General features: G+C 31.7%; 3 protein-coding genes and 3 long non-coding RNA genes across 8 annotated transcripts; 5 read left to right on the top strand and 1 right to left on the bottom strand.

The window, feature by feature from the left end:
• Positions 1-33,382: 33,382 nt before the first annotated feature.
• Positions 33,383-68,506, top strand: LOC139502302 (uncharacterized). Its single transcript, XM_071291733.1, has 9 exons — positions 33,383-33,443; positions 34,110-34,353; positions 35,440-35,497; positions 36,222-36,254; positions 38,235-38,258; positions 39,275-39,379; positions 44,524-44,742; positions 67,400-67,513; positions 68,367-68,506. Exons 2-9 carry the CDS (start codon positions 34,123-34,125, stop codon positions 68,438-68,440), a joined length of 858 nt encoding a protein of 285 aa, XP_071147834.1. The 5' UTR covers positions 33,383-33,443; positions 34,110-34,122; the 3' UTR covers positions 68,441-68,506.
• On the top strand, positions 56,914-58,996 carry LOC139502309 (uncharacterized). 3 transcript variants are annotated; one of them, XR_011658782.1, is made up of 4 exons: positions 56,914-56,977; positions 57,645-57,888; positions 58,269-58,326; positions 58,879-58,996. It is a non-coding gene; the product is annotated as an uncharacterized lncRNA (long non-coding RNA). The 3 variants fall into 3 exon arrangements; XR_011658783.1 differs by lacking the exon at positions 56,914-56,977 and adding an exon at positions 57,244-57,318; XR_011658784.1 differs by lacking the exon at positions 56,914-56,977 and adding an exon at positions 57,331-57,466.
• A 2,492-nt stretch (positions 68,507-70,998) lies between the features above and the next one.
• LOC139501844 (fibropellin-1-like) lies at positions 70,999-89,778 on the top strand. Its single transcript, XM_071291067.1, has 14 exons — positions 70,999-71,111; positions 72,002-72,245; positions 73,738-73,804; positions 74,703-74,804; positions 75,771-75,848; positions 76,102-76,200; positions 77,531-77,626; positions 81,193-81,288; positions 86,048-86,152; positions 86,430-86,438; positions 86,959-87,063; positions 88,442-88,546; positions 89,023-89,031; positions 89,648-89,778. Exons 2-14 carry the CDS (start codon positions 72,015-72,017, stop codon positions 89,776-89,778), a joined length of 1,233 nt encoding a protein of 410 aa, XP_071147168.1. The 5' UTR covers positions 70,999-71,111; positions 72,002-72,014.
• Positions 89,779-93,081: 3,303 nt separating this feature from the next.
• Positions 93,082-98,703, bottom strand: LOC139502306 (uncharacterized). The gene is made up of 2 exons (XR_011658779.1): positions 98,594-98,703; positions 93,082-93,635 (listed from the first exon to the last, which is right to left on the bottom strand). It is a non-coding gene; the product is annotated as an uncharacterized lncRNA (long non-coding RNA).
• A 139-nt stretch (positions 98,704-98,842) lies between these two features.
• On the top strand, positions 98,843-103,960 carry LOC139502307 (uncharacterized). Its single transcript, XR_011658780.1, has 3 exons — positions 98,843-98,978; positions 101,284-101,441; positions 102,625-103,960. It is a non-coding gene; the product is annotated as an uncharacterized lncRNA (long non-coding RNA).
• A 3,088-nt stretch (positions 103,961-107,048) lies between these two features.
• Positions 107,049-119,104, top strand: LOC139502304 (uncharacterized). The gene is made up of 7 exons (XM_071291736.1): positions 107,049-107,234; positions 108,694-108,711; positions 109,334-109,366; positions 110,359-110,394; positions 116,724-116,881; positions 117,228-117,341; positions 118,962-119,104. The coding sequence occupies exons 3-7, from the start codon at positions 109,363-109,365 to the stop codon at positions 119,049-119,051; spliced, it is 402 nt and encodes a 133-aa protein (XP_071147837.1). The 5' UTR covers positions 107,049-107,234; positions 108,694-108,711; positions 109,334-109,362; the 3' UTR covers positions 119,052-119,104.
• The last annotated feature ends 5,292 nt before the right edge of the window (positions 119,105-124,396 follow it).

Raw genomic sequence — 124,396 nt, 5'->3', positions numbered from 1 at the left:
CAATCATATTGTAATACCAGTGTCATGTTGACCACCAAGGGTCCTTAATTGTAACACTAGATATTTCCTTTAAGTTACAAAACCCATATCCTCTACACGGTGATTTATAAGATACTCTGACTTGACAATACGTAAACAATGGCCAGATATATGACAAAATATTAACACTACATTACCTGTTTCTGACTTTGGATAGGCATCAAAAGGAATGTGAAAGGGTTGTAAATGGCCGACAGGTCATTACCCTCTCAAATTGGACAGTAATGTTTCAACATAATACAAGAAAAAACTGAGAAAATATGTTGTTCTAAATCGTCAGATTGGCACAAAGCATTAAAAAACCAATACGTCGTCATTTTGTTGTTTCATTTTGGAAAAGATATTAATATGCGATTTTACATTTTTGGTTGTTTTTAATTTAATCGACTCTTATCGAGACGATTGAGCAAACATTTTTGATCCAACAGCATACTGTGACGACACAACTTGGTAGATATAGTTGGTAATAAACCTTTCAATTCTGCTTAAACATACCTACCGTATAAGACTTTTAACCATTTTTTATGACTTTTTACGTATTGTGTCTGTTTGTTTTGTTCACGCATCATTATCAATATTATTAAATTTGATGTCACTGTCGTAATAGTGACTCTTTAGCGCTATAAAACCAGGTTCAATCCACCATTTTCTACATTTGAAAATGCCTGTGCAAAGTCAGAAATATGACAGTTGTTGTCCATTCGTTTGATGTGTTTTATCTTTTGAACTTGCCATTTGATAAGGCACTTTCCGTTTTGAATTTTCCTCGGAGTTCAGTATTTTTGTGATTTTACTATTTTTTAAATTTTTTATAGCGAATCTCATCCGAGTTTCATTTAAATATCATAACTAAAGAGCCTTAAGCATGTGCGTTGATATCATGGAAATTAAAATTCCCACGATTTTGAAAACCTGTATCTGACATTTCCAATATCGCAAGTTTATTTTTCAAATATAAGTTTGCTTAAAATGAAACATATGAATTTTTTATATTTAATTGAAGAAATAAAAAAATCTTCGTTGCAAAGGTCCAGAATGATTTTTGATTGTTATAGTTGACCAAATGAATGTCGCAATTCCATTACACATTGCAGGATAACCAAGTTAACACATTTTTCATTATACTTATTTGCATCATAATCCGTTCAGTGTTACACGAAAAATATATATATTCAGGCGGGGAAAAGATATATTATAGTTGTAATCCATAATATAAATAGATGATTGTATTGTTTAATGTAGATAGCATGGAGCTATATTATTGTATATCATGTATGCATTATTAGTTTTTGAATTTAAAAGAATTAATAGATTCCCGTGAAATCGCGGAACAATTGGCCAAGAGTTAAAACAAAAGGTTTTTAAATTTCGCCGGCAGTATGTCGACTGAGCATGCTTGAAATCGTATATGGGTATTTTCTAAAAACCAAATGGTGTTTTCTATGGAAAAAGATTGTTTTAAAGACAAATTAAGGAAGTACAAAACTACTTGTATACGCCACGTTACCCATATTTCTGACTTTGTTATGGTTTCTCAGAATTTGCAGCTCAATGAAATCGGTCTCTTCCTAAGTATTATAAATATGCATAAATAGATTAGAGTGATGGGTATGTACTATAGATGTTCAGTGCTTACGTGTACATTAATCACTTAAAAACAAAGTTCTATTATTTTTCAGAAGACCATTTATAATCCTTTTATTATAAAATTGAGAAAGGAAATGGGGAATGTGTCAAAGCGACAACAACCCGATCATAAAGCAGACAACAGTCGAAGGCTTGCATGTCAACGCAATGTTACAATTTGCAAAAAAAAAAAAAAAAAAACGGTCAGGAGCGTTTAGGATATTTTCCGACAACTGTTTTGATTTATGAAACATATTTATTGAAATTATGCAATATCAATTTACGGAAAAAACACTTAAAAGGCTTACTTAAATCTTCCGGTGGAATTTTAATGTCTGGATTATGTCTTGTCAAATTTGTACGCCATTAAAATGAATCGATATTTGATGTAACACAATTTTAAAATATCCACCTAAAATAAAAATACACACTGTACAATATTTTTTTGTTATATCTGCATTATCTGTTAACGAATTTCTGTACTACAAAAACTTGAATCAGATATACCAGGCTTATGATTTTGTACACCAGACCATCGTTTCGGTTTTTTTTTTTAAATTAACAAATATTGTTTTAGCATAGAGACGCGTTATGTTAATTTATGTGTTGTTACCTGTCGTTGTGTTTCTCATTTAAACGCAAATGGTTTCCTCGTTACTTGAGACAAAATTGTGTTTTACATCTAACTTCACCAAAATTAATATCAAACAACTTATTGCCCAAGGTTGAGAAAGGAGTTTATACTTAACAAGCTTGAAGAAAACTGTGGTGCGAGGTTCAACTGAGTATCACTGAGTATCTTGATAGATATTATATCAACAAATTTGTTACAATTTTTCAATGACGTAAACGTTTAAGGATATTTCATTTTAGAAATTTCCATATACACATTTTATCTTCCCTGTTGGTATAGCTGCTAAATGCTGTCTAAATGTTTACTCCTAATAACACTGTCATACTTTTATAGTGCTGAGAACAAATCATAATAACAATGTCATACTTTTGAAGTAGTGCAAAACAAGAATGTGTTCATAGTACACGGATGCCACAACCGCACTATCATTTTCTATGTTCAATGGACCGTTGAAATAACTACCTTGATCAAAAACTTTAACCTGAAGCGGGACGAACGGACGGACGAATGTACGGACGAACGGACCCACAGACCAGAAAACATAATGCCCATAAATGGGGCATAAAAATCCAATGTTGTATGAAAAAGGTCATCTGTAAGTCAAACAAACAATATGAAAGAAGTCATTAGTATGATTGGAAACCAAGAGACTGAAACAGTTCTTCAGTTTTGTAATGTTTACGTTTACGGATTAATGCGAAACTCAGCATGCGTAGAATTTATAATTAGTATCCAAGTTCTAAATTAATAATGGTCAGATCTAAAGCACCAGAGAGTTTGTATATTGTATTTTAGCATTGTAGAACTTAATAGAATAACTTTCCTTGACAAATTGAACTTGAAGTTCAGATGTCAAAGACAAACGACAACCGATAGCATGATTGAAAAAGACGTGAGGAAATTACATGTTTAAAGACATCATAGCAATCAACCTCTATCAACTTAAGTAAACTGGTTTCCCCAAAGGAAAGTACGAACATCTCTCAATCACAATCGTCTGTCAATTGTAAACGTTTGGAAAAGGATGATAGAAAAAAATAAGAATTCCGAAACAATTTCAAGCTCAGCTATTTAATTGTAAGATTTTGTGATAAGCTAAAACAGCCACTTTTTCTACATGCTTGTGTCTCTGTTAGATATATTGTCTCATTGACAAACATACATCTCCCATTTTTATATTAAATTATTGATGTATCAGCAAGAGTTAAATTTATATTGACCTATTTAATATGATGTGTTCCATTAAGGGATTTATTATTGTTGATATTGACTATAATATAAAAATGTCTGCTCTACTTAAAGACATCAACATATATTCTTTTAAGTATGTAAAGGTTACATCAGTGTTTGAATATATTTATTCAGAAAATAAAAACATAAAACAATATAATCGGTAGTTTATTCCTGAGATTTGTATCACACGACTTACTCTTTTAATTCTATTACCTTTCTTTGCTGTTATTTGAAATTTATACACTTACTTAAGGTATGTAAATTTTAAAGGTTTTCCATATACACATTGTTCCCTCTCTGTTGGTATTACTGCTCGAACTTATTTACAGGTTTACTACTAACAACTAGTTGATACCTTTAAAATGGTGAGAACAAATCCAATCATATGCACATGTTGTATAAAAAAGGACATCTGTAAGTCAAACAAACAACTTTAAATGAATACATTAATATATTTGGTACCAAGAGACCTTAACGGTTCTTCAATTTTGTTACGTTTACATTTGCGGATTAATTTGAAACTCAGTATGAGTAGAATCTATAATTAGTATCAAAGATCTAAATTGACAGTGATCAGATCTAAAGCACTAGAGGGTTTGTATATTGTCTAGTAGCATCGTCAAACTTAATAGAATAACTTTCCTTGACAAATTGAACTTCAAGCTCAGATGTTAAAGACAAACGACATTCGATAGCATGATCGAAAAAGGCTTAAAGACACTACATTTCTAAAGATTTCATAGCAATCAGACTTCATCAACTTTGGTACACTGGTTTCTCCCAAGTAAGGTACGAACATCCCCAATGTGACAATCATCTGTCAATTGTAAACGTTTAGAAAAGAATCATGATATACAAAATAAAAAAACAAAATTGCAAAGCAATTTCAAGCTATGTGATTTAATTGTAAGATTTTGAAACAAATTAAAGAAGTAAAAATTTTCCACATGTTTTTGTCTCTATCGGATAGTTGTCTCTTTGACGAACATACATCTCCAATTTTTATATCAATGTAACATCAAGTGTAAAACTGCATTAACCTATTTAATATGATGTGTTTTATTTAGGGATTTCTTATTGTTGATATTGACTATAATATAAAAATGTTTGCTCTAATTAAAAGACATCAACATATATTCTTTTAAGTATGTAAAGGTTACATCAGTGTTTGAATATATTTATTCAGAACATAAAAACATAAAACAATATAATCGGTAGTTTATTCCTGAGATTTGTATCACACGACTTGCTCTTTTAATGCTATTACCTTCCTTTGCTCTTATTTGAAATGTATACACTTACTTAAGGTATGTAAATTTTTAGAAATTTCCATATACACATTGGTCCCTCTCTGTTGGTATTACTGCTAGAACTTATGTAGAGGCTTACTTCTAACAACTAGTTGATATCTTTAAAATGGTGAGAACAAATCCAATCATATGCACATGTTGTATGAAAAAGGTCATCTGTAAGTCAAACAAACGACTTTAAATGAAGTCATTGATATGTTTGGTACCAAGAGACTTTAACGGTTCTTCAATTTTGTTATGTTTACATTTGCGGATTAATTTGAAACTCAGTATGAGTAGAATCTATAATTAGTATCAAAGATTTCAATTGACAGTGATCAGATCTAGATCACTAGAGGGTTTGTATATTGTCTTTTAGCATCGTTAAACTTAATAGAATAACTTTCCTTGACAAATTGAACTTCAAGTTCAAATGTTAAAGACAAACGACATTCGATAGCATGATCGAAAAAAGCTGAAAGACACTACATGTCTAAAGATTTCATAGCAATCAGACTTCATGAACTTTGATACACTGGTTTCCCCAAGTAAGGTACGAACATCCCCCAATGTGACAATCATCTGTCAATTGTAAACGTTTAGAAAAGAATCATGATATAAAAAAAAATTGCGAAGTAATTTCAAGCTATGTGATTTAATTGTAAGATTTTGAAACAAATTAAAGCAGTCGCTTTATCCACATAGTTTTGTCTCTGTCGGATAGTTGTTTCATTGACGAACATAGTCATACATCTCCAATTTTTATATAAATGTATCAACAAGTGTTAAAATTGTATAAACCTATTTAAAAGAGGGACGAAAGATACCAAAGGGACAGTCAAACTCATAAATCTAAAACAAACTGACAACGCCATGGCTAAAATGAAAAGGACAAACAAACAACAGCACACACGACACAACATAGAAAACTAAAGAATAAACAACACGAACCCCACCAAAAAACTAGGGGTGATCTCAGGTGCTCCGGAAGGGTAAGCAGATCCTGCTCCACATGTGGCACCCGTCGTGTTGCTTATGTGATTACAAATCCGGTAAATAGTCTAATTCGGTAGTTCACATTCATGAAAGGGAAGGGGATTGTAGTTACGACGTAAGGAACATATCCGATATCATTTGTGAAACGGTTATTCCATAACGGTCAACCAACTCGTGATGGCGTCCATAAAATTTACGAAGGGATGATTTCAACTTCACCATTTGGAACTCTTGGTTTAATAGCTTCCTTGTGAGCAGCAACCCTCTATCAAGAAAATCATGATAGGAAATGCAAGCACGGGAATATCGTATCAGTTGGGAGATATATACCCCGTATGCAGGGGCTGCTGGAATGTTGCTACTTAGAAATGGAAAGTTCACAATTGGAAAGCTGAAATCATCTCTTTTGTCGTAAAGTTTTGTTTTCAACCGACCCTCACTGTTAATTTCTAGCGGTAAGTCAGGATATGAGGCCGACTTAACTGTATCTGTAGTATCCTTTATCTCTAGCTCGATTGGATAGATGTGTTCCACATAGTCACCAAATTTTGAAATATTTAGTGAAAGAACATCATCTATGTAGCGAAAAGTAAAGTTAAAGAATATTGCTAACTTCTTATCTTTCTTCCTAAGAAGTTCCTGCATGAAGTCATATGTGTTCCATTTGGGGATTTGTTATTTTTGATATTGACTATAATATAAAAATGTCTGCTCCACATAAAAGACATAAACATGTATTCTTTTGAGGCTGTAAATGTTACATCTGTGTTTGAATGTATTTATTTAGAACATAAAGACATAAAACAAAATGATCGGTAGTTTATTTCTGAGATTTCTATCACGCTACTTGCTCTTTCAATTGCATTATTTCCCTTTGCTGTTATTTGAAATTTATACATTTAATTAAGATATGTAAATAATAGAAATTTATATATGCATATACACATTGTTCCCTCTCTGTTCGTTTAGCTGCTTGAACTTATTTACAGGTTAGATACTAACAACTAGTTGATACCTTTAAAATGCTGCGAACAAATTCCATCATATGCACATGTTGTGTGAAAAGGGTCATCTGTAAGACAAACAAAAAAATAGGAATGAAGTCATTAGTATGATGGATACCAAGAGACTGTAACATTTGTTTAATTTTGTTTTGTTTACGTTTACGGATTAATGTGAAACTCAGTATGGGTAGAATCTATAATTAGTATCAAAGATCTAAATTGACAATGATCAGATCTACGGCACTAAAGAGTTTGCATATTGTCTTGTAGCATGGTCAAAACTTCGAGTTCAGATGTCAAAGATAAACGACATCTGATAGCATGATTGATAAGGCTTTAAGACAATACATGTCTACAGATATCATAGCAATCACCCTTTATCAACTTTAGTACACTTGTTTCCCCCAAGGACAGTACGAACATCTCTCGATGTGACAATCATCTGTCAATTTTAAAAGTGTAGAAAAGAATCATGATGGAAAATAAATAGAATTCCGAAACAATTTAAAGCTATGTGAATTAATTGTTAAATTTGGTAACAAATTAAAGTTGCCGCTTTATTCAAATGCTTGTGTCTCTGTTGGATAGTTGTCTCATTGACAAATATTCATCTCCCTTTTTATATCAATGTATCAGCAAGAGTTAAATTTGTATTAACCGGAAGAAGGCTTGAAGACATTACATGTCTAAAGATATCATAGCTACCAGCCTTCATCAACTTTATTACAATGGTTTCCATAAACATGATAAAGGCAAGTAAAAACATCTCTCAAAGTGACAATCCTCTGTCAATTGTAAACGTGTAAAATAGGATGATAAAAAAATTTATGATGTACAAAACTACATGTATACGTCACATCACAAATATGTCTGACTTAGTATGGTTTCTTAGAAGTTGCAGGTGAATGAAATCGATCTCTTCCTAAGTATTATAAAGATGCATAATTAGATAAAAGTGATTAGTATGTAGTAAAGATGTCCAGTGCTTACTTGTACATTAATTAACTACTTATTGACTATGATATAAAAACAAATATAAAAAGAAGATGTGGTATGATTGCCAATGAGACAAAGTCCTTTTATTTTTCAATTGACCATCTGTAATTCTTGTCTGATGCTTAAATGTCAACGCAATGTTACAATTCGGAAAAGAAAATGATCAGGAGCATTTTGTTTTCTTTCCGACACGACTGTTTTGATTTAATTTATGCAATATCAATTTACGGGGAAAAAAACTTGAAATGCGTTATTAAGTCTTCCGGCGAAATTTTTAGGTCTGGATAAAGTCCTGTCAATTCTGAACGCCATTAAAATGAATCGATATGTGATGTAACACAATTTAAAAAACACCTCACCATAAAGATACACAATGTTGTTTGGTTATGTTTGCATTACCGGTCGTTAACTAATTTCTGTATTATGAAAAAAATCCAATCAAAGGTACAAGGCTTATAATTTTGTACACCATACCAACGTTTCGTTTTCAAGAAAGATATACCAAGTATTGTTTTATCATAGAGACGCTTACTGTTAATTTGTGTGCGGTTATATGTCGTGGTGTCTCTCATTTAAACGAAAATGTTTTCCTCGTTATATGAGACAAAAATGAGTTTTACATCTTACTCTACCAAAACTAATATCAAACAATTGATTGCACAAGTTTGAAATTAGAGCATGTATTTGATAAGCTTGAAGAAATCTGTCGTCCGGAGTTAACTTAAGTATCACAAAGTACTATCTTGATAATTATTTAATTTATATCAACAAGTTTGTTACCATTTTTCAATGACGTTAACACTTGAGGTATGTAAATTTTAGAAATTTTCATAAACACATTTTATCTTCCCTGTTGGTTTAGCTGCTAGAAGTTGTTTAAATGTTTACTCCTAATATCAAGGTCATACTTTTAAACTGCTGCGAACAAATCCAATCATATGCACATGATGTATGAAAAAGGTTATCTGTAAGTCAAACAAACATCTGTGCATGAAGTCATTGATATGCTTAGTACCAAGTGACTTTTAAGGTTTTTCAATTTTTGTTTTGTTTACGTTTACAGATTAATTAGAAACTCAGAATGAGTAGAATCTATAAAGAGTATCCAAGATCTAAATAGAATAAGATCATATATAAAGCACTTGAGGGTTTGTAGCATCGTCAAACTTAATACAATACATTTACTTGACAAATTGAACTTGAAGTTCAGATGTTAAAGACATCCAATAGCATGATTGAAAAAAAAGGTTTGAAGACACTACCTGACTACATGTCTAAAGCTTTCATAGCAATCAGCCTTCATCAACTTTAGTACACTGTTTCCCCCAGGGAATGTACGACATGGTCTCGATATGACAATCATCTGTCAATTGTAAACTCGTAGACAAGGATGATAGAAAAAAATTACCCAAACAATTTCAAGCTATGTAATTTAATTGTAAGATTTTGTAACAAACTGAAGTTACCGCTTTATTCATATGTTTTTGTCTCAGTTGGATAGTTGTCTTTTTGACAAAAATACGTTTCCCACTTTTATATTAATGTATCAGCGAAAGTTAAGTTTGTATTGACCTATTTAATATGATGTGTTCCATTTAGGGATTTGTTATTGTTGATATTGACTATTATATAAAAATGTCCCCCCTTCTTAAAAGACATCAACATATATTCTTTTAAGTGTGTAAATTTTACATCTGTGTTTGAATATATTTATTCAGAAAATACACACATAAAACAAAATGATCGGTAGTTTATTCCTGAGATTTGTATCACGATACTTGCTCTTTTAATTGCATTATTTCCCTTTGTTGTTATTTGAAATTTATAAATAATTTATTACTATAAAAATATTTAAATATTTGGACACATGCAATAGATATTGAGGAATATACATGTTGCATAGTCGTTCTTTTTATTAAATATATTTCAGTTTGAATGAACAAGTGTTTAAAATGTTCCCATGTTGTGAGTGTTAATCAAATATGTTTATGAAAGACCTTCGAAAGATTTTTTAACGGAAAGTTATCTGTAAAAACCGGGAAGATGTGAAGAAAGACAACTCTGTTAGTAGCATTGGAAGAAGGATAAACATCCGAAATGAATGGAAATGACGAAAAGTACATCTGGAAATCGTGTTTTTTTTTCTTTTTAATCATTAGGGATGACAACAAACTACAGTTTGGATACTATATTTAGGGTTATTTAGGATAGCGCACTATATTGATTGGACATTAAATCCACATTAGTATAAATTTTGTATATCATTTATTAAATATAAGGATAATGAAGTCTTTATCTAACCTCGAGAGTTTCCCTATTGTATGTGTGGTCAAAGTTAATTTTATATCGTTTTTTTAGATTTTGTATCTGGCTTTTTAAGGATTTTTGGTTGTTTTACATAGCAATAATACTATGATTAAACAAAACTTTTCCAAGGTTCATTTGTACACGAAGAGAAGGCAAATGAAGTAACCAAATATGATAATTTTATAACTGTTGTTGAGATATGAACAATTGGTGCATTTGCATTTGTATTTGTATCTTTAGGGCATGAATAATCTATTGAAATTGCAATCGTTAAGATAAAGTCAACATGGTTGCTATGCAAAGTATTAAAGTACTAGCTGAAATGCGGTTATTTGATCAATCAAATATTTATTTAGCTATCACTATTTACTTACAGTAAATACCTAATTGAAAAACAAGGAGCATGGAGTAGATCAGCATTAGATATCCAACTGTGTAAATATTGATATCTTAATTACACTTCCTTAAACTATCATGTATTTTGATTGGTTAATAGCCAATGAAAGTGTCTTGTATTTTCCTTTATCAAATAATTGTCGTTGATGTTTTACCATTTCCGGGTTAACAATACATAGGGATAAATCGTGTTAACCTTATCTGTCGTGGTATATGCCAAAATGCATATGCCTACTTATCAATCAAGAAGATGTTCGATAATGTGTGTGCTTTATTCAATAAATAAGGCAGCTACAATGTATATTTTGCTGTCGTTTTGAGGAGATAGAATAAGGACATTTTAATTCGATTTTTACCTTATCAACCTTTCATTCGTATTAAGATTCGATTTAGTTAAACATTTGTTGTTCAAGATGGATTTTGTCAGAGAGAGAGAGAGAGAGAGAGAGAGAGAGAGAGAGAGAGAGAGAGAGAGAGAGAGAGAGAGAGAGAGAGAGAGAGAGAGAGAGAGAGAGAGAGAGAGAGAGAGAGAGGGGAAATTTTGTTTCCTCTCGTGTGTTTATCTAAGCAATACTGTATATTTAGTAATAAGTAGATGATAATTCCTGTACACGTGAAATTCTTCCTTGTTAAATTAAGTGCAAACGAGAAGGTAACACCTCCTGAAACGAAAGCTGATTTTTATCAGCAAAAGTTTGAGGAGAGGATAAGGTAAGTTATAGTCCCGTTTGGGGAAGACGCAATTAATTTGATCTTCTGTAACATTGTTAGGTTATGTTAAATAAATATTTTTCTAAGGGACCCATGTTCAACTTGTTTAGTTTTACCGTGAGTTTTGTAGGATGTTATTGATCTTTTCGACTTTTTAAAAATGTGTTTGATGTTTTTGTTTGACTTAAGTTTTTGTTTGGTATCTTCTACCTCTCTTTTGCAATTACTTTTTAAACGCTTAATATATACTGTTGTCATAGAAGTGAGGTGACGCTTAATATATACTGTTGCCATAGATGTGAGGTGACGCTTAATATATACTGTTGTCATAGAAGTGAGGTGACGCTTAATATATACTGTTGTCATAGATGTGAGGTGACGCTTAATATATACTGTTGTCATAGAAGTGAGGTGACGCTTAATATATACTGTTGTCATAGATGTGAGGTGACAGATGCTAAATAGATAACAAAAAACAAACTGGCAAAGCCATAGAAAAAAACCAAGCAAATGAAAAACAACAGTTTACAAAACAAGCTTGGTAAACTAAAACTGGTCAACATGAAACCCACAAAACCAGCGTGTACCCAAAGACCTACTATTTGAACCAAACAATAAAAATGCAAAGAAAAAAAGATATGATACGTATGCATAAGCAAAGACACTTACTGGCGAGGATCCTGAAATTGAACAATTACAATAACATAATGATTTGTTAAACTAGTTCCTTTACTATTCCATGATTTCCTTTCTTCTATCTTGATCAGTGAAATATTCCTGTTCCTATATCTGTTTCTGCTGATTGTATCTGCCTCGAGTTTCGTATCTCCTGTCAAGAAATTATGTTTGTTAGAGGGTCCAATATGGTTCTAATGTTGTTCCTTTTAAAAAAACAACATTATTGGCATTGAGTTTTATATTAGAAAGCCACTTGACGTTGATATGTTGTCTCAATTTCTCCAAATATATGTTTCTTTTACTATTGCTATTCTAAGTTTGTATTGATTATTTATAGAAATAAAATGTGTTTTTACAGACAATCCTAACATATCTGTAAGTTTCTGATTGCAATATTTATATTTGAATCACATACTTCAACCTTTTTTATTTATGTGTAAGCTAATCATTCTTTTCATAACAAGCTTGATATTAAACTGTCAATCAACTCCAGAAGAATGGAATCATTTTTTATTTGAATTCATTATTTGCATAAAATGTAATGAATTCTTGCCACAATTCAATTTGAAATTCTTAATTTGAAATTAAGTGTAATGTCTCTTGCCTTTGTAATTGCACATAATTTAATAAAAATACAACTACATATTACTTTCTACTCGGTGTAAACCCGGTCAGGCTAACATATTTTATACATTTCATTGTGCATGAACGTGTCCTTATAACACAATTTCAAGCCTATTACACAGATGCGTTATATCCTTTGTTGGCTGGTACATTCCTATCACAAAACAATTTACCTGATGGTTTATTTAAAATATATTTTTCCCAATTCAGTGATTGTGAATAATGAAAGATGCGGGCTTTTCGTCAATGAGACAGCAATCCAACGACATAAAACTATGGACATCTTGAGCTCAACACACAGTCAAATTTACCTTCATCTGAAAAGCTCAAAGCTAAATATATGAACTCAAGGGATGTATAATTGCGAATAAATATAAGGAGTTGTATGACTTAAATAGAATAGCCAAATTTATTGATAATACCCTCGAGAATCAGCTATCCGCTAGTTACGGTTTTGACAAAGTGCTAGTAAATGAAAACAAAATGGCAATAAACCTCGTCCGTCCAATGCGCCTGTCTGGATTTACTTTCAACACTAATTTTCAAATCCTACAAAGCATACATTGGCTAGTGGTATAGGGAGAGGCTTGTGATATCAGGAAACATGTTTAACCCGTCGCATTTTTGCACCTGTCTCAAGTCAGGAGCATCTGGTCTTTGTTAGTCTTGTATGATGTTTTATTTAGTTTCTTATGTATGTTTCGAAGTTTAATATGATGTCCATTATCACTGAACTAGTGCATATATTTGTAAGGGGCCAGCTGAAGCACGCCTCTGAGTGCGGGATTTTCTCGCTGTATTGAAGACCCATTGGTGGCTTTCGGCTGTTTTATGCGCTTTGTTCGGATGTTTGTCTCTTTGACACATTCCCCATTTCCGTTCTTAATTCTATTATTTAGATTTTTTTTTGTATGGTACTTCTACATATCTGTGAATGTGTTTTTCTTTCTTCAAAATACCATTGTAATTATTTTTTTCTCAAAACACACACAAGCCAGTCAAAAACAATCTGCACATTTTTTAAATGTAGATTTAAGATAGTACTCGGAAGAAGGTTGTAATTACAATTCTAGCACATAAGTTTTATGAAGTTTTGTAAAAAAGGAATTAAAAGATTTTATAACATTGTAAAAATGTCAAATAATTTGTACTCATCTTTGAATCATTCCGCTTTTATTTCGGTTCAAGTTGGTACTGTATTTATTTGAAGTCCGCCTACGTTATATCGTCCATTCTTATATATTTCAGTTGAATTATACTTTATGTACTTGCATATTTGATCATCATATCCTGGATTATAAATGCTAACCTTTTGAGGCCATATCGTTTTTCTAACTTGTCATTTGCTACTCATTTATTAACGTTAAAGATTGATTACTTCCGATAAACATTTTGAAATGAAGCTTTAATGTTTCGGAAAAGATTTTATTATCATCATATCTTTTATTCGTTAAAATTGAATGCTGAACTGTGTCAATTTCATATTGATGTTTTAATCTTATTTTTCTCAAAATCCGTTATTTAGAATGTTTCTGCATCTATAATAGTTTTTATAATTTAATTTCGATGTATTTTCTAGGTTTGAATTTGATATAAAATTGCATTTGAAAATGAAATAAACTAATTTTAGTATTTCGGTTGCATATCATGGGCTTTGTTGTGACCTTTTTCTATCATCTTCTCTGCTTTGAAATAAATACAGAAATTTCGAGGATGTGCACGTGGTAATATTATTGATACTCTAGTTTTTTTCGACCGAAAAAAAATCTACGTTTGTATAATAAGTTCCTTGTTTGTTGTCTTTTCTTAACCAATCCTTATTAAATGTAAACGCATTATTTATCTTGGCACAAAATCAATAAAAATTGATATATAATTTTATGCTTTTTCAACTATTTCTAAGTAACCATAATTTAGATAAATTTGACCTAAATATTGTAAGAATTATCAAAAGACAAAAAACAAACAAACAATCAAACAAAAAGACAATCAGAGAAAAAAATTGGAGTGACAAATGCCACAGCGCATGCCACATTTAAGTGATTTGCATACTTTGTGTTTGGGTTTGGATCAAATATCTATTACGGTTTAACACTCAATAAAAAGGATGCATAATCCTCCTACATGGTCTTAATCTACCACAACAATCTAGGTTTCATTTGGATGACGAAACATCTATTCACATTTATTTATTCTAATCCTGGTGTTCGCATTTCATAATACTGTCTATTGTTTATTTGCCAAACGTGTGTTTTGTTGTAAAGTACATTTTGATTGTATACAAGTGTAAAGAATAACTTTTATCTGTGTGTTATTAAACGTTGATTGGTTTTTAATTACTTAAGATGAAAAGATATTTAAAATATGAAAACTTTCTGAAACAAATTATTTTCATATTAATATTTTACTATTGTTGGCAGGTTAAAACTAAATGTACTTTAACATGTTATCATCGGTAACGGATGTATGAATACATGTAAAAGTCAACAATGTCAAGGAATGATAAAAATCGGAACCAAAAGAGATCTGAAAATTCATTGAAAATATTTTGCAATGCTAGTATGTAAAAGTAATGTTAAACTTTTCGTTTATCAGATGACAGTGACGCGTTAAACAGATTTTGAAATCAGATAAAAAAAAATATTCACAATTTTGCAGCCTGTCTTTAAATAATTTTAATTGTAATGTATTTCATGATTTATAATGAGTTTGTTGCATGCTAAGCTCTAACACAAAACATATGTTAAAAAATACAGCATGTAACCTAGTGGCACTACATTCATCAAAGCAATTGTAAATACTCATCTACAACAACGATGTCACACTCAAAAAGAAATTCATTCACTTTTGTGATAACCGGTATTAAATATAATTGTTTATGAAAACAACGAGCGAAATAACAGTAGTGTGAAATGATAGCAGATGTTTTGTTACGTTTTATGTGAAATCGTGATTCTTATTAAAATACCGGTAGTTCCCCTTGTTTTTGTCCTCCTTTAGTATTCTAATACTTTTCAAATTACGATCTGATATCACATAACTGTCACTTTGTTCAAAATGCTAGCGTGATTTTTGACAAGTATTTATTATATGTACAAAGCTCCGAATTCCCTCTGCATAGTTGCGAATGGAAACAGATTACTAAAGATTCCCGTTCGTTTTTGCAATGGCTTATATACAAAGTTCATATAAGTAAACGATTGATTTGCTCATTTATTACTGATGAAGTGACCTGTCTATAACCCGGCAAAATTATGGAAACTAATGAATTTATTGTTTTATATTAACGAGGTTAAATCAAATGTGTAAACTTACAACGAACACAGGGTCATATACATATATGAACAGCTGCCAAGTAATTTCTATCGATTTGAGGATATTTGAACATACTAAATTTGCTTGCTAATGTTTGATACTATTTCTTGATTTGAACTTTCGTAAATACTTTGCTTACATCAAAATGTCGTTGACTGAAATTGAATAACTTGTATTTATCATGTTTTTCAATAACAGCTGATCAAATCGCTGAATGAACCCCTAATAAAATTAGGACACTAACATTCTCTATTGACAATGATATCTGGGTGTAAATTGCATAATAAAATTTATTAACGGAAAGGGTGAATATGTCAAAGACACAACAAAAGGACTAAAAAACAAATAAAGATATCCGAGCTACCACCCTCAATGTATAACTAATACAAAAACACAAGACTAAAAGAAGGATTCATTAAAAGCAACAGAACAGTTTTCATGAAAATCGGTAAAGATCATAATGCTACAAGTTTTACAAATACTATTATACATAATTGTGATTTGAATCCAAACAAAGATACAATACATGTAAATTAAAACTAATCGAATTAGACATTATGTACCTGTTTTTATAAATATTGAAATGATATGCCATTACAGACATATTAATCTTAGGTTCATATTTAAAAAAGTCGTATCTCTTTACGTCGAGACACTCAAAGATACAGTGGATTAACTTTGCTCCCAAACGACTATAAATGTATGTAGTGACGTCACAGCAACGGTTAAACTTAGGTTTAACTGTGTACAGTGTCTGATGAAAATAACATAATAACACACGTACAGATTATGTGCATTAACCTTGTGTAATAAAAACCATAGTTTCACCTACCCTTGAGGGCCATGGTAATACTATTAATTACTTTTGTCTACTATAGATGATGGAAAAGTGAATTTATCCAATTTATATAATTCATTAGCCTTCTGGCGATAAGTAGTATGACATTGAACTGATTTAAAGCTAATATTGTTGATAATTGCAAACTATGTAACATTGACATTTATTACTGAACTTTGTCATGCGGATAATAACCTTGTTTAAGTCTAAACAAATAATGTAAATATCACGAAAACCACTCAATATTCTCAGATGGGTTCAAGACAGGAAGTGATCTTTAAGTGATACATGGTTGTTTGTTGTCTTCGTGCCTTTTCAAGATCACAACTCTACAATACAAGTTGATGTGGAAAACAGCAATGAGCCAATAGCATCCAACGATCTTAAGACCACAAGATACCAAGAGAGCTATGATTGCAGTTCAGTGCATATTTTTAAAAACGGTTCATATATGAGATATTCCTGAAATATGCCAAGCACGAAACATTTTACATAAAAATATCGTAATACTGAATTTTCATGACTTAAGCTTCCTTTTTCTCATATGCTTCTTTGTATTTCACATGACGCACAAATCAGTTCTAATAGACATTATAGTACATATGACTGTGGCTACACATTGAACATTGTTTCTTTGTTTGAACACTAGCCGAAATCACAAAGACTACATACGAAGAAGATATGGTATGAGTGCCAATGAGAAACTATCCATTCAAGTCATAATTCTTCAAAAAGTAATCCATTATAGGTCAAAGTACGATCTTCAACACGGATCCTTGGCTCACGACGAATAGCAAACTATAAAGGGACCAAAATAATGACTAGTGTCGAATCATTCAAAAAGGAAAACCAACGGTATAATCAATATAAAAAACTAGAAACGAAAAACAATTATGAATCACATAAACATCGATAACTAATTACTGAACATCAGCTTCCTAAATAAGGGCAGATGCTAACAAATACAATGGGTTTAAACGTTTTGATAGGTACCCACCGTCACCCTAATCTGAAACAATAGTGTTACATCACAACATATATATAAAAACAGTAGTATACCGCTGTGAGATATTAAACAATTAAAAAAAAACCAACAACGATAACCTTGAACAAAAATCTTCCAAATACAAAAATAAACACAGTAAATGAAAATAATTTTGTTGTAAGGTATACTGTTAAAATGGAGAAGGCAATATTATTTTTAATAATTTTGTTCATATTTCGAAGAAGTATGCATATTTCTATGTATAACATAATTGGCTTTCTATTATTCATACCCCAAAAACAGATTACCTTAACTGAATTTGGCAAAACATGGTAGTCTTTAATGCTATTCAACTTCGTTTTTTATGATACATTTTTTACTTGTTTGATTCGAGCGTCATTGGTAAATCTTTTGGATGCGAAACACGTGTTTGGCATACACAAATTTAATCCTGGTGTTTTCATTTATTAATAAGAATCATGAATATTTATGAGTTTACCATGTAGTTTGGTCGAGTAATCCTGTCTTTGTTCAATAATTCTCTTTGGATTGTCATCTTTTGTCATTTTTAATTCAAAAAGGCTATTATAAAACAGGAACTTAAGCTAGTTTTTACGCAAGATAACATTTGTAATGTATATGTAATGAAACAAATATTGAACAATTCCAATACAGTTAGTCTAAAGGCTCACATTTGACAGTAAATGCCTGATTATGATTTAAGGACGGCTTTACAATAGACTGTACAGATACATTTTATCTTGATATTCATAACATCTATTATACAAGTAGACATCGAACTTGTACTTTAAAATGAATCACGATTTTGATATCTACAAATAAGGTTGTACTGACACATTTTTATCATATACTTTTACCCATGCTCGACTTATCTATAAAAAATTACAGAATCACAATAAGATAACAAAAAAGTAAAAATAACTGGTTAAAGCTCGAATCATCATTTCAATACTCAGCACCAAAAACTCCGAAGACACTAAGTGCCGATACAAGGCCTTTGCTGAAGCTTAAAGGTAGTTCAAAGCCAAATTAAACTAATGATTTAGGACTAGAATATCAACACCTCCGGAAAAAAAACCAAGACAAAGGCATACTTAGAAAAGCACACAAATGTGCAATGCTAAAATTCAAACATTGACTTTTTGTATGACCATTATACATTAATCATTGGACAGCAATATATGTTCAGTTGTGTAAATTTGTGGTACCCTAAATCAAATCCTTACCTAACAATTTATCAGTCATACAAACAGATTTTGTTTATTGAGATCTTAAACTACTGACACAACTAATGCCCTTCCGTCTTTCTCTATTTATAAACTTACCGAATGCGAATTTCACAGGATTTTAATTTCCCTTCAGAAACACGAAAAATAATATCAGCAGATCAGTTCGTATGGCAAACGTAGTATACCACTGCTCAATAGTCAAAAACCGATTAAACGGAAATTAATCCGGATCACAAGCCAACCCGAACAAAACACTTCAACGATTAGAAAATACAACTTAAAAACAGAAACAACTACATAAAAAAAAACGTCAACCTGTACTTACTGTTTCACCATAATTAACAATCAGCTTTTGAGATGTTCGTATTATTCAGATTAAAAGGATTTTTTTGCAGTGTTTTATGGACTGATGGTTAATGGGTTTTTTAACTTTGAGGTATGATGTTATGTTTTTTTATAATCAACTTCAATACATTTCTTAACAAATGAAACCCTGGTTCATCTTAGATCGTGAAATATAGATTAATAAAAATATTATAAAAGAAATTCAGATTTTAAAAGTTATGCGGATTTTCTCAGGACTTTTTTCATGGATTTAAAATTATATTTATTTAAAGTTAAAATTTTAGTTTAGCTAGCTATAAAACCTGGTTTTATACACCATTTTCTACATAACGAAATACCTGTATTAAGTTAGGAAGATGACACAGCTGTTATCCATTTGATTGATGTGTTTGAGCCACGTTTGAGCTTTTAAAGTTGCCACTTAATTAGGAACTTTCCGTTTTGAATTTTCTTCGGAGTTCAGTATTTTTGTGATTTTACTTTTTACATGTACTTTATATATCTTTTGCTGAAATTCTGTTTATAGATTGTCTAATTGATGTTGCAATTGTTAAGTTAAATGCATTAACTTAGCATTAAAGATTTCACGATATTCTTAGAATATTGGTTCTCATCTTCAGTTATAATCGATCTGAAAATACAAATGCCTGGTTCAGTTATTCCTGCTGATACCAAATAAATGTCTATTCCAAAAGTTTAAGAGTGAAAAGGAAAACACAGCACCTTTAGCTGAACCATGACTGACAGCATATTGATGAGGGTACAGTGGTGTTGATTGGTATTACCAATCTATTTGAAATGTCATGACCTGTTGTATGGATTTTCTCAGTGAAAGAATCGAATATTTCTAAATTGTATGTAGCTCCTATAAATAAGCTGTAACATACTAAGATTATTACTTATTTGGGCGTAAGACATGTACTCTGCTTAATATACTTGTTTTTAATTTTTACAATTCGGTTATTACTTGTAACTCAGATTGTCTGAAACATTAAATTTTGCCTTTTATAATTTCGAACAAATGTTATCATGGCACGAGGAAATACTGGATCAATTATCCCAGTGAAAACCTACATGTCTTCGATCCCTTTTGAACATGAAGGTGTTCCAATCAAATCAAATTCAAAACTTCCAACGTCAATTTAGGAATCATAAATATAATAGAAAATACAGTTTAATGCCATAACTAACTTCTCAATGTAGTTAAGGTGTGTGTTTAATTTTCCAATTGCATAATTCTTTTTTTTTTTTGATATACAATTTTTCTCTGCCGACCCATATTATGGCGTTATTAAAACAAACACGTAATTGAAACGTTCCGGAGTGTATTTTCGTATTTATCTAACATGAACAATGGAAAAGAAAGGACTAGACGAGAACCAATAGAGAGAACTATACAAAGTTGAATACATAAAATCTCAATGTTGATATGGAGGATCATATAATCCCAAGATCGAGGTGGGTGATCACAAAACACCGAGAAGGATAGAATCATACAAAAATTATTCACTGCAGTAGAGACCTGTTTTATGTATTCATTATTTGTTTTTGTCGCAAATTGTGTTCTCATTTACACGTTTATCCAACATCGCCGAGTCATATAATATTTTTTTCTCTCAGTGTAATCACATTGTAATGTAAACTTTCATGACAGATAGAACAGGTTCATTGGGTGAAACTAGAATTATTTGAGAGAAGAACAGTTGATTCAATATTTCGCTGTATAAAAAAGGAATAGCATCTGTGATTAAATTCGAGAATTAAAGACGAAAGACCTAATTAGAAAATTTCCACACAATATTAACCATAAATAGATTGTACATGCACTTGTATATTTAAGCAACAAAGGCCATGTGATAGGCCTAATGAAGTGCACAATTATGTACGCAATCAGCTCATTGATGCTGATCTATTTTCGATTTTTAGTGCCCTTTTCGCAGTTGCATGTGTTTAAGTTTGGCTTGACATTTTATTTGAGTTTTTACTTTACGAGGTATTTGTAAAGCTTGTTTGACCATGAAATTATAATAATGTCAAGTAATTTTTTCCAAGATTTGACCTATTGCTAAGATGTGTTACAGTTAAGGTGATTAACCAGCATGTTAACAATTGGACTGAATATTTCGGTTGAGTGCAAAAGGCGGTTGGTATTAAAAACAGAAGTATGTTCACGTCCTTGAATATGCAAGATATATTAGCCAAGCTATTTCAGTATCAGCTGTCACAGCTTCCACAGATCCCTAAGTCTTAGCTTGTAACCTTGAGTTGTATTCTCAATCGACTAATTTGATTTTAATATCAGCAAAATACAAAATACATTCAAATACAAAGATGTATATTAAGTCTTTAACTAGTTTTAGTATATTAAAGCGAATTTACCATATCATGAACTACACTGATGTATTTTGATGTAAGTTTGTTCTTGCGATTGACACCCAAACGACTAACCATATTTCAAAGTAAAGACCATTATATAAACGGTACCACATTTGCCAGTACTGGAACATATTGGTATTATGGCATTACATTGTCTCCTATTATAGTTATGGTCTATGAAACGTTGTGATTGAATTCATCAGATTACAAATGGTCTGGAATAAACATAAAACTCATTAACAGACAAAAAGAATTTATAAACGTCGAAAACTACAATTGAGATTTAGAATGATTATGAGTACGCAACTCTCTTTGTTAAAATTGCAAAAGAAAAAAAATTCAAAACGAATATCAGTTAAAATTATTTCACTATATGTGTTAAAATACCACAATTACAAGTAAAACAATATAACAAAAAGTAAAATAAAAAAAATACTGAACTCCGAGGAAAATTCAAAACGAACAGTCCCTTAATAAATGGTAAAATCAAAAGCTCAAAAACATCAAAATAGTGGATAACAACTGACATATTCCTGACTTGGTACAGGCGTATATGTAAGCTAATAATGCTGTATTAAAGCTCGTTTGCAGTTACTGAAAGTGAACTATAAATCTTCAACTGAGTATGCAGAAGACACCAACACCAATATCTGCTCTACTTTCTAGTTATCATATTACTCTTTTTAATGTTTTCGAAGGAAAAGTATAATTGCAAATGCGAAGCAACGTCGATTGTTACGGGAGGAGAGTTTTCTTATTTGCAATCATCCCACGTCTTCTCTTTTTTATTTTATAAAATACTTTTTTGCTTGTTTAACTAAATTGCTTAAAAAAATAAATAAAAGTAAAACATGGATTCGTCTTGATAATCATACATTGTATATCTTTAGGGATTTGATAAAATTGCTTTATTTTCGTGCGTGAAATAACCTTTGGAAAATTAAAGAATTTAATCAACAGGAATATATATGTTGAGAAATTGAATGTGTCTTTGCAATCTTGTATTTGACAGAAAATATATATTAGTATAATGGTTAAATTTCCATTTCCATGTTTACAAACGGGACATTTAGCGAAGTTTATAATGAAAACGAGTAGTATAAATGACTTAAGAAAGATGGTGAAATCACTTCGGTGTCCAGACCAGTAGTAGTAATCGCAATATATGTATATATAAAACATTGAGAATGTCAAGCTAAATAAAACAAAAAGCAATTTAAAAAAAACAATCGTACTTAAAAACGGTTTCATTCCCTACCTATTGTCTGTTGTGCATAATTATAAACCTGAAATTATTTAGAAGGTTTTATTATTAAAAGGAGCAAATACCATACAAAATGTTAATCATGTCTTACACAATGAGAATCATGTCATCAAATGCTTACTAAATAAACCAATTACTCTTTTAATTGCAAAAACTTTTAATACTTATTCTTAGTCTTCATGCATAATGTATTATTGAATAAACATCAATTATTCCTCAAATATAAATATGATTGAATATTTTATTTGTTCAAAATTAATTTTGCCAAATTAATTAAACCAAAAATAAAAGCTAGTGCGAAAATAATGTAGGAAATTACCCGAATAGACATTTTATAAATATTTCGATATGAGCGTCACTGATGAGTCTTATGTAGATGAAACGCTTGTCTGGCGTACTAAATTATAATCCTGGTACCTTTTATAACTATTTAAACCACTAGGTCGATGCCACTGCTGGTGGACGTTACGTCCCCGAGGGTATCACCAGCCCAGTAGTCAACATTTCGGTGTTGACATGAATATCAATAATGTGGTCATTTTTATAAATGTCCTGTTCACAAAACTTTGAATTTTTCGAAAAACGAAGGATTTTCTTATTCCAGGCATAGATTACCTTAGCCGTATGTGGAACAACTTTTTGGAGTTTTGAATCCTCAATGCTCTTCAACTTTGTACTTGTTTGGCTTTATAAATATTTCGATATGAGCGTTACTGATGAGTCTTACGTATACGAAAAGCGCGCCTGGCGTACTAAATTATAACCCTGGTACCTTTGATAACTTTTAGTGAACTATTAACAAAAAAACTATTGTAAAGATTTATTCAAACATGTACTGTACAAGTATTTAACAAATACGCACTGCATGACAGACAAAACATCTGTCATTTTTCTTTAACAGGCAGAAGATAAATTGGATGCATGTTTGAAATAATTTAGTTACAATAGTTTTGGTTATGCGGATGTCGTATCGACTTTCCCAGATTTTAAGGAGAGTGATTAATGAGTCCAATAAGATTACCTACTGTCCGTAAAGATGAATGGTGTAATGCATTATTTTATAAATTCTCATGTCATTGTTCTTATTGAATTAATTCTATTTTAGTTAACTTGTAGTGATTTCGAAGTCTCTAGCAGTGCTTGATGACGTGAATGAACTAGACAAAGTATATTTATACATCACAAGTCCTTTGGGTTTGTCTCGAAAAGATCATAATTGATATAATGTTATACTTATTTTTATGCACCGCCTTCAATTATTGGTGAACTTATTGTTTTTAGTCTGTATGACTCTTAATTCTTCTGTCTTGCATTATGTTAAAGTTTTTGGTCACTATTCTACAAAAATTTTAAAAGATACGTACATGTTTGTCCAAGATAAGACTGTGCCTTTACAAATAAAATACTTAACTGTAATAATGAGAAGTTAATACTAAGCTTTAAATTTCCAGACGAAACCATATTAAAACAAATAATTACAGTTACAACTATTCGCTCAAAAATGTTTTAGCATGACCATAGGGCCATACCTAGCAAATATACATTATAGCTTGATAAACTGTGCTAGGTTTATAAAATCGGTTGAGATAGTACAACGTTTGTTATGCTGAAACATTTGTATAAATAAACACTGTTAAACAAAGTTTTAATTTATTCATTTTTATTTTTCTGTAAACTGGAATTCTTGCTGAAAATTAATGCATTACATTAAATAATCTTTTTCATTTGTTAAAATTCAGAGATAGCTATGTTAAAACTTGGAATATAACAATAACAATTAACAATTCGTTTAGCTCTGCATAAATCGAGATTATTTTTAATAAGAGACTTATTAAGAGGCTGCACAAATTGAATTTAATATAATAAATGATATAGAAAATAAAATATTATTGATGAAATTTGAAGTAAGTGTGCTTTTATAACAGTATAAAAAGACGAGTGGTCTTTATTGCACCAATCGTTTTGTGATATCTAGAATTCATTTTCCTTATTTTTAAAAGACATTCATTATATGAAACGAATCTTAGAAATATGGAATGAAATTTCCTTTTTCCATTACTTGAATAATGGATGTCTGTTTTGATTTGTTGTAATAGTTTTGACTGTTCATATAGTTGGAAAATTACCTGCCAGGCACACACAGTGTCCTAATACTAAATTTCCGACGAGACTTGTTCGTCAATGGCTAAAATGGACAATTTCAAATAACGTGTCTAAACACATTAAAACTATTGTCAAACTTGATATATGTGCTTGTTCAGACCCTCTTGATTAATTTAATTAATCATATCTTTCTATATTTATCTTAAAACAGTCCCTGATATTGCAAAACCTGAACTATTAGTATAGACACAAATAAGTATCTCAGGATATGTCTTAAGCAAGACAAATATCCGTAAAGATATATTTTAGCCGCTGATATAACAGTAAAACAATCAATTTCCTGTTACGTGCTGAAAATAGGAAATACACATTAAAAATTATCAATTTATGTGACAATAGAATGAAAGCATCGCATTTGACATCTCTATTTAACTACGTTTCATGTAAATGTATCTTAAAACAGCATTTAAATTACGTGTGTATATAACTTTTAAATTGAAGTCAATGGTAGAGAAAATAGTGAATTAGTTGCGTTACTTCTGTTGTTGTTTTGATGTTCTGATGTTTGTATCATTGGTCTTTTATCTGAATAAAATACAGTCGATTAATGTTTTGAATGTCATTATAGTACCGCAATGGGTTCATTTTCGTATTTATTTACGCTACGTTAAAAAAAAACAATGTTAAAATACTTCGAAAGAAACTTAAAAGTAAAGCCCCTTATCAAATGGCAAAATCAGAAGATCAAACACATCAAACGAATGAACAGTCCTTTTCCTGACTTTGGTACAGGCATTTCTGTAAGTAGAAAACGGTTGATTAATCCTGGTGTTAATGCTAGCTAAACCTCTCAATTATATGACAGTCGCATAAAATTCCAATCTATTGCATTCCGTTGTTCAATCACTGATCAAAATCTGTATTTTAAATGGGTACTTTCTAACTTATCTCCCGTCATTACTTTTCCAGCTGATCACAGTTAGAAATACTGGCTGCGTTTGATCTCATTTTGTTGTGGCCTCTTTCATGCATATCCGTGGTTTTCTGAACGGCTTTGGGTCTATATTTCATTTTCCCGGCTGCCCAGTATTTGAACGTTTTACTTTCGTTTGAACAAATTCAAATGTTGACCCCAAACAAATAATATATCTTTTTGTAGTGTCATGTTATTATTGTCTTTTGTTCAATTTCTCTACTAGCAAGATATAAGTATTACGGTTTATCAAGACTACTGTACTTGAATGAAGAAATGTTTTTCACATTTATAATAAAATACTAAATAAAATGTATTTAAAAAAATTAAGAATCATTATCATTCTCCATATTGCTACTTCTAAAATCGTTTTGGATTTGTCCGTTTTTCATTCAAGCTGTCTTCATTTCTAATCAGGTGTACAATGTCCAACTTTGCAAAAGGATTATTTGTTTGTAGAGATAAAGTACTATTTGATAAGGTAGAAATTATATAAAAGTAAAATCACAAAAATACTGAATTTCATATAAATGATCATTTATGACTGGTCAAGACTCCAAATGTAGAAATTAATTAATTCCGATCTTATGTAAACAATCTTCTGTCTGGTCATCTTATCTGCAATTCAATTTTAATAATTACAACAGTTTTTGTTTGAAAAATGTAATTTTAATTAGGTTTTTGTAAAAGCGTCATGTTGGCGTTAATTGATTATTTATAGAACAGACTAGAGGAAAACAATCTCATTCATCTAAACAGGATTTTGTTGAAAAAAATAAAACTGTCGATAATATCCCTTATTTTTACTGCAAAAATGATGATGCCTCTATTTTGAAATATTTGCCGTTGTATATATAGTTTGAAACTGCTCATTCAAAAGTAAAATCACCAAAATACTTAACTCAGCGGAAACTTAAAAAAGGAAAGTCACTAATTGTAATAAAATGTCAAAATCAAAAGCATCAAACTAATGGATAACAAATGCCATATTCCTGACTTAGAAAGCTATTTTCTTATGTAGAAAATGATTGATTGAACCAGGTTTTATAGCTAGCTTTGCCTGTCACTTGTATGACAGTCGAATCAAATTCATTATATTGACAACAATGGGTAAACAAAAAAAATCCTGACACAATAGGTAAAAATATCAAAAATAGGGATAGAGCAGTTTGTGTTATCATCAAATTGTCTATGCTGTGTTTTGTATACAGGTAATATCTAATTTCTTTTTTTGTTCATGTTTTTTTCAGTCTTTTTTCGAATGATGAGTTTCAATTTCACTTATCGTTAGCCTGTTATGTACTCAAATACTACATTATACTGTAACCCCCAAAAAACTGACTATTTTGTCAGTCTAAATATCTTATAATGGCTCACTGTTTTTATGTTTCGGAAATTGCATCATTTTAAAGTTACTTGTCCTTCAAACGTTGTGGTTGTCTTTTAGATGACAATGTTCAAAGTACAGTCAGTGATTTATGGTGATACTCCATTTGATATCATTGGAAGGTTGAAACACTTGGTTTAAGTCACTGTAAATGATAACGGAATTTGATGAGACTGTCAACAAAGTGAGAGGTTTAGCGCTATTAGGTTTAATCCACCATTTTCTACATTTGAAAATGCCTGTACCATGTCAGGAATATCACAGTACTTGTCCATTCCAGTTCAGTATTTTTGTGATTTTACTTTTCACCAGATGTTTGAATAAAGTATTTGGATCAATAAATATTCAAACCTATCAAAATCAGCGACTGCCTGCCTGAATCACCGATTCAATGTCATATTCATAACACCTATTATAAATTAAGGAATATATCGACCTCATGCAAAGCTTTGAGTCCTTGTCCTACTTTAGCTAAACTGTTTGTCCATTTCAAATAATGTTAAACACTTCATTATTTTGTTTTTCAAATATTTTGGCCTATATGAAACATATATGGTCAAAACGCCCATCTGGCACAAAACAAATGGTACCGTTAATGTTGTTTTTCAGTAAATGTACTCTACTATATATGTTGTCTGCGAATAATCTCTATTAGCGAATTGTATTGAAATTGTGCATTTATGACATATCATTGTGAAATGATTGACAGATAACTTTCTTTAAATCACCTTTTTATGTCATTTACAGGATAAAATGTTCTTAACATTAACAAGCTTTCAGACATTGCTTATATCAGGAAATGAATGTTTCGTTTACTTGTAACCCATGTGTGGGTGGATATCTAAAAGTATACAATATTTAAATGATCATAGATTCACTAAAGCCTTTGTCTGTTATTCAAATTATTACTAAGAGACTTATATGTACATCATAACTATTTTGTAATGCAGTTGACGTGCTGATTTAATTTCTTGAGGTTGTAAGGTAAATGTAAATTTGGAATACACTTGATATGACTGTGTTTACATTGAATTAGGTTAACGCAATTCAGCTTTGATGTCCCATTCTGCTATACATTTTGTCATTTTCGATTGTAATATCTCTTCAACGTTTTTATTAGGTGTTGTATGTTCTTATATTTTCGCCTCAATCATTACTAAAAAGACATTGTTAATTCATCGTACGGAGCATCTGGTGCAGTAAAATTGTACATGTTATTAATCATCCTTCTGAGTATTTTTAGAGTATTTTAAATCATTTATAACGAATAATTGTGGATTCATGTCTATAGGAATTGAGCTGAAACCGGGTTTTGTTGCGGTTTATCTCATTCGATATTTAGTATTTGCATATATTTTGTTTTTTTGTACAGTTTTATGTCTTTTTGTCGTTTTTTTCTGCTTTTATTGTCACGTCTGTATTATAGGTCTTTTTCCATTATGAGTTCAGATTGATATCCATATCTTTTATAGGTTTACATACCATAGTCTGTTTGTGCTTGTCCCAAACCAATAGCATGTAATTTAGTGGTTGATTGGTTGTTGTCTGTCAAACTTGACTTTCATTTCTTGGTCTGTAAGATGCTAATGTTTTTGTTGGAATTGTTTCATTTACTGGAATGATGGTTCCTTCTAAAGCTGACAATAATTAGCTTAATGTTGAATACAATAGTTAATAAAACACCGAATATTCAACAAGGAATATACTTCCCAATATACTCGTTCTTTAATCTTTCGTGAATACGTTTCTATTTGGCACTTACAATGTACGCTATATCTCTTTATTACATATTCACTGCATCTATGGTACCTTGTGAACTTTCCATTTCTAAGTAGCAACATTCCAGCAGCACCTGCATACGGGGTATATATCTCTCAATTGATACGATATTCCCGTGCTTGCATTTCCTATCATGATTTTCTTGATAGAGGGTTACTGCTCACAAGGAAGCTATTAAACCAAGAGTTCCAAATGGTGAAGTTGAAATCATCCCTTCGTAAATTTTACGGACGCCATCACGAGTTGGTTGACCGTTATGGAATAACCGTTTCACAAATGATATCGGATATGTTCCTTACGTCGTAACTACAATCCCCTTCCCTTTCATGAATGTGACCTACCGAATTAGACTATTTACCGGATTTGTAATCACATAAGCAACACGACGGGTGACACATGTGGAACAGGATCTGCTTACCCTTCCGGAGCACCTGATATCACTCCTAGTTTTTGGTGGGGTTCGTGTTGTTTATTCTTTAGTTTTCTATGTTGTGTCATGTGTACTATTGTTTTTCTGTTTGTCTTTTTCATTTTTAGCCATGGCGTTGTCAGTTTGTTATAGATTTATGTGTTTGACTGTCCCTTTGGTATCTTTCGTCCCTCTTTTAAATTGAATTCAAATCTGAAATTTTAAGTGAGACATACCTATCTTTATAGCGTAATATCAAGTTAAAATATTTTGTGTCATGCTCATTTTTCTTGAGAAGTATACCTCATAAAAAACAATGCGCGAACAGTGAGTTCACATAGAATTCTGATATCGTGTTGAATTGAAGTAACAAAGATGTTGTCCACACCCAAAAATGTCTTATTGATTCATTTTCACGGAAACTCTCTGTATTTTCCCTTCTAGAAAGGAACTTGATATCTGATTGATGTGAAACATTATTACATATGCTATTAATTTGTAAGTTTAGAACGATGAATAATTTTGAGCTGGATGGAGATTACTCAGTTTTTTAAATCTTGATAGCGAAATATATTACTTAGATACTCTAACAGATCTTATGACTACATATTTGAGCTATGACAGTAGAAATATTAATGGTATCTCAATTTCGAAAGGTTCAAACAGTTTCGTTGAATATTTTGAAGATCCAACAGTATATATTTATGTATAATACAATTGCATGTCGACTCGAGGTGAGATTCTAACACAAACAAATGATTTGGCTGGAATCACATATGTGTTAAGCTTAACTAGTCCTGTTCAAACACCATTGTAATAGATAAAAATACCACTTACTAGTTGTGTTCGTCCGAAGCTCTTCAAACCTTCATCAGTAACGCTAACATTAAACATTTGAAAGCCAAGGACTAAAAGACTTTAACGCAAAAATGGTTATGTGACCAAAGACAACGTAAAACAGAAAGACTAATCCATCTGAGGTCAACTTGTCTGAGGGAGCTAAAATCTTAGTAAACAAGACTTTCACTTATAAATTGATTAGGGAACCGAATGCAGGGTTGAAATAAAGTTGACTTTCTATGCTTTTTAATAATTAATCAGGATGATTAGAGTATGGAGCAAGTGAAATTATTTTTTTTCTTTAAAAATGGCAAAAATTCGTACGTTCTATGTTAAAAATACTAGGGAAAAACAATAAAATAAAATATGGTCAACCGTAAGAAGCAGTAAATTTAGAATATGTAAGACTTTAGAATATAATAAGTGTGAACAGAACAGAACACTTGCCAAAGTAAATGAATATTAAAGTATTAACTGCCAGTAAAGGATTAGACTTGAAAGAATTATTTATATTTCCATGTAAATAGTAACTAAAAGAAAGATAACTAGCATAAATATCCATACTAATTCCATAAGAAATCAGACGAAACTGTTGAAAGCCTTCAAAACCAAAGTGGTAATGAGAAGTGATATAATTGCATTGAATTATTTTTCCATTTAGTAACGAAAATATACATTTTTTCAATGTAGTCACTGAATGAACACATACGTCAGTAATATGAATTACCTCAACACTTTGTCTTCTTTAAAAACATAAAAATTAACATATTTAATAATAATACCTGACATCCATTTGTCTATGAAAAAACTTAAATAACTAAAATACTGAACTCCGGGGAAAATTCAAAACGGAAAGACCCTAATCAAATGATAAAACACATCAAACGAATGGACAACAACTGTCATATTTCTGACTTGGTACAGACATTCTCAAGTGTAGAAAATGGTGAATTGAACCTTGTTTTATAACGCTACATCTCTAACTTGTATGACTGTCGTATCATTTTCAATTATATTTATAACAATGCGTCACAAAAAAAGACATAATAGGTATACAGCCATCAACACCGTGTTTTAATCTCAAATTTTGTTTTTCTAATTACAAAAATATGGAATATTATTTTTTCTTGAGCAAATTTCATTTATCGAAACTAGTTACAAACCTGAACAAATATTTTCAAGATTAAAATTTCCCGCCATGACCTTCAGATAAAATTTCACCAAAATAAAAGACGCGACTGCCAAATGATCAATATCGATTAATTGACGCATGTAGTTATCATAATTTTTTATCTTGATATAGCAATTATATGCATTGCTTGGCGGCAAAAAGTGCATATTTATGTTTTCAATATCTATTGGCCAATTACCGATTTGATTCTGTTATTACACACTTTTTAAACAAATTACTTCCCTTTGTCAACCGTAGACTCGTTCTTTACCGGACAACATTTTAAAGTATGATGAATTGAAAGTGATGTATCGGTTCTTTAACTAATGTTTTATGAAAAATAATTTCTGATGTCAAAAGTTTTTAGCTAAACAACAAATTAATGTAATTAAAAGATTTGAAAACTTTAAAGATTATTCAAACTACGCACTGGTAAATTTGCTCCTTTTGCTAGCTCTCCATTGTAAATAAAAATTAATGTCCTTCATAAGGGAGACAACTAAAAAAGGGATCTCTAATTACAGGGTCGATAACAGGAATTCGAAAATGGACTATTGCCATGCCTTCTCAACACTAGAGTGTTTACATATGTCATTGAGTATGGAAATACAGTATTTTTTCCCATTTTGTATTTAGTCCTTGCTTTAACGACAAAAAGAACATTTATTATTTTTTTAAGTTGTTCCTGGACGGCATCTTTATCCTTTAAAAACGTTAACGTTATTTGTAAGAGACTGTCATACAGCCCTTGGATGGTGTAAACTTGCAAAAAAAAAATGTATAGGGTATAATGGTGTATGGCATATGTTGCAATGGTAGAAGGTGTATGGTCCTACGGTGTATTGTGTAGGGGAAAGTGTTTAATGGTGTATGAGGAATGATGTGATTGTGTAACGAGAATATAAAGTGTAGTTATCAAAGTTTAAAACTATGCAAACTAATTTGTGATCAAAATTCGTTTTTGTAAATAAATAAACAATGTAAAACGTGTATGGTGGAAAGGTGTAACTTGTACGGTGTATTGTATTTTGGTGTATGGTGAATAGTGTAATGGTGTATGGTGTTAGTGGGAAGTCAAGTTTATACCACCAAAGGACCGTACAAGTGAGAGGTTTAGCTATCGACAAAACAAGATTCAATCCACCATTTTTTACATAAGATAATGCCTGTACCAATAGTTATTAAAGGAACCAGGATTATAATTTAGTACACCAGACGCGCATTTCGTCTGCATAAGACTCATCAGTGACGCTCATATCAAAATAGTTATAAAGCTAAATCAGGAATATGACAGTTGTTGTCTATTTGTTTGATGTGTTTGAGATTTTAATTTTAGTCATGTGATTATGGACTTTCCGTTTTTGTGTTTCCTAGGAGTTCAGTATTTTTTGAGATTTTGCTTTAACAAATTTCTATAGTGACATGAATATCAGGAGTTGCATCCCGTTTATCATTTGACTATTCAAGACATCAAAACTGATTGGAAGTTAATTTCACTAGTCTTCCATTAAGACCATCATTGTTTTTTGGTTGGTCCAAATTATGTGTAAGCTTTTGTCATCAGATAACAGTAAGACAACAGAAAATCAAGTAATTTCCACCACCCTACGAAAGAATGATAAAACTATTGATGCCAAAACATTGAAAGAAATACATTTTTTAAATAGGCAATAACGCTACTTTTTAAAATGTTTTGTCAACATACTGCAATAACAAGTTATGGTAATGCATTTCAAGTGCAATCTAAATTAGTCGTAAATGTCGCTAGAAAACCTGATAAACTATAGACCACCTACATGTCAGAAAAGTAGGACATTATTCCCTACATAGATAATAATTGTATTGTAATGAATCTTGAAACGTTTTAACCATAAGGTATGTGTTTTGGATATTTCTTTATTGTTTTTATGTCGTGTCTAAAAACTACCATCGCAATGTGTAAAGACTTTTTAAATTATATATTGTACTCTTCACTTCCCATTCGCAAATTAGACCTGGTCTATTATTTAGCTTAAATTAATAACAAAGGCCGTCGACAGTCAAACAATTACAGACAATATGAAGTCGTGCAATCTTTAAGAGTTGAACGAGTTGACATAAATCAGATCACACTTTGAGACAGGTAGAGATATGATTACTTTTAAATGTAGTTTGCCAACACGGAAACAATTTACAGGATATTTTATCATGAAAGTTTAATATTTTTATGTAAATAATTTATAAAATACATGTACTACTGAGCAATTTTGTAGATGTAAAGTTTACAGACCATCAACATACATGTAGTTATTCTATAAACACTGTCGTTTTCTCTATACTTGCAACTGGAATATTAAACTGGATACGGGTCAAACTGTTACCCATTTTCCTTCTTCGAAGTAATGAATAAAGATATATGTTCAAAAAATTCAAAAATACATTTCAACTGGGTGTTCTTTCTTAAATATATTGTTTTTACCGTTTCTTTTTAAGAATAAAGATGCTTAAGATAATTTGGAAACTCTTTAATTGATGAAGTTTTTTGTATCTTCCCTTAATAAGAAGCTGGAGAAAGATGATGAAAGTGTTGTATTTCTGTGTATGGATATCCGGGTTAATCGGTCAAGGACAAACTTCTTGTGAATTTACACCCAATGTATCAAAAACATGTTTAGACTTTTGGACGTTCACTGATATGACATATGGTTGCCTGAATGTAAAGGACAATATGGAGTTTTCTGGACTAAGAAAAATTGTTGATGGAGAACATTTTATAAGTGTCAATACTACAGACATGAATACAGGGGTAAGTGGGGTAAATTGATACAAATTCACAAAAAATCACATCAATAAAACAATTCTTTTATAGAAGAAATTACAGTATGGGTTCCAAAGACATTATGATGAAGTTGACCTAGTAATATTTACACACAACGAAGACGTAATTCAACATAATCTAACACGTTCATGTATAACTTAATGCAGCACCTGCATACGGGGTATATATCTCCCAGTTGATACGATATTCCCGTGCTTACATTTCCTATCATGATTTTCTTGATAGAGGGTGGCTGCTCACAAGGAAGCTATTAAACCAAGAGTTCCAAATGGTGAAGTTGAAATCATCCCTTCGTGAATTTTACGGACGCCATCACGAGTTGGTTGACCGTTATGGAATAACCGTTTCACAAATGATATCGGATATGTTCCTTACATCGTAACTACAATCCCCTTCCCTTTCATGAATGTGACCTACCGAATTAGACCATTTACCGGATTTGTTATCACATAAGCAACACGACGGGTGCCACATGTGGATCAGGATCTGCTTACCCTTCCGGAGCACCTGAGATCAAGCCTAGTTTTTTGGCGGGGTTCGTGTTGTTTATTCTTTAGTTTTCTATGTTATGTCGTGTGTGCTGTTGTTTGTTTGTCTTTTTCATTTTTAGCCATGGCGTTGTCAGTTTGTTTTAGATTTATGAGTTTGACTGTCCCTTTGGTATCTTTCGTCCCTCTTTTAATGACTGACTGAAAGTCCTTAATTTATATAGTATACATTATTATGTAAATGATGTGAGTTTGGACTCTATGCAACTATTTTTAGAACAAGATATTAAATCATTTTTGGAAATAATGTTGACTCAATGCTACCTTTTTAGTTACATGGATTCAATATCATTTTTGAAAAAGTTACGTCGAGTAAATGTGTCAAAATAATGAAAATATACAAGGTATATATTGGGAAAACATGTAGTCAAATAAATCAATTAGAAAGAAGAATATCATAAAACCATATAAGATATTAACTAATAAATATTATAGCCAACTTAGTGGAGGATCTATAATGGATAAAAATGATATGTAAATGAACATGTTAAGTTAATTTTTATAGAACATTATAACAGTATGGGTTCGAAAGGCTGACGGACATTGTACAATGAACTGCTGTGGTAAGTGTTGAATCAATTATATATACTTGTTCATGTTTAAAGAAAGTGGATACAATATAAAAGGCAAAATGTGGTATGATTGCCAATTAGACAACTTTCCACAAGAGATCAAAACGACAAGGAAATTAACAACTATAAGTCACCGTAAGGCCTTCAACAATGGGCAAATCCCATACCGCATAGTCAGCTGTAAAAGCTCCCGAAATAATACTGTAAAACAATTCAAACGAGAAAACTTACTGCCTTATTTATATAAAAAATATAAACGAAAAACAAATATGTATCACATAAACAAACGACAACCATTGAATTACAGGCTCCTGACTTGGGACAGGCACATACAAACATAATGTGGCGGGGTTAAACATGTTAGCGGGATCCCAACCCTCCCCTTACCTGGGACAGTGGTATAACAGTACAACATAAGAACGAACTATAAAAATCAGTTGAAAAAGGCTTAACTCATCAGATGGACAAAAATACAAGTGGATAACGCCATTATGTGAGAGAAAAGGCATTAGAAAGTAACAGATTGAGCCAAACTTAAAAATTATACAAAAACTCATTAATTTATTTTATATCTTATGTACACCAAAATTAAATATTTACCGAGACTAATCGAAGGTATAACATTTGGATCAATTATTTAACACTTTGTGTGAAAGGTACAAAAAATGAAAATAACAAAACAAATAATACATATATTTCTTATTGGTTTTTGAAGATAGGAAGACAAACCAGCGGCGTTTCCTTCTTGGTAATTATCAAACTTATTTAATCAATGAGTGATAGATTTCTCTTAAAGAAATTTAAAGGTCCCGGTGTAAACAACTACACAGAGAACAAAATATATTGTATATATTCAAAAGGACAGGTGAACTTTAAAAAGTTTAAAAACTTATCCAGATACAGATATCACTGTGGAAAGCTTTCATTGGGTTCGCGATAAACACTATCGTATTTTGAACAAGACGTAAGTCGCTGATTTTTATTTTTCTTTCTGTAATTCATTGAAGAATTACCAACGAATTTCTAGATAAAAACAAAACCAAAAATAACTCCTTTATATCTGTTAATGTCAATTTCCCCTGTATCATATGAGGTTTATAATCATTCTTTAGTAGGTTTCGTTTTGTTTTACTATTGAAAGATACCAAATATCGTGATCTTACCTACAACATTTCATAGATTATCAAATATGCGATTATCTGTATATGAAAGTAAGCATTTGAAATTTTAGAACCTAATAGCGCTATGGTTTTTGTGGAGAAGTGATCAGTTTTTTATACCATTCCTCAAAATATACATTTATACAAGTACAAGAGCGATGAAAGATACCAGAGGTATCTTAAAACTTAAAAGCCGAAAACAAAATGGCAATGCATTTGCAAAAAAACGATAATGACGAAATACAAACAAAAATTGTAAAGAGATAATCTTAATGGATAATTGATCATGAGTTGTTTAAATGGACTGTATTGTCATATTTTGAATTTATATTTTTTTTGACAGACCAATGTAAGTATATTCTAATTACTTTCTATCTATAATTTTTTTTTATTATTATATTTTTTATTATTATTATCATTACTATTGATCCAAATGAATATGAAGGCATTCATTTTAAAAAACTGTAGTAAACTAGCATAACGTAAGCAAGTGAATGAGACATTTTGACTATAAAAGAACACTCATCAAATTACAGTTTCAATATATAATGAAGCGCTAGATGACATTTCTAACGCTGATAAATACAGATAGCTTATAGTTATTCTCATGTCCATGGCAACTAGTCACATTTTAAAGGAGGTTTTTCAAATGTAGAATGATTTTTGAATGCCGTCGTTGTGTGTATAAAAATATCAACAACGAGTCAACAATATAGTTTTGTATTCCTCTATTAACAGAACATATTATATATACTGACGTAACACATTGGGTGCATGGGAATAAAAATATATGATAATGATATTCACTCTTAATATTCTCTAATAATGAACATTTGTATGAGATACCGAAGGATACCAAATGCAAATTATTTACGCATAAGTCGAAACCAAACTGACAACGCCATGGCAAATGACACAGACCTGTGTACAGAATTTTTTGTCATTATATATCATTTGTGGTTTATAATCATATACAATTGATATAAGTTATATGCATAACAAATCCTATGATAAAAACAGCATATGTTTTCCTAAGTTTAAAGCGAACACTAAGTAACTGTGGCCTAAACGATATTCAATGATATCTAAAGTTTTTAAACTTAAAAGAAAAAGAAATAAACTTAAAACAACATGTTATAAATTTCAAATGTATGGTGAAATGAATTGTGACTCTGAAGAAACACTTCTATCTAACCTAAAAAGTAAAATAGCAGACGTATCGAACTCTACGGGAAATTCAAATAGAAAAGTCTATTATCAAATGACAAAATCATAAGCTAAAACACATTAAACGAATGGAAAACAACTGTCACATTCCTGATTTGGTACAGAAATGACCCTTTGTAGAAAATAGTGGATTCAACCTGGTTTCATTGCTAGCTGAACCTCTCACTTGTATGGCAGATGCATAAAATTCTATTATTTATCTAAAAGTTTTTATATTATTTATTTTACATTAGAAAAAACTTAAAGTAATTACAATTATGACGTTCTTTCACTATAAATTGTTCTATATACACAAGCTATCTGCATATGCCGCAGTGTATTTAAACGTGTAATCATTTCAGTGATTAACCTTGATTTAAAGAAGGGTAAGTATGTTACAGTAGACTCTAATTGTATAATAAAAATTCGTGCTACTAATCAAGAATTACCTGATAAAAATTACACGAAAGGTACCATCGCTATCATATTCAGTGTAATGTTATTTCAAACCAAAAATACTACAATCTCCGCAAAGAGAAAAAATATAGAGCTATAAATGTAAAGAGTTGACCACAATTTCAATGTCCAGCTTTCTAAAGTATTTAAACCTAGTGTCAGTTAATTGACAATTAACATTTGAATTGGCATGATGAAAATGTAAAATGACAAAAAACTGAACTCCGAGGAATATTCAATACGAAAAGTCGGTTATCAAATGGCAAAACCAAAAATTCATACACATCAAACAAAAGGATAAGAAATGTAATACTTGGTACAGGTATTTGCATATGTCGAAGATACTTGAATAATTGAAAACTTGAAGAGCTGTAAGATAAAATAATTAAGTTGTTTAATTGAACCGATAATTTAAGACACATATATTATGTTTTTGGTAAATGTTCTATTTGGTAAAGATGAAGTCATCTATTTGAAAATCATAATTAAAATCATCACGAGTTTATTGCGTGTAATGGAGTATCTGTGTCACAGATGACAACTTTTAATGTTCAATTGTCGTAACCAGAATCTCGTCCTCTTCTTCTCAATTGTGACCTCAAATTACCTTAAAAGATGATCACAACATATAATGTATTTTAAATTTCTAGGCAGATGATATTAGAATATGCCATTTAATGCTATGAGAATATTCAAAGAGAGGCGAAAGATACCAAAGCAATAATCAAAAACGTTGAAAAAAATTACCAAGGTTAAACAACTGTATACAAAACACAACATAGATAACTAAAAACTGCGCAACACGAAAACAACAAGGCTGGTTTTATGTACTATTAATACAGCAAACAAATACACAAAAAAAATCCCATTGGTACGGTTTTATCTTAAAAGGAAACTATTTACGGAATAAACGCGTGAAATATTTATTATTTGCATTACATTTAAGAGTGTGAGCATAAATGCCATGGACACGCGGGGAGCTGTACGTTTGTTGGATTAACACTTATATGTCATTGTAATGGAGGATATTCAGGACATCATTGTGAGAAAGGTATATCAAACCTTGTCATCGTGTTGATGGCATTTGTTGTAAACGCTGTTCCTTAAAGATACGTATTTCTTACTTTAATGTAAAAAAAATTTAAACATTTTTCTATATTTCTCTGATGCACATGTACAGGTCGAATTGATTATCTAGTATTTGTAATATTTTTGAATGGTTTAGAGTTTTGTATGCTCTTCAATATTAGTTCTTAGTTTTAGATTTTCAAATATATTGACTTGTAGCATAATCGAACAGAAGTTCGTTGTCTAAACGCTCAACATGCCAAGGAAAATGGGAACCGTTTACGTATTAGTACAAACAATGTATTATTCTTCCGATGCGCATAGTGCAAAATCATCATTTTGATTTCGTAATGAGTTATTCATTACACATATTTTCCGTAACGAAAAACAAATATGTAACACATAGACAAACGACAACCACTGAATTACAGGCTCCTTACTTGGGACAGGCACATACATAAATAATGTGGCGGGGTTAAACATGTCCCAACCCTCTCCCTAACCTGGGACAGTGGTATAACAGTACAACATAAGAACGAACTATAAAAATCAGTTGAAAAAGGCTTAACTCATCAGATGGACAAAAATACAAGTTGACGTGGCCCGGTACTTATACATCCCGACACAAAAAGACACAATGAACAGATCTGAGAGTACTCGCAGTTATCTGACAGCTAGTTCAAAGCCACTAACAACTAATAAAAAATCATGCATCTAAGACTAAACTATCAATCTGTACACATCCAACATCCAATAGATGTAGTGTAAAGACATCATAAACAGCCAGAGAAAAACATGACCTTGTACAATGCCAAGTTACAGGTATCGACAGATTGTAGATCCATAAATATGTATATGCATATAACATACTAGTAATATTCAGTTAGCTTTTAATTAACTGATAACAAAATCAATTTTTATACCAATAAAAACAATATTCCCTTTAGAATAAGTTTATTTAAAGGAGCGACAAGTTTACATGGATCATTTCTAAATTTCCGGGCACGGTTAACAACATTTCCGTAAAAATAAGGATGTGCTATCCCGTTTGAAATAAGTTTTCTACAGGTACAACCAAACTTCAAAACCAAATCTGTATATCTATGGAAAAATTTAGTAAAGGTTTTAAGTAATTTATGGTAACGATATTCCTGGTTTAATAATTTACCAGTAATACATACGTTGTGACGTTTTGGATTTTAACGAACGCAACGTTCGTCAAAGTCAAAAACGTCACAACAGACATGTAATTGTATGTGCTTAGTGTAAGCATTTATAAAGAGTATTGATTTTATTGATTTGTCTAGTAGTGTTTAATTACTCTACCGTTCAGAACTTTATACCTCCATAAATATTATAGTTATTATTATGATTTCTATTTACATACTTTCTTTGTTTATGTTTATAAAATAGCTACTAATTGCTAGAGAGATAATAAAGTCGTCTGCACAGTTTCATGGTTTTAATACATCTGATCAACTAATACAAATTACACACATGATAAGCCACGATTATAACGGTCTGCATCTGTTAAAGTAATTAAGTTCTGTAGTTACTTTAGATAAACAATTTCAATACATTACATCTCTCCTTTTCTAGATTTTATCTTTATCAGTCAGTAGAATAATAAAATGAAATAAAATTAATGAATTGTGAAACTATCCATCAAATGAATTTTCTTTAATACATTAACGATGTCCATAAAAGTGGCACGGTAGTATTTCCTGGCCAATAAGGGATAATGATAGCCTTTTTAGAATTTTCACCACTTTCTAACACTGCAAAAAAATCTACATTCGCAGTAAACTGAAAACAGAAGTACTTTCATTTTACTATTCAGAAATGAATTTGAATGTGTATCATGACCGTTTACTTTTTTTGCTATTTTTAAAAACCTAAGGCCACTAGTACTTTTAGGTCTTTTATGGTGCATGAATACAAAATTTAAAAAAATTTAAAAAAATTCATTTTCATCTGTATGTACAATTATTTCATATTTTTTCTATACCTGATTCATCCCTCAGTTTGGGAAAGTATGTTCAGTTGATACTGTATTTTTTGTCCAATCACACTGTTTAGATACATTTACCTAAGTAGGGTACACAAAAGAGCAACCTAAATTCTGGAATGCAAATACTACCGTGCCACCTAAATCAGCGGTGTAATAATGTCCAAATGTTGTATACACAGTTCTCAGTGCGGTAAACATAGCAATTAATATCACAAATGAATGAATGAATCACAAATGAATTAAAGTGTAAAATTCTTTGGTATTCTCAGTCTAAATAGTACTAAAGACATCATACGATACGCAGAAAAATAAAACTTATTCACTTGATCATAAATACTAAGCGTGATGCCTAGTTAAATGTGAGCTCAGGATTATTATGCCTGTTCACAAGCTACACATTACTTTACATAGCATTACTTTACATAATCATTTAAGTACGCCGGTATTTTATTTATTCGTCCTGACGTCCTTAGTTGTGTTGCTGGTTCTTCCACTTTTTTCTCATTATTTACAATTGTCGGTGGTATTTTAACTTGCTTATAACACGAATAATTTCGAGTGATCGTGTGTTCATCATCTCTTTTAGCTGTTAACCTTGTACCATTCCTTTCAACTATTTTGTATGGATAAGAGTTATACGGAGTTGAAAATTTGTTTTGCTTGACCAATACAGTGTCACCAATTTGTAAATTTGACGGTTCAGCATTTCTCTTTGTATCTGCATAGTCCTTCATTTTATCCTTTTTTCTCAAATTTCTTTGTCTTCATATTTTGGTGTTATCGTTGGTAATTTGGTTTTGATATTTCTACCAAAGAAAAGTTTTGCTGGTGGAACTTCCGTTGTTGCGTGTTTTGCCGCTCTATAGTTACGGAGGAATGTAAACATTTCCTGTTTCCAATTTTGATGTTGTATATGTGCTGCTCTGATTGATTTCCCAATGCTACGCATAAATCGCTCGCACTCTGCATTGCTCTGAAGCCATCATGGTGTTATTTTTCTATGCGTACATCCCATATATGTTGCAAAGTCTTTGAATTCTTTTCCTTGCCACGGGCTTCCATTTTTCGTTTTTACTATATTCGTTATTCCAAATGTTGAAAATACTTTGTCAAGTAGTGGTTTAACCGCTTTTGCAGAAATTGTTGTTAGTGTTTCTATAACTGGATATCGTGAATACTCATCCATTATCACCATGAGATAATGTCCACTCGTTAATGGTCCACAGAAATCCATGCTAAGATATGCCCATGGTGCATCTGGTAGTTATGACATAGCTAACGGTTCAAACGTTTTCTTTGGCGTGGCTGCTAAACATGGAATACAAGCTTTACATGTATCTTCTACACGTTTGTCTATACCAGGAAAATAAACTTTTTCCCTTAGTAACTGTTTTGTTCGCACAATCCCTGAAGACCGTCATGAGCCAATGTTATAACTCGATGCCGTTAATTCGTTCTTTAAACGAGCAAACGTATCAAGAGATTTATTGTCATCTGAATTTTCCAAGTTTCCCGATTTCACGGCTTTGATAACATACTGAATATTAATATCGGCTTTGGACTCTAATGCAATTTCTTCAATTGTCATTGCTTTCGGTATTGCGTACGTTCTCTGATATATAATTCACGAATTCTTCTGCTACCTCGGAATGATCAGTTTGATGTGCTTCGTTAATATTCGGATGTCCTGACATGTAGTCTGCGGAATTTGATTTTCCTGATTTGTACTTAACATCGAAATCATACGTTTGCAGTCTTAATCTCAATCTTTAAATTCTCGCTGGCAGTTTCGATTTTGGATTGTTGAAAATGCATTCCATTGGTTGATGATCGGTAGCGAGTGTACATTTGTGTCCGTACAGGTAAAGATGAAAGCGTTCTATAGCCCATACTATGGTTAGTCCTTCTCGCTCTGTCTGACTGTATCGTTTTTTACATCAATAAGCGCACGGCTTGCGTATGCGTTAACTCTGCCATCCTGAGTAAGTAACGCGCCAACACCTACTGGACTTGCATCAACTTTAGGAACAGTGGCCGTTTTTGGATCAAAATAAGCCATTATCCTATTGTTCATAAAATCCTGTTTAAGTGCCTCAAACGATTGTTGTTGTTCTGAAGTCCATGTCTAAATGGTTCTGTTATTGTAGAATATTCTGGTATAAATCTTCCAACGTAGTTAGTCATCGCTAAAAAGCTACGTACTTCCGATATGTCACTCGGTATATTGGTGTTACGAATTGCTTCAACTTTTCTCGGATCTGCTGATATTCCGTTGAGCAGCAACCCACTTTCACGGAAAGCATGACAGGAAATACAAGCCTGGGAATATCGTATTAATTGGGGAATATACTCCGTATGCAGGTGCTGCTGGAATATTTTTTCATTTTTATACTGACCTTCAATACAAGGCTTCAGGTACATGACATATTATTTTAAACACGTGATCGTTATATCAAATTAAAACAGAAGAATGCTACACCATACGGAATGTAATTCATTATATTTTAACTAATTTGATTATTTTTTTAAGAGTCACAGGTTCAACTATATTTCTTAAGGAAGACTGAACGCAGCAGATAAAAAAAAAATGATATTTCACGATTTTATTAATCGAAACAAATAATCAAAAGAGCATACATTTTATGGGTGGATATTTATCAATTATGCACTCTTGACGAGGTCAGTACGTTATACATTGGCCAGTTCAGATTATATTAACCGAGGACGATATTCCTCGTATCAACCTTAAACAAAGGCTATAGTAATGCACAGTGTTAAACTTGATATTAAAACGTCGCTATAATAAGTTATTTTACAAGTATACATGTTTAATAGATAATGTACTATGAATGCCAGTATAATGTTATTTGCCTGAAGATAATATTATTGGGTTCTAATATATATCAATTCAAGATATTTCACTTTGTTTTGTTTACTTCTGTATCTTTCAAGAGATATCGTGTGTTAGTTGTTAAAAGTCTATTAAAACGCTGGTTAAAATTGTTTATAAATTGATAAACAAAAACAGAAGAGATTTGTAAATCAAATGCAAGAAGCAATATTGTTCTTTTGCTTTTGCTGAACTGTTTATGAACTAAAATATATCTCATTAACAGTGATGCCAGCAACACCTTTAAAAAGTATACAAACAACGCAAACTACAGGTCAGCAGACAATATCAGCAGTGCAAAATATACAATCAACGCTAACTGCAAAACAGCAGACGATACCAGCCTTAAAGCAATGTGTAGATGAACAGTTTTTCAACTGTCAGGATCCAGATATATGTCAATCACCATTTAGTGGCAGGTGCCCGTTAAGTTGTAAACTTTGTGGTATGTGTAAATTATGTTACACCAGATAAACAATTGTATTCCTGGAGACTAGTCAAAGTAATCGTGTTTCAAACCGAGAAATGCTATTGTACGATTTTATTAATATTAACTAGGGTTTGGTTTGAGCTTCTTGGTGAAGGTAAATCCAGAAATATGGTTTGAACGCAAACAATTTATACAGTGTTGTTTCAATGTTAATAATATTATGATAGGACTAATATTCTAGTCAATTCTTGTAGCGAAAATATTTTTCAACCGATCTACTATTTTTGAATTTTACAATTTATGACAGTAAATATATTGCTCAACATCGTAAAATAAAAATATGTATTTCGTACATATATAAGACAGTCATCCTTCAACTTAGAAATTGAAATGGCATTACTGAAATAAGAGTGTAAAACGACTTTATATCATATCAGTAGGTTCAGAACTATGCCATTGCTTTCAGTACTACAATTTTATGTTGATATGGTGTTTGTCATTACTGTTCTTTAAACTGTAATATAAGAGTAACTTGCTATTTTATACTTTTGATTTTAAATGTACGTTCTTCGTTATTGTTTGTACTATGCAATATTAATAGTAGAGGGTACAAAGTTAACATACAATGAGCAATTCTTGGTAATTTGTGATACTAAAACGTTTCAGAATCAAAACGAAACCAAGCACTGTTGTTTCATCTTTTCCCACGGAAATCGTTACAAACATGTAGGTTTTAGTACCACTGAAAAGGGATATGTACGATTAAAAGAAATATACCTTAGGTAATCAATTCCTGGAGTAGAAATCCTCTAGACCCTGCTTTAAATGCTGAACTGGTAAACATTATTGTTTTAGGACTAGCTGAAGCCCGCCTCTGGATGTGTTTGTTTTGTATGCTGTGGTGATGACCCATTGGTAACCTTCGAATGATTTATGCTCTTTTGTCGGGTTGATGTCTCTTTTACATATGTCCCAATATTATTCTCAGTTGTATATATCAAATACTTATTAACGTCAACCTTTTATACGATCCGTCTTTGTAGAAATACTATAATCAATAAAGGTAGTAAAAGTTAGAGAAAACCAAACTGTATTAAGAAATAGGTGGTACACAAGTAAAACAGGGAATGTGACATTATTTTATGTTACAGTGCCAATCACCACACAGGAGCCATGTGCTGATAGCAAATTCGTGAATTGTCAAGACCACATGGTTTGTTCAACACCTGTAAGCCAATACTGTCCTGTCAGCTGTGGTACTTGCGGTGTGTATGTTTAAAATTTATATTAATTCAGTGAAATTGATTTTACAATCGGTTATATTGATTTATCATAGACATTTTAATATAGTGCAGGTTCACTTAATGAATAAAATTAGTAATACGGACATTACTTTCTGATATTCAAACTACGGAAACTTCTTCCTGAAATTCACACGACGGAAAATTCTTTCTGAAATTCACATTACGGAAATTTTTTTCTGAAAATTTATTACAAAATATCGACATTATGAGAACATGTACTGAACAGGGTGGTAAAATAAATGAATTAGAAAATATTAGCTACATATAGAATATGACAAAAATAGCAGTCCTTATAACATTTCATTCCTATTTCGTTATTTATTATCTTTAGATGATTTATATATATTCCAGTAACAGGTTTAAATCTCTTTGTTATCGTCTTTGGAAACACGAAGGCTTTTTTTTCAATGGCCCTTTTATGAGAGAATTTAATGCAACTGTCATACAAGTAAGACGTTTAGCTAACTATAAAGCAGGTTTAATCCACCATTTTCTACATAGAAAAATGCATTTATCCAATCCGGATTGTGACAGTTGTTTTCCTTTCGTTCGATGTGTTTGTGCTCTTGATTTTGTCATTTGAAGACGGACTTTCCGTTTTTGATTTTTCTCGTTGTTTGGTATTGATGTTATTTTACTTTTCATAGATAGACCTCAGATTAATAATAATGCGTCCAGAATCATAAAATAAGGATTAAATGAGAATAGTAAGACTAAAATCGAAGGGATTTTTATTCTTGAAATATGAATATATACTCGCCTTATTACAAACATTCCCAGAATATATTTCTAATTTTAAATATTTGCATTTTTCAGGTTCGAAATCCACTATGCAAGTAACAACAGCAAAAACGTCAACAGCAACTGGATAGTTGTCTATTACAAAGTAGCATTGACCTAGAGTTATGCCGAATGAAAGCAGACTTATTACAAAATAAAAAGACCGAAAACACTTATTGCATTATATAATCAAACCCTTATCAGAGTTAACATGCCTATAATTTGTTACACGTGACACTTACTTCGTCTACATAAGACTGATTTGTGGTTCTATAATCAAAGCAATTCGGCGGCAAAATGAAATGCAAAATAGAAGAGCTTAGAAGGTTTGCTAATTACAGAAAATGCAATGTAGTCTAACCCAGGAATAGAAAACCCTAAATAAATTGAATAATTCAAGGTTTAAATATAAACAGTACATGCAAAATGAACATGAGAATGCTATTACATGTCAATACAAAAATGTTAGATACTAGACTGGGTTATACTATGTTGCGAGCTTTCTTCAGCAGTGGCATCGACATGTGGAAACCAATACATGTAGAATAAAGTTTCCTACTTATTGATTTCTGAACAATTATTTCATTTTCATAGTATTATAGGATCTTGGTTGTTATGTCACATCACGAAGCTATCAGTTTCAGTCCACATACACGCCATATTGAAATAATTACTTATCACATATATAGTCTGATTGATTGCTTTATTGTGCGGATGAGATACAACAACAGCTATTGGAAATAAAATGAGAGAAAGAGTAACAGATTTTACTTGTCTCAGGATAAGACATCAAATACCGGAAAATCAAGTTCCGATCTACTGTCATTAATTCATGTTCGTTTTACTATGTATATATTGCAGACTGAAATTAAATATTGAAATATCAATTACTAATACGTGTTTATTTGATTTGTTAATCTGCAATATGTACCATTTGTTTGGCGAAACAATGTTCCTATAAAATGTTTACAAATATATATTATCAGTATTTTGAAACTTCTACCAAATAAGGCACACCTCCAGAGTTGTGTCTATTCAGAGGCGGATCCAGGGGGTGGTCATCCGGTGCCGGTAACCACCCCCTGGGTTTGCAAAAATGGTGCACCATGTACCAAAATATGGTGCAACTTGAAGATTTTGAAAAATAAATTCGTCGATCAAATCAATTTGTCTATCGTAATCCCCAGTCATTAAGTTGTCATTACTTACCTTAAGGCTAAATACATGTACCTTGACAGGTATGTTTATACAATGAACATGTAATCAACAATCGCTAATTACTTGGTCGATTTCGTTGATGTTAAGGTGTAAAAATGAAGAGACAGTCCTCAATCTTAGATTTTTTTATCAGGTAATTTATACTTTTTTTTTACATTACGTTTATCTAAATTTTTAAAGTTTGTATAATAACTTTTCTCGACCAATAATATTTTTTTACTGTGATGCCAAAATTCAAAAATAATTTTAAAGTTTTAAAGTCACATAAATAAACATTAAATGTTCGAACGCTCACATTCACAACTTGTTACACTCATTGTGCAAACAATTTTGAGAATTGCATATATATTATGATAATCAAGTTTGTCGCATTTTTTAATGGTTTCAGCAGCTGACTTTGGCAATGTATCTGTGGTATGTTTCCAGAAATGTAACCACCTATCTACTTCCGAAGAAATTCCAAATGGACTAGGCAAGTCAGAGTGATAAAAATCAAGAAACGGTTTAAGTTTCTCGAGTATTACATGAGCGTGTTGTTTTCAAAATTGTTTGCGCAATGAGTGTAAAAAGGTGTGAATGTGAGCGTTCGAATAGTGAGCGCGGGTTACTGAAAACATTTTTACGTGCAACAATGGGCCAGGACCGACTAAATGGACTGGCACTGATGCACGTGGATAACAATTTAGAGTTAGAACTTGATGTTATATAGTTGACATATTTGCACGCAGGCATCCAAGAAAAATGAAATTGGAATCAATTTAATTTTTATAAATAATGTGTAACTCTTGTCTTCTATAGTTGTAACTATTTTCATGATACCAATAAAAATATTGAATTTTAATTTAAGATTTCAAAAGGTGACCACCACCTTATAAATTCCTGGATCCGCCCCTGCTATTTATATATGTTTTACTTTTCAACAAGTTAAGTGAATAATTTATTTAAAAGCATAGGTATATATAAACGAACACTCTTAAAGTAAATTTAATTTATATCAATCAATATCTAAGAATATCCCATTTCCAACACTAAATCAACAACCAAATGCACACGTATTACCTAAAATTATGATAGATCGAAGCAGTGCTCATCCTTTTAGAAAGCGTAAATTGGTAACAATTAAAATCAACAAGAAAATATGTATGAGTGCCAATTAGACAACTTTCCATCCAGGTCACAATTTGCAAAAAGTGACACCATTTTAGGTCAAAGTGCGGCCTTCTATGGAACGCCACAGCTGTCTTATGTGGAACTTTGATATCATATTTACTTTATGTTGTTTTATTATTACTTAATGATAAGTTGTCTTTACTAAATATGGTTTTGACATTACGTAATGATGTTTTAATATAACTCAATATAAAATTGTCGTAACTGAATGATATTTCGACTGTACACGATATGGCTTCGTATTGACTTGATATAGTTTTGTCATTACTCAATATGGTTTTTTCATTACTCGATGTGGTTTCACCATTATTTAATATGGTTGTGTCATTAGTCAATGTGGTTTTACCATTACCTGATGTGTATGTGACTTAACGTAATGTAGTTGTTTCATTACATGATGTGGTTTTGTTATTTCACATGGTCATAATTATCAGTGTTGTTTGGTCACGAGTTGAATATTTTTCGATATTTGAATTCTTTAATTAGTTATTCTTTTTATTACATTGGCAAATGGCTTTTTTTAAAGAAATATATATCTTTTTTCTAAATATTTGCCACTGGACGTTAAGCAACCAACAATAACTCAATCTTTTTTCTACGAATTCACAATTTGTTTTGATCCGCCGTTATCGACGTCTTGACACGCCTATTGTTGTATGACGTCACAGAGTGAAATAATCACGTGTATTTCACTTGTGAAATTATCGGTTTTTATTTAACTTTGATAAAAACGTTTATTTAAGGGTAATCATTACTCGTGTTATTTCATACATAATATTATTATATGCATTTTTTATAGAAGTTTATTCTGTATCTTGCAATTTAGTACTATAGCTATAACTTCTTATTACATTAGTTGCAATGAATTACATTGATTTCCCAGTTAAATAAAAACCAATAATTTCACATGTGAAATAAACGTGGCTTTTTCACTCTCTGACGTCATAAAACAATAGGCGTCGTCAAGACGTCGATAACGGCGGATCAAAACAAATTGAGAATGCGTAGTTCCTAATACATGTTTTACATTAATTTCTTTAAAAAAAGCCATTTACCAAATTTGAATGTAATAAAAAGAATAACTAATTAAAGAATTCAAATATCGAAAAATATTCAACTCGTGACCGAACAACTCTGATAATTAACTCATGCGCTACGTGCATTCGTGAATTAATGTGTTGTTCGGTCATTCGTTGAATATTTTTCTCTATTGGAATTCATCGATTAGTTATTCTATAATTATATTAACTGTCATAAATTGTAAAATTCAAAAATACTAGATCGGGTGAAAAATATTTTCGCTACAAGAATTATCATAATAATATTAGCATTGAAACAACACTGTATAGATTGAATAGATTTAATGCGTTCAAATCATATTTCTGGATTAATCTTCACAAGGAACGCTCAAACCAAACCCTAGTTAATATCAGTTAAATCGTAGAATAGCATTTCTCTGTTTGAAAAACGATTACTTTGACTAGTCTTGAGGAAGACAATTGTTTATCTGAAGTACCATAAGCTACACATACCACAAAGTTTACAACTTAACGGGCACCTGCCATTAAATGGTAATTGACATATATCTGGATCCTGACAGTTGACAAACTGTTCATCTACGCATTGCTTTAAGGCTGGTATCGTCTGCTGGTTTGCAGTTAGCGTTGATTGTATATTTTGCACTGCTGATATTGCCTGCTGACCTGCAGTTTGCGTTGTTTGTATACTTTTTACTGTAGTTGCTGGCATCACTGTAAAAGAGATATATTTTAATTCGTTAACAGTTTAGCAAAAGCAAAAGAACAATATTGCTTCATGCATTTGATTTACAAATCTCTTCTGTTTTTGTTTATCAATTTATAAATTAATTTTAACTGACTGTTTATTAGACTTTTTACAACTAACACACGAAATCTACGAAAAGATATAGAAGTAAACAAAACAACGTGAAATATTCACAGCACATTATCTATTGAACATGTTTAATTGTAAAATAACTTATGAAGTTTTAATATCAAGTTTAACACTGTGCATTACTATAGCCTTTGTTTGATGTTGATACCAGGAATATCGTCCTCGGTTAATATAATCTGAACTGGTCAATGTATAACGTACTGACCTCGTCAAGAATGCATAATTGATAAATATCCACCCGTAAGATGCATACCCTTTTATTTGTTTCGATTAATGAAATCGTGCAATATCACCTTTTTCATCTGCTGCTTTCTGTCTTCCTTAAGAAATATAGTTGAACATGTGACTTTTTAAAAAAATAATCAAATTAGTTAAAATATATTGAATTACATTCCATATGGTGTAGCATTTTCCTGTTTTAATTTGATATAACGATCACGTGTTTAAAATAATATGTCATGTACCTGAAGCCTTGTATTGAAGGTCAGTATACAAAATGAAAAAAAAACAGCAGCACCTGCATACGGAGTATATATCCCCCAATTATAACGATATTCCCAGGCTTGTAATTCGTGTCATGATTTCCTTGACAGAGGGTTGCTGCTCATAAGGAATATATAAAACCAAGATTTCAAAATGTTGAAGTTGAAATCATCCCTAAATTTTTACGGACGCCATCACGAGTTGGAATATTGGTTTCACAGATGATATCGGATATGTTCCTCATGTCGTAACTACAATCCCCTTTTCTGTTCACCAATGTGATCTACCAAATTAGACTATTTACCGTACCGGGCTTGTAATAACATGAGCAACACGACATTGTTGTGTCTTGTGTACTACTATTTGTTTGTATATATAAAAAAGAAGATGTGGTATGATTGCCAATGAGACAAATGTCCACAAGAGTGTGTGTCTTTTTCTTTTTTCAGCACGTTGTCAGTTTATTTTCAATCTATGATATTGAATGTACCTCCAATATCTTTTGCCCCTCTTAGGTAGCTAATTGATATTGTTGAGCTGAGCTGTTGTTACATAATCATTTACTACACGTCTCTCTGTAGAACGTATGCACGTGATTGTAGTTGAATGTGTAATTTCAATCTTAAGGACTACCGTGTAGTATGTACGTCATACTTCCACCAGCTGTTTGTTGGCTGCTGTGTCAACCGGTACGAAAATAAGGTGTTTTGTGAGTACTTGCATTTTGTTTTTAATCCAAAAAACAGGTGAATAACTTATTATTTTATTTATATCTAAATTAGTATTCGAAAGATTTGAACGGTTGATTCATGAAAAGCATATGAACAAAATCATTACTCTTTACGAATGATTCTACGAAGCACATAACATTATATACTTACTCATCTCACATCGTTGACCAATGAAACCATTCACACAACCACATAACCCAGACAAGCAAAGTCCTCCATTTTGACACATAACATCATGACATGGGTCCTCTAACAAAAACAAATAAATTATCTAAATATCAATCAAATTAGCAATCATAATAATTATGGATGATAAAGTTTGAACGGTAGAGTCATCAAAAAATAGTAGACAAAAAATGAATGATCGCAATACTCTTCATAAATGCAAACACATAGCACCCATAACTATATACTGACTTATCTCACAATTTCGTCAGTGAAACCATTCACACAAGAACATAATCCAGATGAGCAATGTCCTCAATGTTGACATGTAACATTAACAAAGAAAGTATGTAAATAGAAATCATAATAATAATTATAATATGTATGGAGGTATAAAGTTCTGAACGGTAGAGTAATAAAACACTACTAGACAAATCAATAAAATCAGTACTCTTTATAAATGCTTACACTAAGCACATACAATTACATACTTACTTATTTCGCAATGTTGCCCGGTGAAACCATTCACACAACATAATCCAGATGAGCAATTTCCTCCGTTTTGACACTCAACATTATGGCACGGTTCCTCTAATGTAAAAACATAAATTGTATAAATAGCTGTAAACATGGCAATTATAACGTGCAAAAATTACAGTTATGCATTCATATAAAGAAAATTATCAATCAATTTGATAAGGTTGTTATCAAATGGAAACTAGTTGCAAGATATATAATCTTACTTCAGGCCCAACATACATACACAAATACTAAATATTTTAAACCAGCTAAGTACATTATTGCCAAAAATGACTATTTATTAAAAATTACATATTTTCTGTAATGGCCCTGTGTTTCTGTAATGGCCCTGTTTTTTTCTGTAATGGCCCTGTTTTTCTGTAATGGCCCTGTTTATCTGTAATGGCCCTGTTTTTTTCTGTAATGGCCCTGTTTTTCTGTAATGGCCCTGTATTAATGCCCAGTTTGTCTGTATTAAGCCCAGTTAGGGTTTTTAATCAAGTTTATAAAATTTAGTTGTAAAGAGTATAATACCTTTTTGTATTTTATTTAATTTAGTAACCAGCAACAAACATTAAAGAGTTATAATGAACCAAATAAAGGGATCACTGTTCATCCTGTTTTTCAAAACATAACTTCTTTCAACTTTATATCTTGGATATTTGGTATATATTTAAAGCTTTATCATGGTGAAGTACAAATTATTTTTTTTCAAACTAAACTGTCATTAAAAGAGTAAGCGAGTACATCAAGTTGGTAGCAACACATATACTTTAGTTCAGTTGGTTAATAAATGTATTAAGAAATGAGTGTTTTTATAATGGCCCTGTTATATGTCCTCGGTCAGTATAATGGCCTCGGATGTCTATAATGGCCCTTGGCGTTGCCTCGGGCCATTACAGACTTCGTCGACCATTATTACAGAACTTGGACATATAACAGGGCCATTAAAAAAACACCCATTCATTAATACTATAATATTAAATACTCAACCGAACAATAAAAAAAAAATAACATAAACTTTAGTGTCTGACAAAATGGAATGAGGAAGACAAATCGGGTCGCATTATATCTACTCACTCTCTTTGTTAAAATCTTTTTGGAATGCCTTAGACATTATAAGAGATATGTCATTATTGTTTTAGTAAAACAAATCAGCGTTTTATTTTGCATAGATGTGTCTAATTGATGCGTTACTTAATCAACAATTAAAAACAGGTACATAGTAAGTTCATACCTTAAAAGGTCAACCATAGCGGAGAACACGTAGAATTCGCTTACGGAAAATATGTGTAATGACTGACTCATTACGAAATCAAAATGATGATTTTGCAAAGTATTAACTGCCAGTGAAGGGTTAGACTTGAAAGCATTATTTATATTTCCATGTAAATAGTAACTAAAAGAAAGATAACTAGGATCAATCATAGTTCATAAATATCCATACTAATTCCATAAGAAATCAGACGAAACTGTTGAAAGCCTTCAAAAACAAAGTGGTTATGAGAAGTGATATAATCGTATTGAATTATTTTTCCATTTAGTAACGAAAATACACATTTTTTCAATTTAGTCACTGAATGAACACATACGTCAGTAATATGAATTACCTCAACACTTTATCTTCTTTAAAAACATAAAAATTAACAGATTTAATAATACCTGACATCCATTTGTCTATGAAAAAACTTAAATAAATTAAATACTGAACTCCGGGAAAAATTCAAAATGGAAAGTCCCTAATCAAATGGTAAACACATCAAACGAATGGACAACAACTGTCATATTCCTGCCTTGGTACAGACATTCTCAAGTGTAGAAAATGGTGAATTGAACCTTGTTTTATAACGCTAAATCTCTAACTTGTATGACAATCGTATCAATTTCCATTATATTTATAACAATGCGTCACAAAAAAAACATAATAGGTATACAGCCATCAACACCGTGTTCTAATCTCAAGTTTTGTTTTTCTAATTACAAAAAGATGGAATATTATTTTTTCTTTAGCAAATTTCATTTATCGAAACTAGTTACAAACCTGAACAAATATTTTCAACATTAAAATTTCCTGCCATGACCTTTAGATAAAATTTCACCAAAATAAAAGATGCGACTGCCAAAATGATCAATATAGATTAATTGACGCATGTAGTTATCATGATTTTTTATCTTGATATAGCAATTATATGCATTGCTTGGCGGCAAAAAGTGCATATTTATGTTTTCAATATCTATTGGCCAATTACCGATTTCATTCTGTTATTACACACTTTTTAAACAAATTACTTCCCTTTGTCAACCGTAGACTGGTTCTTTACCGGACAAAATTTAAAAGTATGATGAATTGAAAGTGATGTATCAGTTGTTTTACTAATGTTTTATGAAAAATAAATTCTGATGACAAAAGGTTTTAGCTAAACAACAAATTAATGTAATTAAAAGATTTGAAAACCTTAAAGATTACTCAAACTACGCACTGGTAAATTTGCTCCTTCTGCTAGCTCTCCATTGTAAATAAAAATTAATGTCCTTCATAATTAAAGGGAGACAACTAATAAAAGGGATCTCTAATTACAGGGTCGATAACAGGAATTCGAAAATGGACTATTGCCATGCCTTCTCAACACTTGAGTGTTTACATATGTCATTGGGTATGGAAATACAGTTATTTTTCCCCATTTTGTATATAGTCCTTGCTTTAACGACAAAAGAACATTTCTTATTTTTTTGTTCCTGGACGGCATCTTTATCCTTTAGAAACGTTAACGTTATTTGTAAGCGACTGTCATACAGCCCTTGGATGGTGTAAACTTGCCACACAAATATATAGGGTATAATGGTGTATGGCATATGGTGCAATGGTAGAAGGTGTATGGTCCTACGGTGTATTGTGTAGGGGAAAGTGTTTAATGGTGTATGAGGAATGATGTAATTGTGTAACGTGAATATAAAGTGTAGTTATCAAAGTTTAAAACTATGCAAACTAATTTGTGTTCAAAATTCGTTTTAGTAAATAAATAAACGATTTCTTTGAAATTAAATTGCATTATGGGTAATTTTGGATGGTGTAGATAGACAGTTTAAGGTGTATGGTGCAAAGGTGGAACTTGTATGGTGTATGGTATTTTGGTGTATGGTGAATAGTGTAATGGTGTATGGTGTTAGTGAAAAGTCAAGTTTATACCACCGAAGGACTGTACAAGTGAGAGGTTTAGCTATCGACAAAACAAGATTTAATCCACCATTTTCTACATAAGATAATACCTGTACCAATAGTTATTAAAGGAACCAGGATTATAATTTAGTACACCAGACACGCGTTTCGTCTGCATAAGACTCATCAGTGACGCTCATATCAAAATAGTTATAAAGCTAAGTCAGGAATATGACAGTTGTTGTCCATTTGTTTGATGTGTTTGAGATTTTAATTTTAGTCATGTGATTATGGACTTTCCGTTTTTGTTTTTCCTAGGAGTTCAGTATTTTTAAGATTTTACTTTAACAAATTTCTATAGTGACATGAATATCAAGAGTTGCATCCCGTTTATCATTTGACTATTCAAGACATCAAAACTGATTGGAAGTTAATTTCACTAGTCTTCCATTAAGACCATCATTGTTTTTTGGTTGGTCCAAATTATGTGCAAGCTTTTGTCATCAGAAACAGTAACACAACCGAAATTTAAGTAATTTTCACCATCCTACGAAAGAATGATAAAACTATTGATGCCAAAACATTGAAAGAAATACATTTTTTAAATAGGCAATAACGCTACTTTTTAAAATGTTTTGTCAACATTCTGCAATAACAAGTTATGGTAATGCATTTTCAAGTGCAATCTAAATTGGTAGTAAATGTCGCTAGAAAACCTGATAAACTATAGACCACCTACATGTAGGACACTATTTCCAACATAGATAATAATCGTATTGTAATGAATCTTGAAACTGTTAAACCATAAGGTATGTGTTTGGATATTTCTTTATTATTTTTATGTCGTGTCTAAAAACTACCATCGCAATGTGTAAAGACTTTAATGATCAACATAATTATATATTGCACTCTTCACTTCCCATTCGCAAAGTAGCCCTGAACTATTAATAAGTTTAAGTTAATAACAAAGGCCGTCGACAGTCAAACAATTACAGACAATATGAAGTCGTGCAATCTTTAAGAGTTGAACGAGTTGACTTAAATTAGATCACACTTTGAGACAGGTAGAGATATGATTACTTTTAAATGTAGTTCGCCAACACAGAAACAATGTACGGGATATTTTATCATGAAAGTTTAATATGTTTATGTAAATAGTTTATAAAATACATGTACTACTGAGCAATTTTGTAGATGTAAAGTTTCAGACCATATAAACACTGTCGTTTTCTTCATACTTGCAACTGGAATATTAAACTGGATACGGGTCAAACTGTAACCCATTTTCTTTCTTCGAAGTAATGTATAGAGATATGTGATACAATATATTTCAAATAATTCAATGATACATTTTAACTGTTTTGTTTTTTTCTTAAATATATTGTTTTTACCATTTCTTTTTAAGAAAATAGATGCTTAAGATAATTTGGAAACTCTTTAATTTATGAACTCTTTTTTTTATCTTCCCTTAATAAGAAGCTGGAGTAAGATGATGAAAGTGTTGTATTTCTGTGTATGGATATCCGGGTTAATTGGCCAAGGACAAGCTTCTTGTGAATTTACACCCAATGTATCAAAAACATGTTTAGACTTTTGGACGTTCACTGATATGACATATGGTTGCCTGAATATAAAGGACAATATGGAGTTTTCTGGACTAAGAAAAATTGTTGATGGAGAACTTTTTATAAGTGTCAATACTACAGACATGAATAAAGGGGTAAGTGGGGTAAATTGATACAAATTCACAAAAAATCACATCAATAAAACAATTCTTGTATAGAATAAATTACAGTATGGGTTCAAAAGACATTATGATGAAGTTGACCTACTAATATTTACACACAACGAAGACGTAATTCAACATAATCTAACACGTTCATGTATAACTTAATGACTGACTGAAAGTCCTTAATTTATATAGTATATAAAAAACAAAAAGGAATAGAAAATATGTAGTCAAATAAATCAATTAGAAAGAAGAATATCATAAAACTATATAAGATATTAACTAATAAATATTATAGGCAACTAAGTGGAGAATCTATAATGGATAAAAATGATATGTTATTTAATGAACATGTAAAGTTAATTTTATAGAACATTATAACAGTATGGGTTCGAAAGGCTGACGGACATTGTACAATGAACTGCTGTGGTAAGTGTTGAATCAATTACTTGTTTGTATTTATATAAAAAATATAAAAGAAAACCAAATATGTAACACATAAACAGACGACAACCATTGAATTACAGGCTCCAGACTTAGGATAGGCACATACAAACATAATATGGCGGGGTTAAACATTTTTGCGGGATCCCAACCCTCTCCCTAACCTGGGACAGTGGTATAACAGTACAACATAAGAACGAACTATAAAAATCAGTTGAAAAAGGCTCAACTCATAAGATGAAATACAAGTGGATAACGCCATTGTGTGAGAGAAGAGGCATAAGAAGGTAACAGATTGAGCCAAACTTGAAAATTATACAAAAATTCATTAATTTATTTTATATCTTATGTACACCAAAATTAAATATTTACCGTGGCTAATCGAAGGTATAACATTTGGATCAATTATTTAACACTTACTAGTGACTTTGTCGTAAAATATAATGCAAAATTCAAAAGTGAGTTGTATGTGAAAAGTACAAAAAAAATGAAAATAACAAAACAAATAATACATATATTTCTTATTGGTTTTTGTAGATAGGAATACAAACCAGCGGCGTTTCCTTCTTGGTAATTATCAAACTTATTTAATCAATGAGTGATAGATTTCTCTTAAAGAAATTTAAAGGTCCCGGTGTAAACAACTACGATAAAGGACAAAAGATATTGTATATATTCAAAAGGACAGGTGAACTATAAAAAGTTTAAATACCTTATCCAGAAACAGATGGCACTGTGGAAAGCTCTCATTGAGTTTGCAATAAACAATATCGTATTTTGAACGAGACGTAAGTCGCTGATTTTTTTATTTGTCTTTCTGTAATTTATTGAAGAATTTAGCAACGAAATTTCCAAATAAAAACAACCCCCAAAAATAACTCCTTTATATCTGCTGATGTCAATCTCCCCTGTATCATATGAGGTTTATACTCATTCTTTGGTAGGTTTAGTTTTGTTTAACTATTGAAAGATACCAAATATCATGACGTTACCTACAACATTTCATAGATTATCAAATATGCCATTATCTGTATATTAAAGTAAGCATTTGAAATTTTAGAACCTAATAACGCTATGGTTTTTATGGAGTAGTGATCAGTTGTTTATATCATTCTTCAAAACTTAAAAGCCGAAAACAAAATGGCAACGCATTTGCAAAAAAACAGTAATGACGAAATACAAACAAAAATTGTATAGTGATAATCTTAATGGATAATTGATCATGAGTTGTTTAAATGGACTATATTGTCATATTTTGAATTTATATTTTTTTTGACAGATCAAAGTAAGTATATTTTAATTACTTTCTATCTATATTTTTTTATTATTATTATCATTACTTTTGATCCAAATGAATATGAAGGCATTAATTAAAACTGTAGTAAAATAGCATAATGTAAGCAAGTGAATTGTACATTTTGATTATAGAACAACACTCATCAAAATTACAGTTTCAATATATAATGAAGTGCTAGATGACATTTCGGACGCTGATAAATACAGACAGCTTACTCATATGCCTAGTAACATTTAAAAGGAGATTTTCCAAATGTATAATGATTTATAAATACCATCGCTGTGTGTACAAAAATAACAACAACGAGTCAATAATATAGGTTTGTATTCATCTATTAACAGAACACATTAAATGCACTGAAGTAACACATTGGCTGCATGGGAATAACAATATATGATAATAATATGCACTCTTAATATTCTCTAATAATTAACATTTGTATAAGTCGAAAACAAACTGACAACGCCATGGCAAAAGACACAGACCTGTGTACAGAATTTTTTGTCATAATATATCATTTGTAGGTTTATAATCATATACAATTGATATTAGTTATATGCATAAAAAATCCTATGATAAAAACAGCATAATTATTCCTAGGTTTAAAGCGAACACTAAGTAACTGCGGCTTACACGATATTCAATGATATCTAAAGTTTGTAAACCTAAAAGAAAAAGAAATAAACTTAAAACAACATGTTATAAGTTTCAAATGTATGGTGGAATGAATCGTGACTCTGAAGAAACACTAATCTAAAAAGTAAAATAGCAAAAGTATCAAACTCTACGGGAAATTCCAATAGAAAAGTCCCTTATCAAATGACAAAATCATAAGCTAAAACACATTAAACGAATGGAAAACAACTGTCAAATTCCTGATTTGGTACAGACATGGCCCTTTGTAGAAATAGTGGATTCAACCTGGTTTCATTGCTAGCTGAACCTCTCACTTGTATGGCAGATGCATAAAATTCTATTATTTATCTAAAAGTTCTTGAATTATTTATTTTACATTACAAAAAGGAATTACAATTATGTCGTTCTTTCACTATGAATTGTCATATATACACAAGCTATCTGCATATGCCACAGTTTATTTAAACGTGTAATCATTTCAGTTCTTCACTTTGATTTAAAAAAGGGTAAGTATGTTACAGTAGACTCTAATTGTATAATAAAAATTCGTGCTACAAATCAAGCATTACCTGATAAAAATTACACGAAAGGTACCATCGCTATCATATTCAATGCAATGTAATTTCAAACCAAAAATACTACAATATTCGCAAAGAGAAAAAATAAAGATGTATAAATGTAAAGAGTTGACCACAATTTCAATGTCCAGCTTTCTAAAGTATTTAAACCTAGTGTCCGTTAATTGACAATTAACATTTGAAATGGCATGATGAAAATTTAAAATGACAAAAAACTGAACTCCGAGGAATATTCAAAACAAAAAGTCGGTTATCAAATGGTAAAACAAAAAGCTCATACACATCAAACAAAAGGATAAGAAATGTAATACTTGGTACAGGTATTTGCATATGTCGAAAATACTTGAATAATTGAAAACTTGAAGAGCTGTAAAGTTGTTTAATTGAACCTTTAACTTAAGACACATATATTATGTTTTTGGTAAATGTTCTATTTGGTAAAAATGAAGTCATCTATTTGAAAATCATATTTAAAATCATCACGATTTTATTGCGTGTAATGGAGTATTTGTGTCACAGAAGACTACTTTTAATGTTCAATTGTCGTAACCAGAATCCCGTCCTCTTTTGCTCAATTGTGACGTCAAATTACCTTAAAAGATTATGACAATATTTAATGTATTTTAAATTTCTAGGCAGATGATATTAGAAATTTTTAACATAACGTATGTCATTTAATGATATGAGAATATTCAAAGAGAGGCGAAAGATACCAAAGCAATAATCAAAAACGTTGAACAAATTACCAAGGTTAAACAACTGTATACAAAACACAACATAGATAACTAAAGACCGCGCAACACGAAAACAATAAGGGTGGTTTTATGTGATATAAAAGGATAAGTAGATCCTGCTCCACGTATAGATTACGTTGTGACTGTAAAGTATTTCTATATACTATTAATACAAACACAGTTCGTGAGAAAGAAAAAAAATCCCATTGGTACGTTTTTATCTTTAAAGGAAACTATTCACGGAATAAACGCGTGAAATATTTATTATTTGCATTACATTTAAGAGTGTGAGAATAAATGCCATGGACACGCGGAGAGCTGTACGTTTGTTGGATTTATAGTTGTATGTCATTGTAATGGAGGATATTCAGGACATCATTGTGAGAAAGGTATATCAAACCTTGTCATCATATTGATGGCATTTGTTGTAAACGCGGTTCCTTAAAGATACTTATTTCTTACTTTAATGTAAGAATTTTTTTAAATATTTTTCTATATTTCCCTGATGCACATGTACAGCTCAGATTGATTATCTAGTATTTGTAATATTTTTAGTTTGTTTAGAGTTTTGAGACCTGTATCATAATAGAACAGAAGTTCGTTGTATAAACACTCAACATGTCTAGGAAAATGGGAACCGTTAACGTATTAGTACAAACAATGTATTATTCTTCCTATGCGCATAGTGCAAATTCATCATTTTGATTTCGTAATGATTTATTCATTACACATATTTTCCGTAAGCGAATTTTACGTGTTCTCCGCTATTGTTGACCATTTAAGGTATGAACTTAATATGTACCTTTTTTTAATTTGTTGATAAAGTAATGCATCATTTATACACATCTATGCAAAATAAAACGCTAATTTGTTTTACAAAAACAGTAATAACATATCTCTTTTAATGTCTAAAGCATTCCAAAAAGATTTTAACAAAAAGAGTGAGTAGATGAAATGTGATCAGCCTTATTTAACATACAAAGTATATTTGAATATTAAAAGACCCGATTTGTCTTCCTCATTCTATTTTGTCAGACACTGAAGTTGATGTTGTTTTATTTTTATTGTTCGGTTGAGTATTTAATAATTAGTATTTGTGTATGTATGTGTGGCATGAAGAAAGATTATATATTTGCAACTAGTTTCCATTTGATACCAAACTTCTTTTTTCTTTATATGAATGCATAACTGTAATATTTGCACATTATGATTGCCATTTTGACAGCTATTTATACAATTTATTTTTTTACATTAGAGGAACCGTGTCATAATGTTGAGTGTCAACACGGAGGAACTTGCTCATCTGGATTATGTTCTTGTGTGAATGGTTTCACCGGTCAACATTGCGAAATAAGTAAGTATGTAATTGTATGTGTTTAGTGTAAACATTTATAAAGAGTATTTATTTTATTGATTTGTCTAGTAGTGTTTTATTACTCTACCGTTCAGAACTTTATACCTCCATATATATTATAATTATTATTATGATTTCTATTTACATACTTTCTTTGTTTATGTTACATGTCAAAATGGAGGACATTGCTCATCTGGATTATGTTCTTGTGTGAATGGTTTCTCTGACGAAATTGTGAGATAAGTCAGTATATAGTTGTGGGTGCTATGTGTTTGCATTTATGAAGAGTATTGCGATCATTCATTTTCTGTCTACTATTTTTGATGACTCTACCGTTCAAACTTTATCATCCATAATTATTATGATTGCTATTTTGATTGATATTTACATAATTTATTTGTTTTTGTTAGAGGACCCATGTCATGATGTTATGTGTCAAAATGGAGGACTTTGCATGTCTGGGTTTTGTGGTTGTGTGAATGGTTTCATTGGTCGACGTTGTGAGATGAGTCAGTATATAATGTTATGTGCTTCGTAGAATCATTCGTAAAGAGTAATGATTTTATTCATATGCTTTTCATGAATCAACCGTTTAAATCTTTCGAATAATAATTTAGATATAAATAAAAGAATAAGTTATTCATCTGGTTTTTTTATTAAAAACAAAATGCAAGTACTCACAAAACATCTTACGTTCGTACCGGTTGACACAGCAGCCAACAAACAGCTGGTGGAAGTATGACGTAAATACTACACGGTAGTCCTTAAGATTGAAATTACACATTCAACTACAATCACGTGCAAACGTTCTACAGAGAGACGTGTAGTAAATGATTATGTAACAACAGCTCAGCTCAACAATATCAATTAGCTACCTAAGAGGGGCAAAAGATATTGGAGGTACATTCAATATCATAGATTGAAAGTAAACTGACAAAGGCATGGTAAAAAAAGAAAAAGACATACACTCTTGTGGACAGTTGTCTCATTGGCAATCATACCACATCTTCTTTTTTATATAAACATTCAAATAATAGTACACAAGACACAACAATGTCGTGTTGCTCAAGTTATTACACACCCGTTACGGTAAATAGTCCAATTTGGTAGATCACATTGGTGAACAGAGAAGGGATTGTAGTTACGACATGAGAAAAATATCCGATATCATCTGTGAAACCAATATTCCAACTCGCGATTGCGTCCGTAAAAATTTAGGGATGATTTTAACTTCATATTTTTGAAATCTTGGTTTTATATATTCCTTATGAGCAGCAACCCTCTGTCAAGAAAATCATTATGACAGGAAATACAAGCCTTGGAATATCGTATTAATTGGGGTATATATTTACTCCGTATGCAGGTACTGCTTGAATTTTTTTTTTCATTTTGTATACTGACCTTCAATACAAGGCTTCAGGTTCATGAAATATTATTTTAAACACGTGATCGTTATATCAAATTAACACAGGAGAATGCTACACCATATGGAATGTAATTCAATATATTTTAACTTATTTGATTATAATTAATATTAATTGATTAATTTGATTTTAAAAGTCACATGTTCACCTATACTTCTTAAGGAAGACTGAAAGCTGCAGATAAAAAAAGTGATAATGAACGATTTTATTAATCGAAACAAATAATCAAAAGAGTATACATCTTACGGGTGGATATTTATCAATTATGCACTCTTGACGAGGTCAGTACGTTATACATTGACCAGTTCAGATTATATTAACCGAGGACGATAGTCCTCGTATCAACCCCAAACAAAGGCTATAGTAATGCACAGTGTTAAACTTGATATTCATAAGTTATTTTACAATTATACATGTTCAATATATAATGTGCTATAAATGCCAGTATAATGTTATTTGCCTGAAGATGATATTATTGGGTACTAATATATATATATCAATTCAAGATATTTCACTTTGTTAAGTTTACTTGTATATCTTTCAGGTGATTTCGTGTGTTAGTTGTAAAAAGTCTAATAAACTCTCAGTAAAATTGATTTATAAATTGATAAACAAAAACAGAAGAGATTTGTAAATCAAATGCATGACGTAATATTGATATTGTGCTTTTGCTGAACTGTTAACGACTTTCACACTTTTTGTGTTTCTTTGGTTCTTATAACGTGACTCTGTACTTTAAAAGATCCCGTCAATATGATATTGTTCTATTATATGTCATTATGATATATTTCTATTATGAATTAGAAAATACGTTAAACCACAAACGTCAAGTTTTTCAATCGCGTAGTGGAATGAACTATTTGTGGATTCTTATAAATTCTATATAACTTTTGGACTGTTTTAAATCTCGGTCTATTTCTGAAATTAATTCTTACATACTTTGATTTTTTAACCCTGTATGCTAACATTGCCCATGTGAAATTTTAAAATTGTTTTTTATATACATTGAACGACAAATTTATGTGACGTATAAAATTTTCTGACGTCAGACATGCGAATCAATGAATGTGTTTGCAGATAGATGTTTTTTGTGTTCTGTTAAATTGTTCCTTTTAAAACTGTAACACGATGATGACTGCTATACCCATATTTTGACTATTTTATTTATTATGTCTGATTTGTTCACGCATCATTGTAAATAAAACGGAATTTGATGAGACTGTCATCAAAGTGAGAGGTTTAGCGCTTTAAAACCAGGTTTATTCACAATATTCTACATTTGAAAATGCCTGTACCAAGTCAGGAATATGACAGTTCTTGTTCATTCGTTTTTGATGTGTTTTGTCATTTGATTTTGCCATGTGATTATTGAATTTCCGATTAGATTTCCTCTGAGTTCAGTATTTTTGTGATTTTACTTTTTACAGCGATTCCAGCAACAACAGTAAAAATTATACAAACAACGCAAACTACAGGTCAGCAGACAATATCAGCAGTGCAAAGTGTACAATCAACGTTAACTGTAAATCAGCAGACGATACCAGCCTTAAAACAATGCGTAGATGAACAGTTTGTCAACTGTCAAGATCCAGATATATGTCAATCACCATTTAGTGACAGATGCCCTTTAAGTTGTAAACTTTGTGGTATGTGTAGCTTAGGTTACTTCAGATAAACAATGTTATTCCTCGAGACTAGTCAAATTAATCGTCTTTCAAACAAAGAAATTCTTTTGGACATATAAATTAGTATCAACTAGGGTTTGGTTTGAGCAGAGCACATTGATGACGGTTAATCCAGAAAACGCGTCGAACGCATATAACTTGCACAGTGTTGTTTCAATGTTAATACTATTATGATAGGACTTATATTCTTATCAATTCTTGTAGCGAAAATATTTTTCAACCGATCTAGTATTTTAAAATTTTTAAATTTATGACAGTAAATATAATGCTCAATATCATAAAATAGAATATTTCGTACATATATAAGACAGTCATCCTTCAACTTAAAAATTGAAATAGCCTTGTAATAAGAGTGTAAAACGACTTTCATGAGTCTGTAATTCAGTGGTTGTAGTTTGTTTATTTGTTACATATTTGTTTTTCGGTCATTTTTTAATAAAAATAAGGCCGTTAGTTTTCTTTTTTGATTGATTTACATTGTCATTCGGGGCCTTTTATAGCTGACTATGTGGTATGAGCTTTGCTAATTGGTGAAGGCCGTACGGTGACCTTTAGTTGTTAATGTCTGTGTCATTGTGGTCTCTTGTGGAGAGTTGTCTCATTTGCAATCATACCACATCTTCCTTTTTTATATCTATATCATATCAGCAGGTTGAGAACTATGCCATTGCTTTCAGTACTACAATGTTATGTTGATATGATGTTTGTCATTACTGTTCTTTAAACTGTAATATAAGAGTAACTTACTTTTTTATACTTTTGATTTTAAATGCGAGTTCTTCGTTGTTTTCTGTCTACTATGCAGTATTAATAGTATAGGTTACAAAGCTAACATACAATGAGCAATTATTGGAAATTCGTGATACTAGAACGTTATAGAATAAAAACGAAACCAAGCACGTTGGATTAACCTTTTCCCATGTAAATCGTTACAAACATGTAGGTTTTAGAACTACTGAAAAGTGACATGTACGATCAAAAGAAAAATACCTTAGATAAACAATTCCTGGAGTAAAATCCTCTAGAACCTGCTTTAAATGCTGAACTGGTAAACATTATTGTTTTAGGGCTAGCTGAATCCCGCCTCTGGATGTGTTTTTTTGAATGGTGATGACCCATTGGTCGCCTTCGAATGATTTATGCTCTTTGGTCGAGTTGATGTCTCTTTGAAACATGTCCCATTTTTATTCTCATTTGTAAATGTCAAAGCATAGACATGTTCCAATAATAATACTAACTATCAGTCGTTGCCGAATTATTTCATTCCACAAGGGTATTTAAAATAAGAGAAACCCAAACTGTATCGACAAATAAGTAAAACAGGGAATGTTACATTATTTTATATTACAGTGCCAATCACCACACAGAAGCCATGTGCTGATAGTAAATTTGTAAATTGTCAGGACCACATGGTTTGCTCATCACCTGTAAGCCAATACTGCCCAGTCAGCTGTGGTACTTGCAGTGTGTATATTTAAAGTTTATATTAATTCATTAAAATGGATTTTACATTCAGTTATAATGATTTACGAAAGAAATTTTGAAAAAGTGCATGTACACTCATTGAATGAAATAAGTAATACGGACATTACGTTCGGATATTCAAATTACGAAAACTTCTTTCTGAAATTCACATAACGGAAAATTTTCTCTGAAATTCACATTACGGAAATTTCTTTCTGAAAATTTATAAGAATATATTTACATTATGAGGAAATGTACTGAACAGGGTGGTAAAATAAATGAATTAGAAAATCTTAGTTCATGTATATAGAATATGACGAAAATAGCAGTCTTTATAGAATTTCATTCCTTTTAGTTATTTATTTTGATATTTATATATATTCGAGTTAACAGGTTTAAATCTCTTTGTTAGCGTCCTCGGAAACACGAAGGCTTTTTGTTCAATGGCCCTTTTATGAGAGAATTTTATGCAACTGTCATACAAGTAAGAGGTTTTGCTAGCTATAAAACCAGGTTTAATCCACCATTTTCTACATAAGAAAATGCATGTATCCAATCAGGATTATGACAGTTGTTATCCATTCGTTTGATGTGTTTGTGCTTTTGATTTGGTCATTTGATGACGTACTTTCCGTTTTTTTAATTTTCCTGGGTATTTAGTATTGCTGTTATTTTACTGTTTATAGACATGAGATTCATAATAATGCGTTAATGTTTATAACATAATGATTAAATGAGGTCAGTAAGACTCAAATCGAAGGGATTTCTTGAAATATGTATATCTGTTTGCGTTAGCTCGTACTACAAACATTAACAGAGTATAATTCTAATTTTAGATATTTGCATTTTACAGGTTCTAAATCCACTATGCATGTAACAACAGCAAAACCTTCAACAACAACTGGATGGTTGTCGATTACAAGGTAGCATATACCTAGAGTTATGACGAATGGATGCAGACTCAAAACAAAATAAAAATACCACTAACACGAATCTTATTATTTAATTAAACCCGATTAAAGGTATACATAAGGCTTATAATTTGTTACACGAGACACTTCTTCGTCCAAATAAGTTTCATTTGTGGCTCTCGAATCAAAGCAATTCTGCGACAAAATTAAATGCGAAGTAGGAAAGCTTAAAAATTCTATATTCAGAAAAGTTTAGCTAATTACAGCAAATGCAATGTAGTCTAACCCATGGATAGAAAAACCTAAATAAATTGAATAATTCAAGGTATAATTTTAAACAGTACATGCAAAATGAACATTAAAATGCTATTACATGTCAATACAAAAATATTAAATACTAGACTGGATCATACCCTATGGTGCGAGCTTTCTTCAGCAGTGGCATCAACATGTTGAAACCAATATATGTAGAAAATAGTTTTCTACTTTTGTTTTCATTTGCATAGTATCATAGGATCTTGGTTGTTGCTTCGTATCAATATAAGTTTGTCGACATACACGCCATCTTGAAAAAATACTTATCACAAATAGATTCTGATAGGTTGATTTATAATGCGGCTGAGATAAAGCAACAGCTATTGACTTTAATGAGTGAAGGAATAACATACTTTTCTCGTCTCAGAATAAGACTTAAAATGCCGGAAAAAATACAGTTTCGATCTACTGTCATTAATTAATGTTCGTTTTACTATACATATATTGCATACTGAAATCAAAAATTGAAATATCTATTACTAAAACGTGTTTATTTGCTTTGTTAATCTGCAATATGTACCATTTGTTTTGCTAAATAATGATCCTATACAATGTTTACAGAAATGCGTTACCAGTATTCAAACGATTGATCGCCAGGTTAAAGTAGGTGACAACTTTGACCTATCGAGGGCCCCATAGTATTCATTCTGAAATAAACTCCGGTCTAGGTACCAGCGATATGTGTGTGAGAATGAAAAATATCCTTTATGAGGTTCTGTAATTTCCCGCGCCCAAATTCAGACCTTCAACACTGTAGCCATCGGTCTTCACCTCTTTACCACGAACCCACATTAAAGATAAAGTAAAATAACACATAACTATAGAAAAAGGAGAATAAATCAATTATTTCAATTTAAATTCCTAAATCAACTATTCAATTATTCATACATAAGGTCTCATACAGATATGCAATATTAAAATAAATAAGCACTACCGATCTCAATTTTGATGTTCAGAGATATTCATAAATAGCACAATATTGATCTATTTCGAGCAAAATTGAAACACTATAGAGGTACAAAATAGACAAGACAATCACTAACTAAACGATTTAACATATTTCTTACCACATATGTGGTATATTGGTCATATATAGAACCATGAGTGAATTCAAAAAGACCTCATAAGAAATTGATAATTCCTAACAAAAATGCTTCCCAAACAGAGTTATGAGTTATAACGACAGACATTATCGTTACACAAGCTTTAGAGTCAAGATCTCGAACAGGTGGGCTGATACAATACCGGTATTTTAGTGTCTCAATTCACGAGTGGCATATTTTCATAAATCTTTAGTTACCATTATAGTCTTCTCATCTGTTACTTTACGGCTTGTATCCTATTACCGATTGAGATATATTGATTCATTGTGATAACTGGTTACAGATGATTCATGCATTGCAGTAATTGCTGACTATGTCGACACACAAGTTTTTACTTCCTGCAGAGATTCTGTACCGCTTGTATCCTATTACCGATTGTGATATCTTGGCTCAGTCTGAATATCAATTTATTTATGCATAACAGTAAACGCACGCTCTGTCGACCCACATGGATTTATTTCTGGAGAAGTTCCTGTGATTTCCTTCAATTCCGTTGCTTCTTTGATTTGTCTTCTTAATCGATTATTTGAATATCGGTGAATTTCTTTTATCTTGACTTCTTCAGAAATGTTCTGCTATGACGTTATGGTCTCTCCTTACTCTAATTTGCAAACAGCTTTCATGCATATTCGGTGATCAAAACCACGATACCTTGTTGGAAATTTGGCAATCAAACAAAGCAAGTGATGAAAGAAGAATAGAGAACCGTCGAAAGAAGATAAGGCTAACTGAAAGTCTCATTATTTTTTCTGAATTTGTAGAATAATACTGTTAACATGTTTAGTATTAAAAAAAAAAGGAAATAGTAAACCCACATTGTTCGGACGTGTTGACACGTACTACAAATTAACAAGCTCCAATTAATCATTGTCAATACCAACAAACGGAAATATCAATCTCTTAATGTTTAAAATTAACAATTTAAAAAAAATCTCTGATTTAAATCAATTTGTGTACTATGTAAGTTTTATTTTATTTAATCAACATCAAAATGAACGTTTAAAACATAGCAACATTATTTTAAATAATATATCTATCTCTGCCGATTTCCCCAATAATTAAGTTAATATACACATATCATGTTGGAATCCTCAGGATTAAGGTAGTATAATCACTTAACACGTATTGCTGCACTTGAGGAGAGATAACAATTCAGTCTAAATCGTAACCTTTGTGGTAAGATTTCTTGTTTGGACAGTGTTTTTTTTATCGCATAGTAGAGACATCTCATTGATATAAACCTGCGTTTGCGGAACACGTGTATAAAATGTAAGTATAATTTAACATCTTATGTGTACACAAATGTAATCAACATCAACTATTGAAGCATATTGGTATCAATTCACATGTTCTGAAATAACTTTTAAAAGCATACGTTTGCCATCTACCTTTTTGAAAACTAGACACAGGGAAAAATCGCATCAAAATTTACCTGCACAGATCAACTGTTGGTAAACATCTTTGCCAGGGGGTTGAAATGATTATCAAAAATATAATTTTTCTGACAATGTTTTTCAATTCTTATTATGACAATATGCGTCATGTTGTACACGTACAAATGTCAATATTAGGAACCACTATCACATTCTAATCATTTTCAAACTATGTCAATAGATCAAAATAAGTTCGATTAAGATAGAGTTTCATGACACTTTTATGCCTATAAGTACACTTATACATCTACGATACACAAACGGTACAAACTTTTTTGACTGAAAGAGAGCACAGCCTTAAAAGAGGGACGACAGATACCAAACGGGACAATTAAACTCATAACCGAAAATACACTGACAACGCCATGGCTAAAAATGAAAAAGACAAACAGACAAACAATAGTACACATGACAAGACATAGAAAACTAAAGAGTAAGCGACACGAACCCCACCAAAAAACTAGGGGTGATCTCAGATCTCTTAACTGTTAACAGAGAGAGAGAGAGAGAGAGAGAGAGAGAGAGAGAGAGAGAGAGAGAGAGAGAGAGAGAGAGAGAGAGAGAGAGAGAGAGAGAGAGAGAGAGAGAGAGAGAGAGAGAGAGAGAGAGAGAGATGATATGACACTATGATATGCACATCCATTATTTTTGGCAAATAAGTGGTGAAAGAAAAAAATATATAACAGTTGCATATTTTCAAATTTTATTCATCTTAATTATTTACAGACGCAACTAGAGAATGTTTTTATTGTGGATTTTTGTTGTCAATCTAGTACATTGTTATGCTGCAGTAGAAAATTATCCATGTGCGTTTTTACCCAATGACTCAATGAAATGTTTAGAGTATTGGACATTGAAAGAAATGAAGCACAATTGTACTGATGTAAAAGATGATTTAATGTTTACTGGTTTGATAAAGAAAGTCGACGAAGAACATCTCATTAGTGTTCGTGCTAGTTCGGAATCTTTGGTAAGTTACAGTTTGTAACGAAGTATTATAAACAGATTCATAATTATCTATTTTGATCATTTTAATTAATAATTTATCTATATGTTTATTTCTTCATTTATTTAATAATTTTGTTCGTTTATTACCCTCCGTAAACACAGCCTCCAAACTCTTTTCTGGAATAAGCTTCATCAGGAACGCTCAAAGTGAAATGTTTGAAAGTGAAGGATGTATTAGAACTGAAGAAGATATATAACCAAAAAGGTCCTAACGTTCATAGCCGTATTAATGTAAGGTCAACTTTACCTGATTTGAAACCTTAGTTTTCTTTATAACTCGATCAATTTAACAGAGAAGTATGTCATTAATCGTATTAATAAAAAAGTACTGAATTCTGTGATAATAATACTGTTGGATTGAGGTGTTTATCGACCCCGTGCTGTAAAAAATTACAAAACGAATAGGTGTGTGAAATGTTAACTTTTGATATGTTTTTTTTTGTAAATTTCGTCGAATGTGGAAACGTCCGGTGTGACACGAAAATGCCTGTGTGTATTTACATCAATATGGATCTATTCTTTTAAAGATGTTTTTAGTAAAAATAAATGATAGAACATAATTTTCACACTTATTATTCAGAACATAGGATATGCACAAAATTGAGAATTTCTCATAATATACAGATATGAAGATTTCAAATGTACAAATGTAACGATAGCTGAACGATAGATACACATTGATCCGATATCGATTCTGATGTGTGCAAACGTTTTTTTTTTTTAAATATTCATTTAAAACATTATCAAGTCAACACGCGTACCAATATTGATTAACAAAAGTGTCCTCCATAATCAAAATACTAATTTATCCAGAAATGTTCACCAAAGGTTTCGACAAAGTTTTAATTCCTTTAGACTACCCATGGTTGGTTTTTCATGTGTTGGGATAGTGTTACTCAGTCTTTAGTTTTCTATGTCATGTTTGCATAATGTCGTTTGGCATTTGTCGTCTTTTGTTTGGTTTTGTTTTCATTATGGCATTGATAGCTCTTTTTCGACTCATGAGTTTTCATGTCTATTTGGTACATTTCGCTTTACTTTTACATGGTTTTGAACAAATTGTCTGTTTTTCTTAACAATGAAAGACAATAAAACGATTTTGAAAACCATATTCAAGTAAGCATGTTGGGCTTCGGAGGCCAAGTAGTCTAAGAGAGTCTACTACTGCAATCACAGCGTGTCAACACTGAGGCTGTGAGTTCGAATCCTGCTCGTGCGGGTGCGCTCGACTCCAATCTTAATTGAGTAGGATTGCAAATTTTTCTATCGAAGCTCAGTGGTTTTCTCGGCACTCAGGCTTCCTCCATCAATAAAAACTTGCCGTCACGAAATAGCACAAAAGTGGCGCTTCAAAGCAGCGGCAAAACACCAACTATCAATCAAGCAAGCAAGTTATCAAGAAATCAAGAATATGCAAACTAGTTTCCTGACTCAAATGTTTACTTGATTTACAGAACTTTGATGTTAAAACGCAAATATGGGTACGACGAAAAGATGGCTTCTGTGAAAACAACTGTTGCGGTAAGCAAAAGTAAACAGCAAACAAAAATATAAAATGTGTTGATTAACAGAATTCGGTTTTTGTCTTTAGGTTTTGTCTATTACCAACCAGTGTAAAAAAAAGAAAGTGATAATTTTCCTACTATCTATATAACATGCATAAACGCATCTTAGATACCAGGATTAAACTTGTATTTACTATAAACGCCTCGTTTCGTCTACAAAAGACTCATCAGTGACGCTCGAATCCAAAAAAGTCAAAAAAATCCAAATAAAGTACAAACATATGTATGAAATCAGAAAACATATACTTTTATAATAAATTCAGTGTCATTCATATTTGTATTAAACATTCAATGTTTTAATTGTTGATTTAATCCAAAGATACTGACCATCAATACATAAAGTATAAATTGGCAGTACAAATGATAAAACAAGAGGTGGGGAAAAATTACACACCCCAGCTGTATTCTACTTTTACATTTGCAGGTGTAAATGTGAAAGAGAAGAGGTTTTTACTTGATGGTATGATTATATAATAGCAGTTGTCAAACTTAAACATAATATAACGGGCGTAGTAAACTTTAATTTTTTATTCTGAACTACATAAAATAGCTTCGTGTTTTGTAAAGCATTTATTTTACTTGAAAAATATTTCATATCATATATTTTGTGTCGAATATTCTTAAATGATTCTATTCCCACAAAGCAAAGTCATCTATTGGCGTTATGAACATGCTTTCTTCCATAGACATTGTTTGAAAATTGAAAATAAGACACCAACTGTAAAAGAGGGACGAAAGATACCAGGGGACCGTCATTAACATTGTTCATGGTAAGCATTCTTTTATAAAACATTGTTCATGGTAAGCGTCCTTTTATAAAATCTTTTGAAACTTACAAAATATTATATCCATAGGTGGTTTGGCTTGTATTACTCAATTTTGTCTGCATGGTGGACATTGTGAAAATGGCAACTGTGTTTGTAAACCCCAGTACTACGGTCCACATTGTGGAAAATGTAAGTCAAATTCAAATTTAATATTTCATGCAAATATAGAATAACAAGGATAATTATATACAAATATACATACAGGCGGCTGCTGCTTTCCTTATGTTTACATGTATTAATCAACATAATAACGGGAATAAGGAGCAGTTATCATTACACAGGAACAACTTCCAATTCAATCAGATGGAGAAATTATTGGAAAATCGTAACAATGGAGAGTTGAAACTCGTATGCATAGGTTAAGAACCAACGGTGTATTTCTCTCTAGATATTGATATCTCTACTGAAATCGAAAATTATCAACTGTGTACCGAAAAGAGTATTTAGTCCGGTCGTCAAAATAATTGACTAAATATCATCACCATTTTGCCTGCAAAATTGCCTTGAAAAGATTTAGTATATTCAGCCAGCGTTATTATTTACAGTGATCACGAGTTTTCCTATGTTTTAATTTTAAAGTTATTGTTTTTATTACATTTATAATGAATCTTTTTAATGGGATTAATGCAGAAAAATGTAGTGAACTATATCTTTTTCTACACAATCACAATTTGCTTTGATGCGATTTCATCGAGAAAGACTTAACAACAACTATTGTTGTATGACGTCAAAGAAGTGAAAATAATTTTCAAACTGAGAAATCAATTTAATTCATTTGAACCAATCTAATAAAAATGTTCAATTAACACAAAACAAATAAACTAACATCATTATCTCACATAATTATAACTTTAACAAATACTCACCATCTGCATAAGAGATGTATATTTCACTGAACTAGTAAACACATCTGTTTAGGGGCCAGCTGAAGGATGCATGTGGATGCGGGAGTTTCCCGCTGCATTAGAGACCTATTGGTGACCTTCGGCTGGTGTCTGCTCTATGGTCGGGTTGTTGTCTCTTTGACACATTCCCCACTTCTATTTTCAATTTCATATCTATATGACTATTTTATACTTCTTTTATTTTCTTGAGGGGATCCATGTCACAATAAGGTGTGTCACAATGGTGGATTTTGTGTGTATGGATTTTGTATTTTTGGAAAAAATACTGGTAAAGTATTATATAATTACTATCATGAGAATTATGATTCATTACATTTATTTGATGTTGTATCTGCAAGTATATATATTTTTAATTTTGTGTCATTTTTTCACTCTAGATCTTTGAATTCTGCTTGTTTGTTTTTTTTTGTACATCACTAACATTCCTGTTGCGTTAAAACGTCTAATTTGATACCTTATAGTTGTATGCATCATATCTGTTCTCTTTAATAAATACCAAATAAGTTTATATCGTGTTTTAGATAATACATGTGCTGGTATAACTTGTAAAAATGGAGGATCTTGTAATGACGGACATTGCTCTTGTACAACTGGATTTTCAGGTGATCAGTGTCAAAACTGTAAGTCAATGTTCGAAAGTCATATAAATCGATTGAGAGAAAACAAATCCAGGTCTCAACCTTAAACCGAGGGACACATTAACTATAACAGAAAAACACATCAACTATAATAGGAAAACAACGATTCAACAGAAACACTGAAGTGTAACAAAAACAAACGACGATGCAACTCACACAAAAACTAACTGCAAGTTAACAACTGCCATTTACCTGACTTCGTACAGCACATTTTAAGAAAACAATGGCAGGTTGATCCCAGTAATTGATCTAAAAAAAATTAAAATTAAATAATAATCGAGCATATGTCTTGAGTCTTTCATGTACAATATTTTTCTTTTTTGTATCATTATCGGGTGTGGTTCATGATTTCTTTCAAAAAATGATAAATATATCCTCATATGAATATTTTACAAAACCTTCACATTTGTTTTTAATAAATGAAGCATAAGTTGTTATTCCGAAAATAAAAATCGACGACATCAAAACTAAATGTATCTTGTTTATCATACTCAAAGCATGTATGGAAGCATAAACATATAATGAGCATAAGCCGTTATCCAGGAGAGGAAAATTGACACATTTGACTTTTTTCTGTGTTTCCCTGCTGAATTCAGATTTGCACATCCGTTTGTTAATTTCTACCATATTGTTTCAATTCCCAAAATCATTTTTAATTGATACATAGAGAAAAATAAAGAACAAGATGTGGTATAAAAGCAAATGTGAAAACTATCCACAATCCAACTAATTCCAAATGGGTATAAGTAATAATAGACAACTGTATAAAAAATACAATAGTGTATAGTCGGATTTAAAAGACCCCAACATGAAAAATCTGAAATAGTTAAACTGGGAAAACAAACGGACCCAAAAAAGATCTTTTCAGGAATATGACAGACATCAGACGTAAACTCGTTCCGGTCTCTGATCAACATCATCTTCCGTCGACCATGAAATTCATATTTTCTTTTCTTTTATTTTTCATTTCATTTTATTTCGATTTTCAATTTAAGTTTTTTATGTTTGTGAGCTTTAAATAATTTATACAATTTTTGTTCAATCTAGTTATAATATGATAAAATGACATGACAGGCGGACACTCAATGAATTTGTTATAAGTCCTCGAACATTCAAAATACTTAAAGGAACCAATCCAATGGTTGCAGATGCAAGTGCTTTTATATAGTTTTATCTATGTTTCATATACTGGTATTCATACAATTATACTTATATTCATATTCATATCCATATATATTTACAAAAAAAAAGAAAAACAAAGAACATGCAAAAACAAAATAACTTAAAACAAAACATGTTATTCTTTTATCAGACTATCCTTGTCATGGTGTTTCATGCTCAAAAGGAGGATATTGTTTATATGGAGTTTGCTATTGTCACCCTAATACTCAGTGGGAGATATGTGAAAGTGAGTACAATAATCTATATCAGAGTTATATATATATTGGAACTATCTGTCTTGAGAGGTGCATCTAGTTCTTACAAATTGGTGACAAAAATGACCTGATAATATGAATGCATTATACAATAAAATAGTTTTGATATCAGTGAAATAAAATAATTCTCAAGAAGCTACACAAAAAAATGATAAACGACTAAGCAATACATATACACGTGCAGGGTATATACATTTAAATATTCACACGAAACAATAAAATAATCTTTAGCAGTATATCAACTTTTGAAAGATCAAATTTAAGTCCACGATTTTGGTTCGACCAATATTGAATTTGCGACACTTTATCATCATTATTCGCTTACCGTATCAGAATATTTGTAGTAGGCTTAACTTTTGTAATATATAATTAAAAGAATTCATATCATTATTGCGTAATAACATGTATTTGATACAATTGGCGACAAAAGAGACGCATGTTCGACTCTAATTTGCCGTAATTTCGTTGGTCCATTACAGTGTATGAAAAAAAGCAAAACAAATTCATAGGATGAAACCAATGGTCTTATTCAAACTACAATAATGGGCCGGAAACAAATATGTGTAAATTCACAGGATGAAACCAATGGTTTTATTCAAACTACAATAATGGGCCGGAAAAAAATATGTGTACGAACAAGTATTAAAAAAAAAACTCCAACGTAAATTCATCAAGAGGTTCTATAATGAAAACATTGACATTTCAATTGGTAATTTTCCTTTTTTTTGGAATCAATTTAAAGAGATATAGATAAAGGAGACAACAGATACAGTTAAGTCGGCCTCATATCTTGACTTTCATCTAGAAATTGACAATAAGGGTCGGTTGAAAACAAAATTTTACGAATTAAGAGATGATTTCAGCTTCCCAATTGTGAACTTCCCTTTTCTATGTAGCAGCATTGCCTGCATACAGAGTATATATCTACCAATTGATACAATACTCCCGAACTTGTATTTCCTATCATGATTTTTTTGATAGATGGTTTCTGCTCACAAGGAAGCTATTAAACCAGGATTTTCAAATGGTGAATTTGAAATCATCCCTTCGTAAATTTTACGGACGCCATCACGAGTTGGTAGGCCGTTATAAAATAACCGTTTCACAGTTTATATCTATCATAAAGTGGATGATAGAAATAAAAGACGTCTTGACTATTTGATAGATGTATTAGAAAAGCCTAGTAACACGTCAAGGTGACGTGACGTTGCATAAAGCGCGGTACATAGTAAACGTCAAGTATGCGGTATTTACGATATGCTGGGGGCAGCACAAAAGGGAAATTAACAAAAAAAACATTGAATTTAACCATTAAGAAAATAAAATAACTGAAAACTTTAAGCATTTCTCAAATGAATTAATGTCCATGAAAAACTAAATTGAATCTCGCTATTAACACATTTAAAATTTTTGTATAATTCACTTAGTCTATTTCTTTATCTTCTCCATGGCGACCATTTTAGCTTTGCGACAGGTTTTAACTGCACAGTCTGTATTGTCATCATAGCTATTCATACTAACTTCAAGTGGGTACAGTTTTGTGATCGGACGCGATGTTAGTCCATTTCTGGTCCGTATGACGGCAAATCTTGCTAGTCCGTCTCCTCCTACATTGAGTTTTCGACAACGGCTTTGTAGAAGGGACTTTAGGTAGTTGGTATTTTGTGCGTGAATTTGAGCTATGCGTATATTGTTGGATTGCTGATGTTGAAGGTTGACTAATAAATGTAGATGGAACCGATTGTGTAAAACTATTGGCATGAGGGTTCAAATTCAATGAAATTTGTTCATTTGCGGGTAAATTCTGATTTTGAACTGACTTTGTTAATTTTGTAACTTGTCGTAATTTATATTCTAAATTGAACATGTACTCATCTGATTCCTGTATTCCCACTGCTACATCTTCATCCGAAGTTTGCTCTAATATCTTTTCGTTGATAATCTCTAAAGTTCTTTTCTTCTGAGTGACTACTTCTAATAATGTTGAAATTTCCTTGTAGTCCGCTTCGTAACTTTGTTGAATTTCTTCAAATTTCTTTAGGAGTTTCGTTACTGCACCTTTGTGTCCCGCTCGGACGGCTTTCATCTTCGTATTTTATTTTCTATCCTGGTCACGGCACCATAACATCATAAAGTGGATGATAGAAATAAAAGACGTCTTGACTATTTGATAGATGTATTAGGAAAGCCTAATAACACGTCAAGGTGACGTGACGTTACATTAAGCGCGGTACATTGTAAACGTCAAGTGTGCGGTATTTACGATAATATCTGATGTTCTTTGTGTCGTAACTTCAATCCACTTTCCTTTTTATCACGAATCTGATCTACCAAATTTGAACCGAGTTCGTGTTCCTATTCTTTTGTTTTCTATGTTGTGTTTTTTGTACTATTATTTGTCTGTTCGTCTTTTTATATTTTAGCCATGGCGTTATTAGTTTATTTTGGATTTGTGATTTTGACTGTCCCTCTGGTATCCTTCGGTCATCTCTTAACGGAATATTGTACAATTTGAGCAATGTTGTGCGGTCGATACAATGATATATTTAACTGAAAGACGTATGTTGACTGAGGACGAAGTCAGAGGTTGATATACTTCATTGAGTTGATATGTCCTGTATAGATCTCAAAGAAATGTAACATTGTGATCTTATCAATTTTCTACCATATACAATGTATGTATCAAAAATCGTCAGTGCATTATATTTTATTTTATCTTGTTGAATGTTATAGATAGCATATTGTCTTTTTGACAATACCAACATATTGATTGTTATTGCATTTCCCTTTTTTTGTGTGTGTACAGCTGAATATGTATTTGACAAACATTTTGGAAAATAATAGATGAAACGTATACAGTTCCCAAACAATTTCATAAAATCCACAAAGTATATCCATTTTTTTATATTTTAAAATAACTGCGCATTATGACTTTTATTTAAGTCGTTTTAAACCTTTGAAAGTACATTACAATGTATGATATGTGAGATACTAAACGAATCAAATTAGTCAATAATAATAAACAAGTTGATAACATATACATTTACCACTGTGACAACATGACATTTTTGTTTTACTTACTTGCGGCCGTTATTTTGCTGGTTATTTTCTCGGTTTTTCAAATTTATCTTTTGCTGAACAATACTGTTTTCATAACAAAATTGGTAAAACATTTTTTTCAAAGGAGGAGAACTCCTATACATAATTAAGATAAATTCATGCATGTTCACATGGTCATATTAAGTGTGTCAATTTTACTGTTTCTTTTTTAGTTTTCATAAAATTACAAAACAAAATTTTTCTAGACGTTCGTTTGAATTCCTTTCCATTATTTCACAAGAATTTTAGACTCGTTTTCATCAATACAGTACCATCAACTAACCACTGTTTGATGTTGCTTCTATATAAATATATGTTTACCTCTCTGTCACATAATTCGACTAACTGTAACATTCATATGATAACAAAATAACCAACAAACAAAACAAAAAATTAAAGCAAATAACCAAAAACTAAACGAATATTTATCTTTGACCAGATGATCCTTGCCATAATGTTTCATGCATGAAAGGCGGATATTGCGTAAAAGGAGTTTGCTACTGTCCAAACAATAACCAGTGGTTACCATGTGAACGTGAGTGGAATAATCTATATCAGAAGTATATGTATAATAATTATTCATCTTTGAGTGAACATCGTTTTTACTTCGCCGCGAAAGAAACAAATGAAAACATAACAAAAGTAAAGGATTTCAAAAAATTTTAATTTCACTTGTGAAATTAAAATTCAATACGATATCATAATAAAAAGGCATAGTAGGTGCATGAAATATGCTTTCAAGAAAGAAAAAATACCATGAGGACAATAAGGAAAATTACAGATGATGATGGATAAACAATTATTTGTTTAATTGAATGAATTTGGTGTGTATAACATGTTTCACACAAAACAGAATACAATTAAATCAGCCTTATTATTATCAAACTTAACACATTTGGATTGAATGACAAAATATAAAATCTGTGTCACGCTGTGAGCGTTCTTTACTAAGTACAAATATATAATAACAATCTTAATTTTTTTATAAAAAGAAAAAAAAAACTACTGTTCATTCTGAAAAGCTGTTAGAACAGTATTCTTTATATTCTACTTCTTTTTATGTTAATAGTAATCAAAGGTGCCAGGCTTTAAATTTGATACACCAGACGCGAGTTTTGTCTACATAAGACTCATCAGTGACGCTAGCCGTGGTCTAGTGGTTAGTGCATCAGTCTCCTAACACAAAGGTTCCTGATTCGATCCCAGCTCCGGGAGGGGGGGGGGGGGGAGAGTTCAGGGACTGAATTTTTCTAAATTCAACTCCTTTGGTTTGTGCGATGTCAATATGTTGTACATACCTACATTACTCTGTTGACGATAAGACGTCGGAATTGGACCAGACAACAAATAACCAAGTTTTGACTTTACGGCGGTTGACCATTTCCTCTTAATATTGTATCCTCTACGAATTCCCAATAGAAATCAGCTCCGATGAGCAAGGAAATTTCAAAAGAAGAGTTGTCTTCTGTAAACGGACGAGCTAAACGTAATCCTTTCAGGTACTTGAATTCTCGTATACCATTACCGATGTAATTCGTTAACGGGCTGGCGATGTTCGGTACTACTAGAACCTCAACTGAAATTTTCGTTCTATTTATCGACTCTACGTATACGCGCGCTCTTGACAAATGACGGACTTTAATGTCGGTACTTCAAATGCCGATAAATGTATGGTTTCTGTTCCTAGTATTTCTAAATCTATTTTCGACGTTAATTCCTCGGTAACAAAAGAGCGCTGTGCTCCTTCATCAAACAAAATATGCGTATCAACATATCGATTTCCCCCAACTGGTGCAACGGCAGTTTTTAGAAGCACGTTCGAACGGGATTTTTCTTCAGACGAATGAAAACTTGCGGCGAGCAGTGTATTTTCGTTATCATCAACTACGGCATTAACTGACATTTGCTGATCATTAGTACAGGTATTTCCATGGCAAAGACTTGTGTGGTGCTTTTGATGGCACTGGCGGCAGCGAAATTTCGATTTACAATCTACGGAACGGTGTGATCCTAAACAGTTAAAACATAACTTCTTTTCTTTGACGATTGATAGGCGTGTATCGTGATCTGTAATATTTGGGCATTTTGCAGTGTCATGTAAATTCTGGCAGAATATGCAAGGTTTTTGTCGAATATTTTGTGTTTGTCTCTCACGGTTATCGAATGTTACTACTTTACTCGGTTCACATTTTCTATTAACGCATGTCAAAAACGATGCGGTCATTGTGGTATGCTGCATTGAATCCATAAACGACGACGAACGTTGTCCAGCTTCAATTATAGTGATTTCTTTCAAAATTCCACGTCTCAAATCAATCAATTCCCAATTATCGGAACCGTTTTCACGAGCTAAGTGTTGTCGTATTTCTGACGGAAGCTTGTTCAGTATTATCGGAATAAGTAATGCACCATACGATTCTCCGGAGCGGCATAACGATTCAAGACCTCTTATATATGCCTCTAACTTGTCGTAATAAACACGTAGACTGAGTAGGTTGTTTTGTGGTGCTCTAAGTTCTAGCAAAGCTTGCATATAAGCATTTATAATCTTATGCGATTGTCCGAAACGCTCCTTTAAAAGTTTAATAGCTTCCATGTAATTTGAGTTTGTGAGCGGTAACCCGTCAATAGTTCATCATTAACAAGCTGGGATTTTAAATAACTAAGTTTCTGTACGTATGTGAGTGTTACATTGTAATGGACGGAAGATTCAAAAGAGTCCCAAAATGTTTGCCAAGTCAGAATTTCTCCGTTAAACATGGGTAGTGTAAGTTTCGGCAAATGGTGATTTTGGTTGCTAGGTTGCTGAACGGGATACATTTGTGTTGTGTACGGAACAGAACTGTGTTGATCAATGTTTTCAAAAGTGTGAGAAGGTAATGCGTGATCATGCTGTGGGATATCATTATCAGTACATGATTTGTTTGCGAATGTTTTCCGTAAATGTCGTATTTTGGTGTTCGGAAAGAATTTGTACTCATTTGCATTAAGAATTTCTTCCTCGATGTCCTCCTCCTTTAAAGAATTCATAATATCTTCGTCCAATGCACTAATAATTTTCTGTTTTTGAATTAATGTTTCTAAAAGTTCAGCACTTTCTTTTTTTTTTTTTTTTTTTTTTTATCACAGCAGATTTTAATAAAACAATACTATTACAAAGTAAAGTCCGTTTCGTATATTTGTGCTTAATATGTTATGAGATTGTAATTTTAATGATTATTTATCTTGGCCTAATTTGATTTTTGTGGATTTGTTACTACTTTGTTTTGTATGGACTGAAAATAAAAAAGAAGATGTGGTATGATTGCCAATGAGACAACTGTCTACATGAGACCAAAAAAGACACAAAAATTAACAACTATAGGTCACAATTTTTTACAACATAATGTTATTGCGCATTTTAGAAATCACTTGAACAATCGTATTTAAAAATGTAACCTGTCAGTTGGTAAGCTACACTCGACAACTTCTTGCCAATGCATACACGTGTGACTAAATGTACCTTATTTAAAACCGTTGGATCGATGCCAGTACTGTTATAGATTTCCAAATTCAGAATGTCAACTTAGAAATGCTGATTACTGAGCTTTTGATACCTTTGGGAAGGAAAACTTTAAATGGGAATACATCTTTAATACTGACAATGATAAAAAAAATATTGAATGTACAATATTATAGGGTAGTTTATTTAAAGTACTGATAGGACTCAAAGATATGTTAGACAGTGGTGTGTTATTGATAAATATTGTTTCGTATATTTATTGGCCTTTACTTCTCTGGTAATGTTTAAGAAAATAGTTTATAACAAATGTTTCAACCTAGATAATATACGCAAACCAAAATATACCTCTAATATATGTTACAGGCATTTTCTAAATTAAGGCATTTTAAAAAATGACTAAATTTTCAGGCAACTTATAAAATGCCTAACATTGACAGGCATTATACAAAATGACTAAAAATACGAAATTTTTAAACAAAATTCAACAAAGTGCCTGTTCAGTTTCGATCAATTTGTAAAAGCAGGCTGTCATTGAGATGCATATGACAAAAGTGGACAATAGTTACTGAAAACCCCTTATCATTTTCAAATTATTTTTCAAGATGTAACAGTTCCCATTTGAAATTGGCTTTTTTTTTTTACAATTTTCCCATATCCTTCTATAATAACCCCGGCCCTATGTTCTATTGTTAGCCATGGCCGTGTCGGTTGGATAGGTGAGTCTTCGGATACAATTTTCAATCTAGATAGCCTATTGTACCCATTTTTAATTATATTGGGCCCAATAGATTAAGTGGAGAAGAATTTTGTGAAAGATTACTAATTTAAAATTGACTATAAAGGGCTACTCCTTAAAATTTCATTAAAATTACCAATTCATGGGCAGCAACCCGTCAGCACTTTCTTCATTGTCTAAGTTTGAATCGTCTTCCGTTTTCCGTAAAAGTCTCGTTACTGCACTTTTGTGACCAGCTCAGACTGCTTTTAGCTTGCTGTCCATCTTATCCTGGTAACGGCACCAAAAATGTGTGGAATAAACTAAGTAAGTCGTATATGTACTTTGGGTTGTGTTTACTTTGCGTATAATATTTACAATGGCGAAGCCCATACAAGGTGAAAGAAACGTCACAAACATGTTAACGTAAATACGGGAAACGTAACGTTATAACTTCGAACTATTCTCAACAGTACCAAGTCAGGAATATGGCCATTGTTATATTATAGTTCGTTTCTGTGTGTATTACATTATAACTTTGTGTCGTTTGTTTTCTCTTATTTTTGAGTGTAAATTCACATTGCGATAAGACGTGTCACGGTACTTGTCTATCCCAAATTCATGTATTTGGTTTTGATGTTATATATATATGTTATAATTGTTATTCTCGTGGGATTTTGTCGGTGTGTGTTACATTTTAGTGTTATGTCGTTGTTCTCCTCTTATATTAAATGCGTTTCCCTCGGTTTTAGTTTGTTACCCCGATTTTGTTTTTTGTCCATGGATTTATGAGTTTTGAACAGCGGTATACTACTGTTGCCTTTATTAATCCTTATTAATAGATATGAATCATTCGAAATGTGAAATTTAGGAAGTTATTGATATAGGACTGAATTGCAAGATATATAATTAACTTCCATAAAATGCTTATAATAATTATGTATCATACGCATTATAATACCATATTTGAATCCATTTCAAAAGAACTACCACGAGTTATCATTACCCTTTAATAAACGTTTTTATAAACGGTTTACTTGTAGAATGAGTATTTTACTATTTTCTTTTTTTAAACAGATTGCTTACCAAATCAATGCAGTGTACATGGAAAATGTATAAACCTACAAACCAGATTCTCGTGTACATGTGATACGGGTTATACCGGGATAACATGTAATACTGGTATGTTGATAAAATCTTTCAATACATAACGCGGCGCCTTCCGTCTACATAGGACTCATCTGTTATACAGCAATAGCTCACTATGCGTTACTTTTTCAATTTTTTTGTGTGGTTGATGGATTTTGTGTCATGAATTTATAAACTTTTTCTTTTCTTTTTCAGTTAGTAATATTCGAATAAAATCTTTTTGTTTTCATTTTAAAAAATCCAAAATGCATTGTGAAGTTAATCAAATGTCTATATATTTCATGTGTTAAATTTTTCTTTTCTCTTGCAGTTGTTGATCGTAAGTATTATAAGTTTATGGTTGTAAGTTAAAATGACAAAAATACAGGAACAGGATACACAATATTTGCAATTTAGAATTTAAAATGTTCTCATGTCCATAGTATGGAATACCGTTTTAAAATTACTAAACCGGGTATCAAACATTTTTAAATTACTAATAAAATCAATAAAAATCAAGGCAAATGACAAAGCGAGGACAAACAAACTTGTAAATGCCACTACAGTGTATGTAACAAAAAAATAAAACTGAGCAATTCGAACCTCGTCAAAAAAGGGGTTGGTTTAAGATGCTAAACAAAGTGTAAGCAGATTCAATTTGGCATTCCCGACCAAGAAGTTATTGACTTATGAAGGTAACAGATAAGTAATGTTCATTTAGAAGTAAATGTAAAATGTTCAATTTGTAATGAAAAGTTTTAACAATCCAATTTCACTTAAATTTCGTACTAGTTTATATCTAAAGGATCTTTAGATTATAATTCAATTTGATTTAACTGTTCCTCATTCTATTCCTACAGATTGTCACCCTGATCCGTGTAATAGAAATGGGCATTGTACTAACAGTCCATCTGGATTTTCATGCTTCTGTCAAAATGGATATACAGGATCAACATGCAATAAAGGTATAGATATATTTAATTAAAGTTTGAAATTTGGTTCTATTTTAAAACATGTATGTGGAGACATTATAATTTCTTTGCTTTTAACCACAAGTATGGTCTTGAGAAACGATGATAATCCGTCGAAAGGGGACGGTAAATGGCTGGCCCGGGTTAAGAAAGAGCAATATCTCTTGCACGTAAAAAACACCCTTGTAGATTTCGAGAAAGAGCAGGCTAATGCCGCTACAAGGCAGCACTCGCACCCGAAAAGTGGAAAGGGAATCTAATAAGTTGCAATAAGTTGTTTCCTAATCCACTCTAAATAAATATGTTTAAAATAAGTTGGCAACATTGAATAGTCTGCTAGGTTTGCTATGCTGTCCTACGGATTCTTATTATAGTTACAACGTGTTATTGCAAATCAATCTCTTTACTTTTAAAAACAATGCAGGAGTTTTATTCCGAAACTGGACCTAAAATACAGTGGGTAAATGAATATATGGTCAAGTTTACCTAAGAGATATATATTGTGCATGTTATAGTATAGCAAACTGTACATTCTGCATATTTGTATTCTAAAAAAGGTGGTTTTTTTTATACCACTATGTATAAACATTATAAAGCATTAAGTAGAGTGTGTTATGCTTTGGTTTTGTTTCCTTTAGTGTTTTCTGTTGTTCTGTTGTCCTGTTCGTTTTGTTACTTGATTTGTTGGTAGTGCTGATAATGATTTTTTTTTATCTCTGCGCCAATCTATTAGGTTTTTTTTTTTGGAAGCTTATATAACGACTTAGCTTTGTTTTATATTTATAATTTCAGTTATTGATTGTGAGTATTAATCTTGTTTCGAACTGCAAAAAAGAACAACATTTTATTACAATGTATAAACTTCAAACTTATATCACTATCCAGATATTTATGATTGCGAAATGTCGGATGTATACGTGCATGATATACGGGAACTTCATCTACACTCAGTTTGACGTTACAATTGTTGTACGTCTGTGACATTTTACAGGACGCTTTTGCTATTAATAAATACCTGAATGTTATAGAGACTCTAAAATAGAAACTTAACACAGTTGTTTAACACAATAATTATATATACCTTTTAATAGAAAACGGAATGAATAATTTGCATCAACGGAACATGATGATAACAGGTTGCTGTTGTAAATAGTAAAGTAGAAACTTTCAATAACATCCTAAAAAGAACCAATTAAAGTTCCCAACAACAACAAAAAAACTTTGTAAAATGCAAACATAAAAGTAATGTATATATCTATAATCTATAATATGCACTATATAAAATTATGTAATGTTGCCTAAATGTAGAGGAGTATAAATTAAAAAAAAACACCTTATGGTGAAATAAATTCTTTAGTTTTTTAATTTACAGTCTGTCATCCTGATCCTTGTTCAGGACAAGGAAGTTGTTTAAATAGTCCAGCCGGTTATACGTGTCATTGTAATAAAGGATACACAGGAAAGCAATGTGATACAGGTTAGACTGTTTCTTCGCTCCATTTAACTCTCGGTTATTGTTGTTTCACGTAAGAAATATCTGCAAAACAATTGACAGAAAAAAAAATTCATTTAAGATTGTTAAAAGTCATGTTTGTTCTTTTAATGTTAAAACCTAGTGAAAGCTTTATACCACATGATACTGTGATTAATAATATAATTTGTATAGCAAAGCTTGATAGACATGATTCCAATACGTACTGAATTTATTTATTTATTGTGTTTTCCTGCAGCGATAGATCGCCTGTTATTTTTATTTTTAACTTTGAAAGAAACTATTTAGGGTATACACCGATGAATTCAAAACTGTCTTACCTAAATCAATAAGTTTAAAATGAACATTATATATGAATTACGTGAACGTCAATTAGCAAAAATCGTTATATCATATATAGCAAGTATTACATGTTCATGTGCTTTTACCTGTTTTGATTTCCATTGTTTTTTTTATTACAGTTACCAATCGTAAGTACATTTTGCTCTTTCGACTGTGTCACATCTTTTTCACATCTTATGTATAACACCTATTTTACCTAATACTTACATTACAAAACGACGGCTGCCACTAGTGAAGTAGGATCTGCTCACCCTTCCGGATCCTGCAATCTCGCCAGGTTTTTGTGGGTTTCGTGTTGCTCAGGTTTTAGTTTTCTATGTTATTTGTGTACTGTTGTTTGTCTCTTTGATTTGTTTTCGTTTTTTGCCATGACTTTGTAAGTTCAATTTCACTTATGAATTTGAATATTCCTTAAGTATATTTTGTCTCTATTTTAATATTTCATTATATGTTAGAACTTCAAGTTGAATACTGGAAGGACAATACAATGTTATTGTATTTTAAGTACGCCTTATTCATCAATACCATGTTTATTGAGAGAACATTTTTTTTCAATTGTGATATTGAAAAAGAGGGACAAAAGATACCAGAGGGAGAGTCAAACTATTCACCTCAGACATGCGTCAGTAATAACAATAATGTAAGAAACGAGTATTTGTATAAGTGATTCCCAAACAGATATTAAAATTACCATTGTTCAACTGGATTATTATGAACTTTATATTACTACTTTTATTGTTTCAGATTGTTTACCAGATCCTTGCAAGGGTCATGGAAGCTGTTATGACGGCAAACAAGGCTACTTTTGCAATTGCCATGCCGGCTACACAGGACAAAATTGTGAACGCAGTAAGTTGAGTGAAGAACAGTACTAAATAGATATATATATTTAACAACTCAAGGTGTATTGGTGTATTGTGTTGTTCAATTAAATTAGAAAAACTCACTAATTTATACAGAGACGAAGTATTTAGAGGAATCTAAGCAACGAGCTCCACTGATAATTCTTATAAAGTCTGGCGTACCAAATTGCAAGCCGGGTATCGTTTCTTTTAGCGCAATTATCTTTTTGTTTTGAATATTTGTTTTGTTTGACATCTCTATTATATATGTTGTGAACATTTTGATTTAGTATTGCTTTCCTAAGGTGTACATGTAGTTGCCATAAACAGATATACATGACATCGGATCGATACAGCTTGAACGTTTCGCAACATTTCTACAAATCTTTATTCATTTTTCGATTTGTTTAAGACAAGTTGGGTTGTATCTTTGTTAACACTAAACGCTTTGTTTGATGTTGAAAGTTTGTATTTAAGAGTTATCAACAATTTGTTTCTTTTAAAAGTCTTTAATTTCAAATTATTTTTAAACTATTGTTTTAATTATTTTCAGGCGTCATGCGTGAGTATATGGATATTATGGACACGTCAGTACAGTTTTTTATCACAAATAATAATAATAATAATAATAATAATAATAATAATAATAATAATAATAATAATAATAATAATAATAATAATAATAATAATAAAAAAAAAAATAATAATAATAATAATAATAATAATAATAATAATTATAATTATAATTATTATTATTATTATTATAATAATGATAATGATAATAATAATAATAATAAAAATAATAATAATTAGCAAGGGTGCTACATAGATATAAGAAGATGTGATATGAGTGACAATGAGACAACTCTCCATCCAAGTCATAATTTGTAAAGAAAAAAAAACATCATATGTGAAAGTACAGTCTTCAAAACGGAGCCTAAGCTCACACCGAACAATAAGCTGAAGAGCTCAAAAAAAGACTAATGTAAAACCATTCACACGGGAAAACAAACAGTCTTATTTATAGAAAAATTTATCTGTCACTTTGTTCATGATTCTTACGCTATACCTTCTTGAGAACTTCATCTAAATTTTTAAATTCTATTATGTAAATAATAACATCAAATCCGTTGGTAATCAGTATTGTATTTCACTTTCATATTTATTCCCTGTTCTTCTAACTATATCAATCAAACCTGCTTACGACACCACCTGTATTAAGCAAAAACCATTAATATTAGGCCCCTCTGTAAGGCATTTCATATTGATGAAACCTGTATTAAAAGAACACCTGTCTTATGAGACCACCTTTCCTTGCGTAGTCTCATCAAACAGGTTCCAATGGGAACCAATTGTGCCCCTCTTTTTCCCGACTTATTTCTTTATTTTAATGAGGCTGACTTCAAACAGGAACTTTTAAGGAAGAAAGATGAGAAGTTAGCAATATCCTTTAACTCTACTTTCCGCTATATAGATGATGTTCTTTCACTAAATAATTCAAAAGTTGGTGACTATGTTAAACGCATCTATCCTATCGGAATACAGATAAAGGATACAATAGATACAGTTAAGTCGGCCTCATGTCTTGACTTACATCTAGAAATGGACAATGAGGGTCGGTTAAAAACAAAACTTAACGACAAAAGAGATGATTTAAGCTTTCCAATTGTGAACTTTCCATTTCTAAGTAGCAATATTCCAGCAGCACCTGCAAACTGGGTAGATATCTCCCAATTGATACAATATTTCCGTCCTTTCATTTCCTATTATGATTTTCTTGAAAGAGTGTTGCTGCTCACAATGTAGCTATTAAACCAAGAGTTCCAAATGGTGAAGTTGAAATCAGCCCTTCGAAAGTTTTACAGACGCCATCACGAGTTGGTTGACCGTTATGGAATAACCGTTTCACAAATGATATCGGATATGTTCCTTACGTCGTAGCTACACTACCAATAATTTACCTATACTTTTTTGGAACATTTCTACCCTCGTGCATATCAGTACTGTTAGGAAAGACTGAAAACTTATAATGTTATACTTTCAATGAAATCAGTACTGATTTTGTCAGTACTGTTTTAGTACTGATTTTGACAGTACTGTTTTAGTACTGATTTTGACAGTACTGTTTCAGTACTGATTTTGACAGTACTGTTTTAGTACTGATTTTGACAGTACTGTTTCAGTACTGATTTTGACAGTACTGTTTCAGTACTGATTTTGTCAGTACTGTTTCAGTACTGATTTTGACAGTACTGTTTCAGTACTGATTTTGTCAGTACTGTTTCAGTACTGATTTTGTCAGTACTGTTTCAGTACTGATGTTGACAGTACTATTTCGGTATTGTTATTTTCAGTACTGTTTCAGTAGATTTGGTGTTGTTAATCTTTTTAACTTGAATGTGTATTGTTTCAAAAAATATTTGGAACTGAAAACTTTTAAACTCGGTAAGTATAGTATGCTACATTGTATATAATAATTTGTGGCATATTTTGTATCTTTTGTAGATATCTCTGATTAAGTGTTTATCATTAGAGAAGTTTTTACTATGTGCATCTCAGTACAATTGGTATCCAAATATAGGTTTGATAATTCTGTGACAATATTATTATTATCCTTTTTTAGCTGGTTACGTTTTTCTCTTAGACTATATCACCCTGCTGCGCAGTTTTTTTTTAGCGACGTGAACATGACCAAGGAAAATTATCAAGCTGACTCTCGTCTATCGAAATACTATTGAAGCGAAGGAGAAAACAACAGAAATGAAGCAAGATAAGCAGTTTATCGGATTTTACCCATTAGGAGCACCTGAATTCACTCCCGGTTTTTAATGGAGTTCGTGTTGTCTTTTATGTATTTTTCAAAGTGTTGTTGTAAATGCCCTTTTGTTTTGTGATTCTTTGCTTACTTCTTGATTTTGGTTGTGACTGTCTTTAAGTGTTTATAAAAATAATACGCATTAGGAGCACCTGAATTCACTCCCGGTTTTTAATGGAGTTCGTGTTGTTTTTATATATGTAATTTTCAATGTGTTGTTGTAAATGCCCTTTCGTTTTGTGATTCTTTGCTTACTTCTTGATTTTGATTGTGACTGTCTTTCAGTGTTTATAAAAAAAAAATACGCACTCGACATCAGGAAGATTCACACTGTGGTTCGAGGCTGATATTTTACAGTATCAATTGTATAATAGCGCATAATTTATATATATATCAAACAAGATTAGAATCTTCAATACTGTTCATTTTTTGGTATTTTGCTATTGCTTAAAATATGTTGTAATTAATGCAGTTATATGTTACTATGTGAGGCAATGCATTATAATCAACACAAAACAATCTTCTGTATTACCTTATTTTTAATCATAACTGGAATTTCTTTTATTTATCATAACCATTTTTTAATATATAATAAAACATTCAATGTCATACCAACATGTGAAGTTTGTGGCAAAAATCTCTGTCATTTTTACGCCCCTAGGTTATTTTATGACCCTTTAAAGCTCATAAATAAAACAATCAAAGAAACAATTAATTTTGCATGTATCATGTTTCATTGTTCTCCCCCTATGCCATCTTTTCTTTGGAATGCTTTGTTGAATGTCAGTTTCCTGGCTCTTTTCCTCAATTCAGTCCCGGATATAATGTGTCTTTTTACATGTACAGTGGTAATCCAAGAGGACACTTTAGTTCTAATATGAGCTCATTATAAGCATCCACCTTTAATGTTTTGGTACTTGTACGAAACTCAGGATTCAATGGTTCATGATCAAATGTTGGGTTTTTTTTTCTGATGAGTGCCATATTGTCTAGATACATCATTTTGTTTATAGGTCTTCAATTTTCACATCGAACATTCCCATGTCTGCTCCTGTCTCCATTGCTGTTAATCATTCTGAGGAAAAAAAATGTAATGAATTTATAAATAATAAAATTGAGAATGGATATGGGGAATGTGTCAAAGAGACAACAACCCGACCAAATAAAAAACAACAGCAGAAGGTCACCAACAGGTCTAGGCTACAATAAATTATCTTATGTTAAAACTTTCCTCATTTCTGTGTTATGTAAAAATAAAAAGAATGCACAATTATGGATGGGAATGGTATGACATCAAAATTTACTTATTACTTTATATACTACCATAAGTCCAGTAATCACTAATGGACTGGACTTCTGATACTACATGTATATATAATATTATAATCAATCAAAGTTGAAATTTGTTTCTAAATAAAAAAAAAAAAAAGGAAAATATGATAATTTAATTCATCATCATCATCATCAAAGAATTAGTGTTTGCCAGTGGCAAGTATTTCATACACGTGTAGCTTTAACCATCGGTCTATTTATGTGTTCTTTATAATAAGATCCGTGAAACAAAGACGAAAGACATTAAAATATATACTAACTACTTTATACAAAAGTACATTAATGTTTAATAGATTTAAGTGGAAATTTAATTTAATTGAAAATTTATCGTACATAGTCATATATGTAGCACCTAGCCAGATATGTTATACATCTATCTATGGTAGCACACAGAAACGTGTCCGATTCCTCAAAAACGCGTCAATGTGACGTCAATGATTTGATAAACATGTCAAATTGCACTGGCGAAACCACTTCTGCGGGACGCCGGTCGAGCAGTACCCTCATAGACATACATTTTGTAAAAAGACATTTATAGGCATCACCGGATAATATTAAAACAATAGAATTTACTTACTATTTATAAACGATGATTTAAACTTTACAAAACTTATTAAATGCAATGTTAATGGGTTTTTTTTCTAAATACGCATGGCATATTTGCCACTGGACATTAAGTAATCAATAGTTAATTATGTGTTGTAAACTTAGCCTGCAGTTATGCTTGTTATGAATTACCTATGCTGAACAAACTAATGTTTATCAATGACATACAGTAAACGTGGTCAAGCACCGGGAATAAAATACAATATAAAATGTACATGATGTATTAGTTTTCTATATTGTGAAGTACCTCTGTCTGAACTTTATAATAATAATAATCATATTGATAAAGAAAATCATAAATTAAAGCGCTTCAAATAAAAATAACTTTTTATTGTGCAATTTTTTTTTTAACCAGACCTATAGTCTGTGTCTGCAAGCAGAAGAAAGCGTGCACAGTGTAGCATACCTTGGACATTTGTCTGTACGGATTACTAAACCTTTCCTCCAGATTTTTTTTTGGCACCTGCTTCGACTTTTTTTTCTAATCATTTATAATCCAACCGAACAATACGGGTTCTATCGTATCCCACACCATTAATATTGAATTGCGTTTTTACTTTACAGAGTATCATTGGGGGTATATGAGTTTTGAAATATTCTGGCGTTTTTAACCGGACACATTCTTAAATTATCGGACACGTTTTTGAGATTGTAACAATACAAAAGAGGTTATTGTCTTAGGTCAGGAGTTTGGTATTCTGTAGTTGGTTTTCAAGTTTGAATGGTTTTACACTAGTCACTTTTGGGGCCCTTTACACCTTGATGTTCGGTGAGAGCTCATGCCGGCACGGTGTTGAAGACCGTACTTTGACCTATAATGGTTTACTTCTACAAATTACGACTTATATGAACAGGAGACTTTTCTCATTGGCAGTTATACCACATCTTCTTATATATTAATACAACACTGAGCCACCCAACCCATCCACCCCAATTACTCGTTTGTGAGGGCTGCCTAGAGTCAGAGGTGGATTTAGGGGGGGCTGGAGACCCGCCCCCCCCCCCTTTTTGGAAAAAAATTGGTTGCTTATATAGGGGAATCATTGAAGCGTGACTGGAGCCGGCCCCCTCTTAGGTTAGTCAGTGACCCCCAACTTATGTAAATTTCTGGATCCGCCACTGAGAGTGGTTACACCGGGCCAAAAATGCATCGGACTGAAACAACATACTGGTTGTGTGTACACTGACAATCAAATTAAAATTAAAATAATGTATAAAATATTGTAAAAAATAATTTTTCATTTGAGTGCATTTACGTAACAATAACACAATGTAACCGTAGACATAAATATCATTGTTACACTCGTAAGTATTCTATGTAGTTCCTTAGTCAACCATAGGTCTGCATTCCGGCGATATAGCATAAACTTCATTGTAACTATAACTTTTTTACGACTTTTACATTTCAATGTAACCATAGCCAGTACCAAAACAAAATAGAAATTCAAATATTACACAGACATCTTTATTTACAATATAAAAATAGGAAGACTGTTGAATGATTTTCAGTGGCGGATTCAGAGGGGGGCGTAGAGGGCTTACGCCCCGCCCCCCACCCCCCCCCCCCCCCCCCCCACCTTCCCCCCGTTGCTCGGACTTTTTTTTTTTTTTTTTTTTTTGTAAAATGATTAATCAGGACTTCGTAAACTTTGCCATTTCCCGAGTATTTAATTTTTATACAACAATTCTTTACTTATAAAGACATTTTTCGCTGGCCGGTATTTACTGATTGTCAAAGTCATGTGATTTGCTATGGTGGAGTTGACCAGTGCGTTGAAAAAACGGCACTCGGTCATTTTGAAATTCAAATTACAGTAATACACATTGCTTAGGCTGAGGTTGTCATGACAATCAGGAAACCTTCAAAGCGACACAGGATTGAACAAGAACGTATTGACTTCTATTTCATTATTCCACTAAACAGAAAGTAATGGTAAATACTCTATAGACTATTACACTCTCATGAAAAAAAAGTTCCACAATATTATTTACCTACGAAAACATGTTTAACAAATTGAATAATGATCCCCAGTCAGTATAAGCTCTAGAAAGATTTCAAGTCTCAGGTACGAACCATTTGATTTGAGGAGGCAGTCTGAGATATTTGAGAGAAAAAAAATGACTCTCTGATTCTTGCCTTAAACAAAAATTTTGGCCGTATCTGGATTGAAAACAATAGTCTTGTCCACTTTTTTGCTATTAAAAACTAAAATTTCCAACAAAAATATTTAGCATGAAATGAACATGATGAATAAAAACGGGCGTATTTTTTTGTGGCCGGGGTTTGCATGTCTGACTGGAATGTCTGTTTTGCCGAACTTATATATATTGAATCCTTTTTCAAGACCAGACTGCATGCAACCTGCCTACTAGGTGTGACTTTTATGTCTCCATTTGTTGACCGTCATTCATAACTTCGTTGTCATTTCAGACACGTTCGTAGTCTTTGTTGGATTTGGAACCCCTCACTTCGGTTCCCTAAGTTATGTTGGGTGAAACATATCAATCAAACATTTTGATAAAAACTGCTTGTTTGTCTTTTTTAACTCGTGTCGGTCGTATTGTAAATTTCATCTAATTTCCATGTCTATTCTTTACTGACAAGTCCTACATCAAATATATCAGTACATAGCTTTGGATCAATACTATCATTTTATGATAGACAATTAATAGGGAGAATACAGCATAAAAAATGTCCAACCCTTACACTTTACAGCAACTATATATAAAATATGCATGCCCCAAGCCAGAAACCGTTTAAATAGTGCATATAACACTTATTTTATGTTTTTTTTTAGCCCAAAAAAGGTCCCAAAAATATTCCGACTCGCTCCGCTCGGCAAAATTTAATATCTTCGCCCCCCTTTCAAAAATCCGGGATCCGCCCCTGATTTTTACCACATCAAATGCACAATGAACCCATATATCGCATTGCCCAGATCGCATAGTATGCTAAAAAAATATTTAAAAAAAACCAGAAGTAACAGAAATGTTGTTGTTAAATCATTTCAAACGAGATCACTTATATATAAAAATATACATATATGCAGCAACAACTTAACAGCAACAAACACAGCAGTCAATGTGGCGAGATGAAATAATTTTGTAGGCACCTACATGTAGGACTTATATATTAAAATGTTTCCCAAATTAAATGGAAGCATTGGGCCCTATAAAAAAAAATCCTGTCAAAATAGGAAACACATTTTTAAAAGGGGGTTCCAAATCTGGAGATAGGGTTTCCAAATAGATTTCCCTTTTCAAATTTATGCATTTATCGTTAAAAAGGGGTCCAACCTTCGGACCCCTCCCCCTTCTTACGCCGAGGGGTGTACCGCACCTCCCTTTATCCAATCATATGTTTAGAAAGTCAGGCTAATCACAAATATCAATTTGACAAATATTAATACTATAATCTATTTAATAAGGTTTGGCAAAGAAGTAATAATATGTATCCAAAACAACCCGCGATTTTATACCTATTTTGACATTTACAGAAAGTTCTGTAACCATTGTTTTAAAAGAGGGTTCCAAACACAGGCACTTGTTTCTATCCATACGAAGGTCGACTATCCATAGTCGACCTACACAGGCACTTGTTTCTATCCATACCTTCGTATGGATAGAAACTAGTCCTATAACATATATTATATGACTTCGCATTCTTATTCAATTTTTAACGTTTTTATACTGATATTTCCATATTTTTTTTTGGCACATTGATAGTAAAAAGAAAATATCAGAACAGCAAATAGAAATAGTAAATAATGCCCCGAGGTCATAGGACTAGGATAGAAACAAGTGCCTGTGGTTCCAAACACTCTGGATAAAAGGAAAAAGGGGGGTTCCAACTCAGTCCCCTAAAGATTTCATAATTATAGCGAAAAAATGGGGGAAATAAAATATTTTAAGTGGTATTATATAGAATAAATAATGCATTGAACGTCCAAATTAATTTGGTGTTCCCACCCCCGGAACCCCAGGGGTCCGCCACTGTGTAACGCGTATTCTGCTTTTATTTAACTAACGTAATATGTTTTGAATTAGCTATGTTACACTTTTCTCAGTTTTAAAATATTCAATGTACTACTATACCTTGATCTACCTTCAATCCCATTGTGGTATTCAATCCAGAAGAAGTTTGAACTGTTGAACTGTTGAAATGTCAGTGCGAGTGCAAAAATAACGTTTGTAAACAATGAATGACGTCATGTGTAAATCCAATCACATAAACGTTTTACAATAGGCAATTGTATGTTCCATATTGACGCGCTTTTGTGATGACGATAATAACATCAACGGCAAAATTTGAGACAACAGTAGATCAGCCGGGAAGGATAGGATACAGAAATACAGCAGAGGAAATATCGGTTTACCAGCCACTTGCAGAAATTCTTAAAGTTACAGAAAGAGACGATTGTTACGACAAGTCAGAGATGGCGGATCCTTTTCGAATCATCTACGGATTGCTATTGTTCATGTATGTTTTAAAAGTCAAATGTAGGCTATGTCTTCTTCCATCACAAGTTTTATTTCGTGAGCATCCTGTCAGATCATATATTTTGCCGGAATCAACATTCTGTATACTGTGTCAACATAATACAGAATGTTGATTCTGTATTCTGTTGACACAACATTCTATATTCTGTTGACATTTATACAAAAACAATGTCTTTCCCTTCAAGAATTTAGTTCAAATTTATGTGGTTCATAAGGGAACAGAACATTCGATTTACATATATATATATATATATATATATTTGTTTATAAAAAAAAGATGCCGTATTATTGCCAACGACACAACAACAACAGCAACAACATATATTTTATTTGCCAATCATGGCACCCAAAATGAGCGGAATAATCACAACTCTCCACAACAGATCAGATGACCAGAAATTAACAAATATAGGTCACCATACGGCCATCAATAATGAGCAAAGCCATATCGCATAGTCAGCTAAAAAAGGCAACAAAATGACAAATGGCAACGAATTCAAACAAGCAAACTAACGTTCTAATCATGTACAAAAATGAACGAACAATGAATATGTAACACACCAACAAACAACAACCACTGAATTACAGGCTCCTGACTTCGGACAGGAACATATATACAGAATGTGATGAGGTTAAACATGCTAGGGTCTTCCCCCTAAACCTGGAACAGAGTTGTTACAGTACTACATAACAACAAACTATAAAATTCAGTTGAAAAAGGCTTATTTAACTTTAAATAACAGATGAATGCAAATAGAAATACATCTCAGTAACAAAAACATAATGGACGTTACCGTTACTCAACAAAAAAGGTCACTAAATACAGATCTGAGAGTACTTGCAGTTACTGACAGCTAGTTCAAAGCCACTAACAACTAATAACAAAAATCATGCATCTAACTTCAAAGACTTAGTTCATAGTTTTTTTTATACTTCTGTTGATTATATTTAATCTTAGTTTTTTCATTCTGTTAAAAAGAGATTAAATAACAGACACAATGTTCAACAAATTTGTTTAAAGATGGCAAATTTGTGTTACATTCGTTTAATTTATAATAATACACACAAACTAAAGAGACAGAAAGACAAAGTTTGTCTCCAACGACAAGCAAGAATAAACCAAGAAACAGAAAACAGACAATTTTCCAATGTCCTATTTGGCTGGCTTTCATATTATTCCCATTGTTGTTATAAAGTAGACAAAAGCAATGAAGAATCGATAATAGTGTGGTGCTTGAATATGAAGAAAAGAGAATAACAGGCAAAATTAATAATAAAAAGTGAAAAATGATATAGAATATTACAGAATACAGAAATGAAGAAACCACTTCCAGACCAGACCCTTTTATAAGTTGCACATTTTTTTTATTTTTTTTTGCCTTTTAAATCTTTCTGTTTGGACACCATATTGGTCCGACACCCCAATAGCCTGACGCCCTATTAGTCCGACGACCCATTGGACCGACACACGAATACTAGTAATCCGACACATAATTATTGAGCAATACTTTGTATGAATAATATTTATATTTTAAGAGGTTAATCCCCATAGTTTAAAATGATCCTACTGAGATTCCTCAAAATAATAACATATTAGAGTACATGTATTAAAAATTTGCTTAATGTCCAGTGGCAAATGTTACATGCATGTTCAAAACAATTGTTAAATAAGTTCAATAAGTAAGTCCTGTAAAAGATGTCATCTGGGGTGAAAGAAGGTCAATGAAACTTGGACTGCCACTGGACAACGAAAGCATATTGAAGGTGGACAGGAATTTGCCCTGCTGCATATTCAGACAAAAGGCCACCGACGGCCTCTCAAAGAGTTGTTGCAATAGTTATTAACCTGCAGAGATCATGGCACTCTCTTTCTATACATGCTATATGAGGCATCCAATTAAAGGTGACCAATCTTACATTTGTTGAAAATTAAACATCCCGCACAATTTTACTACCAATGGTTTTACTGTTTTTACTGTATCACATAAACATTATCCGTTGTGATGACTGACTTGCACTTCTGGTGACATTTTCTTAGTGAGAATGTGTTCACATATGGAACATATCTTGTCCTTATGTCCCACGTAAGTTTCATCAATAACTCCTGAACCACTTTACAGAATTTTATAAATCATCGATACAAACTTTATCTCATGATGTATTTTTTCAAAGGACAATTTACAAAGTGTTACGTCCATAATTAATACCATAACATGCATGTTGGGAAAAACAACTTTTTATAAATGCATGCAAAGTATTTGATGCAGTATGATCTATTGTTATAGGTATCTAAAAATGGATCCCACCAGAACACAAAGACTAAGTCTATGAGGAAAATAAAGTTTTAGATCAACGACTAAAAATTGTCATGAACAGATAAAATATGAGATAGAGATAGCACTGGTATGAAAGGTGACAGTAGAACATTGAAATAATTTGAAAGGTAGGTATATATATAGTTTTACACTCAATTATGATTTTTTCAAAGTAAGTATTTGCAGTTATTCCTATAATTTTATTTCAATATCATGAAATGTTGTAGTGTGTTCATATGACAACAAACCAACAACGAGCAAGTTCAAAAAAATAAAGAGTAGAAATACAATTCTTCAACAATTGAAATATATCATTAAAGTTAACAAAGAAGTCTACGGGAAGTACATATCCGTACACACAACTTCTCATTTAACTGTTTCACAGATTGCATTGATATTGTGCTCGAATAATCAGATTATATTAATACATATGTGTTTTGTTGCCGATCCAAAGATGTCAGAGTGTTACAGCAGGACATAGTTGAACTTAGGAACCTAAAGGAAATATAAACAAAGATCTCCTTCTCTGTAACCGAATAACAGATTTAAAAGATAGTATTTTATTATAATGAGAATTTCCACTGGTACTATTAATGAAAAAATTCACAAAAAGAATACTTTTATTTAATTTTTAAACTATTGCATATGTATAAAATGATAAAAAGTTGTAGGATTGTCACTAAGACAACTATCAACCAAATTTGAGACGATGTGAATTTGAACAATAATATACAACTGTGCAGACTTCAACAATGAGAAAACCCATACCGTATTGTCGGCTACAAAAGACCATGACATAAACAATATATGAAACAATTTAATTCAGAAAAATTAACGACCTAATTTATAACAAAACAAATTAAAAATGTTAAAAGTGCAGCCCGTATTGAAAACATGGATATTTGCCATGAACCCAGACTTGGGACGCTAAAATTCTTCTCCAAATCGTATAAGATCAGGCCATGAAGTCATACAAAATTTTCTCAGTGCCCGGAGAAAAAAAATCGTGGTCGAAAATTGAAATCCAGCATTTTGATTGGTTGATTTGTTGATTTTGGAGTTTGCGTAAATAACTGACTCGAAAGTTTAATGACTTCAAGGCCAGTTTTCAAGTAGGTAAATCAAACATTGTTCCTTTTTTTTTCTTTCATTTTTCTCCCTGTATAATATAAACCTTGTATAATTAACGTTATACCACCTTTAGCAATGCATGTACACTGATTCACATTATGTCATGGTTGACCTATGTTTAATCTTATTATTGGACTTTAACAAAATGATAAATGTTATAATCCACTTTTTCCTTTCCAGAAACAAGTTGGCAAAGATATATATCACATGCATAGGAAGAGCAATGGAAAATAACATTGAAGCAGAATTATGAAACAGTTATTAAAAAAACCCATTAAATTTAGAGAGAGAAAAACATTTTTTTTTACTTTTTAATGCTGTTCATTCTTAAGATTACTGTTTATTGTATTTCAATGGAAGTTATTGCAGTTGATAAGAAGATAGAACAAAAATTTGAGTTCTTCAGCTTGTTTTATTCAGTCAGTAAAAATTAATTTTGAAAAGCAAACCATATATGTTCAAAAATCAAAAAGGTTAATTATGTACCAAATGACCTCCGTCAGACATTTATCAGTCTGTTGGAAATCTTTCTTTAAATTTTTATGCTTATTTTACAAAATGTACTTTTGTTTGTATGTCTGTAAGATTCAAATCAATCAGAGATTTCTGAGGAACTACAAACCAAGAGTTTCTGAAAGTCATCAGTCCTCATGTGAATATGCTATACTGAGTAATGTAGTTCTCACCCTTTCAACTCCCCGTTAACGGGATGCCTAAATATTGAAGCACTAAATTTCATATATTCTTTTCGTAAAATACGCTCTGCAGTTTTATAGGAAAGAGTACAAGAGTTATGCATACATGTATTTAAGTTACTATTCACAATACACTCATTACAAGTGAATGAAATTGCAGCATGATTAATGTATACAAAAAAAAAGAGAAATCTGTCAATAAATGTGTTTAACCATTAAAAATCTTACATTGAGCATATGATTGGAAATTTACTTATGAGAAGTTAGACTAAAAAAAGTGGTCGTATTCTGAATATTCGCTCAGCTCACAGTAAAAGGAGAAAAACATACACTGTTCAGTCTGAAGGTACCTGTTCATGTAGGGGGACATGTCTTATAGCAGATTCTCTCCTTGTGGTGAACTAGCATGTTAAAAAGGAGCTCAGTGCATTATTGGTCTAGTTCTGTACAAAATATGTTAATTACATTGTATTTATATCTGAGTATCATGTCCTCTTCCTGCACTTAACTTGCCACTGGATCACATAACATCAATCCATCCACCCATCTTCTCAAAAGTAATATATCGAGTTCCAATGTTCAATATGTTCTGATTTGACTGAAGCAAGATATAAATACATGTAATATGGTATTGTCAAATAGAAGTATTAATAAGTATTAAAAACATAAACCTTGTAGACCACACAAGATGCAATTCTGACAATAAATATGACATAAAGCCAGAATATTTAAAAAAAAAACTAAAGTAACTGTCGAAGAGCTGGATCTAAAGCTGAACCACTTCAGGACAACAAAAATCAGAGAAATAAAAAAAAAAATAACGAAAACATTAACATGTCACGATAAAGAAAATAAATGGAAATGGGGTAAGTGTCAAAGAGAACAATTAACCCACCCCAAATATACAAAACAACTAGGCATCACTATACAGATACAGTCTGATTTAAAAAGTGTTATAATGAAACAGTACTGAAGAAATTAGTAACGAAACACTACTTACGAAATCAGTACTGAATCATTACTGACGAAATCAGTACTGTCAAAATCAGTACTGTCAACATCAGTACTGAAACAGTACTGACAAAATCAGTACTGAAACAGTACTGTCAAAATCAGTACTAAAACAGTACTGTCAAAATCAGTACTGAAACAGTACTGTCAAAATCAGAACTGAAACAGTACTGTCAAAATCAGTACTGAAACAGTACTGACAAAATCAGTACTAAAACAGTACTGTCAAAATCAGTACTAAAACAGTACTGTCAAAATCAGTACTGAAACAGTACTGACAAAATCAGAACTGAAACAGTACTGTCAAAATCAGTACTGAAACAGTACTGACAAAATCAGTACTAAAACAGTACTGTCAAAATCAGTACTAAAACAGTACTGTCAAAATCAGTACTGAAACAGTACTGACAAAATCAGTACTGATTTCATTGAAAGTATAACATTATAAGTTTTCAGTCTTTCCTAACAGTACTGATATGCACGAGGGTAGAAATGTACCAAAAAAGTATAGGTAAATTATTGGTAGTGTACAATCCCCTTCCGTTTCATGAATGTGGCCTACCGAATTAGACTATTTATCGGATTTGTTATAACATGAGCAACACGACGGGTGCCATATGTGGAGCAGGATCTGCGTACCCTTACGGAGCACATGAGATCATTCCTAGTTTTTGTTGGGGTTCGTGTTGCTTATTCTTTAGTTTTCTATCTTGTGTCATGTGTACTATTGTTTGTCTGTTTACCCTTTTCATTTTTAGCCATGGCGTTGGCAGTTTTTTTTTCGATTTATGAGTTTGACTGTTCCTCTGCATGGTATCTTTCGTCCCTCTTTTACACTGTATATATTTGTTTGTTAAATCATTATGATTATAAAAGAAGAAATATTAAGTTACACGTTTTAAATTCAGAATATGGCATACATATCAAATTCCCAAACCTTATATTTATCTAGTTTAAATATGTACGTGTTTAACCTTTTGTATGACATCTTTCAGATTGTTCTCCTGATCCATGTAACGGTAATGGTATCTGTCATAATACACAGACCGGGTTTACATGTTCCTGCCATCAAGGATATACAGGACAAACATGTGCTGCCCGTGAGTAGTTAAAATATATGCTTATTTAAGTTCAAGATGGAAATTGATAAAAATGGATTAGGAAAATAATGATTTGTATATAACAGCCACGATCATTTAATTATTGAATACAAAAATATCATACAGATATCATTGTGTTATCCTTCTATGTAGCAATCATCATAACTTGAAAAGGTGAATTTGGTCATATTATCTGCAATTAATATCATCCCGTATAAATTATTTCATTCAACATTTGTTTATACGAAACGTAATAAATCAAACGTCAAATAAACATACTATTTTTCTTTGAACTTATCTTTTTATCTATCATTTAATTCATTTTTTTATCTAGCTGTGAGTCGTGAGTATAATTTACATCTTTTTTTTAATCTTTCAATCTTTAAGTGTGTTAAGGATTGAAGAAAAAAGACGAAACCTTATATAAAGAAGCAAAAGAGATATTGTTTTACAATGAATTTACCATCGCACATAGCCTTGAATGAGAAATAATAGTGACTATCAATACTGTATTTGAACATGAGCATTTCTTTGCATATAAAAATATTACCATTTGGTCTATGAAAGGTTTTTTTTCATTAAACAAAAAGATTTAATCTTACGTCCAAATCAATTAAAATTTTATCAAAATATCCTCTGTGATTGTATAAAATGTAAATTGACTTGTACAAACAATGACGCTAATCGCATATCTGCCTCCTTTCGTCTTTCATAGTGACAGATAAACTATGTAAAACAAACACAAAGAATAGTTGATATACTAAAATTCCGTTGTCAAAAGGAAAAAAAAACACAAATGTTTCGTTCAATGTTCCGAAAAATAGGTTAGGCACTTGAAATGAACAAAGATCGACTAACTGTAGGCCGTACATTTACCTATAACTGTGAACGTTTACGTATTGTGATATCTGGTAGAGACTGGTCTCATTCGCAATTATGTCAAATCGTCTTTTGTACTAACCAATAGTTCAGAAACAAGGGATTCGATTTTTATTTTGTGAATTAGTTTATTATTCGAACAGTGAAAAACATTTGTTTATCTCGCAGGAATCCAAATGTAAAGTACATTAAGATGAACTGTACTGGTAGTTTGATTTAAGATCGTAAATACTTATTTAAAAGTGAGCCAATATTTAGCAAACCTCTTATTCGATGAATCGTATAAGCTGTCATAACATTAACTTACCACAATTTTACTGCACTAGATGCGCACTTGTATCTCTCCAATGATGCTCGAATCAGGAATATATGTTCTTCTAAAACAAATTACTAAAGTTGAAATTTAAGGTTCATTAGGTTCAAAAGCACCGTTATTATATAAATTACTAGCATCTCAATGTTTCTGAAACTATCGAAAAACGGCACTCTGATTTTCTGACAGATTTAATTATGTTTATGCTACATCTACCCTTAATTTTTACTTCAAATTGATTAACAAGAAAATAAGTTCTTCAAATGATCCAAATATACAGTTTATTCAGTAAAGTATCTTTCTTGTGAATTTGTGAAAAAGAATCTGAAATTAAAAACGAATACCTATTATCTGAGAAGAGCAACATGTAGAAATGTTCTCTATGCTGATTGGTTGAATTGATGTTTAAACACATAAATCCAGGACATTGATTTTATATCGTTATGTTTTATATTTTGATGCATTTTTCTGAAGTGTGGGTTAAGAATATTACAATTTATTGAACAAATATCATTAAAATAGCTTGTGATTTCGATAGAATAATACACTGATATATGTTTTTTTCAGAACGCTAGTAATATAATTTTGTTGTAGCGCTTTATATAACAAGACACTTTGGACATTAAATAATAGTTGAAGAAATTATTAAACGTGTGAACATTTATTTTTATACCTTCTTTTATGAAGATTGTAGTCCAGATCCTTGTAATGGACGTGGCGCATGTTACAACGGAGAGACTGATTATTATTGTCAATGTCAGATTGGATATGCTGGAAGTAATTGTCAAACAGGTACATGTAACAAAAAACCATTTTCTTTGCTATTTGTCAAAAATTAGACGGCAAAAAGATTGCGATTTCTCATGTACATACGGAAAATGCTTTTAATTGTTTACTAAATCTTTTCAATATCCAGGATCACCATATGTTTAAAACAAATGTAATGTCCGGTAGAATCTGAATAAAATTGAGAATGGAATGTGTTTAAGAGACAACAACCCGACCATAGAACAGCAGCAGGTCACACATATGTCTTCAATGCCGCGAGAAATGTCCGCACCCAGAGGCGTCCTTCAGCTGGCCCCTAAACAAATATATATACTAGTTCAGTGATAAAGGACGTAACACTAAACCCCAAATTATACACAAGAAACTTAAATTAAAAACGATACAAGACTAACAAAGGCCAGAGGCTCCTGACTTGGGACAGGCCAAAAATGCGATGGGGTTAAACTTGTTTTTGAGATCTCAACCCTCTCCCTATACCTCTAGCCAATATAGAAAAGTAAACGCATAACAATACGCACTGTAAAATTCAGTTCAAGAGAAGTCCGATGTCCGATGTAAAAAGAGGTAACAAAAGAAAATGTACAAATTGAAGCCTTTTTTTTGCTGGACTTGAGAACGAACAGCATAAACCAAGGAACAGGAATAATACACATTATAGCTTGGAAATTCAAATAATGAAAGGGGAGTACAGCTAAAATTGCAATTTACTATATTAATAAGAACGAACGTTGTTCATGTTTTTGTACATATATTGGGCCATTCAAGTTAATTTCTGACAGGTGGGGATGGATGAGGAGATTTTTTTTCATACTTATCAGAAAAAAACATCATGAAAAACTACCTATCAGATCTATAAATTAAGACCTATCAGATGTAGAGTTTCTGTTCATATTGGGTGGATGGGCTTTCATGGGAAAAATTGACCTATCAGAATTTTTTACTGCAAGGATTGTACCCATCAGAATTTTTAATACAATACCAGATAATGCATGATACGAAACTGTCTACATTCCAAAGCACCCCTAAGATCTGAAATATGTACTTTTTGTAACAATTAAGATATAATTATTTTTAATTATTTACTGCTGCAAGACCCTAGAAATTGTTGCGTATAAGTGTACCTGTCAGATGCAAAAAACCCAAATTTCACCCCTAAGATGTATAAATTTTACACCCATCAGAAAGGACCATCCATTCCCCTTTATCAGATATTAACTGGAATGGCCCATTATTATTTACATATGTTTATTTTCTGGTTTGAATTTTATAACGGTCGTTATTTCAAGGCATTTTATAGCTGACTAGGCGGTATAGAATTTGCTCATGTCCGTACGGTGACCTTTAGTTGTTAATTTCGGTGTTATTTTGTCTTTTGTGGTGAGTTGTCTGTGGTGATATATATATATATATATAGCATACGCAACTCATAGCTAACAACTGAATATGTTGGTCTTATTTTCAGTGTCGACAACACCTGCTGGTAGGTTGAATATAATCGAATTTATTATTACAAAGATGAGTCTTTTCAAGACAGTTTTACTAATACTTAATATATATTACAGTATGACCTTTATCCATTTGTGAGGAATACAAATCTAAACTTCATATTGGCATGTTTCCATTGAAAATCATGCCAACGCGGATAATATGCCTTCTCCTATCCGTGACAGTGTTTGGATAGAACAACGTATTAACAAATTGTTCTCATTCGCTGAAGTGCTTCGACCTATAATTCTTAACTTTTTTTTATATATTGTAACTTGGATGGAGATTAGTCTTATTGGCACGCATACTACATCCTCTTATCTATATTGACTCGTAAGTTCAGTAAAACAAAAACCAATAAAATATATATACTAGTACTAATAACTAATGCACGCTATTTCAAAGTAAATTGCAATAATATATACTTGTATATTCTGTTTTCCCGGAAATTTAATACATTGATATAGCATGTTATGTTAGCACATTGTCTTTAAAAGACATGCATGTAACAGTCATTTGTTTTTTTTAATTTAGACTCATATGTCGTAAAAGAGAGGCAAAAACTGGTATACATTTTTACTTGTGTATTTTTGCATTTATTTTTGTATATTGTGCAGCAACAACACATATAGTGGGCTTAGGATCTATGCGTAAGTACATTTGTGATTTGTGAAATTGATGAAATTGATGAAAATATGCCAAATATAACTGAACAGGTATTATTAAAAAAAAGGAATAACAAAGACCAAAACCAATTGCAAGATTAAAAATCAGTACTGTCATTTAAAGGATTTAACATCCTCTTTTAAGTTCGTCATTTATATTTGTTATAAAAACAGTTTTGCAAGTGTACCCTGTAGAAACGTATAGAAAGTAAAAGATAAAGGATCATCAACCATGTAAACATTCACCCGCCAAATTAGTTATATATTAATCAATGGTTAGTTTTTTTCTGTCTAGATATTTTCCCCGTATCATTGAGTTGCTGCTTCATCGAGGCATACATCATGTGTCTTTTATATACACAAATGTAGATATATATATATATATATATATATTTATATCGTATGTTCACGATTGTCTTAATAATTGATTGGTTGATAACCGTCAATAAGACTCAAAGGCAAAAGGAAAAGACATTTTGCAAAGTTCTTTAATTCTGTTTTTAGATATTTTGAGGATATTATTTTCCAATCAGAAAACCACATTTCAATGAGTTTTTACATCTGATATGTTCAAGTTCTGTTATAAAATGTTTTTTGAATTTGTATCATGAGGTCTGGTACATACCGAAACAAATAGAGGAATACAGTATGTGTGCGGTCATTGGTGTGCAGTAAAATCTGTTTAATTTATGTAGCAGTTGTGATAATTTTGTCTTATTTAATGTTAGTCTTTTCGAGTATTGAGGACTGTCTAGTGGTTTTTTTTAAATTTTAATTTGCTTTTTGTTTATTTCAAATCTTTTTGGCATAATTTTGTCGATCTTGTTTCAAGTGCGGTATTATTTTAGCAATTTTCTGATTTTTAACCTGTGAACTAAAAATAAAATTGGACCTATCTGTACCTGCGTATTAATGTCTTAATAGAATGGTATACAAATGAAGAAACATATAGGTATTTAATGCTTGATCTTTTTTAGCTATGTTACCGTCAGGTTTGCAGCAAACTGTAAAAGGTAAGCACATACATTGCTGCTAAAGAAATGCTAAAGCTATGCCAGGAAACTTATCACCTGCTAAAAATATTCCCAGTATTATTTTTAACTAAGAATTGGATTGAATAATAACAGTTACCAAGTTAACAATTAGATATTATGTTCTAATTCGTAACCTCAACCGAACATAAAGCATTTATCAATATAATACAAAATTCGCAATTGGGAGTAGCCACTTGCAAAAGTCAAGTGCATTTTATTCAGATAATAAATACAAGTAATTCATTTAATACCAATGAGTATTGTGATAAATTAATTGTCTGTCTCTGACTAGCACATCAATGTTTGCGACCCATCCTGGACTATCAACCTGTAAATAAATATTTTTTTATAATTATTTATTTAGAAAAAAGCCTCTGGAACACTTGACTGCAATGACTCGAATGACTTGAACTACCTTAAAACCACCCGTGCATGAAATGTTACCCGCATTCCTTATATATCCAATCAAACAGACCTATCTATAAATAGTATACACACGTGTACCTTACTAAACAAAACAAACTTGCATCGATATATGTACAACTTTGATAAATATAATTATGTTCTAATTCGTAACCTCAACCGAACATACAGCATTTATCAATATAATACAAAACTCTCAATTGGGAGTAGCCACTTGCAAAAGTCAAGTACATTTTCGAAAAAATAAAGATCGGGTAAATGTATGATCAATTTATTATAATTAAATACCTAAATTCTGAGATACAGATAATTGAGTAGCTATGTTTTCCTTCACATATCCGTCCTTAGCAGATTTGGATCTCCATCTGCCATGTTTTTTAAACACTCTATCTGATATCCCGGCATTAGCCGCAGAAGATACCCCTCCCGAACGAAGTGAATGTAATCCAAACATTTTCTTATCCAATCCTATGGATTTCAACTTCTCCAATAAAAGTTCCCTTGCTCTAGTATATGAAATGTGACCATCGCAACGTAATTTATATATTTGTAATTTTTTGTAATATGTAATTTGTCGGAAAATAAATTTTTCATCGTTAAGATCTATTTTAGATAATGATATATAATGAGATAGCATCTTTACTGGACATGTATTTTTATTTGTTTTTGAAATAATAACATTGCTTCCTTCTCTGTATTTATCCGTCTTACTTTTTTCGATAAAAATCGACACATGAGTGATATGAAATTGGACATCACAGGAGCGAATATTTACCAATTCAGAAAACCTCATAAAACCAGCAAAACCAATCAAACACATTGTAACAATACGTATATCATAAAGATTACTGGACACTCCGAATTTTTCGACAAGTTTACTTAAAATTTCGTCTGTGATCGGTTCTTTCTTATTACTTGGACGAGATAACTGTCTTTTAGCTCCTTCGGCTACTTGTACAACAAGATCAGAAGAACACGGATTTACAAATCCAGCAATTTTGTGTGCAAAATCTACTGAATAAATAACTTCGTCTATCTTTGAAGCTGAACACTCGTTTTGCATTAAATAAACAATATACAAGCTCACATGATAATATTTAGCTGGCATGCTGCTAACTGAATCATATTGTTTACACCACCTACACCATGCTTTAAAACCATAATTATACTTTTTTACGGTATTTGATGCTTTAGAATTCAAAACAACTTCTGGCAATTTTTTCGAAAGCTCCTTTAAACGAATATCATTTTCTTTATCAATTTTTGTCCACCTTCCCATATGAAACAAATCTGAAATATGTATAATAAAAAAAGAAAATAATTCATCTGTATAAAGAAGCTATATAAAAAATTAGCCAGCTTACTATAGTGTAAGGTGTAAAGCTTGTGTATTTTATGGCATATTATAGCCAAGCGACGTTTAGCATTCTGATACATTATTTTGACCTTAATAAGTAGTGTCATGTAGCCAAGTGGCGTATTTATTGATTCAGCATACATTTTGTTTTTCTGTTCAAGTGATATATATGTATATTCTAGTCAATCGACGTAACTTCAGTGATATTTTGCCAAGCGGCATATATGTATTGTTATTCTAGCCAAGCGGCATATATCTATATTATTATTCTAGCCAAGCGGCACTCTGTATTGCAATTCTAGCCAAGCGGCAATCTGTATTGTAATTCTAGCCAAGCGGCAATCTGTATTAATATTCTAGCCAAGCGGCAACCTGTATTGTTATTCTAGCCAAGCGGCAACCTGTATTGTTATTCTAGCCAAGCGGCAACCTGTAATCGTTATTCTAGCCAAGCGGCAACCTGTAATCGTTATTCTAGCCAAGCGACAACCTGTAATATTTATTCTAGCCAAGCGGCAACCTGTAATAGTTATTTATGCCAAGCGGCAACCTGTATCGTTATTCTAGCCAAGCGGCACATCTATATCGTTATTTAAGCCAAGCGGCAAATCTTAAGTGTTACTCTAGCCAAGCGGCATATCTATAATGTTATACTAGAGAATAATGTCGAACAGAAAATACCTAAACCGTAACCAGCTATACAAAATAAAAGAGATTGTTTGTAATGCATTTTTAATTATAATTCATAATCCAATCAAATTATATCAATATTAAGTCACAATGCGTACTGCAAGTACAGTGCCTTTGAATTCATCTGAACCAAACAATGATTTCTTATTAGAACCATGAATATAAATGTCTTTAGTATCCTTGAATTCAAGCATATCAGCCACATAAGGTTGACATAACAATTTATTCTGATATAACAAAGGCCAATATGGCGCAGACTCCCATTTTGGTACTATAAGAGTACCTGAAGCTTTACACGCAATACAATGTTTAATAACTCTACATACTAAATGTATAGGGGGAACCAACCAATTGTTGTCCTCCTTCCAGTCAAAGGAAAACGCATCTACACCTGATGAACCTGGTGTATAAAATCTAGAATTAAATAATTCAATTTTCTTGTTATTACTGTCGGCAAATCTATCAACTGAATGAGGTCCATACATAGAATCTATAAATTCAAAAAACTCAAGACTGACGCCCCAATCGTCAAAATCAAACATCTTGCTTATAGCATCTGCCTTAACATTTTTACCTCTAGGTATCCATTCAATATCTATATTAATAGAATTTTTAACACAAATAGAAAATATTGACATCGCCAAACTATGTAATTGCGGTTTACCACTACCTGACTCTACTATACCAACACAATTCTGACTGTCTGTAAACCACTTTAAGACTTTCCCTGATAACTGACCTTGAAAAGTATCTATACATAATTCTATAGCCTTCAATTCCCTCCATGTCGAACTCAACTCTTTCTCCCCACCAGTCCACATTTTATGAAATATTTGATTATCTAATTGACAAGAATAAGCTCCACAAGCAAAACTGCTAGCATCCGAATACACAATAATAGATGGAACCTTATACTCTGAAAAGCATTTCAAATTTAAAGCAGAAATGTCATGCTTCCAAAACTGTAACTCACCTATGACCTCTTGATCCCTCAAGATAAAATTATAATCCCACGAAACACGTGACTCAATCAATCTATACAAATTTCTAGTCATTAATCTGGTTACATTACCTATGACAGGTGACATAGAAATTACTCTCCCGGTGACCCCAGCTAAAATGCGTGCACTTACAAAAGGTAGAGAGTCCATCACTCGATTAATACAGGTAATAAGATCAACTAATCTCTGAGACGGAACTTGAATACTGTGGTTCAACGAATTCCAAATCAAACCCAACCAAACAAGCTCCTGACAAGGTTTCCATATAGATTTTTCTATGTTAACTACAAAACCAGCATTAAATAACGTCTGTGACACAAAAACAGAATCTAAATAAGCAGAATCGAAATCAGAATGTGTACCCATACCATCATCAACACATAAGGACTAGAAGACAAACCGAACGGTAATACTGTAAAAATGTAAAAAAAAATTCCCATGAAAAACCTAAGTAAGTTTGACAGGATTTTGCTATATCCAAATGATGATAACCAGACCTCAAATCAAACTTAAAATTGAAGCTATTCTTCTCAAAATATTGTAATGCTACCCTCCAATCTTCAAATTTTATTTTGTTTTTCCAAATATGTTTGTTAACTTCCCTTAAGTCTAAAATCAATCTCTTTTTCCCCGATTTTTGTGTCGAAACTGTTAATGGATTTATAACATGAGGCCTGATTTTAACTTCTTCAATACAATCATTAACTAAAAGTTCAGCAATAGCTTGTGATACAAATTCTGCATTATCAATAGCGGATTTATTATTTTTACTAAATACCGAATCTGGTGTTGTAATAAAAGGTATAGCATAGCCGTTTTCAATAATGTCTAATACATACGAATTTGCTTCTATCTTTTTCCAATAATCTAAATGTTTTTTCAGTCTACCTTTAACAGATTGTACAGTAACTGATTGTTCATATTCATATGAATCTAGTTGTAAAGTATTTAACTGTTCTTTTAATTCACTTTTATCATTGTCAACAAAATCAAAATAATACTTATCATTAGTATCTTTGTCCAGAACTTGCTGGCTTGTTGAACTTTGGGCAGTTTCTTCTCTAATTACACCTTATGTAAGAATCCGGGGTTTTGATTGGTTAATAGCCAGTGTATTTTTCACCAATTTACTGTTATCAAATGAATATCGTTCATTTTTAACGCCGCCGGGGTATTTGCTAAAAGGATATGCCTTTTTTACCCTCTCTGCCGTGGTATTTGCCAAAAAATACTCTATCCGACTGGACGCTTGTAACGTCACGATCATCAATGCGTTTTAGTACATAAACATTCGGTGTAATTAAACAGATATATCATGTTATTGAGGGGTATTTGCGAAAAATACCAGTCTTGAGAATGAATTTCCCTCGCCTTACGGCTCGTGAAATTTAACATTCTCTCGACTGGTATTTTTCGCAAATACCCCTCCTTAACATGATATATCTGTTCACAATGACCCATGTTCTGGCAACCAAAGCAGATGTCTCTGGATTTAGGTCCAGTGTTGTTTCTCTCATAGGCACGAAAACTACGATCAGTAGCACTAGTAACAGTGGCAGAAGGTACTGTGCGGGAATCTTCAGGCATTTTCGATCCGTATCTGTTGGCAATTTTACGTTTGTTCCTGTCCTGTTCGAAATTCTTCTTAGCTTTGAGAGCACGGGTTTCTGCTGACCGGATTCTTCTCTCGTCGTCGGTATCTGATGCCAGCTCATCAGAAAGATACTCCTTGACTGTACACCACCCGGCAGGGAATTTGTCTGCAATCTTGATGCATTTGTTGCGCTTATGAAGTTTGTCTTTGAGATCATAGCAAATTGATCTTATCATAGTCCCTCGACTCGGTGGCGCGTTTGATTCTAGATAACTCGTGGTCAATGTCCGAATTAAATTCAAATTGAAGTTTAATCCCGGAAAACTTAAAATTATATGAATGTTCTGCTTTAAGTTTTTTCAAGACTTTATCAGATTTATTTGCCGCTTCTTCTTTCAACTCACGTTTAAGACTTCCTATTTTGCTATCAAAATAGTCCTTGAAAAGGCATAAAGTTGATTCAGCAACGTCTTTGGCTGTTTGTTGCTCTTCTCTACGAGTATTGGGAATAGTTTTTTTTTTCGCTTTCGGAATTTTCCATACTCAATTGAATGTACAAATTTGGAAGAATATGAAAAAGCCTCTGGAACACTTGACTACAATGACTCGAATGACTTGAACTACCTTAAAACCACCCGTGCATGAAATGTTACCCGCATTCCTTATATATCCAATCAAACAGACCTATCTATAAATAGCATACACACGTGTACCTTACCAAAAAAAAAAACTTGCATCGATATATGTACAACTTTGATAAATATAATTATTATAGGTAGAAAACCTTTATCTGATAAATGTTGTTAAACTTTTTCCACGAAAAGATGAAAATACACGAATTTAATTTCACCAAGGTTTATCTTTGGGTACTAATAAATAGAGATCTCCACTGAAAAAGCCGTGCCAGTGACCACATCTTTAAACAGAAAGTGCATAATCGTTGTTTGATAATAATTAAAAAAAAAATGAAATTTATATTAATATTCAACATCATGTTGTTAACTTCAAAATCATAAAGAGTAAGAAATAAAATACAGTCAAAATACATACTGTCATTATTTTAGTCATGTAAGAGATGTCTTTGATAAGCTATATTGTATAAATATTCTCAATCATCAATTTCAATGTGTGTAGATTTAAATGTGTTCATCCATAGTATACTATGTCGTTACAAGATGTAATTTGTAAAATGTGTAATAATCGGGGATTTTTTTGGCAATAAAATGTGCTCTACTTTTAACAGAGCATCATTGCAATAAACTTGGCTTACTCATGGATTTGGCTGTAGGAAAAGCTTTACATCAGCAAGGCGCAAAAGGCTGTGGTGGCAATTCAGCAGATGCAGTTCTAATCAAACATTGTCAAGCGCCTTCGTTTTCTGGATGGCGAAGAGGGCTGCAGGTTCACAACAATACATTTACTTCATTCATATTTCAATGTGCTTATATCATAAATACTAGTTATCTTTAATTTCATGTCATCTTTTTAAAAACGGAAATCTACATTTACACATGTTTCATACAGTTTGTTTCACGGAGGACTGATTAATAAGAACATGAACACATTCTTCTTTCAACTAAGAAGTTAGACAGACGACAGTTAAATGTGTAGCGGATTGTATGGTTATCAAGATACTCATTTATGACACAATTTTAAATATTTGTACCAACATTTCTATTGTGTTTTTGTTTTATTTGTTAAAATTTTATAATTTATTATCTGACCTTTCACACACTTGTTCACACAGGTCATCAACCATTGTAATCAGCTGAATCCATATACACCTGTAGGTGAATGGGACAGTGTAAGATTTACTAATAATATTGGAGTAATGACATCTTGTCAAAGTGGTGTTATTGAGGTATGTTTACAGTAAATACTATATGCACTAGTTTGATAAATAATTTTATGTATTTTGTTGTTTGAAAAATACACGTATTGTAACACTAGGTATGATTTAATGTATTTTATACAATATTTGAATGATGTTTTTATCTATACAATCAATACGGGCACTTTCACAATGTCAGTTTTGAAATAAACTGTTTGCGCATTACTCTTGATTTTGTACATGATCCAAGTTGTTGCAGATATTTAGCGTTGGTACATCAAACTTTTTGGAAAGACGTCCTAATCGTGATTTAGTTTGCTTCCAAGTATAAAATAAAATGTAGCAGCCTGTATTAATAATTTGAAATCAAGTCATAAGAAAGTATGACTTTACTTGCCATCAATCAGTCTTTTGTGTACACAGATTTATTATTCTATTCATGTGAAAACGATTCAATCCCTGCATAAAAACACAAAATAGTATAAAACAGGGGATAGGATATTTGCAATAGAAAATTATCACTCAACAAACAAAAAACAACGGTTTAAACCTGGAAGATAATTAAACAATCTGCAAGAGAAGAAATAAATCTGAAATGAACTAATTGAGTTGGTCATATGATCAGAGACGAAGTCGGTTCGGTCATTTTTCTACATTTGTTTTGTTCATGGCATATCACCAACGTGTCCGCTGAAATCTGATTTTATCAATGAAAACGGACTTAAGTTTGCGGACAGGATTTAATTACAACTGAATCAATACGTTGTGTTTCAAATATAGCACACATATTTCGTTACGAGTGATTAAGTCATAATGATAAATGCAATTGAAAAGTTGACTAGGCTACAAACTCAGCAGAAATAACACCCTTCTAAACAATAAAAAGTTAAATCATAAAAGTATATGCCAGAAAAAGAAGTTTTGACATGAGTGAAATAAAAATATTGAGAGTCCTTCTCACTACTGGTAAAACGATGCTGAATACAACGACAATATCACAATGGAGCAGGTGACGCCATTTGTGTTGTCATACAATAAAGCCATTATTATAGCAATCTCTCAACTATGATTTATCGATGTGGTCAACAGAATTTATAATTGCAATGAACTCAAATTATCTCGATAACCAGAGAAAAACTTATACAATGGATCGCTTTTCTTTAAAATCTCAGACGAGTAGATGAATATTGTTTATCTAGAAATGTAAAACTGCCTTTAAAAAAACATGTGTACTTATAATGCATGTTGTTTTTAAATTGGTTGTATCATAAGGTCAATTTACGGAAATATTTGAGGAGAAACACAGGGCTGGCTTTTTTAACCGACAATTTGTTTTGGTTTGTTCTTGTCGTTTTTTTTTTTGGTTTTTTTTCTTTTAGAAACTTGTGCTTACCAGACAAAAACTACATTAAACGTTTACTTCTTCCTCTACATTGTACCTGTGATAATGAACTGTCAATTCCGGATTTTGTGCTCTTCAAGCATGTTTTGTATTTGAACGATATATACGATTATGTAATTTTCCAATTCATAACATTATGAATCAACATCAACGCGCTGAAACATTGGTTACACTAACAAACAGTGATTTGTTTCATGCATATGTGTTTATATAATTATGTTTATTTTTCATATAATTCTATCTTGCAGATGATATCGCAGTCATGTGGTAGTCAGTTGAACCTCCATAATATTACATCTCCAGCATTCAATTCAGTATATACAATTGATTGGACGTAGTACATTGCATTGTCAACAACTTTAAAAATATATGAATAAATGATTTTAATTCAGTTGTCTTAAATCTATATTTAGATGCGCAAGTTTAAAAAAAAAATAGTGTTGTGTATTTATTCATGGTTGATATTGTTGTTCTTTTTTATTATTTAAGCTTAAGTTGTAGGAGACAATAACAATCAAAACCAAGAAGTAAATTTATGAACCCTTGGCTGTGCTAATACATGCAAAATAAGGAGTATACCCTGAAAGCTATTTTGGTCAACTGACGGTGGAGGATACCTTTCAATTTATGAAAGATGTATGCGACAGCTAACGATAAAGGCTACTGTGACTTTGAGATGAATATTTTATGTAGGTATTGTCTTGTGCGTTTTTTGTTTTGTAAAACAAGAATAATCTATAATATCGTTTTTAAGGTATTTTCATTTGAAGGCCATTATAACGATAATTTCCTTTCTCAAATATATGTGAAAAGAGTGATATTGAAAATTGTCGCTAAAAACTAAGGGAGCACGTGTACGTTGTTAATGAAATTAACAACGTCATCATAGAACAGGACAGCGATACACAGAATATCGTTGATCACCTCAACTCGATTGCTTGTCTCACTTTTGCTGTACCTGCTCAATCGAGAGAATCAATATCGTTGATGTGATCAACGATAATCTATAATAATGAAATGTTTGTCCACCTGATGATAGAGAGCATGGGTCTATTTGAATAAATACAAAGACAGATTTAAAATCTGAAATGCTATTAGCGCAGATTACTTTGTAAAAGATCACTCTGATTCAAACAAAAAAATTCTCTGAAACTGATATTATCAAGATGCTTGATTTCTTGATTGACAACATATTTGTTACGTTCGGGGGACGTGTTTTTCAACAGACCGTCGGCATTCCAATGGGAACAAACTGTGTCCCTTTACTTGCCGACTTGTTTCTTTATTATTATGAGGCTGACTTCATGCAAGAACTTCTTAGGAAGAAAGATAAAATTTTAGCAATATCCTTTAAGTCTACTTTCCGCTATATAGATGATGTTCTTTCACTAAATAATTCAAAATTTGGTGACTTTGTGGAACGCATCTATCCAATCGAGCTAGAGATAAAGGATACTACAGATACAGTTAAATAAAAGCAACAGTAGTATACCGCTGTTCAAACTCATAAATCCATGGACAAAAAACAAAATCGGGGTAACAAACTAAAACTGAGGGAAACGCATAAATATAAGAGGAGAACAACGACACAACACTACAATGTAACTAACACACACATAAACGGACCAAGCATCAGACAAAATCCCACGAGAATAACAAATATAACATCAAAACCAAATACATGAATTGGGATAGACAAGTACCGTGACACGTCTTATCGCAATGTCAATTTACACTCAAAAATAAGAGAAAACAAACGACGCAACGTTAAATTGTAACACACACAGAAGCGAACTATAATATAACAATGGCCATATTCCTGACTTGGTACAGGACATTTTTAAAGGAAAAAATGGTGGGTTGAACCTGGTTTTGTCACATGCCAAACCTCGCACTTTAATGGCAATGTTAAATATAACATAGAAATGACAACATAATATTACAGGACTACAATACAAATAAATAGGAAAACGTATTAGACAAAGAAACACATGATTAATGAATAACAAAAAGCATCAGGTTTAAAATTTAATACGCCAAAAACGCGCCTCGTCCACACAAGACTCACCAGTGACGCCCAGATATAAAAGATCGAAAGCGAAAAAAAGGTACAAAATTGTACAGCACTGAAGATCAAAAGTTGAAAAAGGTTGTGTCAAATACGGCTAAGTTTTTATGCTTGGGACAAGAACATCCTTATTATTTAGCACAATTAATGCTATTGCAAACAGTAAATTTTATCAAATGAATATAACAGATATACATAATGAAACTGAAGTATTACCTCATTACATAAAACAAACACGAATACATAATGAATGACCAACACAGAATAGACACTCCCGACTCAGTCCAGGCCTCAACGCAGTAAATTAGGAAAATGACGTCACATACGATGGTGAAAAGGCATTAAAATTACGTCACTTACGATGGTGAAAAGGCATTAAAAATTACGTCACATTTGAATATCTGATATTTCTGAAACAGCAGAAAAATTACGTCACATATGAAAAACTATATCTCAAAAGTAATATAGAATTAGGATTGATTAAAGATTAAAATAGAACTAAATACTGATATTGTATTTAAACACAATGCATATTGCAATACTTATTAAATCGGCCTCATATCTTGACTCACATCTAGAAATTGACAATTAGGGTCGGTTAAAAACAAAACTTTACGACAAAAGAGATGATTTCAGCTTTCCAATTGTGAACTTTCCATTTCTAAGTAGCAACATTCCAGCAACACCTGCATACGGGGTATATATCTCCCAATTGATACGATATTCCCGTGCTTGCTTTTCCTATCATGATTTTCTTGATAGAGGGTTGCTGCACACAAGAAAGCTATTAAACCAAGAGTTATAAATGGTGAAGTTGAAATCATCCCTTCGTAAATTTTACGGACGCCATCACGAGTTGGTTGACCGTAATGGAATAACTGTTTCACAAATGATATCGGATATGTTCCTTATGTCGTAAATACAATCCCCTTCCCTTTCATGAATGTTACCTACCGAATTAGACTATTTACCGGATTTGTTATCACATAAGCAACACGACGGGTGCCACATGTGGAGCAGGATCTTCTTACCCTTCCGGAGCACCTGAGATCACCCCTAGTTTTTTGATGGGGTTCGTGTTGTTAATTCTTTAGTTTTCTATGTTGTGTCATGTGTGCTGTTGTTTATTTGTCTTTTTTTCATTTTTAGCCATGGCGTTGTCAGTTTGTTTTAGATTTATGAGTTTGACTGTCCCTATGGTATCTTTCGTCCCCTTTTTTTTTAATAATCCTATGTTTGCGATTTCAAACTACACTAGTTGTGAAAATACTTTTGATGAAAAGTTGGGTGTGCATGACTATCGAGCAGGAATCGTCTGATCAAGATACATGTCAATTTGATGTGCTGACTGTAAAAGCTAGGTCCATAATAGTTATCTTTCTGATTTAAAGTAAGGACAACACGTCTTTCTCAAGTAGATCACTTGACCCCGATTTCCTTTTCACTTTAAGTATAAAGGCGACTTTAACATTTGGTCTATTAGTCACATAAAGTGATAAATAATAAATCAAAACAATATAGCACATGCACTCGTGTTCATTCAACTTGATAGGTGTTTGGTTTTACATTATGCAATATACAGTTATACCAATTCTAAAAGTAACAAGTTTTTGTCATGAATTTGATGTATATGTTAGTCTCCAGATTTCACTTTGTTTTTGTATTGGTGTATCTTCGTTAGCTAGTATACTTTTAACAGTATAATATCATTACGCGTTATACAGAAATTAAACATTATAAATGGGAGGAGGTATACATCTATATATCCAAAGGATATTTAGGGTATTAAATGGCAAAATCTAAAGCTTAAATACAATTAACGAATGGAAATCTGCGATAATCCTGACTTGATAAAGACATTTTCTTATGAAAAAAAATGTGAATTAAACCGGATCTCACATGTATGGCAGTTGCATTGAATTCCATTATCTTGACAAAAATGTATGAGTAAAACGAACCCACATGATAGATAAAAAAGTAGATAAAAATGGGTACAGCAGTCAATATTGTCATATGATTTTAATCAGTATAAATCATATTACCTGATTAAAACAATGAAACACAAAATGACATATCAATAGACGAGCTATTGAAACATTCTTGCAATATCCTCACTTTCTAAATAAACTTAACATCCATCGGTAGTGGTAGTAAATAAAAACACTTCAAATTTCGTGCATCCCTAACAAATTCCTGCATTCATCCGGGATGCTCCATCTAAAATACTTTAATATCAGGTATTTATCAGGTATTTATAAATACGACAAAACAATAAGAGCATTTTGAACGTAATAGACCTCCAAATCATCCAAGGCCAAATTAAATATCGTAAAATAATACGGTCATCTGAAGGAAGGCTTGGCTCACACCGAACAGAAAGCTATAAAGAGCACTACGATGACTAGTGTAACATCATTCAAACGTGACAACTAACGGTCTAATATATATATAAAATACATGAAACAAAAGACACCACATCAACAAACAATAACTACTGAGCATCAGATTTCTGACATAGGACAGGTGCAAACAAATGCAGTGGGTTTAAAAGTTTTAATAGGTACTAATATTCCAACAAATCTAAATCAGTAGTGTAACATAGAAAGACACATATCAATTGAAATGACTTAACTCAATCAAAAGACATATAAATACAAGTGAACTTACACTGAACGAATAAAGGACAAGGTATGATAAGAGGCGCTTTTGGCCCCCTTCCCAAATAAGTTTATATATATGTCGTGTACACGTTGCGATTTTGTACAGGTTATAACATGTACAAAAATATTGCACATGTTATGACTTGTATAATGCAAACACACAAGTTATAACATGTACAAAAGTACCCCGTACATGTTATAACCTGTACAAAATATTGCTTAAATATGGTTTTAACTTGTACAAAATCGAAAAATAAGGATATGTTTCTATTATCGCAACAAATGTTATTAACCTCAATAATATTTTCATAACTTTTTTATTATTCCTTCATGTTAATGTGTTTTGTCCTTTTTTGATACAGTTAATGGCCAGGGGTAGGTATCATAAAGCTTTCCTAAGACCTGTCATAAGATATATCTTAGGACATGTCTTATGATCCTCTTATGACTATTTATGGAGATATCTTTATTTATTTGATGAATTATAGTTGTGAGTGTCCACTTTGAAGGCAATAATAAAAAAATGTCATTCTAGTTGAAACTAAAAGACATAAGAGGATAGCCAGGATATATACGTCTACAAATAAAATTGGGAATGGAAATGGGGAATGTGTCTTAAAGACAACAACCCGCCCATGGAGCAGACAACATCCAAAGGCCACAAATACATGTTTGCAAAGTAGAGGATATATAATTTAAAACATCAAAATGACATTCGCCTCATGCAATGATCTTATAGTTTATAAAATAAATTGAGTTATAGATTTACAAAGTCATGCTGAAGGCCAAAAATGTTGAAGAGTAGATCTAAAGATATTGATAATGAAACGTAGTCCAATGAAAACTATTTCAGCTCTCTCTTGCTTTAACAGAGTATGCATATAAGCCATTGTTTTAGTCTTTGCATGCTATAAAGCGAGAGGGAGCAGTATTACCCAAAATTATTAGGCATTCT

The sequence above is a fragment of the Mytilus edulis genome, chromosome 13, assembly GCF_963676685.1.
Source record: "Mytilus edulis chromosome 13, xbMytEdul2.2, whole genome shotgun sequence".
In the NCBI taxonomy this organism is placed as follows: domain Eukaryota; kingdom Metazoa; phylum Mollusca; class Bivalvia; order Mytilida; family Mytilidae; genus Mytilus; species Mytilus edulis.
The sequence above is the reverse complement of the archived record's forward strand: the minus strand, read 5'-3'. Positions and strand labels throughout refer to the sequence as shown.

What these genes read in the sequence shown, in the direction of transcription:
- LOC139502302 (XM_071291733.1), top strand. Translation starts at nt 34,123, where the DNA reads ATGATGAAAGTGTTGTATTTCTGTGTATGGATATCCGGGTTAATCGGT. An exon ending in TTGTACAATGAACTGCTGTG is followed by an intron (nt 35,498 to 36,221) that starts GTAAGTGTTGAA and finishes TGGTTTTTGAAG; the next exon opens with ATAGGAAGACAAACCAGCGG. An exon ending in CCAGCGGCGTTTCCTTCTTG is followed by an intron (nt 36,255 to 38,234) that starts GTAATTATCAAA and finishes TAATCATTTCAG; the next exon opens with TGATTAACCTTGATTTAAAG.
- LOC139501844 (XM_071291067.1), top strand. Translation starts at nt 72,015, where the DNA reads ATGTTTTTATTGTGGATTTTTGTTGTCAATCTAGTACATTGTTATGCT. An exon ending in TCAGTGGGAGATATGTGAAA is followed by an intron (nt 77,627 to 81,192) that starts GTGAGTACAATA and finishes ATCTTTGACCAG; the next exon opens with ATGATCCTTGCCATAATGTT. An exon ending in AGGATCAACATGCAATAAAG is followed by an intron (nt 87,064 to 88,441) that starts GTATAGATATAT and finishes TTTAATTTACAG; the next exon opens with TCTGTCATCCTGATCCTTGT.
- LOC139502304 (XM_071291736.1), top strand. An exon ending in TTTGCAGCAAACTGTAAAAG is followed by an intron (nt 110,395 to 116,723) that starts GTAAGCACATAC and finishes TACTTTTAACAG; the next exon opens with AGCATCATTGCAATAAACTT. An exon ending in GTCAAAGTGGTGTTATTGAG is followed by an intron (nt 117,342 to 118,961) that starts GTATGTTTACAG and finishes TCTATCTTGCAG; the next exon opens with ATGATATCGCAGTCATGTGG.